The 129,186-nt window shown below is 42.1% G+C and overlaps 1 protein-coding gene, 1 long non-coding RNA gene and 1 other non-coding gene across 5 annotated transcripts; 2 read left to right on the top strand and 1 right to left on the bottom strand.

Annotated features, from left to right (window-relative positions):
* The first annotated feature begins 20,848 nt into the window (after nt 1–20,848).
* On the top strand, nt 20,849–95,320 carry LOC140636589 (uncharacterized). Its single transcript, XR_012033798.1, has 4 exons — nt 20,849–21,060; nt 30,850–30,983; nt 93,971–94,086; nt 94,946–95,320. It is a non-coding gene; the product is annotated as an uncharacterized lncRNA (long non-coding RNA).
* SIM1 (SIM bHLH transcription factor 1) lies at nt 24,498–98,015 on the bottom strand. Of its 3 annotated transcripts, XM_072831961.1 has the most exons (12): nt 97,680–98,015; nt 96,312–96,941; nt 86,924–87,006; nt 83,459–83,548; nt 82,766–82,874; nt 82,545–82,630; nt 81,662–81,861; nt 81,334–81,440; nt 80,546–80,693; nt 56,360–56,528; nt 33,029–33,431; nt 24,498–30,960 (listed from the first exon to the last, which is right to left on the bottom strand). In XM_072831961.1, the coding sequence occupies exons 2-12, from the start codon at nt 96,484–96,486 to the stop codon at nt 30,230–30,232; spliced, it is 2,301 nt and encodes a 766-aa protein (XP_072688062.1). In that variant the 5' UTR covers nt 96,487–96,941; nt 97,680–98,015; the 3' UTR covers nt 24,498–30,229. The 3 variants fall into 3 exon arrangements, with proteins under 3 accessions (XP_072688062.1, XP_072688063.1, XP_072688064.1); XM_072831962.1 differs by lacking the exon at nt 97,680–98,015 and having other exon boundaries at nt 96,312–97,457; XM_072831963.1 differs by lacking the exons at nt 96,312–96,941; nt 97,680–98,015 and having other exon boundaries at nt 83,455–83,548; nt 86,924–86,967.
* On the top strand, nt 60,482–60,554 carry TRNAR-UCU (transfer RNA arginine (anticodon UCU)). Its single transcript has one exon. It is a non-coding gene; the product is annotated as a tRNA-Arg (tRNA).
* Nucleotides 98,016–129,186: the final 31,171 nt, after the last annotated feature.

The following is a 129,186-nucleotide window of genomic DNA, read 5'->3' as shown; positions in this document are numbered from 1 at the left end:
CTTTGGTGAAAATTATATTGTTGGGGATCCCTGGGTGACTCAGCGGTTTAGTGCCTGCCTTTGACCCAGGGTATGATCCTGGAGTCCTGGGATCGAGTCCCATGTCGGGCTCCTTGTATGGAGCCTGCTTCTCCCTCTGCCTGTGTTTCTGCCTCTCTCTCTCTCTCTCTCTCTCTCTCTCTCTCCCTCTCTCTCTCATGAATAAATAAATAAAATCTTAAAAAAAAAAAAAGAAAATTATATTGTTATTTCCCCAGGATGACTTTCAATTGGAATTTTTTCAATTGGAAAAAAAAAGGCCAGGAGCCCTTGACAGCTATTATTTAAGCAGAAGCATGTCTATTATAATGTGGGAATCCCCAAAATAACCATCATAGTGTAACTATGGAAACCCATTTTTACTAAAATTTCCATTCTTACTGATGTACATCCACAATTTCTGTTACCACCAGGAGTGTATTGTACTAAATGGAATGCAAATGCATAATGAAATGAAAAAAGTAAGAATACATTTTCTGGACGCTAAGATTGTCAGAGATGGCACTATAAGTTAAGAGAGGAAATCCAAGGTTGGGAGCCAGAGCTGTGGTTCCAGTTCCAGTTTTGCCTCAAAATGACCATATGCAAGGTTTTTGATGTGATGTCTCTGGAGCAGAGCACTCTCTTCTGTTTAAAGAATAAGTAAATATATAAGACTCATATGTCATATCTACATGTCTCACAGGGTGTTGGAAGAATAAAAATTAACATACAGTCACAAACTTTGAGAAGTCAAAAATACTATCCACATGAAAAATGACTTTGTTTTAAAGATTTCATTTATTTATTTGAGAGAGAGAAAGAGAGCACATGCATGAGTGGGGTTGGGGGGAAGCAGGAGAGAGAGAGACTCTCAAGTAGACTCCCTGCTGAATGTGGAGCCCAACACGGGACTCAATCATGAGACCCGGAGATCATGACCTGAGCCGAAACCAAGAATTGAACGCTTAACCAACTGAGCCACCAAGGCGTCCCAATCTGCAAAATGACTTTTATTAGAGTCCAAAAACCATAACTCAGAGCACAGGGTATTCTAGAGGGCAGTCTTCAGCTTTCATGTTCTCTGTTGCCAAAGAACAAAGACGACATACGTGTATCTCTGTGAATTTTCATCTATTCTTGCAAGAGAGCAGAGACAGATCAACATTGTCAGACATTTGGAATCTCTTTTTTAATCTGTTCAATCAGGAAATTTAAAGTATTAATTTGACTCAAAATCTTACAATGTTTTAATTTACATCAAAAATCTACACAAAGCATGGCTTTCCTTCTTTCTGGAAATGTTTTCCGGAATGCCTCCCATATGCCAGGCTTGATGCCAAACACTGGAAAATCAAAGATAGCATAGTAGGCATTCAATAAGTATTTGTTGCCAGTTATTTGAACCAAAATAAGAACAAAATGGGGTTATGAGATATTATGAATTAGTAAAGATCTTCATTGCAGACTACATTTTTTAAAAAAGAATTTATCATTTTCAAATATGATAACTCAGATTAAGCCAACAAAATTAACCATTAACTGTTAATGAAATTAAACAGATATTACACACAATTAGAGACTCCATTTTTACATGTATATAAATGGTTTTTAAATATTCAAAAACCATTTTTTCTCAATTACTTTTCTCGTGGACCATTTTATTCACACTATTAACTTATATAATCTTATAATTGACTGAGTGAAAACAATTTTCAACTGTTTTTACCTAAGTAATCACAATTTCTATACAGGTAAAGACCAAACCAACTCCATCTATCTGTTTTGTTGGGCTTCTGTGGCTCTTCCATACTTTGGTCTTCAATCGCGCTCTCGTCACATTCAGAACTTTCTATTTAGTTATGTTTATGATTAACCGTGAAGCTCCCTGGACATAAGAAGCATACAGACATTCAGTGGTCCCATTGGAAGATTTCCTCACAGTCCCAATTATAAATACCGACATTCTCACTTAGAAAATAGAAGACGATGAGTGAGAAATGTAACTGAAAATAACTTAGAGCCTTTGGGGCTTTTTAAACATTTAATCCTTCTAATCATTGTGTTCACAGAGCTCTACAAATCGTATCTATTAACACCAAAGAATATCCTGTCCTATAACATCATCGTCTTCTTATTTAATAAAAGTTCATTTGTTGGAACTGTTTCATGTAAAAGTAATTGAGACACAGCAGGCCACTTGTGATTTGAACAGAAATTATTTTGCTGGTGGAAGCTTCTGTCAGAATGTTCCCTACACCTAAACCACAAGGGCATTTTTGGTGACCAGAGGAAGTGGAGCAGATAGAGCTGGGATTCGCCTTCTCGTAGAGCCCAAGGGAGGAGGAAAGAGTTCTCCTGCCTTAGAAGTCTGAAAGCAAGTGAAAACAAGCTTTTCACTCCCCAGAGCATTCCTCTTGTTTAGAACATGAAGCAATTCAAATTCACTTCCCAGAATATAAAATCAGATCATGGAAGAGGAGGGGGAAAACAACTCGAGCAAAAAAGGCTGAAGGAAGCCATGTGTCATTAATTCAGTTATAAATTATTAGCCAAAAGCAGCCTCTCAGCATTTGTATTTGATGAACAAAAATTGATTGCTTCAAGGGCGTTTCAGTCCTTTTGATGTTTCCATCTTTTAGCCCACCACAAATCTGAATCCTTAACAGAATGATTATAGCATTATAGTAATCCTGAGAGCCAATACGAAAGGATTTGCAAGAGCAAGGGAGATCAATAGTTTGAAAAAAGAATGTCTTTTTGAATTGACAGCGCTGTCTCGCCTGATCGTGAACCTGAACAAAATCAGTGGGGCCTGAGTACACAAGGCCCGGTGCAGGCCCAGCGAGCTGCAGCCAGGAGCCGGGCCCCGCGCGCTTGAATAGGCCTGAGCACTGAATATTTCTAAAGGATTAAACCCCAACTAATGGCAACCCAAAGATATTTTGCAAACAATCGGCCTCTCCCCAAAATAGTGAAGATAATGCATTACGGGGCTGGGTTTGGCATTCAAAAGACTGGGTTCAGCTACAGGTTCAACATTTGCTTTGGCCCCGAGTTTGAGATTATGGGAAATTGGATTAGAGGTGACGTCGTCCTGATGGCTATCTCCTCTGGGCCACTTTGAAATGAGGAATCTGCCGCTGCATGTCAGGGTGGACCGGAGACAGCCTTGTCCCCAACACCTCACATATCAGAAAACCCTATGGGCCAGAATTGCTTAAAGTCGCAGTCGCCTGCGTCTATGGGATTTCCAAGTTGTAACATCATCCGATACCTCAAAAGACAGAGAGAGGCAGCTGACCGTTAAAGGCCCCTGGAACAATTCGAGGATTAGCATAAAATTATCCATAAAGGAGGGCAAGTACGGCAGTGGCACTTGCTCACCACAGTGGGGACATTGTTAAGGGGCGCAAATGGACTCGGTCAAAGTGCGAAGGCATCGGAACATTGTCTGAGGACCTGCATGTTATTTAACGTTGATGGGTATATTTCCCAGTTCTTTGTTTCCTCAACAAGAGGCCGGCTCAGTCCACTGGAGAGAGGCGTCAGGGGACTTCAGATGGCACACATCTGGAGAACATCCCATGGAAAACTGTGAATGGCTAAGTAATCTCTTTCAGTACCAAGACAAGGAGTGGTAATTTATGGCTTAACAGACTACGAAACCTGACATCCATTCTGAATAACAAACTCTAGACCGACTGATGTGGCGGAGTGGGCCTGGACGACGGCGATCAGCAGGAGGAGAGCAAGTCTTCCAAATGACATGAGTTTCACGTTGTCTCCAAGACGGAAAACAACTCGCCTGTGACCGAGCTGATGGTTTCAGGGCCCTCCGCAGGATGGCCTTGCTGGCGTGGGGCACTGCGGCGGCGACACTGGTCCCCACTCTGCTGCCATCTAGTAAGAGTGGCTCAAATTAAAAGCATGTTACAGTCCCAGTCCCTGAGAGGTGTGCTGGAGCAGATTACGCGTTTTATTTGGAAGCCATGCATCATAACATGTGATCCTGAAAGTTAACCTTTTTTTGAAGCTGTTTAAAATGTTTTGTAGCTGTTCTTGTCCAAACGAATCAAAAGAAGGATAAGCAGGAACTGGCATAAATAATAGCCGCCTTAAAAGGGGGCAGCAAAATTGATAGCTCTACAAATGGCAGCCACCTGTACCAGGAAAACTCAAAGAATGAGAATAAGTATTTGAAGAGAAAGAATAATTGAAGATGTGACAGCAAAGAATAGAAATCACTCCCCAGAAGGTGTTTAAAAAGCTCTTCTCTCTCCTACTTAATCATTGCTCCCTTAAGCCCATAAATTAAAATGCAGTGCATATGTTATATGCATTATAAGTATGAATACTTATGTTATCTAAAGCATCTTAACTCTGCCCAGCTTGTTTTCATACTGCCAGACTCAATTCCACTAATGATATAAGAACAACAAAATCTTACAGGGAACTGTTCTGCATCATGTTCTCTTACAATTTTATTAAATTATCATATTGATGGTCGGTTACTCAAGGCCCTCTTAGCAGCGCCAAAACAAAATCTTGATGTCTCTGACTAATAAAGTTTCTGATTCTTTCCTTTGCTAAAGGCATAACGGATATTTCACCAAATTTGAAAGAAATTTGTAAAAAAGAGTAAAGCAGTTAATCTCCAAGAATTAAAATGGTGCCACTCAAGGTAGCCAGTTGAGTTATACCTTTGTTACATTAAAATAAATGTCTTAAAGGGGTTTATCATTGGAAAAAGAAATGTGGGGTGACGGGCTCTGAGGGGGGGCACTTGGCGGGATGAGCAGTGGGTGTTATGCTATATGTTGGCAAATTGAACTCCAATAAAAAAAATTAAAATTAAAAAAAAAGGAAAAAGAAATGTGGTTTCCTAATTTTTGAAAGAATGAACAATATTTAATTCTAGAGCTTCAGCAAATTAATAATTCAATTCAACTGATATAATAGGCATCAATAGGCCCTGTCATAGAGACCCAAGAATGAATGAGACATTGCAAGGATTTTGTAATATAGTAGGGGTAATCTATGTATGTATCCCCAGATGTGCTCTTAGTAGTATTGTTTCATTATTGTCAGTGTCATTAAAAGCTGGTACCGATTAAAAAAAAAATGCCTATTCTTCTAAGGAATTTTGGCAGGAAAGAGCCATGTGTAAGCAATAAGAGTGCAGGACAAGCCAAGAGACACCAGGCAATGCCAACCTTGTCCAAGTACTTCCCTTACAACAATACACCCAGAATATGTCTCATGGGACACTTGTCCTGAAAAAAGTTGTCTACAGAAAAAGGATTCCATGGTCAATTTGTTCAGGAATGACTAAGACTCTAGAGCAAATGGAGAATTACAATGTGTATCACTGTATAATGTCTTTAAAATGCTTCAATAAAGAAAAGAGTTGAACTGTGTTTAAATTCAGTATTTCACAGAATATTTGCACATGGACCTTTTTTATTCATTACATTCATTAACATCTGAAAACAGGATTTCTAAGGAATACACTTCGGGAAATTGGGCTGTAGCCACCATCTGGTCTGGGTTTCTGGGTTGCCCAAAGTGAGGATTCCTCTGCTCTGAGATTCGACTTTACTTGACACAAGAAATGTTACACAGCTTCTTTCTTAAACATGAATTAGCACTATTACAAGTATTCTTTATAGAATTTGAGGTACCTCTCAAACACTGGGTTAGAAACAACTAAGTGTAATCAATCATCATTTCGAAAACTCTCAGCTCAATTATAAAATTAGACTCCAAATTTGTATAACTAAACCAGATGAAATGTTCCAAGTGTTCCAGGTGTTAAAAAAAAAACAAATAAACAAAACAACTGTTTGAAATAGATGTGAAGATCAAGTTCCACTGCAACAAAAATAAATGAATAACTGAGTAGATTAGATAGATAGATAGATAGATAGATAGATAGATAGATAGATGATAGATAGATAGCAATAGGATGGCAGAAGTCACAGGTGAGTAGTGGAGGCCTGTGGGTTGGTGGCAGTGGACCTGTGAACTTGATTTGCAATCATCACTGATCAGAACCAAGAGTCTTTAAAGTTTTTGGTTGCTTAAGCCAACTTGACTGCCTTAAGTAAAAACAGGGAATTAATTATATAGACAGAGAAGACTTCATTAAACTGAGAGGCAGGAATATAGTCGGAACTGCCAAGCCACCAGGAATTCTGTAGGGTCAGTTCTGTTTGAATCCCTCTGAATCACATGTTGGCTTCTTTTGTCTGCTCCATTCTTTTCTCTCTCTGCAAACAGGCTTTTTCTACTTCTCTGCACCAATGGCCCAATATGGGGGCCCTATGGCTCCCAGGTTTACACGTTACAGTACTAACCACACCAGCCACATGCAGTGACTAAAAGTCTTAGTCCTGAAGCCAAATTTTGGGAAGAAAGAATGTGACTGTTCTATTTTATGTCAGGTGTCCTGACAGCATTGGCTAAAGAGATAGGTAACAGCATATCAATAGGACTGCCAAAGGCCCACCCTGTGGAGCTGAGAGATAGTTCCCAAAGAGCCATAGGTAGCACAGGGGTTAAGGAGTTAGCATTGTGTCTTGAGTAAACAGGCCATACAGTCCCACAGATGTAGGAAGACTGTCAAATGCCATTACTAATACTAATAATGGAAAGGCCTAAGGAGCAAATTAATGGAGTAGAATTGCAGTGCTTTGTAGAATATCATAATCTCACTTCAGAGAAGAGGATGCAATGAGAGACTTCTTCCCCTCTTGTCTGACAACATGAAGTAATTTTTTAATATGAAAAATGCCTTTAAGGGGATCCCTGGGTGACTCAGTGGTTTAGTGTCTGCCTTCAGCCCAGGACATGATCCTGGAGACCTGGGATCGAGTCCCACATCCGGCTCCCTGTATGGAGCCTGCTTCTCCCTCTGCCTGTGTCTCTGCCTCTCTCTCTCTCTCTCTGTGTCTCTCACAAATAAATAAATAAAATCTTAAAAAAAAAAAAAAGAAAAATGTCTTTAAGATAATCTTTCAGGTATGGTCCCCCTTAATAATAATTGCTAACGTTTTCTGAGACACTGTTCTAGGTTTTTTAGGTGTAATAACTCAATTAATAATCTTGACAACCCTACAATTAAGTACTAGTTTCATCCCCACTTTGCAAACCTCGAAGCTGAGGCTTAAAAAGGTTAAGTAAATTTTCAAAGGTCACACAGCCAGCTAGGTTTTCAACCAAAGGAGTCACCGTGGAGCCCTCAGAGTAATCAGTCTGTCCAATCCAGAGTCCGGGAGAAAACTGATGCTGCCCCGAGCTGTACATACAACCAAAGTGCCTACTCGGCTTAGTCTCGAGATCACCCACCTTTCCCTTGAAATAAAGTAAATATCCTCAAACTTTAAATTGCAGTTTAAATCAGTGGGCTAACAAAGGCTAGTAAACACACAAAATTCACTAATAACACAAGACTTGAAAAATGACTGCCTCCGAAAGCAGTCAGACACACACCCTGTATACCACATGTAGAGAGACAATTCACAGGGCCTGAGAACAAGAGTTTTTCCTTATTCATGAGTTGAGGAAGAATTAAAAGAGTTTGTGTTGGGGGTAAAAAAGCTTCCCTACCAGGTTCGTTCACTGGAGTTAAAGGACAGTTAATTTTAAAATATGTGCACTTAGGAACAGCGTTTGATCTGCCAACAAGTAAACCAAGAATTTTCAATAAAATGGAAAAAAGTTTTAAAGTCTGGAAGTGATATAAAATTGTCATGAAAAATAAAATGTTTCAGTCCTGTGATAGCAGCTTGGTGCCAGGTCTGATAGACACTGTAGGATCCAGAGATTTCCCAAACCAGGGGCATATGGCAGAGAATGTTTGTGTAGACCAGTCAGGTCCGGTGCTGGACCAGCCTCTTAGCATTCAACAGATAGTAGGTGCTTGAGGATCAGTTTCCATCCAGCTTCAGCTGGAAGAGAAAGAATTTCAGGTTGTCCCAATGTGGTACCAGAAAAGCTCTCCTCCAGGTTTTCCATCGTCCTTGCTGCAGTCCATGCGTGGACACACTGCCAGGTGACTTGGGTGCACTCTCTCACGGATGGCCTCGCATGGCTTCCAAACAGCACATATGCTGTCAATTAACACACTGGTTTTCAAAGAGGTGACTCTGCTCTTAACTACACGGTTCTGTTTATGGAACCACAGAGGCAACAAAAGGTTCAGCAGCTGGGATGCAAGAACCAAAGTTGAAGGATTGAGAGAAGCTAGGGCTGGTAACAAATTCAAGGAGTGTTCCTGGGATGACACAGAAGCATCGAGTGAGAGCAGAAGCCTGGGTATGATTAGCACAGGCTCCCTGCGAGAAGAGGCCTACCAGTGCGTGAGGGACAGGAATGCTCAGCGGCAAGCCTGAAAATGCACTTTTCCTCTCTGGTCCTCAGCACAGCAGCCTCCACATCAACCCCAGAGAACACAACTGAGTACCCTGAAAAGCTCCACTTCCAGATGAGAAGAAATACAAGTTAGAGAAACTCAAGAGTTCCTTGAGTAAGAACTGTTCGCAGCCTCATTAGAAATGACTGTCCTGGTTAAGAAAAGACCCTGGTCATCATATGCATAAGCTACCTACGGATTATCAGTTTCCAAAGTCAGGACTGCAAAACATTACACTCACTGCATTAAATGAGATAAACTTCTCTTCCCTTAACAGTGTGGGAGGCCCTTGAGAATCTCATTCTGCTTCAGGCACATCATTTAACACTATTTATCATTCAGCTGAAGATGTGTGAAATTGCTAGTTAACACAATTCCCTCGGAAGGCCTGTCAGATTAAAAAAAAAAAAAAATCCCAGCTTTCGCTGTTTGCAATATGTGTCCTATATATAAATGAATATAACTGGAGTCAGACCCACAGCTAATATTGATATTGCTGTGTTCATCTCTGTGCTTCGGGGTTGCAGGGACAACATGCACAGTCACTGGCTCCCCTGCTCCCGTCTTCTCTTGACCCTCTCTCCCTTTCTCTTCCCTTTGAACCTTTTGAGCACTTTCCCATGTTACCCCTTTTGAATCTGGCCTGCTTTCCTTATTATGCCTTCCCTAGGTCCCTGTGGATTGTGGCATATATTCTCCAAATATGAATGTAAAAATCAGTCCAGAAAGAATCATTTGATAGAATTTGATAGATCTACTACTGGAAAGATGTGGGTGGGGAGGGGATGAGGGTGGGAGGGAAGGGAATGATTTAATGCTTTGCAGAAAAATCATCCTTCTCTACAAGCAGAAAGTATAACCCATTAGCATTCCAAACAGGCTGTTCAAAGCTTTCAAATGGCAAAGCTGAGCTGGTCTTGTCCTCTCCCAAAGCACACACATCCCAAGGGTGCCTCCGACCTGGAGCCTCCACACACGCGGCTGGCACAGCATCTGGGATTTTATCACCACTGCAGAGAGTGAGTCTGGACAGACCCACTGCTGGTTACTCCAAATTTTTTTCATGACTGAATGGCTTGATATGCATTAACTCGCATGGTATTCTTTGTAGTTGTTTTTTGCAGATATTTGCTCTTTCGACACGTTTGTATTACAAAGAGGAACATATGGCTCCCAAAAAAACTATTTCTATATGTATAGCCTCCAGAGTTTTCAGATCTTTTTGTTTCTAATTTAGCTTTACAAAAAAGGAGAAAGAACCTTTTTTTTTTTTTAACACTTTAAAGGTGTTGTTTGTTTTGTTTTGTTTTTCTGAAAGGACCACATACAATCATACTTAAAATTCCTCAAGGTCAATGGAGTTTGAGCGTATACATTTTACTTAGGAGATAAATAATGATCTTCAGGAGGCTTAACAGATAAGTACAAAGATGGGATTCTCATGGAGAAAAACTGCACAGAGCTACAGAGAACCATCGTGCCCCTCATCTGGAATTTCTTCTGGCCTCCACCCACCCAAACTCAAGCAGACTACCTCCATCATCATGACTAGGACCTTGGCCATTGGGATTCAGAGGCTATACTCCCTTGACAGCTGGGGTGCAGAGAGTCACATGGGAGATGTGGAACCAATGGGAATAAAAAGTGTCCCCCCAAATCAATAGCAGAAAAGTGGGTAGATCCTATTGTATAATGTCTCTTTCAGTTGAGGTATCCTGGCCCAAGTAGGAAAAAAAAAAAACTATAAAGATGACACATATCTATTTACATCATTGTAAGTGCTGAAATAGCTTTCAATGACCTAAGGACTGAGATTTTTCAGCGATGAAAATCATAGTTACTTGTAGTTACTTATTGCAACATTTTCTATGATGAATGACTAGGGCAAAAAAATTACTTGATACTCACTCTACCCCATGATTTACCTCCATAATGCAAAAATAATTATAATAAATGAGATGTTTCTTAGATGATATCAAAATAAAATGGTTCGGTGCATGAGTGTCAAGATCATTCCACCCAGCTTTCAATCTTGATTCTATCGCTTATTAGCTTGTGGCCTCGGTCTGCTAACTTATCCTCTCTAAGCTTCAGTCCCTGCATTTAATTAATACTCAATAGGTGTTAATTCCACTTATTATTGTGAGTCATTTCTACATTGGTAAAGAAGCATTTATACTAGTTATTTTGGTCAAAATGTTAACTGGTATAACAAACAACTCCAAAACTTCAGTGAGCTTAAAACAATGAAAGTGTTTCTCATTTACGTCACAGGACAAGGTATGCGAGTAATTCTGCTCACCAGTGTGGGACTCAGACTCTTCCTATCTAGTAGCTTCTCCATGGTCTATGGCCTTGGAGTCCATCACTGGATCCTCTCCATCCAGCCTGCAGAAAGAGAGCTCAGGTAAGTGCAGGAGATTTGGGGGGCCAGGCCTAGATACAGCCTATATCATTTTCACCACTTTTTATTCACCAGCATTTAATTGTATGGCCCCACCTAGATGCAAAGAGGCTGGAACATAGACTCTAGCAGCATGCGCAGAGGAAAGGAGAACATGGTTCTGCAGCAATAAGACATCCTTATTCATATTAGCCATTTTGATACAGAGGGCATTTATAAGGGAGTTACCTGAATGTAAAGATGAAAAGAGAAAGCAATGTCTTTATGGTCTTTCAAAGTAATGGTATTTATATATGTTATATGTATATAGATGTATATACATGGCTTGGCCCATAGGAGGTGCTCAATAAGTGTTAGATATTTCATTAATTACTGTTTATGGATTTACAAATCTTGGGCACATTATATACCAAATACCCCGTGTGAGGCTGTAAAATATTCTTTCCACAGATCTTTCAAAACCTGTGTATCTATTTCACATTCTCCTTTTATTGGACTCAGAGAAAAACAGAATATCCACAGTAGGAAGATAAAATCAAAGTCCCAGAACAATATTAAGTTCTACATTTTCTAATAATCCTGCTACTTATTTCTCCTAGATCTCATCTCAGCTTCTCTTATTTTGTTGAGAGTATTGAAAATGGAAAAGAGAAATGGAGTAGAGATATTTTATGTAACCTGGTAACACTATTGTGTTATCAATTAAGAACATGATCTTCTTCACAATTTATGTATCTCATAGCTCTCATTTAAAAATGACCTAGAGGGACACCTGGGTGGCTCAGCAGTTGAGCACCTGCCTTTTGGCTCCAGGGCATGATCCTGGAGACCTGGGATCGAGTCCCACATCAGTCTCCTGCATGAAGCCTGCTTCTCCCTCTGCCTGTGTCTCTGCCTCTCTCTCTTTCTCTCTCTGTCTCTCTCTCTGTGTGTGTGTGTCTCTCATGAATAAATAAATAAAATCTTTTTAAAAAATAAAAATAAATATAAATAAATAAATAAAAATGATCCAGAATTTCACTCATTTTGCAGAAGATCCTGAGAATCAATTAAATTGAGAGTATCATTTCACTCATTTTTTAAAAGATTTATTTATTTGAGAGAGAGAGAGAGAGAGCATGCAGTGGGCAGGGGCAGAGAGAGACTGAGAGAATCTTAAGTAGGCTCTATACCAAGCACAGAGCCCAATGCAGGGCTTAATCTCATGACCGTGAGATCATAACCTGAGCTGAAACCAAGAGTTGGAGGCTCAACTGACTGAGCCACCCAGACACCCTTGGGAGCATCATTTGAAAGAGTAATAAGCTTATACCAACTAACCCCACAAAACATAAACCTATAAAGAGGAAGAAAATATTACATGATTTAAATCTAAAGGGGACTTGTGTTTGTCAGGTCTATGAAATACACTAGCAAATTATTTCTTCCCTGGTGATACCCTGTGAGAGTTAATTCAGAAATGTGACAGAAATTATGTTTATTTTATAGAAATTACAGTTATCAATGGGGGACAATCTTCAATCCAAAAAAGAGCACAAGTTAGTTTTTGTAGAAAATTTTATTTTTTGAGTCTAAGAGAATTTGTTTCAATCATTTTCCAGCAAGAAGAAGAATAGACCTATATAATGTTGACAAAATGGTATCACGAAATAAAATTAAATTAAGCTTCCATTAGGAAGCTTATCTTATGATAAGAAAATACCAGTTAACACATCCTGAGTATTTACTACATGCCAGATAGTGTTCTAGATCCTGTGAGGTCACTCTATTATTATCTTCATTGTACTGATGGGAAAATGGAAACCAAGAGACGTTTAGCAAAGTGCCTTAAGTCATGGTGCTAGCTCGGGACAAAGCTGGAATTTGAATAGGGAACCTTGTTCACGTTGTTAACTGCTATCAGTCCTGAACAACAAACTCTCTGAAATGTCAATGCAATGTGTTAAATATTTCTAATGCCACTTCTGTGTTGAAAAATTACCATTTGGTATTCCAAGCCAATAGTTGGTCTCTAGTCATGAACCAAGGACAGAGTGATGAGACTAAGCTAGTTGTTTCCCAGTTATTTCCTGCCCCCTCTCCTCACCAGAAGCACCTCCCTCAAAAAGTGACTGCATGTTCTTTGCATCCGACTGACTGAACAGCATGGAAAGCAGGTGAGAGGCAAAGAGAAACTAATAACACAAGGGTTTGTAATCTCCCAAATTGGGACTGGGTGGGAGAGGATGAACGTGCCAAAGGCTCTCAGAAGTTCATGTTCATGTGCATCTTGAAAACAGCATCTCCTCTCCCAGATGCCTGATCCTAAAGCCCATGGGGGGATTTGGCTTTGATGTGAAGTTGCACAGTGAGCACCCAGAAGCAAGAGTCTCACATGGCCAGCCTCCTAGAGAGGGCTGGGGGTGCTGATTCACAGAGGATGCTATCCCTCCTCACCACTCCTGATGCCCCCACCCCAGCCAAGTGCAAGCAAGCTCAAGCTTACAGGCGAGCCACATGGAGGATGCACATTCCCCAGCTCTTGCAGTATCAGATAAATGGATAATGGGTGGATTGCAAAAGAGGAGTCAAACGCTCTTGGTCCTTATTGCTTTTCTCAGTTGGTGCTTGCCATGAAAAGAGTAAAAGCTTGTTCCTTTTTTATTTTTTGCACATTGAAGGGTATTAACCTTTTATGGAGAGGAGATGGATTGGTCTTTTTGAAGTGCTTGCTTTGCTATTATAGCTCAAAGAGAGAAATCAGTTCCGCATTAAGCCGAGTCTCTCATAGTAGCCTGGGAGACCAGAGGGACATCAGGTTTCCACTTTCTGAACCTAAGACACACAACTAAGAGAAAGTCATGGGATATCTCAGGTCTGCTCAGAGCCACTTGCAAATTAGTAGCTATAATTGGATCAAAACTAGCTAGTTGTTGTTTGTTGCTAAATGGGTGCAGCAAGGAGAAGCCCCTCCTGCCCCCAATGGGAAAAAAATGGCTCAGACAGACACAAGAAACAAGAGTGAGACAATCTCTCAGGACTTAGGGAGTTGCAGCTTTTCCTCAAACTTTCTGAATTGTTATGTAATGAGGAAACTTGGAAAACCACTTCAGAAATGCACCCGGACACTCAGAGTGAATGAGGAGAGTGCTGTCCTCCATTGGTCTTCTCACCTCCAGGGCTGAAAGCTACCCGCCCTCCTGGCTTCAGCTGCACACAGTAAGTTCCAGGATGAGACACAGCTCTTCCTGTTCTCTTTTCCATCCCTGTTCTCTGCCTCAAAACTCTCTGGCCCTCAACATCACACCCCGAATTTGATATTCTCATGATGGCAGCTTCACAGCTAACACTTGCTCCTGGGCTCACAGCGGTTCTCAATGCACCCAAGGGGCAGGGGCTCACCACCCTGATATGCGTCCACAGCTCTACCCATAACTCAATTGTGGTGTTTCACCTTTGTTACAGAATGAAAAGTCTGGGAAGAGGCCTTGAGTAAGTCATTTAAAAATCTCCAAGCCTCAGCTTCCTCACCTGTCAAGGGAGGATAATAAGGTTGAGGAGGAAAGCAAATATTAAAATCTATGACCAATTTCCAGGCTTATTGTAGTTCCTCTTCCTTTTTGTCTATCACCATGGTGACTCACTCTGCGCTCCAAGCACAACAAAGTTCCTTTAACGAGCTGGGACAGTTACCCAACCCGAAGTATTTCGAGCCATGAAGGACATCCCACCAAATCGTTCATATTTATCTCAACTTAAATGTTCATTTGAGGTTACATTTCTGAAACCTTTGAATTTCAGCAATAGAGGAATAAATAACATGAAGGTGGAAAAGTGGATTGATAACATCATTACCCCAAACTTCATCCCCTTGAAGGGTTTTGTTTGTTGTTGACATCTCAACCAGGGAACAATACGCTCTTTAGAGCACTAGCGGGAGAAGAGGAGGAGACAATGGTAAGTGATCCACTGCTACTTCCTCACTTTTCCTTCATGATGGCTCCTGGTTCATCTTTGGTGGCAGGCTACCTCTGGGACCCCAGGCCAAATCATATCATTAGAGGTAGAAAGCAGTAAATTCCTGTTTCCACTCTAGGCATCAGAGCAGCATATTTTATAGTGGGCTGCAGATGCTAAATTATTTGAATCTTCGTTCAGATGTTCCTAATTTACATTGTCTGTGGCAAATAAAAAGATAAGTACAATCCATATTGCAAATGCATCATACTATGATAAATCTGTAGCCTTCTTTCTCTGGGCCTTCTCCACCTCGTGGAATTTATATTGCAGTCATAATAATGTCAGACCTACACTATGAATATCTTCCTGCTAATTATGCCTAGTTTTTAAAACAGTGCCCATTTATGAAGACAGTATTATGGCATTCTTGATTATACCCTAAATAATTCTGTAAACATAAAACATGCTGAATAATATTGGAATTCCACTAAAGAACTACAATAAAAATAAAACTATCACATGCATTCCAACATTTTTTTCTCTTTTTATGAAGAATGCTTTTGATGAGATGCAATGTCCTTTAAAATCTCTGAGCTGGAAATATCCATAAATATTAATTCTAACTTCAGTTTAATCCTAGAAATACAAATTATAGAATTTAGCTCAAAGAACAATATCAAAATAATAATGATGATAATAAACATAGCACTAATCATAATAAAGAATATTGATTGAGTATTGAGCTAATTAAGTCCTAAGTACCCAGTGCTTCCATGCTTGGGAGATACTACTTCTTAATCCTTTTATAAATCCTTTAAAGTAAGGACTCTTCCCCAATTTTTGGTTGAGGACCCTGAGACTTGGAGCAATCTAGTACTTTGCTCAAGGCCACGTTGCTGGTGTGATAGATTGTGATTAGAAAGGTCATAATTAAGGTCATAATTGAGGTCATAATTAAACTGCTTATTTTTATGGGTCCTCAGATTCCAAAAAAGCTAGGAGCAGAGATGGCTAAGTCTTTCTCCAGAGAGGTTTTCAGGCCATCTCAACTTTTTTTATTTTGCGCATGCATGTAAAAGACCTAGAAGGCAAACTTAACACCGTTGGATCTTGTAGACAGAGTCTCAGTGGCTGTAGTACACATGTAATGTAAATGTTGGGCTCTGATTCAACGTCAGATATTCTCATGATGGCAGCTTCAACAGCTAACACTTGCTCCTGGGCTCACAGCAGTGCTCAATGCACCCAAGGGGCAGAGGCTCACCACCCTGATACACGTCCACAGCTCTGTGTTGGCACACAGGATACAATTGGAAGATGTGTTGGCACACGGGACACAATTGGAAGACCTGTAAGACTCTGCTGGTTGTTTTCTTCCTAATGCTCCTGACAACCCAACCCTATTTTATTCACATCCTGTCACTGTGTTCATGGCTTCTTCACTGCAAGAGTTTCTCAGGACATTGGCAGCAACAACAGGGCCCTCCCACCCCTTAAACAGGATCTTGTAAAACCATGGCAATTGATGGGGATGTTCTAACATTTTAAAAATTTGATTTAATTTCCAAAGCTTAATTTGCATTCATCTTGGCCAAGTTTATGGTCCTATACAGCAAGTTCAGGCCAGTGACATGTGACAGAGTCTGGAGGCGTAGGTGAGGATTATTACTCCTGTATCTGTGATGGTCACCTATACCTATGACATGCATGAGAATCTGGAACAGTGCCATGCTTTGATGGTCAAGTGGAGAGCTAGGTTCTCAGTACTTGAAATAAAAATATTCACTTGTGTTCAAATGGACAATTTTAAATATTAATTATTAACAAAATTAATAATTAAGAGACACATGTGCTAGGGACACTAAAATGTAATTTACTCATCCTGACATTAAAAAAAGAGAGAGAACAAATTTGCCTATAATTTAAATTTTAAAATCGAATGCAGTAAAAAAACCTGAAAGGCTAATAGCTTCATTAAAAACTATATTTATCCCCCCAAACTTATCTCAAATCTTAGTGCAATTTAAGTGCATGAATATATAAGGCAATTTGAAGTTGCATGAATAGCCTCTGTGCTACCCCACACCCCAGGACATCACTACCAATAAAATCTCACACTTAACAAAAAGAAAATGATTCCATGTGCCTTGTGGAAAATTGGAAACATTAGCAGAGATCTGTGCAAATGAATTTTTTTCTGATCAATGAGAACTTATTAAATAGGGCTTGGTCTGAAATGACTATTGTAAGGTTTGGGGTACACTAATTTTTCTTAATACTTAAAAGGTTTATATTCTTTATATCCTTCACAGATTCTTTTTTCCAGGGGATAAATGAAAAAGAAAATCCAGTTCAATTCATTTCCTCCAATATAGCACACTAGGACTTCCTCATTTAAACCACAGACAATGTCCTCTCTAGTCTCCTCCTCCTCCCCTGAGCCTGAATAGAGGGATACTCTCTCAATGTATGCTCAGCCACCAGCTACCCCAAGTCACTTAAGTAAACACGGAGGCACCTTGGTGAAAGCAATTGCATGGTCTGAATACCATCAACTGACACTTCTATTCAGTGACCCTCTCAGGTCTCAGAAATGGTCTTTTCAAATTCCGGGTCTTGAGATATTGATTTCAATCAGCAGCTTTTCCTAAGAGCATCATTTCAAAAATAGCCCTGTCACAATTTCTACGATCTCATCTCAGTTTCATCTGGGCTTTGTATTCCTATTTGAAACCATTCAGCGAGATGACACCAGAGGGCTTTACTGAGGCATTGATTCAACTTCATGCATAGGCAATGGAATTTATTCTTCTGTATATGAGAAAACATTAATATTTAGGTTTGTAGAAGGAGATTTCAGGTTTACACAGGCCAGTTACTTTTTTTCTCTTCTTGTAGAAATAAAAAGCTCAAACTAGACCACTCCCATTATGAAATTCTCAAGCTTACTGCCAAACCATTGACTTACAAATCAACATCAATTCTACCCTTTTGGAACATATTAGAGATAAACTGGGTGGAGGAGGGGCAGTAAAAAAAAAAAGACATGTAGCAGGTGAGCACACAGGTAAGTAAAGCAGAAACATGAAATAATGAACTATAATTTCAACCTAAGTGTCTTCCAAATTGGCCCCTGACACTTACCCAATAGTAAGTTTTTCTCAAGTTGTAATTATAAGCTGCCTAGCAAATATTTATTTAATGACAGTAATTGAAAGAAGGTTGATGTGCATCATTTCACTTTGCAGCGAGAATGCAGAGGCTCAGGGTCACCCATAATGATGTCTGTTAAAGACCCTTAGATTGTCCTGATAACTCTCCCATGACAGATAAATTCAGGTTATTTTTCTATTTCAAAGGGAAAAGGAAAAGAATGTATCTTAATTACTTTCTATGCTTTAAACCCTGTAATAAATACTTTCTACATGTTCTTTCATTTAATCTTCCCATAGGCCCTTAGAGGAAGTAATATTACATTTAACAAATGAAGAAACAGGCTGATATTAAGTGACTCGCTTGCATCATTAGAAAGAGGCAGGATTGGGATTTGAATCCAGTTCTTCAAAGCACAGATAGAGGCATAGTTTTAGCATATACTATGTACCAGGCATTCTGTGAGACGAGGGGCATTTACAGCTGAACAGCATTCAGTTTCTGCCCTCAGAGAGCCATATTCAAATAGACAAACACAAGAAATTGATGACAACTGATAATATAGAGGAAAAATCCTGAAGTTGAACATTAGCACACTGAATACAGAATATATTAAAAGAACAATTTGAGCAGGTTTTGGCCAGCGATGCAGGGTTTTTCAACATTAGGAAAAAATGTTTCAAATTAGGAAATTAAGGAAGACACATATTATTATCTTGAATGCCAAAATGGTACATGCTAAAATTGAATATCTGTTATTGAGGTTTTCCAAACTTACTAATATAGAAATCAAATAATAAATAATTGCAAATATAGAAAAATAAAGATTCCTGTCTACCCAGAAAATCCAAAGGCATCAACTAAAAACTATTTGAAGTAACAAGAGTTGAATAAAATATCATTAGTATAAGATATACAAAAAATAAGCACTTTCCTAAACACTATCATTTCAAATTAAAAAAAAAAGTTATATAAAAAGATCCATGTGTTAGTAGATCACAAAATTATTCAGTACCTAAGAATAGAGTCAAGAAATACACAAGGCCTATACGAAACAAGATCTGAAACTTTATTAAAGGATAAGCATATAGTCTCATATACTACTGGGGGAAAAAATCCACTTTTACAATGTCTTGGGAGAGCAGTTTGGTAGTATTTATCAAAATTGAATATATTCTGAGTCAGCAGTTTTACTTCTAGGAATCTATTCTGCTGAAATTCAGTGACAGATGCAAAAGGATCTATTTGCAGAGATATTTATTATTTATGCGTATATAATGTAAAATCATGAATAAAAACAGGGAAAAAGTGGATCTCTATTAAAAAGGGAATAGGGCAGCCCGGGTGGCTCAGCGGTTTAGCACCGCCTTCAGTCCAGGGCCTGATCCTAGAGATCCAGGATCGAGTCCCACGTCAGGCTCCCTGCATGGAGCCTGCTTCTCCCTCTGCCTGTGTCTCTGCCTCTCTCTTTCTCTATCTCTCTGTGTCTCTCATGAATAAATAAATAAAAATCTTTAAAAGATTTTTAAAATTATTTATTTATAGATAAATATTTTATCTTTTACAAATAAAATAATTTAAAGTTATTTATTTATTTATTTATTTATTTATAAATAAATAAATAAATAAAAAGAGAATAAATCGTGTTGCCTGGGTGGCTCAGCGGTTGGGCACCTGCCTTTGGCTCAGGTCGTGATCTCGGGATCTGGGATCAAATCCCACATCCAGCTCCCTGCATGGGAGCTTCTCTCTCTGCCTGTGTCTCTGCCTCTCTCTCTCAGTCTGTATCTCTCATGAATAAATAAATAAATCTTTTTTAAAAATAAAAATAAAAAGGGAATAAACCATGGCACACCCATACTATAAAATATTATATATCCATTAAAGAGAATAAAAGAGATACATAGAACCAACATGAAGGATGCCCATAATACATTGTTGAATGAAAAAAAATAGCAAAATTGTATGTATTCTTCTTATGACTGTAGCATGTCCACACTGTCAATTTTGTAACTAGCCTGTTGTTTTTATAATTCAAGAAAGATCCTACAACTCCTAGTGTGCTCTATAACTATCTTAACAGAAATATGAACCAAGTGCTGTGTGAGCCCAGAGAGGAAGTGTAAAACTTTCCCAAAAGGGAGTCAGACTTTAGGCATCACAGAAGAACTCCATGCCCTAAAGGGTGAAGAAGAATTTTCCCCATAAAGAATGGCTGTAAAGCAGTCCAGAGAACAGCCGGTACCAAGGCATAGGGGAGCGAAAGGAGTGGCACATTCCAAGAAGAGGGACACCTCAGAAACCTAGGGTGTCCAGGAGGGCCCAGACAGAGAAATGACCCAGGAGGTAGTTGGTGGCTCAGCTGTGAAGCACCTCGTGTGACAACTAAGGGATTTAAATTTCGTTCAGGTGCAATAGGGACACAAGAGAGCTTTTTAAACAGATGAAGTGTATAAAATCTGTGGGAGGAAGACTCTGCCAACAGGGAGGGAGATACACTGCAGAGAACAGGAGAAGGGAAATTAGAGGGTCTCAAAATCAGAACGTTGAAAGCCAATTGCAAACCCCTTCGCCCAAAGGAAAAAGAGAAAACCTGAGGCAGCTATAATCACGTTTATAGGATCCAGAGTATTATGCTGGATAATGAGAATTATCAAGGCTGGGTAGCACAAGCCACAGGAAGTTTCCTAACAGGGACCATAGAATGAAATGCAATAACCTGAAATATATTTACCAGGTTTCTGGTGCTGCATGGGGCGCTGTTCTGGGGCCTGGGGATGGAGGTAAGGGAGGGATGGGGAGCAGTCCCGCTGCTAACGGAAGAGCCCAGAGGAGCACACTCCAGAATGTGAGGGAGTAACTGCCAAGCTGGCTAAGGACATCAACCCTGGGGACTTCAGAAACAAAGGGAGTCTGAGGGGAGAGGGGGTTGTGGCCAGGGCCTGTCGGGGAAGCCACCAGAGGCAGGCTTCAGTGGAGGGGCAGCTCTGAGGGAGGTGGAGGAGGAGTGGAGGCCTTCTGGGCTTCTCCTCCACCCCCCCCCCAACCATGAACATCTTGAGTCAGGGGCCCCCCTGTGTTTTGTCTGCGTCGCCAGGGGCTAGCTGGACGTGGAACATGGAGGCACTTGGTAAGTGTTAAGTGGAGGCTGACTGGAGGATGAATGAGGGGAAGTGGTAAGGGCAGGAGTGCAGTCTCAGAGCCAACCTCTACTGCTATACACTGGGGGGGCTCCCCAGGCCTTGCTTCTGAGGACGCTCACAACAGGTTTCGGGGATACTGGAGCCTTGACATGACATCCCCCTGTGACAGAGCAGAGGCACCTGGTTCATGAGATGGGTGGCCAGAAAAGAAGTGCAAAGACGCAGATGTATTTTGAGATGCTGGGAAGAGAAATCAAGATATTTCGGGGAAGCAAGGACCCCAGAGCCCTTGGCCTTCAACTCAGAGTAGGATTCAGATTGCTCCTGGGAATTAAAACAGCAGCTGTGAGAACTGAGCCAAGAGTAGCTGAGTAGGAAAGAGCTGGAGGCTGGGCTCATCTGGGTGTGTGTGTGTGTGTGTGTGTGTGTGTATGTGCACACACACATGGGTGTGCATGCATGTGATATATACCTCATTTCGATGTTCAAAAGAACACTAGTACGTGTAAAAATCCAGGGGAGGAGCTGAGAGGAGGCAAAAAGGAAAGGACGGAGGGAAGGGTAAGTAGATGAAGAGAGCTGTGGAGGGATGGAAGAAGGGTCCAGAGAAGCATCAGGACCATAAGGAATAAGGATAGAACTTCATGCCTGGTCTCCATCTCCTCCTTTTAAAAAGTGTCACAGGAAAATTTATCGTTAGTTTTGTACATGTGACAGTGGCATGATGGCTATAGATGCATATGTTTTAAAGTTCTTCTCATTTAGAGATGGTCATTGAAGTAAAAATAATGTGTCTCTAAGATGAGATAAGCTGGAGAAAAAGGTAAAAAGTTGGAGCAATATCATACAACAGAAAAATCTCAAAAGGAGACCTGGCCATAAACCAACCAAAGGGACTATGAAAGAGTGCTAGAATTTTTCACTCATCTTATTTCCTTTTTGGGGACATTAAATGGAACAAAGGCAGTGTCCATGAAAAAAAATTAATTTCAAAAATAAAACATTCTATGTCTTACATTAAAAGACACCTGCTACAGGGCCCCCTGGGGGGCTCAGTTGGTGCAGCATCTGCCTTTGGCTCAGGTCATGACCTCAGGGTCTTGGGATGCAGTCCTGCATGGGGCTCCTTGTTCTGCAGGGAGTCTGCTTCTCCCTCTGCCCCTCTCTCTGCTCTTGCTCTTTCTCCTCTCTCTCTCTCTCTCTGTCTCTCTGCTTCTCAAGTAAATAATTTTTTTTAAAAAAAGATACCTTCTAAATATTTTAATTTTATGCAGGAAAAAATATCAGGATTAATTCTACAGTAGATGTATATAAGCAAGGTGCACAGGTGGATGAAAGATGTTTTTAAGTAATGTAAAAGCTTGCTAGTGTTCCACTTCTTCTCCTCACCACCCTAAAAAAAATTTCTTAGCTATTGATAACCTTTAATCATATAACAGAATTGCAAATGTTTATTAAAAATGTGTCCCTGACCTTTTAAATGAAAAGGTTTATTTGGCATGACACCATAGATAAACCTGTCTAGCCTACCTAATGGGGCATGTGACTAACACAGGAGGTGAAATTAGAAATTAGAGATGTAGAAATGCACCGAATAATGAACCTCAATTACTGTCTGGATGATTCTTCTCACATTAGATCCCAATTACTCTTTCCCAAGTGAACTCTGGAGATTTTACCCATAAGAAGACTCCTTGGGTTCATGTTGGAAAAAAAAAAAATATATATATATATATAGTATATTTATCACACAAAGCTATCAGAAAATCCTCACCAGAAACTGAGAATGATTTCCTTATGGCTCAGGAGATACTGCCAAGATTTCCTTTAAGGTTTACTTAGATGGCACTCAAGTGAGATTCCCATATGGAATTATTCCCCACACAGGAGCCTGACCTGGGGGAAGCTGAACAAAGCAAAGATTACAAACTCCCAAAGCAGAGGCTGTTTTACATTTCTCCCACCCTGGATCTAATTCCATCGGTAAATACAGCACATGTTAAGTTATAAAGCATAATTATGAAAAGGCCAAGAAGTGCCACAAAGAATTGACCCTCCCGACACTATGAGGGAGAGGCCAAGGGCCAGGGATGGCTAAACAGGCTGCCCGGTTGCTGGCACCCAGGAGTTACCACAATCACCAAGGCAGCAAGATCCCAGCAGGCTTATGCTGTTGCTTAAAGACGTCTTATAGGAATCATCTACGTTCTGAGGAGCAGCCTTCCTGTCAGATAACTTTCTAGCTGTTTCCTTCAAATGAGGCAAACACATAATGTGGTAGTTTGCAACAGTCTAGTAAGCTCTACCCTCAAAGTACCCTCAAAACCGGGCCCTTGAGTACAGGGCAGTATTGGCACATGTGTTCTTGGTGGTGTGGGCTTCGATTGGTCTTCATGCAAAAAGGAAAGGTTTTCATGAAATAAAGCAGAATAATTAACGACAATTACGAAAAAGCAATACTTGTTGGGATGCATACCCTGAAAATGTTGGGTAAAAAATCTATAGTGTTTTTTATGTATGTTTTTTAATTACAATTTAAACCACTTGTATTTTGTACATTGAGAGAGCCTCAAAAATTTTTTCAAATAATAAGGATCCTCTTAAGATACTCTACTTGTAATTAATTGTGCCGTAGACTTTTCTTGGTATCCGTGTTCCCATGAATCAGAATGCTCATTTGGCAGGAAGCAAAATAATATATGTTAAGGGGATAGCGGACTTGGCCTCTTGTCTCCCGCAGGCTAGCCATCATGTGTCAGTGGAAAAATGGAGAAATAGCATCCCTAACCCTAAAAACATGCATGGGGCTGCTGGAGCCGCCCTTGGCCGAATTGAATGATATGTTTTATGCAACTGCCATGCACACAGTTTTCTTTTTTAATGACTTGAGAGCAGAATGAAGTAATGTTTTGGAGTAAACCTGCCTGGGTTCAAATTTCATCTCCACCATTGTTGGCTGTGTCACTAAGTTACTTAACGACTCAGTCTCACTTTCCTCATTAGTGAAATGGAGCATACGAATATCTCCTTCAGTGATGGTCTCCATTCAGACTTCAGTGATAATCTAAGCTTGGTTCAATGCCTGTTACATGGCAACTCAATAAATGCTTGTCATTTTTATGATTATCTAAAGAATTTCCACTTTCAAAGCACAAAAGGAAAATCAAGAACCCTCTCTACGTGCTTTCCTATAATGTCCTACAATGAGGAAGATTCTTGGTGTCTATTCCATTCAAGGCATATGCTAGGTATTCCATAAATGTAGATTAAATTGAAACTGCAGTTATTTTGAAGTATGAAGTAGTGAAAACAATTTTACTTTCAGAAACAAAAACACTAAAACAATTATTTACAGAATTATGGTAAAAAATATCTGATAAATGCTATATTAATAGTAATGATACTTGGGGCAGCTTTGTCAAAAAAGCTTTATGAAATACAAACATTTCCATTAAATTAAAAATATATTGTGTACGTTTGTCAAATTGGCTTTTGGTTGACAGTTTCTAGAATACATCAAGATATATCAAAAACCCCTGGAGGGAAAAAAAACATGTTGGGTGCTATGAACTACCTGGAAATCTATTTCTATTTGACATAAATTACTAATTCTAGATTTAAAAACTACTTTGGATTCCAAAATCTAAATTATTCAAGATGTGTTTTTGAATGACAGCAAACTAAAAACAAACAAACAAACAAACAAAAAACTCTCATAGGTTTTCTTTTCCCTTGACATTAAAGATGTAATCCGTACTTTTAAATTTCTTGTTTATTTTAGCAAAAAGGGGATGTTCTAAATTGAGAAACCACTGAACATCCTAAAATGTTTTAAGCTGAGAAACCATTTTATAGTATCTATTGAAAAATCAGGCCCATTACTAAATAGTTACTATGTATTTGTGTAAGCTTCTATTGCTAGGTCTCCTAGAGTGTGTGTGTGTGTATGTGTGTGTGTGTGTTACCTATTCCAACAGAATCTAGAGCTAAAGGTGTTCTTACTTCTTTACAGTCCTAGTCTTCGAGTGGACAATCTGTTTTGTCCTATAGACTTCTCATTCAATGAATAATTCAGACTCAAACTGCATATTGGTAACTATATTTTAAACCAAAAAAATTCCTCACATAATAAATACATTTTATGCACATTAACTTCAAATTTACTTCAGAAAGCTATTTACAATATAAATAATTATAAATGGGAACACTTTGCAAGATATCATTGACATAGCTAATATTTTCTACTTTACATTCCAAAGTAAAAGTTCAAATTACAGATTTATACTACGATGTCACTAAAAACTATACATTGCAAGATGGTATTTGAAATATTGGCAATGAGTATCTTCTTTCACAAATATAATCCTTTTTATAGCATGTCAGTCAAAAAACAAACATAAAATATTTTATCTTTTTTGAAGTGCCTACTTATAAGTTTCACTTTTCGAAATATTTCCCTTTGGAAAAAAAAAAAAACGGAAAAAAGTTACAGTACTTCTAAAAATTTTTCCACGCCAATTTCATTTCTTTTGAAATGTAAACACACCAGGGTTGTTGGTGTAAATCCAACTGTGATTAAATGTGTTCCAGATCAGCAAATTAGGACAAACTCTCCACTATATAGGTGTATGAAAGCAAAGTCCCATGCAACAAAATTGCAATAAATGAAATTGTGTTTGGTTCAAAATTATTAGGAATTCTTGTGCGAACCATCAGTTTTTAAGGAGCACAGCAGAACAGAGTCTTGTTACTTGCTTTACATCTGTGTGTGTGTACGTGCGCGCGCGCGCACACACACACACACACACACACACAGCCTTTCTGCACACAGTCCTAGAGAAGGAACTCTGAACAAACCCCTATTTGAATACGAGCACAATATCACTTTTTGAGTTAAGCACTACCCGTACAACTCTTGTGCACAAGAAATGAGCACCACATGGTAATTTCCCCCAAGAACATCATTTTCTATGTAAGATACCCTCTGCATGAGTCAATAGTCGTTCTGTCATTCAAAGTTTAGAACGATGTCTTATCCTCCACGCATGTCCCAGTAAGAACTAACCAGTAGATTTTGCTGTTTTAGAGTCAAATTCCTATTCACAAAAACTGACATTTATATGAAAGTTGAATCACTTATTTGGAGAGCCATAGGATTTACATTCTTTAAGTCATTCAGAAAATAGAATGTATATCTATATTGTATGATTTGAGTGGACTGGGGAACCAAATCTGGGCATTCAAACTTCTTTTAAACCAAAGAAAGTATATTAAAGTGTAAGTTATTCCACTGGGCAAGGTAAGTAACCCCAAAATAACCAAATCTTCAGTTTTCCAAATATCAGCATTCACTCTGTCACTTCCAAATACTACTAGTACTAATAGAATTGCACTGAATATCTTAGGAATGTCCTGCTCTTGAAAGAGAGAGAGAGAGAGCTATAAAATAATATATCTGTATTCAGAATGTCTCTTTAGCTATAGTGTCTTCTATCAAACTTATTTGGTCTAGGTCTTGGGAGGTAAAAAGCCTTTCTTTTTATTTTAAAATAACTATGCATATTTTCCAAATGACCTTTTATTGAATAGATCCTTATCCTCCATTTAAAAAAGAAAAGAAAATGGAGCATATTATCCTTTTCTGGAACATCCCATTAAAGCTTATTTTAAGTGGGATTCTCTGCCCAAAGGCAGCATGTGGCAGCAGGGTGTAGAGAGAATTAAGAATAGTACCCGATGGAAATATTCTAGCCCTATAAAATATAATCAAGAGAGAATAAGTGGGTTTTCTGTATAAACACTGAAAGCAAATTACCTATTGCATCCTGTCTCATTGTGAATGTCACATCAGCACTGTATCATATTATCCTAGATCAGGCAATTACAGCTAAGAAAAGCTAGCCCCTTATAGTCAGCATAGTATGTCAAAAGACTTGTGAAACTGAAGGACACCTAAATGTCTAACCTGTAGTAATTATGACATTAATATTATGCCTCCAAAAATAACACATCAAATCTGTATGTTCTCAATAATTTTAATAGAATTTTCTCAAGGAACATTGGGGAAATATTGTTTTATTCCTTTGGTCATCCAAATTTTTAAATTAGGTGTGACAGGTAGATAAAGAAATTCCTATTAGAAAGCATGAATTTGTATCATCTAATCAGTTGCTACATATTATACTAGTAGTTGGATATAGCACGTTTTTATGAAGCCCCAAGGTGATATAAAAATCATACTTCACTCTATTTCAATCTAGTATCATGATTCTCAACATTTGGCAAAGTGATGAAAATCAAGAATTAAAACTAAAGCAGACTTAAAGTTATTGGGAACATACATATTTTTATCTCTCATATTTTACAAAGACATAGAAAGATGACATCTTCGTTATGAGGAAATATGTTCCTGGACAGAACAAGATAATGTAGATTATAAAGACATTCTAACACATTTTTGTATATATTAAAAAGGTAGTTTGTCATAAACTGTCTCATCTTATTTTGGGATCACTTTGTAATAATCACGCCACAATGCAAAAATTGTAAGCTTATAATACTGTGGGCCTATAAGACATCACATGTCATGTAATAAATCTGCCACTATAAAATTATTGACGTGTAAATTAAATAAATGGTTTGTATTTAAAGCTGGGTTAGCCTACCAAAAACACTTTTTTTCCTACCAAAATTTTTAATTAGGATGTAGCATAGTTACTTCTGTCTTCACTTAAAAATATTGGTCATACCATTTTAAAGAATGTAATTCTTTCTCATTACCCCTATTTGTAGAGTTCATAATTTATTTATCAATTAACTATCTGCCATTTTAAAATTTCATTGAAATCTCTTTAATGACATTCTTTTCTATCATATCAGTTCCTTTTCCTTGATTCTTAAGATTCTATTTATTTTATAGCATCTGTCCCTGACATTTTTGGGAGAATGTATATCCATCAGTAAAACCCACCTGTATAGATGTCCTTTCCAAAATACACCATATTCTTCAGATATTTGTGTCTTTGAACCACTTATCCATCCACAGGATTCCCCCCAAAACTTTAGCATCCCTAAAACCTTACTTCATGTTTCAAATTGTTCAAACACCCAGGGGTTTTTCATGAATATTTTTCTCAAAATCACTGAACATTTTTGCTTCTATGTTTTAAAATGTAGTTTTTATTGTTCATTGAACTTTTTTGAAAGTATATACGATAACCACTTTCTCACTTGCACCTTTTCCATTTATGACACAAATGTCACTGTGTCATAACCAAGAAATATGTATTTAATTTCACGTAGCCTATTTTCTCATGTACAAACAACCCAGTATTCATCTCTCAGATTATCATCATTCAGATTGTCACCTATCTATAAACTGCCAAACAATTGTGTTAAACGATGGTCATAGAATACTAATCCCTGAGTGGTCAGTGTCATGTTCTGTCTTCAAAATTATCAGTCCATTTCTTCTAATACATTCCCCTTCTTGCAGATGGCAAGAGTTTCAGGCATGGGACGCCTAAGAAATACTGTCTATGAAACTTCTCTAATCACTCATGTCATTTTGCTTTGATTACTAGAGAATAGTACATTGAATAAATCTTACTTATTGTTTTACTCCCTCATTGGTTTCTACCATCTACATTTGGGCTCAACCAGAAAGTTGACTATAACTACACATGTCTACAAGAGCCCATGCACCTGCTGCAGTTACAAAGCACCTAGACCTCTGTAAGAGTGCAGAAAAGTCAGAATGATCCACCTTGCCAGCTGACAGCAGAGAGGTAACTGGTTGACCAGTGTAGTTTTGTCACACTGATGATCCACAGAATCATGGCACGTCAGAACGGCCATACAAAGAAAGAAACTAGGACCCGTGCATGCTCAGTAATACATCGAAATTCCCAAAATAAATTAGGGGTCAGAACAGGAACCCAGAGGTCCTGCACTCTAGTCTGCTGGTTTTTCTACCGTATCACATGAACTTAAGACCAAATTTGTTGTTTTCAGCGTTCACAGACCATAAGGAAAATGAGCGCTTTGCATCCTCCTTCAATGGAAGCACACTCTTGCCCTTTCAACCACTTGTCTATCAGCCCACGCTTTTATCCTAGGCTCTCTCCTGCGGCTTTCCACATGTTGTCACATTTGCACATCTGTGCTTTGAAATGTCTTCACTTATACTGCTGCCAGGTAGAGCTCCACTGGCTTACCTTAGTTCTTTTTTGCACTTACCAGCCTCTTTTCTTGGTGAAGCGGTTTGAGTGTTTTATTTGGTTGTTTTTATAAACCCCAAATACATTGATTACATATTCTGAGCCTTAAATTGTGTTGAGCTGTCATTTCATTTCTCTTTGTCTCTGGCCTTTCCGTCTTTACTAAACTATTTCCAATCGGGCACACCAGGTTTTTGATGTGTGTCCCAACATCTCGGTGATTTTACTTAGAAAACCCTTCCTGCTATGTCAGTGTGATCCTGTTCCTTGTCTAACTCAGAAGTAAGGTGAAAAATCACCACTTCCTGATTGCTTATAATGGATACCAGGTGGAAACTCATTCTTGTACCATATCCAGAACCATTTCCCTAATTTATGCCTGAACCAAATGAGCTGGCTGGTTGAAACCACAATGAAGAAACCAGTACAAGATGTATCTCCCTCTTTCTTAGTTATTTTAGGAATGGAAATTTCTTTAATAAGCTTAATGTGCTAGGGTTAAGAAAACTTACCCATTTGGGCTGTATTTAACGTATATAGTCTACATTTCTGCATATAAAGTTTACACAGCAGTTTGTGGATAGTGGTCTGTGTGTATGAGGTTTATTGGGTCATCACAATGCAATGCTGTCTTCCACCAGTCCTTTCATGTGGTATATATGCTCACTTAATCTACAAGAGTACTTTCCAATTCAAAATTTATCTATTCTGGTTCCCATATAATTAAAGGGGCAATTTATGTATTCACTTTAGCTCCATTATCTGTGTGTAACCCTGAATGCTAGTGCTCTTTGATTTCGCAGGAACACATGTCAAATATCCAGTAACTTAAATCATCCTCTCTAACCATCTGTGGCATAGTAAATGCTGGTAATGGGACATTAAACTATAAATATGTTTCAGAGATCCTTAAAGAACAAAATATTTTAGAAAAACATCAGCTTCCATTGGTTATTATAACAGATGTTCCCTTGTGTCCTTGTGCCGGGTCTGGCTGCATCCTTAGATGGGACGTTACATCAAAGTGTGAGCCATTACAGCCCAAGGAATAGTTTCTAATGGTTTCACTGTCATATAAGTGCTCCAGGGCATATCCAGTTAATGTGTACGCATGCTTATCAAAATACTGCCGGTGAGAACCAAAGCAGTTTGGAGAGACAGCAGGATGGTCTCCTGCTGTCTGATGTGGAGACATATCCGCATGTAGATAGTCTTTAGCTAGGATCAAACTGGATTTTGAAATGCGATCCGAATTGGGGCTACTTATTCGAGACAGTGCAGTGGGACTGTTGTCATAGTCATTTTCGTGGGGGCTCAGCATCTTTCCCTCTCTCTGCTGGATGTGGTCACATGGTGAAGTGTTGGCAAGAGCAGAGCCGTGACAGACTTCGCCTGCTGGTGGGGGCTGTTGGTAGTTTGCAAAACAGAGGGAGTGTTTTTTCCCAGCTCCATTAATGGAAGCCAGTTGGTCCGGGGGGGCTTTCCTTAGCTGCAGTCTGTTCTCTTCTTCTTTAATCATTTGCTGGGTGGCTCTTATCAGAGTTTCAATTTTGCTAGGTTCGTGTGGGCTACTTTGATACTGCTCAGGGCGATACCGGTCACCTGATTCGCTGGCAGACCCAGGGTCTGGAGAACTGACCACACTATCTTCATCCCAGTGACCTCGCCCTAGAAATCAGAAAAAGTAAAAAGTAAGTGGTCTCAAAATTCACCCCCCAAAATATCAGTGTATTTCTTTTTCCTCTTAAAAAAAAACTTTTATTTTTCATTTTCAATATGGGCACGAATTTTTGAAACAGACACAGACAGGCTCACATGACAAAGCGTCAATGTATTGTGCTGGCAGTCATGGTTCTCAGTGACTTTTAGGTGCAGATGAAATTTACCACAAGCTTTTTAGAAGGTTTGTGGGTTGTGGATGCCAGTTAGCAAAATTGCAGTGTGTTTATACCTCTCCATGTATGCATATCATTGGCCTTGTCTGAATGTAAAAAATAAAAGAAAAATGCATAGCATCTGGTTTATGATATTTTCTAGAGAAATGGCATGTTAAACTGATGCTTAGAAAATGCTTTCCACTGGGTTTGAGGAAGACAATAATAAAGACTGGACTACTTTCCCAATTCCAAATAAATCATCTAAAATGTTAAAATTATTAAATGTATCATAAAGAGTTACAATAAAGCTCTAATGTTAGTTTTAAAACTATCTGAGGGTTAAATATATATATACATACATTTATGTATATATATAAATATACACATATATGTATTTATCTTATTCCAATCAAAAATATAAATATTGTCTCCTCAAATCTAGAGATATAAATCTCAGTTTCACATATGCTCACATGGTAACTTTGGTATCTTAGATTATTTCTGAAGTAAGGTAAAGAATAAATAAATATTTAAAATGTTAATAACAATCTCTTCTGAACCAAGGAGAGAGATCTAATGCAGAGGAACAATGCATCTGAAATATACTCCATAAACTACATTATTCTTAAAGCAGTGTGAAGTCCATACAAAAAGGGAAAAGAAAAGCAGGAAGGGACATATGAAAGCTGTAAACTGCTTAATGCAGAAGAGAAGCCCTGGATCACACTATTCATTGCTTTCCTTTTCCTTTTTCTTCTTATTTTATTTCTATTATTTTCTTCCAGCCCTTGTAGGTTAAGCCAGGATTTTCGCTTCACTCCATTCTTTGGCAAGCAATTGCCCTTTGCCCTGGGTTTCCATTACCAGCCTACCATACTAGAGAAACTTGAAACAAAGGCAGAAAAATAAAAAGCAAAAACAGAAACAAATTAAAATCCTTCGTGGAAGGCAGTCAGTGCCTGGGTGGTATTTGACAGAAAGACTATGGGTGGGTACAGCATTGTCCAGCACATTTTCCATCCTCAAGACCCAGCAATAAGAGAAATATCAGCCCAGTAGATCAATCTTTATGTCACTGACTTTTAATGCAATAGGGAGGGGGTCAGAGAGCTGCCTGGCCCCAAGCTTAGAATGGACAGAATGGGCTCTCCTTCACCACTTGGCTTTGAAATGAACAAAGAAGGGCGTTACTGACACTAACGGCTTCCACCACAGTGCCCATTTCTATGTGGTCGTAAGACTGCATAATAATCCCAGGGTAAAGTTTCCATGAGTTCTAGACATCACCCCATCTTTTACTCACAGAAGACATTGTGGGTTGTCCTAATAACGGTGGAAGGGGCTGGTGACCAGTATTGAATGCTCAGAGGGCCAGGAGGGTTAAAACACCTGTGAAGTGAGTGACAGGCCATAAGGCAAAGCCTGGCCTCCCCAACAGGTCAGTGGGGCCCTCATTGAGAAGCATTGCTAAATGAGCCCCAAAACTACAGAGGTCCACTTTTGAAGCACCAGAATACAGAAGAAAATAATACATAAGACCTTTAAACACATACATCTTACAAGTTCAAGAGACTTACTCCACAGTTGACTTTAATTTCTATACTTTTTATGATGTTTGCAACCGGAATAATTTTTACTCACCTATAAAATATAAATGCATTTGGCAACCATTAAGCAAAATCAATACACTTAAAAAGAGTGGGTTTGGTTTATAAAATCCGACTGGTGTTGAGTTTCTGATTTGTAAATTCAAAGGAGAAAACCACTAGGTCAGTCCCTTCTGTGTCAAACCTAGAATATTAGAAACTTGCCCAGGGGCCCAATGCCACCAGCTCAGGAGTCATTTCAACTGCCCTTACCGTGGATCCTGTGGACTGAAGCGATGTGAGGCATGCTGTTTTCATAGGCTTCTCTGCTTTCTGGGGAAGACTTGGTCAGGGGCAAGGCTGCCCGAGAGCCCCACCAGGGCTCCCTCCCGGACTGTGGCGTTCCCAGGAAGTACCTGCCTGCCTCACACCGGCCTCCCTCGCAGGCCTGGGTGTGGAAATGCCTCTCTTCCACCAGCCTGGAATGGTCCAGTGCAAAGCCGTAGCAGAGGGAGCTGCGATCAGAGAACTGTCTGTAGGCGCATGATGCATCATGCTGAGAGCCCGGCCTCTCCGAGGGGTCCAGGAGCTGTGGAGAGGCTGTGTCGGTCAGGGGACTTCCACCCCACTGGCTGTCGTGATCAGATTCAGATCTTTCCGTGTGAAATCCCGAATACTGAAACCAAGAGAGTGAAAAAAGTACATTTCAAAAAAAAAATATATATATATATATATAGCCTTTTTATTCCGCTAAGAACTACGAAGGTCCTATTGGGCTTAAGGCAACAAAATAAACTCTACAATCTCTAGCACCACGCTGGGCACCCCTGACTTGGAATCACTTAATCAGTCATGGTGCCTCAAAAGAAAATCCTATTAGCTGCTGAAAGGTAAAAATAATGAAGGAACTAAATACCAGGCGCTGTGGGAAGTGTTTCACGTGAGTGACCTCACCTAGTTCTTTAGTAACGCATTACATGAATAGAGAAATAAGACCCAAGAGAGAAAATTATTTGCTCAAGGCCACAGGTTAGCCGGTGGCAGAGTCAAGATTCAAACCCAAGTCCTCCATCACCACCCACGTGGTATTGCCAAAGGGAGGGTCCAAGATGTTTTATTTCAATTTGCTGTTCAGATTTTTTTTCTTATTTAAAAAAAAGACAAAACAAAAATAAGGTTTAAGGCCCCAAGGGCTGCACCTTCACTCTTCACACTGGACTGTTAACTCTCTGAGGGCCAGGCTGGCTACCTGATAGGATAGTTAACAAAGGCTTAGCTAATTCAATCACAATATAACTTTTCAAAAGACTTGCCCGTGTTGGCTGAACCTATTCACTAGGATATGTTCCTGGCTTCCTAAAGTAAGACTTCAGGTATGCATAGGATCATAGGACAAAACAGCTGCAGGCAATCCCTGTGCCTTGCTGGAATCACGCTACTCACCTGTTGCCAGAGTTATTTGATCTGGTGTTGAAAGAAAATGTAAAAGATTTTGGCAGACCTCCCTAGGAGGTATGCTCAGTTCAAAGTTCCTCACGAGCCACTCAAATTAGTAATATAATTTCGACTGGTTTTTGGTTACCTAGGCCAAACACAAGTCTAGGTACCATACAGAGATTACCCACCTTGCTAATAATAAATGCCATTTATTGAGAACTTACAGTATGTCTGACAGTTGCTAAGAATTATACACATATTATACCATTGAATACTCATAGCCACCCAGACAGTAACATATGTCCATTTTACAGATGGGGAAAGCGCATCACTGAGAGTTTTAATAAGATGGAATGGCCACCTCACAGTCTATCTGGTCTCAAAGCCTATGCTCCAACCATGATTTTACACATGAGATAAATCATTGTCAAGGAAGAGAGGAGAGAAAAAAGGATTCAATGTTAGAGACATATCCAGAAAAGCTTCAGGTACCAAAATACAGTGTCTAGAACCAAAATATGAGTTCATTACATTTTCTTTCTTACCCCAGGAGAAAAGGGGATGGATGTGTCGTGCTGTGGGAGGCCCAGGAGTAATGCAGGCAGCTCTGCCTGGGGGCTCTTGGAACCAGAGAGATGAGATACAGAGGTTCCTCTGGGGGAACTCCAAAGTATGCTAATAACATAGCATGTTCAGGAAAGAGTTCTACACAAATTTCGAGATCTTTCTGTTACCATATCTAATTATCACTTTAATTATTTTGCGAATGTATATATGGACTATCAGTATATTCCATCAAAAAAAAAATAGTAAATGTAACTTCTTGCCCTGCAGAACTGTAAGATGAGCACAATGAGGCATCCCGAGGGCCACATCCCCTACATCACACCTCCACATGCTATCAGCCCTTTCACCCCTTGAACACCAGCCTCTCACTTTATATGATGTCACCTTCACTTTCGCCGAGTAAGCATAGGCACCCCTTCTCCTAATCGAGGGAGAATCAGAGTGCTATACATTTGCCCTTTGGTAACACCATTTGTGCACTTGCCTAGGAAAATTTTAGACCACTGGTGCTCTTCCAAGCTAGGAATTGCCCAGACTCTGCTTGTTTTGATAAAAGTATAAACCAGGCCTATTTCTGAAGCACTCTAGTCAAGACTTTTGAGCCTTGTTGAGAGGGGAAAAAGCTTTCCCTGAGTGTATATGGGAAAGTGCTATTGGCGCAGCAGAGAAGAACATTATGTCCTTCGCTCACAAAGAAAATTCAACACAAAGCAACCCTGACATACATGAGGTACACATTTCAAGAGCACCCAAAGAAGAATTTGATGGATAAGCCTCTTGTCAATAGTCAGGAAGCAATGACAGCAAGTACACTGCCTTTGAAGCAGGCGGAAGTTGGGTGGTTGAGTTAGACCAAGAAGATCTGACACGGCTTTAGAGGTACAGAGGAAAAGCCTAGGTGCAAACCTTGTTTTTCAAGGCCTGTAAACTTGCACCTGTGTGTACCATCAACCCTCTGAGCCAGACTCACCCCTTTAAAAATGAATATGAGATGTAAACTCTGTTGAGAATACTACAGACCCATGAATTGATCTGAAAAATTTCAGATGTTCATCAGCTCTTAAGGAAAGAGAGAGCAGAAAGGAAGGCGGGCAAAATGTGCCACACAATCAGTGAAAGGTGCGTAGGAAGGCTCCAGGCCTTCCTCAAACCTACCTTTGCTGCCTACTACACAGTCAATCTTGGCCAACTGACTTAATTTCTTTTGTCCCAAAAGGAGAAGGCTCATGATGACACTTAACTTACCAAAGGCCAAACCACAATGGGGACCATGTGACAGAAGAGGAAATAGGGATAGGGAGCCAAGAGATCCTGGTTCTAGGTGCACCCCTGCTTGTAACTCTTAGGGTAAACTTAGACAAATTACTTTACTTTTCTTAGCCTCACCTGTATAATGATATATTGGATTAGATTAGGTGCTCTCTAACTTGTCTTTCACCTTTAAAATAATATATGATACAATCATTATTTGATATCCTTTCTAATGTTGAAACATGAGATTCCTATGCCTGCCTTTCTATTTCACTTATTTAAAAGAGATAAATTATTTAGAACTATAATCCAAGTCCAAGAATTTTTATTGTCATGGTTATAAAAAGAAAGTTGTTATGTAAGTTTTATTTTACTATTATGTAAATTTTACCCCCAAGTGTCCCCTTATGGCACAAGTTTTATAGGGACTGCATGATGCCTTTTGGTCAATAAATTATTATATTCTAGAGGCTTCTGGCAGGATAATGGCAGCCATTTGAATCCGTACCTCTTCACATATCCTAGCCCCAGAACAAAGAGCACAAATTGAATCACCCATAACCCATGCTATCGGCATTACTTGGAAGCAGAGAGTATGCTAAACTTCAGTTTATAAAAAATAAAAATAAAAAGTCAAACAGCAACCACTATGAAACTTTGGGTCCAGGGAGTAGGGTAAGAGCAGATGTAAGAGACTCTGAGAGAGAGACAGAGACAGAGAGGAGAGAAAGAGAAATTTGAGAGAGAGAGAGAGAGAGAGAGAGAGAGAAAGGAGAGAGAGAGAAGTTTAGGACACAGGCAAAACAGACAAAATTGTCCACAGAAAGAAAAAGTACACCGCAAATAAGTGCCAAAATGAGAACAGAAGTCAGTATCTGGTAGTTCATGGCACTAGCCCCAGGAAAAGGGCTCAAAATCAAGTAAAATCTAAGGTAGCAGCCTGGGACAAGTGTTATTTTCATAAGAGACGAATGTAAATTGAGAATGGGTTGTGTCCATAAAAGAGATAGCAGTGAAAAGAAAGGAGGAAGAAGGGGAAATTAAGGATCCAGAAGACAGGAAAGAAAAACAAAAGACAGGAATTCCTTCTTTCTACTGCCTCTCTACCATCATCATCATCCATGTACACAACTGTATTTCATAAAATTGACAAGACATGGTACTCTTAAAATAATAACCCAACCCTTGAAGTGTTAAGGAGTAGGGAAAAAAAACTAAATTCAGTATAAAACTCCTGTAGGGGAAAAAAAAAAAAAAAAAAACACCATGAAATGGAAATACAATCATCTCAGCTGTTAGAAATTCTCGTCAAATAACCAACTATGTCACAAAGGAAAGTTGTAAGACAATATACCAAACTGAAATAAGTACCTTTGACGAGCAGACATGATACACTTGAGTGCACACACTCAGAATCAGAAATTTTAAAACTAAGAAATGGACCCCAAAACCCCATCCAACAACAACAAAACGGGGAAAAAATGCAGGGAAAACTGACCAAATTCAAAGAAATTGAATAAACGAAGAATTAGCTACAAGTTGTGAAAAGGGTACAGATTTGAATGAAAACTTAATGAGGGAAATTGAGGATGAGCTGGAAAACATGTAAGGAAACAAAAATTGGATACAGAAAATTAAAAGGTCAAAGTGGTTGAAAGAAGATAGAAAAGGTCAAAGATATGCAAAGTGTTTATGTAGAAGGCAAAGGAACTAGAATTGTTATAACAATTTGAAAAATGAGAATAAAGTGAGAGAGAGAATCTGTCTGCCCAACTTCAACACTTACCATATACCTAGAATAATCATAACTGTGTGGTATAAGTAGAAAAATATATTTACAGATCAATAAAACAGAATACAGAACCCATAAAGAAACCCATATAAATATGCCCTGCTGATTTTTTACAAAGGAGCAAAAGCAATTCAGTAAAGGAAAGACAGACTTCTCAACAAATGGTGGCCAGAATAATTGGACATCTACAGGCAAAAATAAAATGAACTTCAACCCACATCTCATAACTTATATAAAAATTAACTCTGGGATCCCTGGGTGGCGCAGCGGTTTGGCGCCTGCCTTTGGCCCAGGGCATGATCCTGGAGACCCGGGATCGAATCCCACGTCGGGCTCCCGGTGCATGGAGCCTGCTTCTCCCTCTGCCTGTGTCTCTGCCTCTCTCTCTCTCTGTGACTATCATAAATAAATAAAAAAAAAAATTAAAAAAAAAAAAAATTAACTCAAATGAATCACAGACTTATATATAAAATAGAAATATATAAAAGACAAAATATAAATATAAAATTGTAAAACTTGGGATCCCTGGGTGGCGCAGTGGTTTAACGCCTGCCTTTGGCCCAGGGTGCGATCCTGGAGACCTGGGATCGAATCCCACGTCGGGCTCCCGGTGCATGGAGCCTGCTTCTCCCTCTGCCTGTGTCTCTGCCTCTCTCTCTCTCTCTCTCTCTGTGTGACTATCATAAATAAATAAAAAAAAATTTAAAAAAAAAATAAAATAAAATTGTAAAACTTTTAGAAAATAACAAAAAAGAGAAAATCTTTAAAATCTGGGGCTAGGCAAAGACTTTTCAGACTTGGTACCAAAAATATAATGCATTAAAAAGTTTTGATAAATTGGACTTGATCAAAATTGAAAACTTTTGCTTTGTAAAAAAAATTCTGTTAAAAGGATGAAAAGACAAGCTGTGGACTATCATTAGCAATTAAGGGATGCAAATTAAAACCATAATTAAATATCACTACCTATTAGACTGGACTAAAATTAAAAATAGTGAAAACAACAAATGCTGACAAAGATGCAGCAAAACTGGATCACCCAAAAATTGCTGGTGGGAATGTTAAATGATACAGCTGCTCTGGAAAACAGTCTGACAGTTTAACAACAACAACAAGAACAAAAACCTTAAACATACAACTACCATATGCAATCTTGGACATTTTTCCAGACAAATGAAAATTATAGTCATATAAAAGCCTATACATATATGTCTAGAACAGTACTTTTTTTCCACTTTCTGGTCCTCCTTTTTTTAAAGATTTATTTACTTATTTGAGAAAGAGAAGAAGCACCAGCAGGAGGGGCAGAAGGATAGGGAGAGAGAGAGTATCTTAGGCAGATTTGGAGCTGAGCTCAGGGGCTTGATCTCAGGATGCTGAGATCATGACCTGAGCTGAAACCAAGAGTTGGACGCTTAATGGACTGAGCCTCCCAGGCAGCCCTGTGGTCCTCTTTGTTATTGTGCTCTTCCTTTTTTAAGTTATTTTTAACTCTGGTAAAATGCACATAAAATTTCCAATGTAACCCATTTTTAAGCCTATATTTCAGTGACAGTGAGCATGATCTCACTCCTGTGCAACCATCAGCACCATCCATCTCCAGAACTCTGTCCTGCAAACTGAAACTCTATAGCCATCAAACAATAACTCCCTATTCTCCCCCCCTTCTAGCCCCTGGAAATTACCACTCTACTTTCTGTAAGGGAAAAACAAATGAATCCCAGGAGCCCCCAAACTGGCCTATCATTGGGTATTCCCAGAACCTAGCCACCTCACAGATCTTTCTGACGCATATCTAATCACACCACTTTCTTGCTTCAAATCATCTTTTCTATGTCTATCTGCCTATGCATCAAATAACACCTCAATATCACCTACATACAGAAAAACTACAGGAGATGCAAGGAGAAATAGGAAACTAAGAAACCACTCTTTCAGTGTAAGACAAGTAAAGTAGTTCTTTTCTAAAAGACCACAGAAGAAAAAAAAAATCAGTTAAAGTTTAGGGCTATCAATCAAACTTTACACACTGATAATACAGAATAAACCTTCATGTATATGATTAATCATCAAAATTGATCAAATAGTAGGTCACAAAGGGAGCCTCAGGTAATTTCACAAAGTATAAATATTATAAATAACACTGACAATGATGAATAAAAAATAGAAATCAAAACAATTTTTGACTATAAAAAATAGAAATTCAAAACTATTTTTTATAAAGCTCTTTCACCCAAATCCCCCCACTACCAAACCATTAAACAACTCTTGGGGAAAATGGGCAAATACAAACATAAACTATAGATTTTTCTGGGGAAAAGATAGTGAAGATATTATGTCTGGACTTACAGGATACAAAGCTAACTTAATAACAATGAGAGAATAAAAGTAAGTTCAATTCTCAATTCAAAAGCTAGAAAGAGAAAAGAAACCAAAAGAAAGCAAAATGAAAAATAACCAAAAGATATAAACTGGTTATTCACAAAAAAAGCAAAAACTCCTAAACATATGAAAAAATAGTTAACCTCTTAATAAAATAAATGCAAATTAAAACAGCACTGAGATACTATTTCTTATCTATCAGACTAGCAAAACTTCAGAATCTTGACCGTACACTGACAGAGTGTGGGGAAGCAGCTGCTCCCACATATTGCTGGTGGGAATGCAAGTGGATACAACTGTTCCCCTACCGAGGAGGGCAATTTGGCAATTCTTAACAAAAATTGCAATTTCCAGGGCGCCTGGGTGGCTCAGTTATTTGAGTGACTCTTGATTCTGGCTCAGGTCATGATCTCAGGGTCCTTGTATTGAGCCCTGTGTGGGGCTCCTCACTCAGTGTGGAGTCTGCTTGAGAATTCTCTCTCCCTCCACCCCTCCCCGGACTCTCTCTCTAAAATAAATAAATCTTAAAAAAAATTTTTTTTTAAACTGCAATTTCCCACTTCTAAAGAATTATTAGACCAAGCAATACACCTTGAAGTACTAAGGCTTAGGTAAAGAGGCATCATATATGGAACCTACTATGAAATGATTCAGAAAAAAATAATGAGGAAAAGAGAGAATCAAAATGATAAAGCAAATATAGCAAAATGTTAAGTACTGGTGAACCTAGGTTTCATATGTAGGAATAATTTCCTATCCTTGCAGCGTTTCTTTATGTATAAAATCATTTTCAAAACATTTTAAAACTTAAAAATCCCATATAGTACACTGATTATCTTATTTATAGAATAATTAGAGACAAAGCTATTAAATGAAAAATTTTTTTTCTGAAGAAATGGAAACTTGCCCCAAAAAGCTGTAACTTAATTATATAGATATTTTTGTTTTTCATTACTGGTGATCAATATTTTGTGCATAAAAATGTAATTTTAAGTTATCAACTAGGGATTCCAGTAGAAACGACATTGGACTCAGATATGGGAGGACCCTAGTCTACTATCACGTGACTATGCAGTAGTAAACCTATGCACTACTGCATGACTTGTACAAAAGACCACTTTCATTGGGTCTTGGTTTTCCCATCTCCAGAATAGGAACAGACTATCTACACTGTGGGATTGGAATGAGGAGCAAATAAACAATACATAGCAAAGCACTCTTAAAAATGCAAACATGTTACAGATACATATGTATTATGTAAATGTCCTTAATTAATAACTTTCACTTGGGTAAACAAGAATGGTTATCCTACCAGCATCTTGTAAAAACTGTTTTTTTCCATAGACTATATTATCTAGAGGACATATTTTTCAGTCCCACTCAACAGGTATGCAAAAGATAAAAAAACATATATGTTAGAGGATAAAGAAATCAGGCCACTGGCCAATCACCTAAATACTAGGTGTATTCCTTCCAAATACTAGTATTCCTTCCAAATATTCTGATTTTCTTTTTTTTTTTTTTATTTATTTATGATAGTCACAGAGAGAGAGAGAGAGAGAGAGAGGCAGAGACAGGCAGAGGGAGAAGCAGGCTCCATGCACCGGCAGCCCGACGTGGGATTCGATCCCGGGTCTCCAGGATCGCGCCCTGGGCCAAAAGCAGGCGCCAAACCGCTGCGCCACCCAGGGATCCCCAAATATTCTGATTTTCAAAGCTGAAATGAACTTTGGTACCACTGGTTCTTATTGCTTAAGCTTTGATTCAAAGCTCAAAGATGTGTTTTAAGGGTGGAGAGATAATGGAAATCATGATGGACTGGAATACATGCAAGCCCTGTAGACGATTTCTCTAACAATTTTGGCATCCATACTATTTTCTAGTAAAACAAAATAATGTTTTAGGAGCTATAGAATATCTGCCAGTCTTTGAAAAGGTAAGGGCATTTTTTCCTATATATAATGCTAAGAAACTGAATGATTTAATTCCCTATTTTATTTTTTTTTAAGATCTTATTTATTTATTCATGAGAGACACAGAGAGAGAGAGGCAGAGACACAGGCAGAGGGAGAAGCAGCCTCCATGCAGGAAGCCCGACATGAGACTTGATCCCGGGTCTCCAGGATCATGCCCTGGGCTGAAGGCAGCGCTAAACCACTGAGCCACCAGAGCCGCCCATAATTCCCTATTTTATTTAATTAGGTTAATCAAAGAAAGTTCACTGAAAATTAATTTTGGGTTAATTTTGCTGAAACCTCTGTTTTTCTTTCTTAGAAAATGTTTTGTCATTCTGAATACTCCGCACCTTAACTTATCCCTATTTCTTATTTAAAATTTAATTTTCAAAACAGACATTCATATTGGCAAACTAAAAAATAAGTCATATGAAAGATGTCCTTGTTCTCATGAGATATAAAACTAAATGCCACCCACCAAAGGTAGGCTAAAGCTGGCAGGCAAAGAGCTTGGATGACTGCCAGAAATGGATGTCAAATGACATCCATACCTCCCAGCTCCCCTTCTTGGGATTCATATCACAAAAGGATCTTCCCTTCCAGAACAGACTGATATCTCATCTGGTTAAAGGTCTAAGCCATCAACTGGCACTTAATATGCATCCAATGGGAACTCTGCAATAATTCATCCTGTGATATATTCTAATATTTATTGAGTGCCTACTATTTGCAGAGTAGTATGCCTGGTGATATGAGAAATGCAGCCCCACCTTCACACTAGTGACCAGAACATAAACAGTGCACAGAACATAACTTTAATACAAGTTAGAAAATGGCGTAGGCCCTGATTAAGGAGAAAAGCAATATAGTTTAGGAGTTCAAAGAAGGGAGCCATTTCTCTCTCTTAACACTGTAGTTGCTTGGGAAGGTAAACAGGAGTTTATGATTGATCAAGAGGCAATTGACTGTATGGTTCGCATATGCTAACTAATATCCATAACAACAATAGCTACCATTACCAAATACTTGCTATGTGCTAGTCACTCTGCTGAGATCCCACGGACATTATCTTATTAAAGGCTAACATCTTAAAAGTATTATTAATCCCTTTACAGATGCAGCAAATGAAGCTCAAAAAACAAAAGATTTGCCCAAGGCCACATGACTGTGACATTTAAGAGGAGGGATTCAATTCTAGAGAGCCCTTGCTCTTTCCCATTCTCCAGACTCTTCTAGAGACATGGTGTATTTAGATACTGAGACAACAGTGTCCCACCCTCTACACAGTAATGGTGCCGGGTCCCCAGGTGTGTCTTCACATAGGAGACTTTCTCTAAACACTATGCTCTAGACCCTTGAGCGATGTCCTCTCATCACAGAAATGTTTTTCCACCACAATCCCACCCACAGATAGTCTTCCTTCAATACCAGTCATGAGGTTCCTTCCAGACAGGTGCTCTGCATTCATCCGGATGTGCCAGCAACCATCCAACTCAAGGAAAAAATGCCAGATGTTCCAACAATAGATGTTACAGTTATCTATTTTTATTCTGGCAACTCATTGAGGTTTTTATCATTTCTAGCTGTAAAATATAGAGAGAGACCCTCTTATGGTAAAGTCCTGTTTTCCATGAAAAACTTTCACTCTATCAGGCATGAGCAGCTTTCCTCTTGATTTGTGTCTGAACCATGAGAAAAAACATCACAGATGCAGACTGCATTGTACTAAGAACATATGCATGCTTTTAAATCACTTTTATCTTACTTTTTACTAATGTAACCCTGAAACATAAAATATGTTCTTTTTTTTCATTCACTGTTATGGGAAGAACAGATGGTAAAAGGGTTAGATTAAAGTAATACAGCATGTCCATTAAAATAACCCCCACTGCTGGGGATGCTTCCCTCAAACAGGAGTTGTGTTTACTATAAAGAACGGCTTTGGCTTAACACAAATTGGAGATTGCCAGGGGTTTTCTCAAGGATAAACAGAAGGGTAAGAGAAAAACTAACATCAAAATAAAATGCATTTTAAAACAACAATTATGCAGGTTATTTTGCTAATCTGAGAAGCTGAGTGAAAACACGTGCCTGTGATAATGTAACAGAACAGCAGCGAAATAATAGAGGCCGTTTCTAACTTGAAAAATTGTACTACCGAGAAGTCATAACTAACTGAAACTGCAAAAAGGATATCAAGCAGACATTATTTTCTACATTCCTGCACTCCTACTAGTGGTAGGTAGAAATTTCTTGCTCCACTTATTTCTAAGTTACTGTCTTATTAATCAACAGCAAGAATTATTCTGTATAGACTACACATTAAGAAAGGCTAAGTATAACAATAACTTGTACACAGCAAAATATTTAGCACTGGAAAAGAAAATCCTTATGAATTTTTTTATGAAATCCAGTTTAATTTAAAGTTAAGCTCTAGGGCAGCCCGGTGGCTCAGCAGTTTAAGCGATGCCTTCAGCCCAGGGCCTGATCCTGGAGACTCAGGATCGAGTCCCACATCAGGTTCCCTGCATGGAGCCTGCTTCTCCCTCTGCCTATGTCTCTGCCTCTCTCTCTCTCTCTCTCTCTCTCTCTCTCTCGGTCTCTCATAAATAATTTCTTTATTTATTCATGAGAATAAATAAATCTTTTAAGAAAACATTAAGCTCTAAAATAAACTTCCTCAAGAAAAATTAGAGAACACATTTTAAAAGAAAAAAAAATCAAGTGAGTCACATACCAGAGTCAAGGATGGTTTTACTAGAACTGAGCAATAAAGATTTCCATTTATACCATAAATAACTAGAAAGCAAATACAGACTCAAAATTCAGACTCAAATTTAGCAATTTTAAATATTTTGGCCATTTCTTCCTTCATTTGGAAAATAGTATTGTCAGTTTCTCATATTCACTGTTTAAAAATATGTTCACAGGATTTTCTCTCATTATTTTTGTGATTTGCTCCACTTATAACCATAATTTATTGTAACATTGCTTTTAAATTTAATCCACATTTTAGTTATTTTTAGCTCAAAGAATATTCTGGTGAGGAATCTTTCACACCTGTGAGTTCCCTGATATATTTCATGAAGTAGAAACATGGGAAGTTTTTCAATGTGCCTTAAGTACGGTTTGGAACGTCATAGGCCTTCTCTTAATCCACCCCCCACGGTTACAGAAATGTTCCTGGGATCTGGTTCACTCATTTTTCTCACAGAAAAGTAACCATAGTTGACATCTCATTAGCTGTCAGGGTGATGTGCAGCTGGAAGGGAACCAGCACTCCGGACCTGAGGCCAGATTTCCTACAATGTAATTCTATAAGGAATCATAGTCCTATAGGGTTCCATATGGAGAGAGCTGTTCCCAAACCACCAAATCCACAATCCACATCCTTTTGTAAATCCAAAGGTAAAGTCCTAAAGGCTTGCAGGCATTTTCATTACACTGAAGATTTTAAACAGGTAATAAACATATTTGAAGAAGTATTTAATTAAGCCTTTTATGTCATGGCATATGCAGCTGCAAATGATCAAGAATATCCCAACTTGCATAGATAATACAGAAATAGCTCTAGCCCACTGGGTAAATCCTGGGTTTCTAATGGTGATGGTTCAGGCATGAGCCAGAACCACCGCCATTCTTTCACCAATGCTCCAATTCACCCCCTGATTTTTCACATGGAAGTGGCAGATTAGATGGACATGAATTAGATGGGTATAGGTGGTGCCACCTGTTCCAACCTCTTCTTGCAGCATTGTTGAGTCTTCTACTGGTTTATTCTGGGTCTGGACAAAGGTCTGGCTGCCCAGGCTACTCTTGACAGTGTCCTAGAACTGGGCCAACAGACTGGCAGCTAGAGTACCTGCTTTCTGCCTGCTGGAAGAGATGATCTATCAGATTTGCAATTTTGTGAAAAGAAATTGAAGCTCAAAGGCCCTCTACCAAGTTAAGCAGTTTTCAGTGTGGTATCTGTAAACGGAAAAATGGTTCTGTCTTTTCTTCTGCTAAGCCAAACACATTAAAATAATGAGAAAAATTAAAATAGCACAAACTATTAAACAATATAAATCAGAACCTTGACCTTCCAGAAAATCAGAGCAATTCAATGTAGAATAATATGCTAACAGATTTCCTAACAATTGTGAAAGAAGGAAGAGTTAAACCTAGATTTCTTAGAGATACCCAAATCTAACTTTCTTAACTCTAGAAGGCTCCCATTATGGGTGGGTCAGATCCCACCATAAAGTGTCAAATAAGGCATTGCTGTCTTTAATTTCACTATTTAGTTTTAACATATTTTTATTTATAGTTTTTGTTAAAATAAATTCCCCTGGATACATTTTGATGGTAGATGCAGCCATTCCCCTCTTCTCTGTTCAGCTGAGGAGCAGAATTGCAAATTCCAGCTATCATTTCCATTAAGCCTAAAGCAGAGGCTTTCCACTTGATTTAGCAGCACTGTTTTACTTGCTGTCTTTTTTTTTTTTTTTTTAAGAATTTATTTATTTACTTGACAGAGAGAGCACAATCATGGGGAGAGGGAAAGGGAGAAGCAGACTTCCCGCTGATCAGGGAGCCTGACTCAAGGCTCCAATCCCAAGACCCTGGAATCATGACCTGAGTTTAAGGTAGACACTTAACTGACTGAGCCACCCGGGCATGCCAATTTTTTTTTTTTGACACTAACTCTTCCCTAGATTCACACCATCTTATGTTTTGACGCAGATGTGTAACATGAATTATGCCTTATAACCAGGAATCTGTGGGGATGAGAGGTAGTCTGCAGTTGTGCTTTTGTGGGTAGGTGGGGATTTGAGAAGCTCTGCAGACAAGTGGACTCTAGCTAGAGTGGAGAGCTGTTGGAGGGGCTGCTGGAGCAGATGGGGGTAAAGCAGGCAGGGGCAGACATGTAACCTGGATCACATTTGGAGATTGGATCTCATACTATAACCAACAAGGAGCCTCTGTAGAGTTTTTAAAAAGATTTTTTTATTTATTTGAGAGAGAGCTCATGTGCAAGAGAGAGTGCAAGCAGTGGGGAGGGACAGAGGAAGCCGAAGAAGCAGACTGCCTGCTGAGCCGGGAGCCTGATGTGGGGCTCCATCCAGGGACTCCAGGATCATGATCTGAGCTGAAGGCAGATGCTTAACGAACTAAGTCACCCAGGTGCCTATGTAGGTTTTTTAGGAAGGCCAGGGGCAGAGGGTAATGAGGCAAGTATATGCCGAAAATGATTTACTCTGGCAGGAATGATCAGAGACTGAAAAAATAATGACACACATGAAGTAGTCTAAATGTGATGTCCTATTCCAGAGAGGCTGGAACCAGAAAAAGACAGTAGGAATACAGTAGAAGAAGAGCCAAGGATCAAGAAATATCATGAAACATGACCCTCACAAGGCCCCTTATGTTCAGAAGACCAAAAACCAAACCAAACCAGCAAACAAACAAAAAAAAACCAGTGTTTTAAGAGAATTTACCCTTTCTTATAGAAGAAATCTATCCCACATAGAGCATAATATTACTAAAGGTATAATACAAAAAGTGCATATGAATTATTAAAAGAAGAATAAGAGAGTGATCTGGAAAGTATCTACTGATCATGGGAGGTGAGCCCTTGAACTAGGGCTGAATCTGGAAACAAAGACAGGTCTCTGAGATGGAAGACATGTCAAATGGCATTTCATGCACAGACTGTCAGATGTCAGTGCAATTATTTTGTATTCAACACACACACACACACAATTTGTCACATCTCTCCATTGTTGCATCAAAGATGAGGTGGGGACATGGAGAATAGAAAGCCCACTTGATAGGTGGATGGTTCTCCACCCCTAGAGTGAGAGCCAGAAGAATGCTTATTCAAAGTTTTACTCTTGCAACTCATCTAATTTACTCTTCCACATCTAAATCCTCCTCAGCACCTAGATATCTGATCTGTGCTGCAGGATTTTGCACCTATGAAACCATCCCCAGGCTGTTTTGCATGTGTATCTTCTGCCTTTTTACATAGGTTATAAATTCCTTAGTACCAGAATGTTTACCCTCCTTGGAGTTTTTATATCTCTATGGGCAACCAACAAAGTATTCTCACACTTTTTAATGTAATCATTCATTCATTCATTCATTCATTCATTCCATTAACATTTAGTGAGTAAATATGTGGAAGATATCATACTAGATGCTGGGGTGAGGTTGATGCAGAGATAGACATGGTTACTACTTTCAAGGAGATTATAATCCAAGAGAGGAGACACAACATATATAGAAGGTAGATGATTCTAAATAGAGAACCAAAGGAGAAATATAATCCAGTTAGATTTCATGAAAGATGTAGCATTCAATCTAGGCCTTGGAAGATAGGTAGAATTTTGAAAAACAGGGCCAATGCAGGCAGAAATAAACGGACATGCACAAGTATGGAGGCAGGGAAGGACAAGGGATTCAACAAATAGTGAGCAGAGTGATCCGGCTGCATCACGGGGCTCTGGTAATTTAGGACCCAATTATGGGTGACCTTGAGTCACAGCCAGAACCATGGCAGGTCTCCAAGCACTGACATGATTGATGGTCTCTTCAGGTCAATCTGGAGAAGCAGGGAAGACTGTAAAGGAAAATGTCCCAAAGTAGGGGGGGGAAATGAAGATACCATTGTAATCTTCTAGAGTGAGAGAACTTCTAGGACACAGGTAATGGGAGAAGGGTAAATGGGTGGGAAGCTAGAAGAGCACAGTTGGGAGATCAAGCATGGGTCCGGTCCTTGAGGGAGCAACCATGAGCTCAAGATCTTTATTGACTGGCATCCCATGGCCCCACTGCTGACCTTGCAAACAGGGATAAGTTTGTACCTGCTGATAACTCCCCATGACATATAAGGTCTCTAGGCCTCAAAGCCATTAGTTCTCTCACTGTCCATTGCTGGAAGGGCTGACCACCCCCACCCACTGCACATGCTACCACAGCTACCACCACATGCTTTTATCACATATATACTACACTGCATTTAAATTATCTTTTCACATTTTTAATAATATTTTTTAAATTTTCAATGTAAAATTCTTTACTTAAATTCAGTGTAGTTAACATAGACTGTATTATTAATTTCAGGAGTAGAATTTAGTGATTTATCAGTTGTATATAACACCCAGTGCTCATTCCATCACTTGCCCTCCTCAATGCCCATCACCCAGTTACCCCATACTCCCACCCACCTCCCTCTAGAAACTCTGTTTGTTTGCTAGAGTTCAGCATCTCTTATGGTTTATCACCCTCTCTATTTCATCTTATTTTATTTTTCCTTCCCTTCCCCTGTATTCATCTGTTTTGCTTCTTAAAAAAAAAAAATATATATATATATATATGTATATATATCTTGTTATATTTTTATCTCCCCCAGTGAGGGGCAAAGACTATATCCCCAGAACTTAATGTATCTCATCACTGCCTTATTTCTTTCTCTACCTACCCTATCACCTTCATGGGCTCAGCCACCCATTAATCTTGGACACCACTGTGCTCCTGCCTCAACCATGTGCCAAGAGAATAAAAAAGCAGAAGCTATGGCTTTGAGGTCCCACAACTGACCACACGTTACAATTCCTCTCTAAAATGTTGCCTTGTCTCCCCAACAAGACCATGCATATGGCTCCTTAAAGACCCACCTTGAGTATTTTAGTGTACCTAATAGTTATTTAACTAAATATAAGAGTTAGTAAAAACCAAAGAATAAATCCATAACAGAGGTCTCATCTTACTGAGCAGAATTTCTTTTAAAATAATACTCAGAGTTTCATTTATGAAGGTGGCTTTAAAAGATCATAAAGGACTACTCTATTAATCTCCTGGTATTTCTATAGGAGAAGGAGACTAATCTCAAGTTTTTGGTGTTTTTTTTTTTTTTTAAGATTTTAAACATTTATTTATTCATGAGAGACATACAGAGAGAGGCAGAGACACAGGCAGAGGGAGAAGCAGGCTCCCTGCAGGGAGCCCAATGTGGAACTCCATCCTGGGACTCGAGGATTACGCCCTGAGCCAAGGACAGATGCTCAACGGGTAGGCCACCCAGGCGTCCCTAATCTCAAATTTATACATGGCTAGAAAATATAAAAAAGCCCATACAGTATAAAAATTTCTGAAAAGATCACATTTATTTGAAAGATGCATTAAAAACTTTTCTTGTGGTTAATGGTCAAGGATTACACATTTTCATGCTACATATAAAGCATGAAACGAGGGATGTCTGTCCTGGAAGTCATAGAAGTACTATACTTGAGAAATCCTTGGTCCTTCTTTTCTCTGGAACTTGAAAAGTTAGGCTCTAAGCATAGCAGTCACTGGTGTATTTTTGAAGCCACAAAGAACCTTTGTAGAAACAGAGTTTTATCTTCACCAAAACAAAGCCAGATTGCTGGCAGTGAAAATTAAGAGGGTTCTGTGGGGTTATTTAAGGTAACAGATGTGGAGTAAAACCTGCGAGCCTTACAGTGTATCTGTAGCAAGTGATTAAATACTTTCAGATTTCAGAAGCACACATAATCTTATGCATGCACTGTTATTACAGAATTATATATAGTGTATTGGTTATTACTCACTAGGGAAAAAGCAAGAGGAGGGCAGGATGATGCAATAAAACAAGAGGGCATGCACTGTCTATAATAAACATAACAGCCAGAAACATGTCATAATGAGAAGTTTAAAAGGAAACTGGAATCAGGAGGTGGAATGAGGGGAGGGGTATGGAATAGGAAGGCAATTTATTCCTAATTGACAGGATTAAAACATGGTGAGATACCGTCCAATTACCATTAGAGTAGCCATGAATCATTCCATAAAAGCAGGTGAAAAATATTGTAGCAATTGCTAATAGATAAGGTCTGAAAAATAAATTCTACAAGCTCCACATTTCTAACTCAACTGAACTCTAAAAACAAGTTGCTATTTTCATGACTACAAGCCCAATTATAAAAGACATCTGGCATAATGTATCCCCAGGCCTTAATAGTCTTGCCGTTATACAGAAAAGCACAGTAGCCCTGTCCAGAGTCTTTGGAAATCAACTATAATAGTGCCTATGACAATTTTTCCAAAACCATTCAAAAACAATTCTGTTTTGACCTTTCTTGTCCTGAGTAATACATAGAGGGACAAAGGTGATCGAGTCATTCATTAAGTGACTATAATATAATCAAGTCTAAAAATCATTCCTAAGAGCATCTCATATGAAAAGGGGACCTGAAGGTTCATCTGTTACTGCAAACTGGGTGTGACAGCAAATTACAATTTGTACATGTTCAAAGAAGGGTGCCTAAATAATTCCAAAAAGCAGTGTTATTATTTGCCGTTCATCAGACACCTTTGAGAAATTTCTAGATAAACGAACATAAAATAGAGCAAAGAGCTCAATAAATAACATCGATAGAATCATTAAATCACCATTTACATAACTAATAAGAGGAGCAAGACAGTAGTGAGCTTGCTTTGCTCTGGAAACTGCCTCTTGAAAATTCAAATGAGAATTTGCATCCTAAACACTTGGAAACATGAAAATAACAGAAAAGATTTTCTTTTTGCTTTTGAGAAAAGGGGCAGAGGTATTTAAAATTAAATGCAGGGCAGCCCTGGTGGCGCAGCGGTTTAGCGCTGCCTGCAGCCCGGGGCGTGATCCTGGGGACCCGGGATCGAGTCCCGCGTCGGGCTCCCTGCATGGTGCCTGCTTCTCCTTCTGCCTGTGTCTCTGCCTCTTTCTCTCTAGCTGTGTCTCTATGAATAAATAAATAAAGTATTTTAAAATTAAATGCAGAAGGTTGCTCATTTAGGAACTAAAATGCGATTATAGATCTATTAACCTACAAAGGAAAATTCAGTACAAGTTTGTCATTAACTACAAAAAAATAAGCTTTAAATGTAATTTCAAAATAAATCCTTACTGATCAAAATATTTCTATAAGGAAATAGAGGTGCAAGCAGCCAAGGATTTGAAGAATTTCATCCATTCTTCCTGGATAAGGCCTCTTCCTTCCCTAGATAACTTTAGTTCAGACCTTCACAGATGCACTACTATTCAAATGAGGACTCTCTCTTGCTTCAACCACCTTACTGCTCTCATTTTCTGTTCAGAAACCTTTACTGGTTCTCCACAAAACAAACTCTGAATTCCTTGGCCTGGCAGATATTTGACACCAATTGATTATTTGCAACGTATCACCCCTAGTCCCCATCCACAGGGATAAAATCTCCCCCACTTCACTCCACATCACAACACAATCACAACACATCTCTGCCTTTCTTCATAATCTTGGTCTTCCTGAAGTGTCCTCTCCTTTGCCTTATTCCTCTCTGGTTGAATCCTACTCTCAAAGCCAGCTCAGGCATAAAGCATTCGCCAGCCATCCAGGCTACAGTCCCCGCAGCTGACACCAAAGCCTGTTGTATACACCACCTCTTTCCTATATACTAATGATTCTAATGTGTAAATTATCATTTCAGCTGTACTTTAAAATTTTAGGACATTTCTTATACGACTTCTTTCTATTCTAGTACCTTTCCCAATTCCTACCTCATTCACCATGATGGCCAGCAAAGCATCTTTCCAATGCAGGTGCTCAGCTAGCCTCTACTGAGTCAAAGACACATAATAGCAATGACGCATGAAAGTTAAAGATATTAGTATCCCTTCATAATATAAGGACAATTTGAAACAAATAGACTTTTGAGTAGCTAATTTTTTTTTCTTTAACATTCCTGAGTATTTGGAATCCAAGATGATGCTACCAAGTTGCTTTCTTCCAGAAGATACAGTGATGAGCTTGCCCTGGATTTCATGCTTTACCAACTTGCCCCCAGAGGACCTTTATCTCATTCCATGGCAATTCACTACAAATGGCTATTTCCTCATCTGTCTGTGGTAGTGGCTCCTTGAATGCAAAGGCAGTGTATTCCATTTCTGATATCTACATATTTGTAGCCCATATAGTAGGAACTCAGTCAATGATCAACCTAGCACCGTGACTGTCTAAAGTAAACACAATTAAAGAATAACCTTTACTAGGCACATAAATGTTAAGTAAACTTAATTCATGACTCTGTGAATTCAAATGAGACATATGGCCAAAATTCTAAGGATTACATAGATGTGGGTATTAACCACAAAAATGAACACACAAACATCAAGAGAAATCCTATATGGACATGTGTGTGTCCATGTACATGATTTTTATACATCCTAGAATATTTCTAGAAGAAAGCATAACTTTAGAGAAGGAAAAGAAGGGAATTAAGGTGTTTTTTTTTTTTTTCTACTTTCTGCTCTTCTGTATTATTATTTTTTTCTGGTGCAAAAGGCGTTTTTATTATAGCACCGGGATCCACGGGCAAAAGGGCTGCACTGGATTTGTGGGGAGCAATTAATTATATACTTTAGTGTTGAAGGAGATAAAGAAAGAGAGAAGTTTCCCAAAGGACTTTCATATGCTAAAGAAGATGCACGGGATCCTGGAGGCCTTACTATTGTCAAGCTAACGTTGTTTTTCCCTCTAGCAAACAATTGGGAGTTAACATTAAATTAACATTAAGACAGTTGGCAGTTTCCTAACATTAAGACAGGCAGACTCTGCCTGCCTCAAGTCTTTGTCAATAGGGAGCAATTTTGAGGAAATTTAATTTTATCTACATTTCTCTCTGGCCTTAGTTTTCCACTTCATTCCCCTCCCCATTACTCTTTAAGGTTTAGATTCAAGTCTTCAAGGTTTTTGAGGGTGTAAGGTCTTAACTTCTTTTTAAGATTTTATTTATTTATTCATGAGAGACACAGAGAAAGAGGCCCCCTGCCCTCACTCACACTCTCTCTTTCTCTCTCACACACACACTCACTTTCTCTCAAATAAATAAATAAAATATTTAAGAAAAATAAAATAAACTAGGGGACATGTTTAACTTTCTAATTAACTCCTCGTCCTTGGTATATGACCACATGCACAAAACACAGTCTAATGGCACTTACAACATTTATTTAAAAATGTCTAGGGGTACTGGGTGGCTCAGTCAGTTAAATGTCCAACTTCTGATTTCAGTTCGGGTCATGATCTCAGGATCATGAGCTCGAGCCCCACATTGGGCTCTGTGCGGGGTGTGCTGCCTGCTTAGGATTATCTTTCTCTCTACCCTCCCCCTACTCATGGCTGCTTGTGCTGAAATACTCTCTCAAATATATAAATAGATACATCTTTTAAAAAATGAGTAGTTTACCATTAGAGTAATGGAAATTTTAGATGTTAGAGCTGTGCACGAAAGAAAACAGAATTAGTGAGTTTTTAAGTCCACTGGGGAGATATTTTGTGGTTTAATTTCTGTATAATAACGGATAAATTCCTTCTTAACATAGTATTTTCTAATTTAAGTTCTTCTTTCATCTATGTGTTCAACACTCCTGTATATTTAAGGATAAAATTACCCAAAGGCGTAATCGATCCAAGTAACAAAAAAAGGCAGTAAAACTTTTTTTCCCAAGGTACAAGACTGTAATAAGAAAAGCTTCTCAGATGTTCAACAAAAAGAAGCAACTCCTCCACAGTGGACTTTAAAATATACTTTTCAGGGGCAGCCAGGGTGGCTCAGTGGTTTAGCGCCGCCTTCAGCCCAGGGCCTGATCCTGGAGACTGGGGATCCGGGCTCCCTGCATGGACCCTGCTTCTCCCTCTGCCTGTGTCTGTGTGTGTGTGTGTGTCTCTCATTAATAAATAAAATCTAAAAAACAACTTTTAATGCAAAGTGCTCAGTCCTCACCACAGAGGGTGGTACTGAACACTGTCTAGGCATCCCATACCAACTCCCTCCCTTTTGTCAAAGTAAAGAGATCTGGCATTCTGTGGGAGATTTTAAACTGTCTGACATAAGTCTCATGATCTTTTGATCTTTATATACCAAGCTGCTAAAATAGTCTAGCAAATAGCTTCTTAGTAAACATTAGTTCAATGAATGACATTTTCTCAAACAGTATATACATTTGTAGAAATCAACAGAATAATATAGCTCTGACAAATAAGGAAATAACAGTTTCTGTAACCACTAGATGGCCATTTTTACTTTAAAAAATATATTTAAAACCTAAATGATAAGGGGGCACTTGGGTGGCTCAGCAGTTGAGCATCTGCCTTCAGCTCAGGGCATGATCCCAGGGTGCGGGGATGGAGTCCCGCATTGGGCTCCCTGCATGGAACCTGCTTCTCCCTCTGCCTGTGTCTCTGCCTCTCTCTGTGTATCTCTCATGAATAAATAAATAAAATATCTAAAAATAAATAAATAAATAATAAAACATAAAACCTAAATAATAAAGACATTTTGACAAAATAGCTCCAAATCCAGTTTGACTTTACATAAACCAAAGAATCATCTCTTGAGTTACTCTAGTGATGTGGCACCATAAGGAAAAGGATAGAGGAGAGATGGTCAGTTTCCTAGGAGTAGAGAATCCCCAGTTGTGTCCTATTTTTTTCAGGCCAGGAGAAAGTTGTGCTACACCTTGGCACAGTCTAGCTACTGTATCTCAGTAACTGATCAGAAAAATAATTTTTCCTTCCAAGAATACAGACTCATCTTTGTGCCCTGCAGCACTTCTGGAATACCTCCTCTGGGTCTCATCAGCTCACCACCTTGTAAAGATGAGAAGAGAGTTGCTTTTCCTACCATTCCTCCCATCTGGTAGATTCTATTTCCCACCTTCCCCAGATAGTTCTGCAGTGCACCAATCTCATGGTGAAATTCATCCTTGATTCTTTGCTTCCACCTCTTCCATTCCTTCTACTTCAGATCTTGTCCTAAGAATCAATTTTACTGTATTAAGCTCTCATTTTCCATATTTTGCTATGCTGGCTACGTCTTTTTGGTTAATCGTTGTAGTGAAAAAATTTAAGACCTATCTCTTTGAAAAAAATAACATTATGGCTCCAACTACAACTGAGACTCTCACGATCTTCATATAAAAGCCATAAACCACAAGATCATTTCAAATTTTTACTAGCATGGTTTTAAAGGAAGGATAGCAGGAAAAAGATGGTTCTAGGAAGCCTTCCAGATTCATAGAGGTTTTAAATTTATTACAACCAGATAATTAATTCCAAACTGTTTTACTACTTCCTAAACTTTGAGACCAAACCAAGTTGCAAAAAAAAAAAAAAAAAAGAAAGAAAGAAAAAGAAAGTTGTAAAATGGCAGTGCACCTACCTGAGGATATGGAGAAGTCCTGGATTTTGACTTTGAGCTGGAGAGCCTGGACTTGGCCCCCTTCCTATTGTCAGTCATGGTAGGAGTGGAGCTACTGGTGTAGGAGAAGGCTGGTTTAGAGGCTGAGATCTGATCCAGAGAGAGCTGCAACCCTTTGTATTCCGTGTCCCTGTAGGGTGAGAGGACACAGCCCTGAATCTGCCACCACAGAAGATAGATCCATGTGTTCTCTCACCAGGAATGGCAGTAATCCATATTTGAAAAGGAAGCAAGCAAAAGTTAGCCATATAACTCGTTGTCACAAACACCTTGATTATTTAACTAACATATGCAGATGTAGCTGCCCCATATACCACAGCCAGACTGTTTGATATGCTCATGAAAATGTCTTGATTTTCAAATACATTTTTGTTCTTTCTATAAGCAGAAAATAAATCCATAATTCAACTTCTCTGAGCTTCTGTGTCCTCATTGGTGAGGTATAGATTATCAAATCTACCCTAAAGGATTTTCTGTGTAGGGTGAACTGAACAGACAACTGACCATCTGATGCTATCTGATTATTGGCAAGAAGAATGTTAGCTGTGCCATGATCAATCATTCTGGTAAACATTCCTAATATTTTTTTATAGCTAGCAAACCAGTGAAACCAGGCGTATAAGTAGTTAAAAATCCCTCTTATCAGGCTAACTCAGTTCCATTAGGGTACGTTTTACCACTGGTTCTTTCCACTCCATTTTCAAGAGGTATCTGTTAAACTCCTAATATATAGGAGCTTTAATGCTACGTGGAGATGAAAGAATAAGAAGCCTAGGGTCTGTTTCAAAGAAGAAACAGTGAACAAATATTAAACATAGTAACTGCAGACTGTGATGTGAAGGGGATAAACAGTGTATCCTGGAGAGCTGATTACTAATGTATTGCTTGAGGTATTTAAGGACCAAAGATGACAACCTGGCCCTGCCCACAGCTACCAATTCAGCCCGCTTCAGGCAGCAGAGAACCCTATCTAACTCCTCAGTTTTCATAAGAAGATATCAGCCCTTCCCACTGGCAGCCAAAATAAAATGTTTCATAGTCTTCTTTATGAGGACTCATGGAAGAATTTCCTCTCAGGTTCCAAAACTAGTTGGGCTGCTTCTGGGTAATTGATTTCCTTTTATTTCACAGACACCATGAGTCATACAACTCATCATGTTTCCCCCGTTTCACTGGAAGTCAAAGAACCCTGAGCCCCAAATCTGATTTGTAACCACCTGTAGCAAGTGTACAAGTCCTCAGGGTAGGCATTTTGTGCAACGAATTCCACTGCCTTCCTTTATTTTTATTTTATTCTTCCTTTTCTCTAATGGGTTCACCTTCTTTTTCTCTAATGGGATCACCTTTGGATTAACATAGACATATGAAATGTAATAAACTAAGAAAGTTAAATATGTTAAAGTGATTGGTAGATTTCCAGGGATCAGCAAATATTCATTTACCTTCTCTTTCTTTTCCCTATCTGTTCTTCTACAGAGAGATCAGGCAAAGGCAAAAGGATAACTCAGTCAAGGAGCCCCTCAAGTGAGGAGGGGTAGAAATCACTAAAATGGGGTCAATAATATCGCTGCCACAAACTGCAGTGTAGTGGTATATGTCAGCAAACGACAGTGACTGTATATCAAATAGCCCATCTACTCAGTGCAAGTAGGAAAAAAAAATATCCAAGTAAGCAACAAAAATTTGGAAGGTGGGAATGCTATTTGTCTTCCAGGCTTGGCAAGTTGAATCATATGACTGCTTTACTACTCTAATCATCTCATAAGGAAAACACACAACACAGACTCTGTGTACTCCTTGGTCAGAAATTCAATGCCCTCTAAAATGTGGCTCCCACCTGTTTTTCTGACTGTATCTGAAAGTTTTCCTTCATCTGGCCCTCACTTCACCCAAAATTGTTCTCCCCAAACTGACCCTATACTCTCCTCTCTTCCTCCTCCTAGCCACTAGACCACCAGGGAGGTTCTCCTCCAACACATACCTAGAGAATTCCTCTTACAAAGAACTATCTTAAATCCTACTTGCCTCTGAAGCCCTTCCCAACTGCTAACCCCATTCATTCCTTCAATACATGTTTGCTGAGTGTCTCTGTGAACAATGCCTGGGGAGACATCAATGAACAGAAGGACTAAGTTGCTGTGCTCACAAAAAAACCCCACCAGGGCCAGTTCCTGAGGGAAGTAGGGAGGGGTCCAGGAACTATCTTTTTCCTCCTCCAACTTATTTTTCGAGTGATAATGTCTAATCTTTCCTAGGGATTCTAAGTTCCTGGAGAGCAAGAGTCAACAGATATTCTGTTATATTCCAATAGTAACTGGATCATATTTCACACATTTGGAAGAAGAAGATGATAAATATGGAACTCAGAAAGGATTGTTTTCCTCAGTGACTTCTGACAACCAACAACCCAAGAGTACTTCTCTGTTAGAAAAGACCCCATGGGCTGTGAGTCCCCTGATCCACCTGCCCTGAGATTACGTGCATGTGATAGTGAGCAAGGTGGTCTCCGACTGGAGTAGAGCCCCCATCCTTGGGCATCCCCAGTGTCAAATGGGCACTGGTATATCCATTCAGTCCCTGATCAGCAGGACCTAGACTGATAGCAAAAACTCTGCACCCCTGAAAATATGGTCAAATAATTTTTTTAAAGATTTTATTTATTTATTCATGACAGACGCACAGAGAGAGAGAGGCAGAGACACAGGCAGAGCGAGAAGCAGGCCCCATGCAGGGAGCCCAACTTGGGACCCGATCCCGGGACTCCAGGATCACGCCCTGGGCTGAAGGCAGGCGCCAAACTGCTGAGCTACCCAGGGATCCCCATGGCCAAATAATTTTTAAAACACATTCTTAATGCAACATTTCAGCACAGGGACTTATGATGATAATATGAGAGTAAACAAGGATTTTTCTCTTATACACCATCAGACCCCCAAAGTACACATCTCAACTACTGAAGAAGTCTTCCCAAAGTTTTTGCATAGTTTCTAATGATAAAAATACTCCAAATAGGCTTAAGTGAAAATTCAAAACTAATAAATGATTTGAAATTCTACACAGTCCCATGAAAATGTTAATAAATATAAGAAGAGTTATACAAATACTTTCAATAAATGAAAATGTTAATATTTTGGTGTACATCCAAAAAGACCATAAAGAATCCACCAAAAATAGCAAAAGATCATGAAGTCAGGTAGATCACAGTTTGAGCCACTTACCATGTAACAACCCATCTAGCCCTCAATTTCCTCTTTATAACTCATTGGGATATGCTAAGACTTAGAAAAATATATGAAAAGCTCATAGCACAGTGCCTAGAACATAGTAAATGTTCAATAAATCCTAAGTGTTATTTCTTTACTTCCACATTTCATGGTGCTTTTTGGCACCTGATTTCTCCAAAACAATAGCTTCATTTTGGTAGCATTTTATTACAAACATCTCCTTGTGCTATATTTATTTCCTCTCTACCCCTAACTCATTTTAATTTGCTCTGTTGCTTCTTAGTGTCTAAACTGTACTGCAGGATGGCCAAAATACTTACTAAGGTAAGCTCTTCATTGCTAAGTAAGCAAATGGGGACTTTAGAGCAGCACAGACCTGACACTGAGAGAAGCTCAGCCTTCCTATTCTTCTAACAACTCAAAGATGTGTTAAGATGAAAAGCACAATAAAAAAAATACCCACTTAAAGACATTTCAAGTACGGTTGATATGCTGCCAAGAGCAGCTCTGAATGGCAGACTCACTAAGAACAAAGCATTTGTTTTACTTTTAAAATTCTATTAAATTGGAGCATTTCATTTGTATAGATTAAAGGTCTAGATGCTGATGGGAATCACATGATGAGTTCCATTTCCCTCTTCCAAACTCAGACACTCCCTCTCTTCCCCCACAGTGAGGCACATTCTGGTATCACACACACACACACACACACACACACACACACTCATGTTTAGGTATATGCCTACTAAAGCTGTTCAATGTTCCTCTGTGAAGTGGAACAAAATAAAATACTTGGGTGCCACAGCACTTGAACTCTGAAATGAGTCTCATGAGGAATTTGACTTAGCTAACTTTAGTAGCCTGGATAGCTCAGTCAGTAGAGCATCAGACTTCTAATCTGAGGGTCCAGGGTTCAAGTCCCTGTTTGGGCATTTGCCCTTTGGATGCCTGGGTGGCTCAGTGGTTGAGCATCTGTCTTCCACTCAGGTCATGGTCCCAGAGTCCTGGGATTGGGTCCCAAATTGGGCTCCCTAGAGGGAGTCTGCTTCTCCCTCTGCCTGTGTCTCTCATGAATAAATAAAATCTTCTTTAAAAAAAAAAAAAAAAAAGGAGGGACAGGACACAGCCCTATTCTACTTTGAAAGCTTTTCTGAAAAGTGCCACATAGACCACGTTCAGGACTCCATAAGTTCCCCTCACTAGGTCAGCTCAAGTCGTTCTCCCAGATATGATCAACATATCAAAAGAGGAACCATGGCAGATGCCCTTTGGCATATTTTTCAAAAACAGCTATTGATATCAATTTACATTTTTTTTTCTCCCTTGAGTGACTTGTACTAGACATCCTCAGGTACCTCAGCTCTGAAAGCAATGTGAAATGGGTAATTTGCAATCTCTAGGACTTGCAGCTTGTCAATCTCACTTGTATTTGCACAGACCAAAGTAATCCTCTTATTCCATTATGGACAGTCAGAAATCATTCAATTTGCAGAATTAACCATCTGAGTCTACTCTAAACTTTATAATAGTCATGTACATATTTGGAATTACTCAAATTCCAATGGAATAAAAGGGACCACTTTTGCAATATTGGCCTTCTCAGCCTGGCCTTCAGCGATATGCCATGACCACTCACAAGGTATAAGTACCAACTTGCCACATGGGAACCTCAGCGTGATGCCCTTGCAAAGCAAATAAGAGGTATTGTCATCACCTTAGCTTCAGAGAAATGCATTAATATAATTTCTATCATTTTGACTGGGAGACTGGTGTCCATGATGCCAAGGGCAACATATTTTACAACCTTCAAGTGAGTTGGAATGATTGTACAGATAAGCAATCAGCAGTATTTTGTCAGTTCACATAGAGTTCTTCACAAGAACCCTTCCTCTTCAACTGTGTCATATTCTATTGCCCTTCCATTTTAGACAACTTTTTGCTCCTGTCGTGTCAGTTTTGAAGCTGGCCATTCTGAAGTGTCTTTGTTGGCTTTATGTTATGTGGCAATTCTTAAAAGATGTTGCTAGATTTCCCAATTGAGCTATTAAAAAAAAAAAAAACAGCTGAAGGTGATCAAATTACTGAGGAAAACGTGGAAACAGAGACATACAATTGATTTGGCTCCAAAGGCGCTGACTGCAATAAGCAGAGGATTGCATTAAACTGTGATCGGATTAAGTAGGAACGACTGCGTTTTATACTAAACTTTTTAATTGGATTCTAGAATCACTGTCACACGAAGTGCATGACCTTCTTTATATTCTGGCAGAGTTACTGCCTGGCCACTGGGTAAACCTCTGCAGCAGAGAGACCTAGTTTATGTTTCATTTTCAGGCTCCCATGGAGCCCAGCAGAGATAGCTGATAAGGAGGATTCCATACTGTGAGAGACTCACAAGCGAAGACATCTGCTGGGAAATTAGGCTAAGGCACCCTTGGAAATATAATAGTCTCATACTAATAAGTGGATTTGTGTTTGCTCCTTGTGGTTTTCTCCATTTGCTTTGGTGATTTCAGTTGTTCCCCCAAAAGTCTTTGGTTTTACATAAACACTGCCTCTGCCCAGAAACATCTTTCTCCTCTATTTTGTAGGTTTCATCCAACATGCTATGGAGTGGAGGCATGACAAGGGAAAGGGATGGCCTAGGCACAAAGTCTACCATCACACTGTAATTTCAAGAAAAAAAAAATACGGAGGTGTAAACAATAGGCAAACAATAACTAAAAAGAAGTCAAAAACTGTAATATTTTGGTAAGATGTAGCAAAGTCAACCATCCTCACAACAAATAACTTTGTACAAACCCATGGCACAAATTGAAATATAGCTAAGTCCAGACCTGCAATGACATGCATCTGATTTTGCTTATTAACCTCCACCAGCCATAGTGATTTCCTGCTCCCTCCTCTCAGCTCCTTTGCCGGCCACTGCTTCTAACACCCATTTAGCACATCTAGTTCCTGTGTGGTGAATGGTGCATCTGAAAACCATCTCCTAAATTCCTTCTCTCATGATAGTTTCTATTTACTGTCTCGCACCATATCTTACAGAGAACAGATGCTCACTTGCAAGTGATTAACAAAATATCTCTCAATGCAATAAACTTATATTCATCTCAAATTCAAATGACCAAAAATTTAAAAAAACTGGCAAACCTTTCTATGTAAGTAAGAAAAAAATGCCTGCTAAGTAAGCAAGTTTATGTGACAGATTTTTAAATTCCAAGATTATAATTAATAATGATCATTCTGATGTTCTGTGAGATCCTAAATTAAAGAAACAAATCATGTTATAATTTTAGCATTATGTATATTAAGAAAATACACTTATTTTTTGTCAAGTTACAATTCATGCATGGCATATATGATACTTAAACTAGAATACTAAATTAATTTTATCCTCAACCATTTATTTGGAACTACTACAACTGTATTGAAGGAGCAAGGAGAAATGGTACTCTAAACCCCCAGAGAAATAACTCCTACAACTCCTAACTCTGGGAAACGAACTAGGGGTGGTGGAAGGGGAGGTGGGCTGGGGGGGGGGGGTGGGTGACTGGGTCACAGGCACTGAGGGGGGCACTTGATGGGATGAGCACTGGGTGCTATTCTATATGTTGGCAAATTGAACACCAATAAAAAATAAATTTATTTTAAAAAAAAGAAAGAAAGAAAGAACTCCTACAAATCAATAATACAATATCTCTGAAATTAAAAAATACATAGAAAGGATTTAAACAATGTACAAATTGCTGAGGAATATTTTTTAAGTTTAGCTCACTAGTAATAACCTATATGAATTAAGGCAGCTATCCAATTTTTGTCATTTTTGTCTTTCTTTTTTTTTAATTTTTTTTTTAATTTATTTATGATAGTCACAGAGAGAGAGAGAGGCAGAGACACAGGCAGAGGGAGAAGCAGGCTCCATGCACCGGGAGCCTGACGTGGAATTCGATCCTGGGTCTCCAGGATCGCGCCCTCGGCCAAAGGCAGGCGCTAAACCGCTGCACCACCCAGGGATCCCTCATTTTTGTCTTTCAAATCAACAAAGATTTTATTTTAATGACAACAAATCTCAATGAAGACAAGATAAAATAAATGGGCATCTTATATAGTAATGCTAAGTAAGAGACTAAACTAGCAGTGTTTATCAAGAGTCTTAAGAGTGCTCATTCCTTAAATCCAATAATTCCACTTCTAGGAATATATTTTATGAAATAGAGATAAGTATCAAAAGTCTATACAATAGTATTTAGCACAATTTCTTATATTTAATTATAAATAAGCAAATATAAACGAACAATAGAACCATTACCTAATTATGATATACCCATGTGATAAAATATTATGCAGTCATTAATTTTTACTCTAATGATGTGAAAAATACTATTGGCAAAGTGAAAAATTATCTATTTTTAAATTAACAAGCACTATATATGCACGTATATTTACATACATGCAGTAGAAGGCAAAAAATTAAAATATTAGTGAATTTCTGGAAAACAGATTGAAGATGTTCTTTATCTTCTCTTTATACCTCTCTATATTAATTTGTTCTATATTAAATATGTATGACTTTCATAATTAGAAAAAATATTTCGTGAAAAAGAAACTCAAATGGAAGCAAATTTCAGGTACCCCCACCTGATACTGAAATGGTTCCCCATTTTCTCTTCCTTGTATTTCTAGGATTTCTTCTTTGTGAGTAATATTAAATTATAGAAAGGATAACACCACTAAACTTCTTTTCCCATAGGCTCAACTTCTCATGAACACCATTTATAATTTTAAAATGTCCAAATGTCCATATGCTCTCTCAGTGCCTATACTTCCATTTACTTTCTGATCTATTTTCCACCCTTCCTACCTCATAGAATTATCTGTCTCTGAAGACTTTCATGTGAACTATATGACTTTATGTTTCCTTCTTTGGAGAATATAACTTAAATTATTACTTGTAATTGAAAAAAAAGAAGCCTAGCCATGTAGTTTCTTACAACAGTTTAGTTTCCCATGAGTTATAGATGGCATATTTGTCATTGTTTACATGGAGTAAACCTTGCTTTGGGGGCCACATTTTTTGTTCTGAAAAACTTAATTTTTTATGCTCAGAAATTCATTCTATATCTCTAGTTAGTAAAGTTCAGGTGTATTTGCAAATCCTACAGATCTAAGTTCCCAATTCTATTGGTCTTACAGCTTTTTTGTTTCTTATTTTCTCAAAGTTGGGCCAGGGATGGGGGGGGGGGGCGGTGGCAGTTAGGGAGGTATTGGTCTTTAAAAGTTAGATCCTAAGAAATTAAATGCAAAACGTGCTGCCTCTTTCACCAAAGACATACATTTAAAAATGGCAGCCTCTTTTTCTATAATGAAGACCACTAATTTTAGCCCCCTTCTAGGGAGTAAATAAAGGCCAAATATAAACAAAGAGAAAATGATCTTATTTTTTTTTAATTTTTTTTGAGAAAATGATCTTAATATCAACTGAGTTTTTCTTACTTTTCAAAATGTTCACAAACAGAAAATAAAGTGCATATATTTTATTCTGGCCCCCTTTTTTCCATGTCTTTCCATCTTTCTCACCCCCCACCCTCTGAACCCAACCCCCTCACCTTCACTATCACTTTATTAAGCTGATGTTTTTTAAATATATGTTCCCTATAGAACTTTGCCAATATCTAAGATGGATAAGTAACAGGGGAACCCATCACCTAACACTTTATATTTGGTTGAGGTTCTATTCTCCACAGGAAGAGCTTCCTCACCCAGTTCTAACCTTTACAAAGCTTATTCCTAAACCTTAAAATTAATCCCCTGGCAGAGAGTGTGGAAAGAGGACACCACCTATTTTCAACTTCACACAAACTCCTGGGAACAGAAAAAAATACTTGAAATCACAAAGAAATAATCTTCCACAACACTGGGAAATTTGCATTCTGTACTCGAGACCAGAGGGTCCCCAACTCCCCACAGTATGTGGAGAGACCTCATGAGACTAAACCATGGCACCTTTGAAAGCTCTGCCCCTTTTCTGCACAACACAAAGGCACTGGCACTTCTGCAGATAATAGAAAAGTAGCTCAGGCTTTGAACTCCCTAGAAAAAGACACAGCAAAAATGATGGCAGGATGTGATGCTTTCAAATGCACAAATCTTCATTTGTTTAACTTAAATATTTTAAAATATGTCCTATAGCATTTATTCTTGATTAAATCTCTTCTAGATAGTTAATCATTAACGGTTTCTTTACAGTTGCTATGCAAACAGTTCATTCATACCTATGACATATCAAATCTCACAGATGTGTCCTTTAATTGGATTCATTTATTTCTAATCTCCCTAAGCCCTTACTACTGTAATGCTTAACTAAATATACATTAAAATCTATTATTTAAACAGCTAAAATAAATTTGAGATGTATTTTATTAATAAAAATTCACAAGTCAACAAATATTCTATTATTTTTGTTGTTGTTATTATTATTATTATTATTATTATATGCCTTGCAATTGAGGCATTAAAATTGCCTGGTAGATAGTTGTGTTTAAATAACTTTAAACCAGAACACCTGGGTGGCTCAGTCGGTTGAGCAGCCGACTTCTGACTTTAGCTCAGGTCATGATCTCAGGGTCCCAAATCCAGTCCCTTGACAAGCCCCACAAGGGGCTCCACAGTCAGCAGGGAATCTGCTTGAGGATTTTGTCTCCCTCTCCCTCTCCCTCTCCCTTTGTCCTTTCCCCTTCTTGTGTGTGCACTCTCTCTTTCTCTCTCTAAAATAAATAAATAAATCTTTAAAAAAATAAGCAACTTTAAATGAGTGTTCAAACAAAATAAGTTCTGAATTACCACTAGAGATTTTGGATTGTCCAACCAAATGCCCAAATTTTCATTGCCTTCATATTCGGAGTCAGAGAGCTTGTATAATACTACACGGTCTATACAGTTATCAATACAGTTCATTACCAGAGATACAACAGGCCTGCATTTATGACTTGAGAAGTTTCCCTGGCCCCCACAAAGATGTTTCACTGGTTTATGCTTACAATTTAATATTTCATATTTTAATTTACTGGTTTATGCTTACAATTTAATATTAGAAATTTATGTCTTTGGGTTTAGACAGATGGCTCAGAAAAGGTGAACAGATTAAGTCTCATCTGTTATTTTTCATTGGTTTAGTTTATCAGTTACTTCCTTTAGAGCCGTGGTTCTCGAATTTCAGCACGCATCAGAAGCCTCTGAAGAGTTTATTAAAGCACAGCTTGCTGAGCCCCACCCCTTCGAGTTTCTTACTTGTAGGTCTAGGGTAGAGCCCACAGTCTACATTTTTAACAAGCTCCGGGGGGGGGGGGGTGCTGATGCTGCCAGTCAGGGAACCATACTTTGAAAACTGGAGCTCTTGTTATCTGGGATAAGAGAAACCAAAGAAATCAGATGAAAGGGTACCACAAAGAAGATGGAAAACCACTGTAAAGGGAGGGGACATTCCAAAAACAAACTTCACGCTTTTCCCAGGGCCCAGCCTTACTGCATATCTCACCAGATGACTCCCATCCCTATCCCTGTTGGCTTCCTTTCAGCCTCCTTTGGGGACACTGCCTTCTGGAGATCCCATAACACTGGAGAGCTACAGGGCTTCATCTCCAGGCTTCACCTCAGTTACCACTCACTCTCCAGGGATCTCATGCACTCTGCTGGCTTTAAATTCCATACATTGAGCACCCCCATCTCCAGCCCAGATCTCCCCACTCCATGGCACCCAGATCCAACTGCCTGCCTGACATTTCCATTCAAATGAATGACAGGTATCTCAAACTAAGTATGCCCACACACAACCCTCGACTGTTGCTCCTGCCTACGAATCTGTCCCTTCTCACCACTCACCCAAGCTGCTCAGGCTACAAACTTACATGCTTTCCTTAACTCCTCCTTTTTTCACAACTTGTGTCTAGTCCAACTGCAAACCCCATCTGTCTACCTGCAACACACCCTCAATCTGACCATCATTACCTCCCTCTTTCAAGCCATCATCTTCCCTCACCTAAGTGATTGCAATCATTTCCTAACTGGTTTCCCAGCCCCCACCCTCCACCCTTCCCAAAGCCTTCCCAAAGTAGGGTATTTTCCATACCAGCCAGATGAGTTTTCATAGCTTAAATTATCTCATGCCATGCCTCTGCTTAAAACTCCAGTGACTTCCCAAAGCCTTCAAAACCCAGCATGGTCTTGACCCTGCCTATTCTACATCTACTCCTTGTACCTCTCCCTTCCCTTTCTCTGTTCCAACTACAATGATCTTCTCATTCATCAACTTACTTACCAAGTTAGTTTCTACCTCAGGGCTTTTGCATTTGCTTCCCACTGCTGGGAATGCTCTTTGTGCAGGCCTTAGCATGGCTTCCTCCCTCCCTTCATTCAGGAGTCTTCAGAGAGGCCTTCCCTTACCACTCCCATCTCTTTGTCCTGCTTAATTTTTTCCCTCTCATTTCCTGACACTGCGTAACATATTTATTTGTGTATAAGTACTATATGTTTCTTCCCACTAAAATCTACCTTCCATGAGGGTAGGGACATGGTCCATCTCAGTCACACCATAACCCTCCTGCAGACTCTGAACCCATTAGACACTGGGGAAATACATGCTGAGTGAATGCAAGAACCATCCCATTTGCTGAAGAAAGGACGGACTACACGCTACAACATTTCTTACCATCCTCTTAATTATAGCAACAGAAATTAAGCAAATTCTAATGACAGAGATTTATTTATAATGAAGGTCCTATTGAGTCAACTGGGAAGAGACACAAATAGAAAAGAGATTATAATGTAGCGTATCTAAATATTTTCCCCTGATTTTCAATTAGCCCTCACAATAAAATGCTACCCTGCATTTTGTTATTTCTTTAACTGCTCTAATTGGAGGAATGAGATTGACACTCTCTCTGCCCTCCGCTTTGTGGGCTACATCCTTCCAGCATTCCTGAGCCGGAACCCTGCAGGGTTCCATTACCCAAATTCAGCACAACAAATACTTCACTTTGCCAGGACTATAGTAAGATTTCAACAGCTAATAGAAATGCTACGAGTTTCAAAAGTTTTAGTCTCATAATGGCTTAGAAAAATTAAAATGAGGGACATCTGGGCTGCCTGTGACTCAGGTCGTGATCCTGGAGTTAGGGGATGGAGTCCCACATCAGGCTCCCCACAGGGAATCTGCTTCTCCCACTGCCTGTGTCTCTGCCTCTCTCTCTCTCAGTCTGTGTCTCTCATGAACAAATAAGTAAAATCCTTAAAAAATATATTGAAAAAAAGAAAAGTTAAAGTGAAAAATCCTGTATTGCATTTGGTTAGTTTAAAAAAAGTAGGGAGCTGCTCTTTTTCTGTTGTATATTTGGACACCAACATCAATTAACGGGAGTGTTGAAAGAAGTAAATCTCATGGGTTCTTACCTTCAGCCACCAGAACATATTGTCGTCATCACAAGTGCAGAGAGTAACATGAATGACTGAGGAGCAGCAGCAAGCTACAAACCCCTAAAAATGTTCAGAACCAAGGATTCTATTTTTGTAATGCTGTTCAGGAGGAGGCAAGAGACAGCACATTCTCAGATTGCATTACTAGGGAATGTTGCTATTCTCAGAGAGATGTAAAAAGTGGCAAGGGACTTGGGTTTAAAAGTACAAACAGAGAGAGAATCCTACCTTAATGGGTACCATTATGACATCCAGTTCAATATAATGAGACTATTTCCACGATCTGGCCAGCAGCCCATATTAGCACGGCTTTACTGATGTGGATACAACAAATTCTGTTTGAACAAAGAAATCCCCAGGAAAAAGAGAGAGAGGAAGAGAGAGAGATCCTTCCACAAGCTCTATCCATTTAGCAATCAATCAAAGGGAAATATATCCTTCCAGTAAAGACAGCAATGCCTATTTGAATCCTGGTAAAATACTAGATGTTCCAAATAAAATAGTGTTCTATGGGTATGGATTGCTGTTTTGTAAAAATGTCATAACTGTTGATGCCTAAATTGGCAAAGAGGAGATGGGGATGGGCTCAGGGGTTAAGTATGTTGCATGGCAGCTGACCAGGTTCTGAGTACACTAAAACTGTGAAGCTATTAGGTCACTTTGTGAAGACCCCATAATGAACTCTTAGTAAACTATCCAGAGACTTTTGCAAAATCTCCTCAAAATGTCATATTACTTCCCAAATCTTAGGTGGAATCACACAAAATTACCAATATCAGACTGTTGGAACGAACAGAAATGGCAAATACATATGGTTCACCCTAGTGCAATGTTACCAACTTAAAGAGCATGCCAAAGAGGAAATCAGCTGCGCCCTGGAGTCCTGTCCCTGGGTTGGCACACCCACTCATTAGCTGTGATGTGTCGGCTACGTTGCTAGGCTTCTCTGAGCATTTGGCACAAAGTAGGAGCCTCTCGAATGTGAGTCCTCTTACTCCCTGACCTTTCTAAGTACAGCAACAAAGAGAGTATTTTCTCACCCTTCCTTCACTTGCAGCTGACAATCACACAGACTTTCCAGGTCAGGGCAGCAACGCCTGGGGATTACCCTTTATGAAAGAAAAGTTAAAAATATTACAAAACCCTAAAATAATTAGAAACTTTTTTAATGTAATAAATCTGCAAAGACTCTTTTTGCCTCTGTGATTCAATTTAAAACTCACGAAGATTCCTAATCCTATTAGAAGTCAACCCCACAAAATATTGAAAAGCCTCTTTCAAAACAGAACAAGAAAGCAGCTCAATATTGTTCCGACAAGACAAAAATCAACTTGCCACACACAACTGCTCTCCCTGGCTGACATAATGAGATACATGGAGGACCCACCATGGGCAACAGTGTTTTTGTCAGATGGACTCCTTAGCCTGCAGCCAGTTACTCTGGTGCCAATCATGATCTCCCTCAACACACACACACACACACACACACACACACATGCATGTACAGCCTCCTCAGGGGCTCATCCCTTCTCACTGCCTCCACTTCCTCCCCACCATCTAACCAAGAGGAGTCTGACCACACGTGCAAGCTTATTCCCCAGCAGTGACCTTAATAGAGCCAAGGCACTTTGGGCTGTCTTTTTTTTTTTTAATGTTATTTATTTATTCATGAGAGACAGAGAGAGAGATTGAGAGGCAGAGACACAGGCAGAGGGAGAAGCAGGCTCCATGCAGGGAGCCCGACATGGGACTCGATCCCGGGTCTCCAGGATCACGCCCTGGGCTGAAGGCGGCACTAAACCGCTGAACCACCCCGGCTGCCCTGGGCTGTCTTCTAATTGTGGATGGAAGCCTTCCTTCCAGGAAGGAATCTGTCATCCACAAGCCTATAGGGAAATCAAGCTGGGATAGAGCTCATGCTTGTTTCTTTGTCTGGCAGATACTGCCTCACTCATTTCAATATCCCCAGAACTTGGCACAGTGCCTGACATATAATAGGTGCTTAAGAAAACATTTATGAGTACTTAAAGGCCTACTAGTCCTAATCATCTGAGGTAGGATCTAACAATCCATTCCAGATGTATCAGCAGGATTGGTGGTTTCTCATTCTTGGGCAACACTAGACCTTCTTAAGGTTTGTGCTTTCCCTCCTTTAGCGCAAAGACTCACGGACATCTGTTTTGTCTTTATTGGCAAGTCAAAAAATATTTTATTTAATTTCATTGAAATAACAACCCTAATAATTCACATTTTCTCAATGTTACTTTGTGTCAGGCACAAGGCCAAGAACCTCACACATGACCTCATTTAATGTTCACAATGACTCTATGAAATAGATATTATTATTACCCACATTTTATAGATGAAAAAAATAGCAAGACAACAAAGTTAAGCAATGTGCTCACAGTCCCAGAGATAGCCAGTAGCAGCACTGGAATTTGAATAGGCAATAGACCAGAACCCAAGATCTTAATTAATATACTATGTTGCATAATAAAGTAGTGATATCTCATTTCATTATGCATTTTTGCAAGTACTATAATGCATCCCTATGGTTATCAGGGTTTGAAACGTCAACTAAAAAGCATAAGGGTGGGATCCCTGGGTGGGTCAGCGGTTTGGCGCCTGCCTTCGGCTCAGGGTATGATCCTGGAATCCTTGGATCAAGTCCCACATCAGGCTCCCTGCATGGAGCCTGCTTCTCCCTCTGCCTGTCTCTGCCCCCCCCCCTTTCTGTCTTTCATGAGTAAATAAATAAAATCTTTAAAAAAATAAAAATTAAAAAAATAAAAAGCATAAGGGTTAGACTGAATCATATTCTAATAGCAGTGGGATTATGATGTCAAACACAGCACTGGGAAGGCCTTCTGGCCTTACAAATCTGGAACTGAAGAACCAGATTCTTTTTTTCTTCCTCTCCTCCAATCTGCTGATGTTCATTGTCCTAATGTATATCTCACATTAACGTTCTACAAATAATTTTTTTAAATACAGCCATTATACATACGGCAATATTGTGTATTCGTTTCAATAAGATTTTACATTCCATCCAGACTGACATCTCTTAAAACTTTAAAAACAGTTCTATGCCTAGATGCTAATATATATATATATATATATATATATATGTATATGTGTGTGTGTGTGTGTGTGTGTATATATACACACACACACACACACATATATATATTACTAAGGCTGGGTGAACATGTTCAAGGCATATACCAGTACTAATCTGAGAAAGGTAAGATAAGAGGCTTAGAGAAAACAGTTTGTAATCCTGATGAAATATGTTCAGTTCCAAGAAAAAAGTTCAGGGTAAAAAGGTAAGAGAAGGAAAGAAAATCTAGCTCAGATCAGAACAGTGAGACAAACACTGTTGAATCTAATTTAAAGAGTAATACTAATTGTGCTATAATATTCATGGAAAAAGAACAATGAGACAAATGTGTGTATATGTCACCATTTCATCTCAAAAGACCCTACCTTTGCTTCCACCCCTACATTCTAGTCCTTCCCTATTAGCTCTACCATTCAAGCTTCCTTGAATTCTGTGCTCTCAACAAATAGCCCAAGTGTACCCTATCATTTCAAACTGTGCTAATCTGAGTTCTTAAATATTTAAATGGAACTCTTCTATTTTTCCAACTAAATTGTAAACTGTTCAAGAGATACAAGACCTCTGCTTCATGTATCATGCAATAAATCACTGCACTCTGCCCATACTCTCTGAAACACACTTGATTTAGACATACCTAGTCCATACAGAGCAAAGAGAAATATACAAAATGTTCCACTGGACACCATAAAAAATGCCAGTAGTTCATGTTCTATTCATTTTCAATAATAATCATCGATGTTGGTAAAGTTGACAAAACACTGTTCCAACTAAATTAACTTTAGAAATTTGATAAAAAACTTAGTTTTCTAGAACCTTCTTTTTCCCTGTAAAGCACCTTCCACCTTGGCGGGACAAATAAGGGACTCAATAAATATTGGCTTCCTCCCATCAAAGCACAAAGCTCAGCTCCCTATAGAGTACACAGTGACAGCAATGAGAACCAGGGTAAGCTTAACCAAACTGTAGAAACCACCACCCACAAAGGGAGCAATACTTGGAGTTGTGTGTGTTGAGGAATTTGGGAGGGGAAGATAAACACTTAAATCTGTGGATTTGAAGAGTTAGTAGTTCAAGTTAAAGAGGGAACTACTCATCTCATTTCAAAGTATTTTAGCTGACATCACATAACTGGCAAGACCTGATAATAACAGTTATTTTGAGCATCTGCTTTCTGCCAGGTTCTGTGTTATACATACATTACTTCATTTAATCCTCCTCCAAACTTAAAAGGTGAGTAAAAATGTCCCAATTGCATGGATGGGGAAACAGAGGTTCAAAAAATGAGAGCTGTGTTCAAAGCTTCATAGCTACAATGCAGTAAAGTGTCTTCATACCCAGATCTAACACCAAAGCCCATGCCTTTCCCCTGAAGGTTGCTTCAAATGATACTGTGAGTTTTTATAAAAACAAAATCACAATCTTACTGCAATATAACCTCCCACAGTAAAAGTCACAGATGGTAAACAGATGGCCCAGACTCAGCCAGACCCTAAATGTTGTCAATGCCCTATAAAAGTAAGTTCTCTTCTCATCCCCCTTAGCCCTGCCATCACCATAGACCACGCTTCTCACCCATTCTAGCAACCTAGACCTCAGAATGCCTGGGATAGGGGAAAGAAGTAGGGAAGTTACTCCTACAGACAAGACAGGATGAAATTCCTCTACTGATACACAATAAGGCATTTCCAGGTTTTATCTAAAGCTTCAATCAATCTTTTTTTGCATGACAACTTAGGCATAGACACCAGCCACTTCAACCCAGATGAATTTTCTATCACACCTGCTCACCTGAAAGGATGTCACAAGCCAATGAGAACAGACAATGGAGAGGATAAGCACTGGATAAGTGAAAATAAGAAGCAGCTTTTTACGAAATTATCAAGATACGCATAATCTACTCCCCCCCCCCACACACATACACACACCTTGAGCCAAACATAACAGTGTTTACAAAATAAATGGATGAAGTCAGATGAAAACATACTTTGCTGGGGTTTGTCAAGTAAAGCTTCATTTGAATTTGTCCATTCACGATAAAATGTATATCCTTGCCCTCAAGAAGGTAATGATCATGTTTTTCTATGGTAAGATTCAAAGATCAGAAGTCTTTCTGTCCCAACAGCCAGAGAAGAGTGGTCAGGCTGGTCATTAGCACAAAACAAGTGGGCTCCATATAGAAATCTTTTTTTTTTTTTAAGATTTATTTATTTATTCAGAGAGAGAGAGAGAGAGAGGCAGAGACACAGGCAGAGGGAGAAGCAGGCTCCATGCAGGGAGCACGACGTGGGACTCGACCCCGGGTCTCCAGGATCACACCCCAGGCTGCAGGGGGCGCTAAACCGCTGCGCCACAGGGGCTGCCCCATATAGAAATCTTTTAAAGAAGAGGTCCTGTGACTCAGTGCTCTCTAGGTCAGGGCAATAACAGAAAGGAGTGGAGGCCAAAGTGGCCTGTAGAGAGAGAAGCAGCCAGGTACCAGCACTATCAAAGGGCCAAGGATGACTCACCTGCCCAAATGCTGGGAAGCTCTCCAACCTTGGCCTCCCCCACCAACAGAACCCCCAGGGGACAAGCTTTCCTGCCATTTTCCCTCAAAAGCAGAACACCATATTGGAAATAATCCCACTGTCATGGGAGGGAATTTGTGCCTCGTCTGATAAAGAGGATGATTTAGCTTGCCAATCCACTGACACTAGTTGTAACATATTTGTTTAACAAAAACATAAGATATGAAATCTGGTTGTAGAAATGAAATAATTAGTAATAGCAATAATGTATCTATGTAAACTAAAAGCAAGCAACTCAGTGAAAAACTAAAATATTTGCAGGCCATGTTGTTTCTAACAAAATGAAAAGTTCCTTAGTGAGACTTACGGGGAAAAAAAGATATGTTCTTAATTGAATGTTACTGACAAGATAGCATTGTTAAATTTAAACCACTAAATTATCAATATCTGGACATACTTGTGAAACAACAACAGAAACAGCTTCCATCATGAAATCAGATGAAAGCCTACTCAGAAGTTGAGTGAACTGAACACTACAGGCCTTACCCAACTAAGTCCATCCCACTCTCCCAGACATTTTCTCCCCTGCAACCATCCCTGACTACCACCTCTGTACAGAGAAACTTGGGATACTGTAGAACTCAACCCTGGAGGCTCTAATCATGGCTTCCCCACTTACTCTGCATATCTGATGTCCTTTCCTCACCTAGAAAATCCCTGCCCTAACCCTTGAACAGAGCTGTCAAAGGAACAAATCATGTAATGAATGCGACAGCACTTTGAAAGAAATATTCAGCATTTGCAATGATGCTGTATTCAGGATTTGTAATAATAATACAAAATTTGAACAGAAATGATGAATTCAAAACTAAATAGAAATCATTTTGATAAAAAAATTACAAGAAGTAAAAAGTACATAAAGGATAACATTATTTAAGTGAGTACCAGTCGTATGTACTATAAAACAGACTAAATCCCCAGCATTTTCTTTTAATAAAGTGTTTTAGTAGTTATAAAATCACTATTAATATTAATAGTTTTAGTTGTTATAAATTACCATTCATACAATTGTGTCTTCATTCGTTTCTATAATCATTCAGTTACTTAAAAGATCATTTGAAAAGGACAACCAGGGCTTTGATGTTCAATATTATTATAATAAACATTAAACACAATTAAGGATCGAATCTAATTTATGGGTATACATTAGTGCATGATTATTATTTTTAATTATCAAAAAATTAAATCTATGTAACAAGTGCTCCACAGATCCAAGGCATGAGAGTAAATGATTTTATATTTTGCTATGGCTTGCTAAGTCAAAAGGTACTTCATTTTACATTATTTATAATATAAAAGAATGGTTTTGCTAGCTAGAAAAATAAAATCTGTTTCTATAACTATATATATTATTGATGAAGTTTTTAAAAAGCATTTTCTAAAATTTCCTAGTAGTAATAACAATAATATCACTAGGGCTTTAAATTAATAAAAAAATAATTTTTAATTTAAATGCCCAAATTAGCTCAGCAATATTAATATATTTGGAAGAGGAAACTAAAATTAGTATATTTTAACATTTGCTGCTTTGTGATAGGATACATAAGGCTTTATATTCATATATTCTGTGGGAACTTTTAGGGCTTTATATTGACATATTCTGTGGGGACCCTTTTTAATTGTGGGAACTACTATGGTTTGATATAAAAGAAGAGCAAAAATTATTGGACCTGTAATAATCACAAGAGACCCTTTTACCCCTTTTTTCCCTTTTACATGAAGGAAATATGTCTACTTTGGCATTTTGTCCAAACTTTTCTACAAATTCAAAGGGTTATTTAGTAGATAGTGTTAACACTAATGTAAATTGCCCATTTGTTTTGCTTTTTTGTAACACTGAAATAGAAATTTTAACATAGAAAATTCCATTTATGTGTTCAGTGAATCACTCTAAAACAGTCTATGAGATTTTCCACTGAAACAATGTTCTATCCTAAATTTAGGATATAAGAAGCCTTTTTGTGTCTTTACCAACAAAAAATGGTTGAAGATACTAAATTTATTTGATTCCAAATTTATCAAAATCAGTCTCAAAATTTCTCTCTTTTACTTTCCAGAAAAAAAAAATATCAGAATTTTATTAGCTTACAATTCTCATTAGAAGTCTATATTTTAAAATACACTAGATTTTATAACTATATCCCACAGAAGTCCCCTCCCAAAATATCATCTATCAGCCAACCTACTGAGGTCATAGAACAGTGAGTACTTGATGAATGTCAGTGACAGATTATTTTTAATGGCAGCAGTAAACTAGATCTCGTGTATATTTTTGCAACCCTCTACACACAGTGATTTTGAACCCTTTAAACGTGCCATCAGGAATGGTACAGTGGCTATGCAGGAGAATGTTATTTAGGATGAAGAATCATGATGTCTGTAGCTTGCTCTGAAATAATTCAGTAGAGAAAAAACTGCACATACAAATAAGTAAACATATAGGTAGAAAACAACAGCTTGTTGACAAATACAGCTTGTATTATATAAATGATGTGTGTGTGGAGGGGTATTCATTGTACTAGTCTTTCAACTTTTCTATATGTTTAAAAAATCTATGTTTTTAGATATTATAAATGGGATTTTTATACTTCATTAGTTTATCCTTAAAAGTATATTTTTAAAGTTTTATTCTTATAACATATGAAGTTTAAAAACATAAAAAGAATCAAGACTCTTCATTTTTCTAGAAATTACTTTTCGTAGTTTATTGGGTGTTCCACATTTTCAATTTTCTTAACATTGAGTACTAATATTTTCCATCTGAACTGGCTATGAATAATTAATGCTACTAATTAAGTAACTCAAGGAAATATGAACTCAAGAAAATTACTGCTTTTACACAGAATTCCTTGTACTCTCCCTATTTGTCTGGGCCTTCCCCAATATTCGCTGTTACTAGACATTATCCCCATTCAACTATCCTCCTGAAAATAGTCAGGGAGCGTGGCATGCCATACTTCAAAGCCTGTGGGCACTCAAGATCTGTAAGAATGATTTTCTTTTTATTTTATTTTATTTTTTTTTATTTTTTATTTTTTTCTTTCGATTTTCCTTTTTTTTTTTTTAATGTGGAACATAAAGCTAACATGGTATGTGTGTCTTAGAGAAAATCATGAACTGGTCAGTCTTTTGGTTTCCTATATTCCCAGTTGTAGCTGCTTATTAGAACAAGGTTACTGAATATTTCTATTCATCATCGCTTTTGTCAAATAATAGTGATGGGTATTTCTAGGCATATTTTAACTTCAATAATAAACTGACCATCAGGAAATCTGAAAAATGAATTTCTTATGAATGTAGCTTCCATCAATATGTCACACCTTCATTTAGCCAATGCCTATTTAAAATTCTCTACTTTCACGATATGAAAATCCCTTCAAAATGTATGCTATTAAAATGTCTAAATTGGGAAAACATCTGGCCTGTCAAATTATGTGGGGGCGCTTGTGGTTTTAAGTATATTGTTTGAGGTAGCATATTTGGAAAGAATTCACTTATCATTCTCAGGCTTCATAGGCAACTAGCCTTGAAAACAAATGTATGTGGTGGTTCACTGCTACCATAGAGAATCAATAGCCATCTATTTAATTTGCTAAGACAATGTAAATTAGTAACTTCCAGCCAGATGTGTGATATACACATCAAACAAACTGCAACCTGTTCATTATGAAAATCCTGTCAACACACACAGAGCCACTCGATGACATTTCATCTAAGGCAGCTTCCACATTTGCAGCTATAAAATTCGTCCTGAGGATTTTTATACAAAGAATTGGAGTTGAGACTCATAAAAGAGTAATCAATTTCAGCTTTTCATCTTGTGTGCTTCTGTGTGTTTATTTCTATTTTCATCCAGAGGTATAAAACATTTAGAGAAATATGAGCCATGTTATTTTTCCTTCTGTAAAGCATTTATCCTCATTACATCTTTTTAATCTGATGTAAAGTTGGTAGCCTAATCCTATAGCTCTGAAGAAGTGTGTAAAGTGAAGAACAACAGAGTCAAGGGAAGAAAGAAAGTACACTTATCCACTGGAAAACAAAACAGAATATTTTAAAATGACTCCAAACATAAATTAAGCTTACCCATTGGGAGGTCTAACTTGCATTCTGATCATTTATATGGGTCTGTGTGACTATATACCCTGCTGTTTGATAAAAAATGATTACTAACCACAGGCACCTACCAGAGAACAGAGTGTATGTATAATGCTTGTGATGTCTCAGACATACAAAGCACCTTCTTAAAGAATGTCCGTTTCCTTTCCACAGTAAGCAGACATAATTTTTCACTCCTTAATACTTCTGCTTCAGAGAGTGGCTTCTTTTATGAATTATGTTTTGCCATTTGCTCTTATGTTTATTTTAATAATATAAAAATTGCATTAATAAAATAGATGGTTTTGTTTTATGATACCCAAAATATTGGTATGTTTTCTGCTCTGTATTAAAATCCACAGCTTTCTTGCTATTACAAAAACCTAATAGCATTTATTTTAATGCCACTTATTAAATGAATGGAATAAAAAGATTCTTCTTAATAACCAGCTATTATTCTTGAATACTGAATCCTCATTTAAACCAAATTCATTTCCCAAGTCTATTGAATTAAATTTTCTTATTAAACAGGGCACAGAGTAAATAGTCTTATTGCCAAGCACAATGTTTTCAAGTACTACATTTTTAATTTGGCAATTTAAAACAAGGTGGAGTGAATGTGGTCCTCATGGCCTGGAGTATAGTCTGATTCCAAATACTACACCTTAACCAACTTCCTAATGTGAAAATAGCATTTCTACTAAAGTAAGTGCCGGGTGTGTCAATGCTTCCAAAGTAAATAACTCTCGAGGTCCCCTAAAATCACAAGAATTTCAGTGACTACCAAAAAAAAAAAAAAAAAGAAAAAGAAAGAAAAAGAAAACCAAAAAAAGGGGGGGGGCAACTGTGCACACAAAAGGGTTCTTCATAAAGGCTTCAAACCTGAGCAATTCAACTTCACAAACATTATACAGAAGGTGCTTTCTTCACCAGCCGCACACCATGCCACGTGATCAGCCTGCAGGGCCACACCGGAGGACCAGAAACAATTATCATTTCTAGAAAGAATAAGGCTGAGACATGGCCACAGTGGCCATCCGGTGGCACGGAGAGGCTGGCTCCTCACCTTGTGATACCATCGCATAAGGGGCAGGGCCTGGGCACCGGCCAAGATTTGCAGCGTTAGCTTGGGTCCCTTTGCTTTCTGGAGGTTAAAGTCAGACCCTCCTGGTCACTTCAACCGCCTTTGTGGTTCAGCCTAAGAATCACTCTCTTAGAACTCTTAACTTTGATTGGAGACTCTGGTTAAAATTAAGAACTTCAAACCCAGATTTGAAAAAGTGAAACAGATGTCCTGTTTGTTAAACCATAAATGGCTCCGTACGTTGGACCCTTTTCCTCTCTCATTCTCTTTTTTTCTTTCTGCCGCATTAAATTTTATTTAATGCAGAGTTCGCTTAAAAGGTTAAAAGAGAGAGAGGAGCAGAAACAGAATATAGATTGTGGGCGGAAAAACTCCTAAATCTTTCCCGGGAGTACAACGAAGGAAGCTTCTTCCTAAAGATGAAAGTGCTCAAGCTGCCGCCTAGGCACAGCCTGCATTTGGGTTCAGAACCTGCGTCCCAGGGGGACCCCAGCCTCGCCTAACAGACAGCACCCAGCATCCGCACCCTCTTGGAGATCGGGGTTGTCTGAGGTGGGCCAAAGGTTCCAGACTTGCACTCACGTGAGGACATAGTTGACGCTGACGATACAGTGTGGCCTGGAGGAGCGGCTGTTGTGGACGATGGTCGCATAGCTCTGCACCCAGACCCAGCCTCCGTGCTTCGCCAGGAACCTGTAGTACTTGGTGGTCACCTGCCCCTTCACGAGCACTGATGGACAGACAGAAGGTAGCTGGGGGTGGAGGAGCCCACGCCAGATCTGGCCCCAATGCAGCCCCTGGCGGTGGGAGTGCGGGTCCCTATGGGCCCTAATGATTGCACCGAGGCAGGAGGGAGGGACACACCTCCAGTACATTCCCAAAAGAATGGGATTGTCCTGTTATTTTGCATAGAGTCCTCCAGTCCCTCGATACTTAAAACTGGGGGTCTCCCCCCATTCAGTTTTCTAACTGGGGAGGGGAGGGTCTGGGCGGCTGAACTCCCAGGCTCGTGGTCTCTTTTCCTGCAGACTCAGTTCAAAGCAAAGTTCTATCGAAAGCCAAGCAGGTTAGTGCACGTGAGCCAAGTGACCTAGCCTCAGTTTTTAATCTTTTCTTCAGTGAGGTTTGCAGGGGGCGGGAGAGGGAAGCATAAAACCCCACCTGGGGGAATTCAGAAACCCAGAAACTCTCCGCGGCGGGTGTTAGAGGAACAAGGTGGGGCTCAGGTGGGAGCAGCGGCTCACAAGGGCCTCGCACCACCACCCGGGGACCAGAGCTCCACCCATCCGCTTCCTGTGGACTTAAATCACGCCCTCCCCCCTCCCCGGGACGCGCGGGGTAGTCCGGTGCCGGGAAGAGCGGCGCCTTACGCAGGTGATGGGCGCAGCGCAGGTGGAAGGTGTCGCAGCCGTGCACGTGGTGGTACAGGGTCTTCTCAATTAGGTCCTGAGGTTCGTACCCCGTCAGCTCCGCCACTCTGCGGGGGGCAATCCTCACGCTGTGAGCTCAGGGTAGGGGGATGCCTGCCCCCCACCCCAGACACCCATCGCACCCCTGGGCGCCCTCCCCGCGCTTCGCAGGGTCCCGTGAGTCGCCTCATCTGCAAAATGGGCTCAGGCGGTAGAGGAAGAGCCCCGGGTCACTGAGCAGGGCTGTCCTCCCGCTAGGGTGATCCCTTTTCCGCCCGGGGCCACCCACCTGGAGTCCAGGAAGATGAGCTTCATGTCCAGGCTGGCGCGGAACATGAACATGTTGCTGTGCAGCTTGATCTCCGTGACGGCGCTGGGAGGCAGCGAGTGGCCCACCGCCACCAGGCCCACGTTCTGGTAGCAGCCATCGAAGGGGGACATGTCCAGGCTATACTGGCGGATCTTCAGGTAGCCGCTGCAGTGAATAACCTGCAGTGGAGAGTGAAGGGGGGAGACTCAGCCACAGCCAGGAAACATCCCCGGGGAGGTGGGTAAGGGACTGAAACATTTTTGAGACTCTCCCGAGCCACCAAAGGCTGGGTGCGCCGCACCCCGCACTGAGCTGTCCAAAGTGATCGGCGCTCCCGCGTCTCAGGGGATTGGCTGTACCGAACTCACCTGGGAACTTGTAAAAAGACCGAGGCCCGGCAACACCTGGCCAACCCTAACTCCTCAAAATCGGGCAGTGGGGCCCTGGAACCTGCATTCTAATCCTGTTTCATCTCCTGAAACAAGAGAACCGTGGATTCCAACTAAAGCTCCGGTTGGTTCACCCCTTGGGGGGGGGGGGGTCGGAATCTGACGCTGTGGGTCAACTCTAGCATCCACCAAAATGACCGAACTTTTCGGACGCTTTACACGCCCCTAAGGTGCATTATGAGCCCCAGCGGCCCGGCAGTAACCGGCCCCAGGGAGACTGAGTCTTACAACTCGGTGGTCCCCAAGTGTTCTCGAGGCTCAGCAACTCTGGAGGTGCTCCGGGCAGACGCGCTTGGACGCGTGCGGAGGGGGGCGCTCGGGGACGCGGACTGGCCCCTCCCGCGCCGCGCGCTCCGCCTGTGCTGCCTCTACCCCTACGCGGCTGGCTCGGGTGGTCCCTCTCAGCCACGCACCTTGTAGCCACCGCAGGTGAGGCCCGCGTTCCTCTTGGCCAAGACGCACTTCATCCTCAGGAAGAAGGAGCGCTCGATCTCATACTCTGGGAGAGAGGAGCGGAGGGAGGCGCAGGGCGTGAGACGGGCGGTGCGGCGACCCGGTCCCTGCCTTGGCTAATGGGGAAGAGCCACAAGCGAGCGGAGGTGGGCCCAAGTGTCGCAGGCCCGCATCTGCTTACCCTGGACGAAGTGAGAGTGGTAGGGCTGGTGGGCCGTGAGCACCGCCGTCATCTCGTCGTGGTCGGCCGGGTGGATGTATTCATAAATGCTGTTCCCAGTCAGCTCTACCTGTAAAGAGGGGGGTATCACCTTCTCCGAGGTGGTGGGGTGCCCCCGCGGGGCTGCAAGGCTGGACCAGGGTGTCTACGGGACTGCGAGGACAGGAGCCAGAACTGTAGGGTCAGTCCTGCGTTTTTAATTCCAGTTCTGCTGCTGGCTACCTCTTGCAATCTATCTAAGCCTCAGCTTCTTCAGCTATGAAAGGATATAATAATAATAATAATAATAATAATAATAATAATAATAATAATAAATTGTTTATTTTTATATTATACATTTATTATTATTATTTATTATTATTGTAATTACAGTAGTAGTCGCAGTAGAAGTTCCCTGGCAATGTTTGGGTAAAAATATCAGACATTAGTAAGGAACCCCTGCCCATGGTGTTTGACTAGTGGTAGGGACTCTAAAAGGTAGCAGGATAAGGGGTGAGGATAAAGGAAGCAGAGGAAAAGGAAGACGCAGCTGAGATGTTTCCAGTCCCAGAAGTGCACATAAAAGAGCACTGGGAAAGCACCCCCACCCTTATCGCGGGCCTCCAGCTCTGGGTGTAAACACTGAAAGGCTGGAGGTGTGGACCACTCACCTACCTGAGAAAGACCCAGGTGGACTGAGGCTGTCTCCGAGATGTACATGATCTTCCCATCTGGGGCCACCACAAAGATGAAGCCGTCCAGGGTCTAGGGAGATAGAAACAGGGTTGAATGGAGAGCCCTCTGGGCTATGGGGAGAAACTGGGGTGGGGGAGCAGAAGTTAGAGGTGTTTAGCCAGAAAAGCAGACAGATGAGGTAGAGAGAGGCTGACAGGAAATAGGACATAGGAAACCTGCCACCAGAGTCCTTTTTTTGTTCATTCCACTATGTTAGCATCTGGGACATGCAGCACACTGGGAGAGGCCCAGAGGAAGTAGCTTTTCCCTCCAAGACTCAGATCCACTAAAATGGACAATACAGACATATCTATAGCATACACACACATATATGGGGCGCAGGGGATCACAGCCTGTGATGAGGTGGTAGGTGACAGTCACCGAAAGAAGGAAAGCTTTCCTGTATCAGTCTTAGGAGGACTCCATGGTGGCAGCATCCTATAATGGAACGAGTACCAGCAGGGCTTGGGAAATGGACACAGAGCCATTAGGAAGGCCTGGCAGTCTGAAATGTTTGTAGACAGAAGGCAGCTGGCCAGTATAGCTCCAGAAAGAATCTAGGAGAGGGGGTTTAGGAAATGAGAGGTTTTCGAGGCAGCAAGTCCATAGAGCAGTTGTATAGTGTGTACATAAGTATGTTTACATCGATGCATCAAATTGACAGGCTCTCCATGAAAGAAAGTCTTAGACTTTCACTATCCCTTTATCTCTGTGAATGAGGCTTCAGTCCAGGCAGTGGAGACATAAGGATGAGTCAGATCCTGCTCTCAAGTTGCTGCAAGTCCAGCAGCAGTGACTGGCTAAAGACAGATATAATGTGCACAGATAAATAGACAGTGCTGTGGGGGCCCAGAGGCTGAATGGCCAGAGGTGGGGGGGGGGTACTCAGAGAGGCCTCATGGGAACTGTTTGAGCAGAGCCTTGGAGAGGAAGCTTGAACGAGAGATGGGAGGAAGGGTATCCTAGGCAGAAGGAATGACGATGACAAAGGCAGGGACTGGGGGAAGGTAGTTCTGGTGCATTCAGTCATAGTGGACTTGGTGTGCCAGAGATGGGCCAAGAAAGTACAGCAGTGCTGGGTTTTTGGAGAGTTTGAAGTGTCAGTCTGAGGAATTCAGAGATGCTCCTGTAGGCATCAGGTTTGCAACAGTTTCTAAGCAGGGAAATAACAGGCTTAGGTGTATGTGTGCCTGCATGTGTGTTTCATTTTGTTTTTTAATAGCAGAATGTGGACAATGACTTACAGGAAGAAAAAGTGGGGATGAAGAGATCAGAGATGGTTGAGCCTAAACTTGGGTAGTGAGGAAGAGGGAGAGTTTAAGTCAAAGACGATCCTAACTGTGGAGTTTACAGCGGCAGAAAGAGAGAAGCTGAGAGTGACTTCAAGTTCATTGAGGGAAACACCATGAGCCAAGACTGAATATTTAGGGAAGCGTGGTGAGTTCTGGTATGAGTGGAAGTCCGGAGGAGGGAAGTAATAAATTCTTGTCTTGGAGATGCTAAACTTTAGGTTTATGCAGATTTCCAGTTGGTAAAAAAAAAAAAAAAAAAAAGGTCTGGAGCCCCAGAAGGGTGTCTAGACTAAAGAAACCAGCTGGAGTCATGCAAATGTGGGAAAGAAGTTGAGGTGATGGTGTTGGCTGAGATCACTGTGAGGCCCTGAAGCTCTGAGAGAAGAGAGAGAGAGAGGTGGAACTGTGGAGAAATGCCAGCATTTCTAGCCAGGCAGCAGTGAGGGGGACAGAAGAGCAAGTAGAGAGGGAGAAGAATCCAGGAAATTGTGCTACTTTAGAAACTGGGGGGAGAGGGTGAGTGCCACGTCTGTCAGGTAATTGCCCAACTGTCACCTTCTCAGGGAGGTCCTCTGCAATGTCCTCATTTTAAGTGGCACTACTCAAACACAGCCCCCCCTCCACCCTCCCCTTCTTATTTTTCTCCATAGCACCTACACCTCCTATTATACTATGTAATGCACCTGTGTGGGTTTGCAAGGCTGCTCTCCTTAGAATGTAAACTCCATGTGGGCAGGACTTTCTGTCTGGCACACAGCTGGTCCTCCTATATTTGTGGAATGGACAAAGTCAGGTAGGACAAGAGATGAGCATCTTGATGCTGTATATCAAAATGTGGTGGAGCCTGTACAGAGCACAACAGTTAGGAGAGATGCCAGACCGCAGGGAGGGCTGAGGAAGTTAGGGCAGCAGGGTGAGTGATGGAAATTGCGAGGGTAATTAAGTTCTTCCAGAAGTTTGGGATGAAGAAGAGGGAAAAGATTGGACAGGAACTAGGAGTGAAGGATTGTTTGGCTTTTGATCTCTTTTCTATATTGATGAGGAAAATTAGTGGGGAGCATGGAAAGACTGGGGGTGGGGTGGGGAGGGCATTGTTGAGAGACAACTGATGAAAGGGGTCCCTGAGAAAGGAGAGGGACCAGGCCTTTCTATTTAAATTCAGAGGTGTGGAGGCCAGCCCTGCGAGGGAATGCTTGCACAGGCCTTTCTTTGCTCTGTGACACTAGAATCTCTTTGGCCTCCTGGAGGAAGGGAGGGACAGGGGAGCAGTGGGACAGGTAAAGCCACAGCACTCCTGCCATGAGATGCTGGTCCTAACCAGCTCAGATTCCCACCACGCTAGGGAGGTTAGAGGCTTCCACAAGAGGGACTGGCGGTGGACATGGGTAATAATAATAATAAGGGGTGGAGGGTGGGAGACAAGTGTCAAGCCTAAAAATGCCACCGGGAGTTTTGCTATTTTAAATATTTGCTATGCGACTTAAGCGGGCAACGGGCAATTTAAAACGGTGTACACTGCAAACAAGGCGGTAATGGGCGCCTCCACATTGGGTAAACTCATTACCTGGGGAGCTGCATGTGTGTAGGGAGGGTCTGCACGCGGGGTGGGCTGGCCTGGGGTGAGGGCTCCCGGAGAAAGAGGGGGGAACCCCGCGAACTGCAGGGAGGAGACCAAGGGAGCTGCGGACGCAGCTGGATCGGGAACGTGCGGGCTTAGAGCCCTGATGGGCATTTCTACCGGGGTCTGTCTCCGAGGCCACGTTGCCATCACCAGATTCCCGGTATCCCTGCCTAAATCCTTCCTTCCTGGCGGTTTGCAGGCCGGGCCGGCGCGCTCTCCGCTGAAAAGTGCCCACGGCCCCCTCCCTGGGTTCAGCCAGCCTGATGTGGGGCCTTGCGGGACCCCCTTCTAAACCCGACGTGCCCAGGGTCACCCTGCCTCCCTCTCCGCCTCGAGGGGCGCCGTCGGCACCCAACGAGGTGAAGAGCTCAGCGTTTGAATCTTCGAGGAGCCGCAGGGGCTGCGGGAAGGGCCACGTCCGGGCCCGAGCCCATTGCCCTACCAGGCTCCGGGCCCCGAGCCCTCGAAGCACACGTGCTGCCGCGCCGGTACCTGGAGCAGGTGCGAGCCCAGTTCTCTGCCCACGTTGTCCAAGGGGCTGGTGCGACTCGAGTGGCCCCACGCCTCGCCGAGCCCTGGGGAGACACAGAGACACCCGTCAGCGCGGGGTGGCGCTCCGACCTGGCTCGGGGTTCGGCCCCATCACCGCGCAGGCCCGCGCACGCGGGGGGTGCCGTCGGGGTTCGCAGGCACCGGGCCCCTTCCCCGCCCTCTCCACTGGCCGGGGACCGCGTGCGGGGAGCGGCCCGACTGCGCTCCCCGACCCGCTCCGCGGGGAGGGCCGGGCCCCCGCTGCGCGCCCCTCCTGGCGCTGCCCCGAGGGGCCCAGTTCGAGGACCGCCTTGGCCCCGGAGGGACCCACGCCGAACCCCAGCGGTAACTTGCGCGTAGGTTCACCAGCGTGCTCAGCGGGGTGAGGGACGCTGTTTCTCTCCCAAAGTTTCATCACCGGCCTTATCCGGAGGCCGAGGACGTCCATCCCTCCAGTGACTGCCCCGAGAGTCCCGGAGGCTGCGAGCCGGTCCGGCTGGTCCTGGATGGGCTTTCTCATTGGCTGCCGGGCTCTCCAGCCGTTCCCCCCCCTTAGGCCTCAGACTTCAATCCGTTTGCTTTGCAGCTGCTTCCAGCACCACCGTCCCTGAGCAATCCTTCTTCCTCTGTTTCCCTGCCCCCCCCCCACCCCCGCGCCAGATCTGGACTTACACATCCTAACCTTGCCTCTCAAAAAAAAAAAAAAAAAAAGAGAAGAAAAGTGTACGCTTGTTTTGAAGTTTCTTTCCAGTGCTAATACCATCGTAACAATATTTCCGTTCCCTATTGGATATACACAATCATTCAATTTTTCCACTTCCTAGGTATCATCTATTAACAAAGACAGCCCCCCCCCCCTTCCTCTCCTAGATGCTACCAGGTTAGGATCTTTCCAGGCTTTACCAGAAATCATTTCCCCGGTGATGCCTAAAAAAATATATAATTCTCTGGATGCCCGTGGCTGATTGGGAAAAAAAAATTTAACATGGAGCCTGCTATAGTACCTGTTTGCAGAGAGAAAACACGAAAACAATAAGGCAGAGGAAACTTGAGGACACAGAGGTTAAACTACCTACCACTCTTTACAGGTGATAGTTTTAAACAATGTTGCTGCTGAAATTAATGTGACTGGGGAGTTAAACTCTTTTATTCTTACCCCAATAAACAAGGTTTAACATGACAAAAACGGGGGGGGGGGTGACTTACTGATTTACTGCATTAAAGTACAAATCACTGTGAAGTACACAATGACAAACACACTCGCATTGTAATATGGGGGTGAGGGCGGGTCTTTCTGAAGAAAACACGGAGTTGGACTCTTAAAAATGTGTTGGCCAGGAGCTGCTTCCTAAGCAAGCGATCAAAACCCTGGTAACGAGTAACCATGAGCGCCCCTTAAGCTCAAATCGGGTCTTTCTGGGTGTTTGCACATCTAAATAAATCTAACGATTTCCCCACCGCTCTGCAAACACTGATGCTCCCCGCCCGCGGCCGGACTCCTCTCCCTCCCTCGCTTCTAGTCAATCCCTCCTGCCTCTTGAGCCCGCCCCGGTTTCCCTCCCCGGAGTGACTCGGCGGCCCGGCCGCCTGGGTCCTCCTGCACTGCGGAGGGGGGCCTCCGCCCCAGCCACCTGCGCACCCCCCTCCGCCGTGTCACCTTCGCCTCGCTCCACGGGGCTCCGCCAAATATCCTCCCTGCCTTCCCGCGCCACGCGGTCGTTTTCTCATCGCTGCTCACACGCACCCACCCGGAGGTGCCGGGGGAGGGGGGATCGGTGGGGCGGGGGGTGGGGTGGGTGCCAAACTGGGGAAAGGGGAAGGGCTCCTGCTGGGAGAGCGCGGGCGGGGCCGCGGGGTGGCGGGGGCCGGCGGACGCCGGGGCCCAGCCGGGGCCCGAAAGCGCGGAGCTGCGCTGGGGAGAAGGGTCGGGGCCCCGGGGCGCGCGGGGAGCTGGCCGCGGCCTCCCCGCGTCCGGAACCTTGTCCCGAAGGGTGCGAAGCCCGCGCCTGGGGCCAACGAACGTCTTTATTCTAAACTTAGGAAGTTCTCCCCAATCGGCTGGAAACAGCCCGGGGACGGCCTCCCGACCCGAATCATTTGAAAATCCCCGAGCTGGGCTCGGGGTTAAGTACCGGTTCCGAACCCCAGCGCCAGCCTCGGCTGTCTGTGGTCTCGGGTTGCGGCCTCATTAGTTATGCGCCTACGAGGGCAAAACAAGACTTCCCCGCAGGTTAATAAGCAGCCAGCCTGGCGCAGGTTAACGAGGGCCTCCCTGGCCCTCTCCTGCCCCTACCCCCACACCTTTTAAGGACCCTTTGCTTTCACGGAGCATTGCCTCCTCTCTGGTCGAGGTTGAAATCCCCGTCACACGGTTTTGGCTGGGTTAATGTTTTATAGGGGACTGGCTGCCCTAGTCTATCCACCTGCCAGGCTTTCCTGACCTAATCCTAGGGCTGAGCTCGCCCTGCAGCCTTCCCAGGACACCTTCTGAAGCCCCGGGTCAAGGGTCCTGCCTCCCGAAAACTCCTGGAGCGGGCCAGGGACCCCCTCTCCCCGGACCCCCTCACCTCCTGCCGGCCGCGAGGCGCTCCGGCACCCAATTTCAGTTGGCGAGGGGGGTAAGCTGAGATTTCGTTTCTGCACTTGACCTACCGCAGAAAATTCACAAATCCTTTGATTGTCTGTTTAAAATGAGGAGGAAACCAGCTCCCTTTGCGGCAGGATTACAGTGGGAACAAGATCTAAAGATTCTCTTGTAATTCGGTGAGGCCGAGGGAACGGGGTTTTGCAAAGGAGAAAAGGAGCTCTGCGAGGGAGGCGATAACTAAACCGGGTTTTAGACAAAAGGATTTTCCCCAGCTAAAGTGGCCGAAGACAAAGGAAAACATAATCTATTTTGGAAGATTTCCAAGATATGCCACATTAACCTTAGCAGATAAATTTTGCTTCTCCCCGCCCCCCTCTTCCCTTAAAGTCTGGTTTATCATATTTACATAAGTAGTATTAGAAGGGATGTATCTATTATGGATCTAAAGGGCTAGCTCACATTTCATGTGAAAACCCCGGGCGAAGTTTCACTCTTACCCTCAGAGCGCGGTTGAGCCATTTCCATTTAAATACCCCCTGACCCAAGGATTACCTCAATGGACTGACTGCACGGGTTTTGTAATTTCCTGAAAATGAGATTTCGATTTATAAAACAAGAAACCAATTAGTAACCAAATGAGGCGAAGTAGATCCACTAAAATTGACCTAATCCCACAGGCACAATTTAGGCCCGTTCTTGGCGAATGAATGATGAGCCCCAGTCTAGCGTGAGCTCAAAGCATCATCCAGCTGTGTTATTACAAGCAGCAAAAATAAATTGATCGAGCTTTTCCTTCGGAATGAATTTCATACCCTTGACAAAATATAGATTACAGCCCTGGCATCATGCGCCTCCTTCACTCAGACAGGAAGAGGAGGAAGAGAAGAGCTTGTTCTACTGTTCCTTCTCCCTTCTCTTTAATAAATAAACTGTATCTCAATAGAAATGTGTCCTCCTTGCAGCAGGTCTCAGAAAGCTCCATCTGACTGACAGATCGCGACATATACCTTTTAAGGCAGTTTGGGAGTGGGAAGGGGACTGGAAGAGCCGTCCCAGGATTTGATCATGACTTGGTGACTGAGATGGGAAGAGCCCTCCACCACCGTGCTCCTAACTTCGGGCCCGGGTCCCCCCGGAGGGACTTGTCTCAGCCACCTGGGTTTTCATCCAAGGCCTGCGGGTCCTCGCAGAGGACAGGCTGTCCAAACCTCCCTCCACCACCTGAGACCAGCAACCTAGGGCTGGGAGTGGGGGGGCTTAGAAGCCGTGCTTCCTGGGGGAAAGGAGGGAAGGAGATTGGGCACCCTTGGACAAGGCAGGGCGCGGAGGGTCACTGGGTGGAAGGCTGCTTCCCGAGCCCAGGTGTACCCACCCCAGCCTTCAGGACCGTGGCCGCCCCAGCTCCAGGTCCTCTCCGACCACCTGGCTGGTGTGGCCGACCTCCTGAGGGCGACGAGGGCCCCGCGCGGCCGGGCTTTGTCCCCAGTGTGTGTCCTGCAGTCCCCCCGAGTGTTGGCACTCCGCAGTGGCCGTCCGTGCCTGCTGTCCCCGGCGCGCCCCCTGGGCCCCCTGGCCGCGCCCGGGGGGAGCCACTACCGTTAGTTGTGAATCTGGGGTGGAGACTGAGGGTCACAGCATTGATCGTCTCTGAACCCTCGCGCTGCTCTGGCCCCGAGGCCGGAGCCCCCAGGTCTGGATGCAGCAGGCCCGCCCAGCCGGCTGTCGGGTCAGTCCCTCGCGAGCGGCAGAGACGAAGGACAGGCGGGTTTCGGCCCGGTCCCAACTAAATTATGGGACGGAAATGCACGCGGGGTTGACACCAGTGCCTGCGTGACGCTGGAAAAGGTCAAGTGGTGTCGCCCCAGGGCTCCGGGTCTTCAAAAGGGGGCGGGGAGGGGCAAGGCCCTCGCCCCGCAGGCGGGCGCGGGTCGTCGGACGGGGCTGCCGGGCGGGTCCCCCGTATCCCGCCTGGGTTCGGTTTGGCTGCGGGGACCCGACCGGGGCACCGCGGGCCGCCCGCGCGCGGGATCCCGGCTGCAGGTTACGCAACCGCCAGTCCTTGGGACAGCGGCCCGGGCAGCGCAAACGGCGGACCTCTGCGTGGGGCAGGCGCTCTGGGACGTCCTCGAACCCTGGAGGTCGGAGACCGGGTCTGGCCGGCGAGGAGACTGGAGCCGGGCACCCTCGGCTGGCCTAGGCAGCGGCGTACGTGCTGGTCCCAGCTGCGTGCTCCGCTGCTGCCAGGGGCGCGTAGAAGCTTCCGCAGGGTCGCTGTCTCGGGTCTGGTCCGAGCCACCGAGGTGGCGCGACTCTGCGCGGGACCCGCCCCGCGGATGGGACAACCTGCAGAAAGTTTGCTCGGCGCTTCTCCGACGCTGTTCTACTACTTTCCAAGCAGCAGGCCCCTTGCTAAATGCGTAAGGGTTCTCCTCCCCCGCTCAAAATGTAAAATTCCATGAATCAGAGACCGGCGGTGGTTGGACAGTTAACATCATTAGGTGATGGGTCTAAACCTCATTCTCTTGAGAAATACCTGGGCCGACGTAGAGAAATACAGCCAGAATGTACCGGTTCGAATTGTGTTCACATTTGTGGCTGCAAAAGCTCCCAACTGCAAGGATTTCCCCAGGATTGAAAAATAACTCCCCTAGAAATCACATTTGTCCTCTGGAAATGGAGCCTGATTTTAGCTTCAGGTGTATGATTGCACCCTGCTTAAAAGCATCTCGCTGTAGCTTATAACACTCTGCTTTGCTGTTATTGTTTTGATTAGTGACCGCTCCCTTTAAAGAAAAAAAAAAAGTATTTTCTTCACTGGTATGATCTACAATTTCTAGCACATAAATCTGCCTTGCAAACGTTCTCTTCGGAGTTTAGTTCTGCACTCTACGTTTTAAGTCAACATCAAAACTGGAATTAAACAGAGAAAACCAGCGTGGAGTATAAACTGGGCTTAAAGGCTTTTAAATGAGAAAAACTTCTGTAAGAAAATAAACACGGAAACTTAACGCTCCATCATTTCCCCCAGCAGCAAGAAAAACAGCTTTAAATCACCCATCCACGTGGGAAATGGGGCCTCTTTTTCTCTTTCAGTTCTCAGCCTCTAAAAAATATAAGGCGATTAAGGATTTCAATCTTGAGGTGAATATTATAGAAAGGGTCTGTGGAGGTTTGTTTAATCATCCTTGTCCTTCCAGCCTTTTGTAGAGACTCCCTTTCCTGCACGGTTACTAATTTCAATTCTGTGATTATTTTTATTTTCCCAAGACATCTTGACAATGAAATGGTGGTGTGATGTTACCAAGATTCTGAATGGCTATAGATTTGAAATGTCTGGTCTTTTCAAAGGCAGCAAGCCACTACGCCCCCAGCCAAAACTGTATTATATCTGGATAACAAATATATATATATATATCTTTTTAGTTGAATTTGTCCTATTTTGCACACAAAGTCACACCATGTCTCTTTTTTTGTCCCACCTTTCTTGCTTTGATAACACCAAAGACTTACACATTTCTCAAGTTTTTTTTTTTTTTTTTTTTTTGCAAGGCTCTTTTAGAATGGAATATGCTGCCAATGGGAAATATGCAGTTTTAGTGATTTCACAGTAATCTTCCCTGCATTTTTTAGAAAATATGAAGTCTCCAATCTAATGCTTTATTCTTGATTATTCTAAGCACTCATATCCCGTTCCTGTGTTCTCTCTCTCTCATTTTTCTTTCAACAGTTCAATTTTACGCACTCAAATAAGTAAAAACTGAAGTTTGGCCCCAGACAAGGAGTCTATCAAGAAGCTGGGATGGTGGTGGTGGCCGGGGGGACCTATATTTAGTGATGGGGAATTAGCTATATTTTAAGAATTTTTTTTAAAATTTTTTCAAATGTAAGTATGGGAGATTTCTGTTTGTTGATTTAAGCCTTTTGCTATTATCTGGGTATTGTAGATGAAATGTAATCTGAGGCAAAACAGTGATTATAGTCATTGTTGTGCCTATAACTAAAATGTTACCAGCTTTATAATTGTTTTAGATTATATACCTTGCAAAATCCATATGTTATGTGGGACAGAATGCTTACCATGATGAAATAGCTAACTTTACTCCATCCTTAGAACAAAATCTAAGGCCTACTATGTGCTGGAATGGCATCAAGATAGGTGTAAAGATGAACCACGCTTTCGTATTCTTTCCACTTCTCATCACTAGAAAACATTATACCTCCACGTAAAGTGCCCAGTTTCCCCCTCAGCCACGGACCCGGTCTTGTCTCCCGCAGGCCTTCAGTCCACAGCTGAACCCAAATTTGGCACCCTCTGCAGGCTACGCCTGGTTTTGCCGTTTGTGATTCACCCCTTTGAAAGATGTTGGGTTGCGTGTGTCTTGTTGTTGCTGTTGTTGTTGTTATTGTTTAATATTTTACAGGGCGGTGTCTGGCTTTTGGAATTTTTGGAAGCTAATGTATCCTCAAAATTAAAACCTCATCCCTAGGAGCCAGCTGTTGGGATGACCCCGTCTAACTCACCGGGTGGAGACTGCGGGTGAGTTATGAGCTCAACAGTAGCTGGAGAAATAAATGATGTGCCCAGAGTTCACACATCGCCCATCCCCTCCTCCCCATAAACTCACACCAGTCCACAGGAGACGGGGGAAGAGGGAGGGGCCCGGGGCTCTGGAGGAAGGTGAAGGGGGCCGCGGAAAGCACAGTCGCGGGGACAGTAGCCACGGGGGGACCCCAGGGCCAGTCTTCGCCAGCGCTCTCTTTGAAGGTGAGAAGTTGGCTTGGAGTTTACTTTCTGTCCCCATTTATCACGCGATTTCTAATTTGTGGAGTTAGCAACTTACTCAAACAAGCAAGCTTGCTCTCTTAGAACCCCAAACCCAAACAGCCAAACCCAGCCCGCCGCCCCCCCCCCCCGGGCCGGCGACTCCCCGGGCGCCCCCACCCCGCTTTTCTGGCCCGCCCGGGGACGCCGATCCCCTATTCTTTTCCTCCCGCGATTACTCGCAGCCCCACAAGCAGCACCATATGCTTCTTCTGATCAAACAGCGAGCGACATCGGCACCGATAATTGACGAGACCCGCTAGAAATCACGCAGAAAGGGAGCCCACTGAGACCGCAGGGGCTGACAAATCACTGCTAATAATCCTGTTAGGAACAGCGCGGCCAGCCGAGCTCGCAATAGCTTTATTTTTATAAAGTAGGCGCTGACAGTATAAAAGACAACGAGATCTCTCTCTCTCTCTCTCTCTCTCTCTCTTTTTAAAACAGAAGGCAGAGTAGCATAATAGTACTTTTCCCACTAGCAATTCTCAGCACAGTTTGAATGGGAAATATGGTTTTTAATATATAATCCCCACTCTCCCCCCCTCACTTTTCTTTTTCTTTAACTTTTCAGGAACTTTAGGTTTTGATTCCTCTCCTCCTGCGGCTTCCAGGGGCAGTCGAGATTGTTCAAGGAACTGCTTTAAGACAAAACAACTATAGCACTACCTGTAGTTCTGGGGTAAAATTGAACTATAATTTGCAAGTTTTCCTTTAGTACCCCTGACTAATTTGGCGGCAAGTTTTGCAAGATTTTGATTTAGATAATGACTTCTAGTCAAGATCAAACAAAGTGAAACTCCAAGCCCAATAATGGCTATTTCCTTCCCCCTATTACCTTAAAAGAAAACAACAGACCCCAAACACCCAAAATCAACAATAACATAAACCCCTGCAGGTCAAATAAGACATTCTGGTTTGTAAATAAACAGAGTTCTTTCTCTTGGAATTTTGTGTTTGTTTAGTATCCTCTCCTTTATATTTCCCAATCTCCTCTAGCAAACACATATCTAAAATATTTTTAAAAATCTGTTCATATTATTTGAATGTGGGTAAAGGAAACGGTGGGGAGACGGAAGAGAGAAGTATCCTTTTCCTACAGAGTATAAATGATTTTATACAGGACTGTTCTTTGAAGGCTGCTCTGTCCTCACACAGTGAATCTTGATGAACTAAATACATGTTTTAAATCATGACCAGCTCAGCTCTTCTCCCTTCTAGGCCTTATAAAATGATTTTCCCAGGATACATTTGCCAACCTGCCACCTACACGGGCTAGTCTTCTTGATTCAACCTTATGTATTTGGGTCCTAGCCTGTTATCTCAGAGATAATATCAAGCTCAGAGTTGCAAATTACCAAGCCCCAGAGTTAGTTTCAGAATCTGTGAATGTCTCAAAAACTCAGAATACATTTGCTATAAGTAATCAAGAGACTGGGTAAATCCAGAACAAATTTGTTCATAAATATGCCTGCTTCTCTTCTGCGGAATTATAAACTTAGAGAGAAATCATTATCTGGCTTAGCTAGCTCCATGTACATAGGTCTATCTATATGTAGCAAAAAAATACAAGGATTTGGCAATGTTCCTGCTCGCAGCTAGATGCAATTCTAACAAGAGGAATAAAAAAAAAAAAAGTCATGTTTGGATTACTTGTACTTTCAATCGGGCTCAGTATCTGAAGTGTTGACAAAAGCACTGTTGGGCTGCTTCCCAACCAAACATATCCGATGGGCTGGAGAGAAAGTATTAACGGGGAAGTAGAAAGGGCCACAAAAAGGCAAGAGGAATTCTAAGTTCAGAGAGGGCCCTGGTCAAGCAGCCATGCTAAACATCCCTTTGCAGAGAGTATGTATGCATGTAAGTGTGAATGTACTTCTCTGTGCAGCAAACCTCTACCCCTTCTGCCTTTGAAATTCCATCTGGGCAAAGTCACTTACCTTCTGGAAACACTACTCTCATTTTGAGATAGCTGGTCGTGAGTCTGATTATGGATGCTTTGTCCAGCTGCGAGGTGATAGCGGAGGGCAAAGGCAGTAATTTAGCCAGTTCATAAAATTCACTGTTTTCCTTCTCCCTCCTAGTCCGGGCAGCATTTTTGGACTTCTCTTTCATGGTGTCTCTTTCTCCCTTTCTTCTTACAACATAAGCTCCACAGATTCATCCAAAAGCAAAAATAAACTTTCAATTAGAGATCATATTTGGCAAAAAACAGAAAGCATACTTTGAATGAAGAGATGGAAGTCTTTTTTGCTTCACTGTATTGATGTCAGTGAAAGACCAAGGCAGCGAACAGAAAATGATTTTCTTTAAAAACACGGGACGGGAGTGTACGAAAGTTGCTGATCCACGGCAATCTGGGCAATCCTAGGAGTCTCTGGGTATCAAATGCCGGCGGGACCCCTCGGGAACCAGCCTTTTCTTCTGTTCGGCGCCGCAAACCCCGGTCCCCAGAAAATCGACATAATAATAATCCCCGACGTTTGCTCTTCGGTCCCGCGGCGCAGGAGGCGACTCGGAGCCCCTTCGGGAAGAACGGGAACGCCGGACCACGGACCACTCTCAGGCCTCTGTGAAGACAACAGCATCAGAGCGTCAGAGATCTGCAGGTCCTCGAGCACTCACGCACTCGCCCGAATTCCGAAAAACAGCCGGAATCCAGGGCCTCCGCTCGCCCCAACGCGCCTCTCGGGGCTCCGTGTTTTGGTTTGCTTGCTTGCTTGCTTTTTAAGATTTGGAGGAATCAGCGGCGAGAGACTGAGCGCCCTGCAAATAATGCAAGCGTTCCCTCATCCGTGCCAGCTGCATTCTCCAGCCCCCTGGGAAGTTGCCCCAAATCACAAAATGCATATTTTCGGAGACCCTTAGAAGACCCTCAGTCGCCGGTCCCCGGTGCCCGCGCCCTGGCCCAGGCGCACGTCCCAGCAAAGCAGGTTTCCGCAAATCAGAATTCCTCCGCACCGCCGAGGCCTCCTTTCGGTCCCCTCGCCCCCCAACTTGGGCCGATCTGGAATTTGGCTACCTCTCTGACTTGGGTCTCAGGGGTTCCTCGGAAAGTGGCACTTACACATCAAGTCCCTCGGGACTGCCGAGGCGACCCAGGGCCCTCCCTGCCGACCGGGGGGGGGGGGGGGGGGGTTGGCGGCAGCGCGCGGGGCACGGCTGCGCCAGGTTAACAGGTGGCACCTCCGCGACAGCCCCTCGCAGGCCCGGGCAGGGGGGCGGTGGGAGGCGTCCCGGCCTCCCCCCTCCGCGGCAGAGCTGCGGGCGCCTCTGGGCGGGCGCAAGGTGTCTCCCGCCGCACCTACCTTCGGTCTGCGCTGGCGGCACCGGCTGCGGAGGCGCCCGCCTCCTAATTGCCCGCATGCCTACCCTCCAACTCCGCCGGCCTCTCGGCTGCCCCCCGGCAGAGAGGAGCAGAGCGCGCCCCGGCTCCCTTTTCTCTCCTCGGTCATGAATTGGGGGAGGGGTGCGTGCAAGAAGGAGGGGGGGTGCAGGCTCTGGGACGGGTGAGGTGGTTTTAGAATCCTCCTCCTCCGTAGTTGCTACGAAGCCAGTATTATTCCTAATTGGAAGCCGAAAACGCCCCCCTGTAACTTCTTTATAGCTCTCGGGGTTTAGCTTCAACTTCACTCCCGGGCTCCCTCTCTCCCGCCCTCCCTTAATGCCACTCACACGCTTCCTCGCCTCCGATTGGCTCGGCGCGCCCCGGGGAGAGGCGCTCATTGGCCGGCCGGGCTGAGTGACGCGAGCACGCCCCGCCCCGCCCCCTGCGCTCCCTGCTCGCCGCTGGGCTACCCGCGTGGCTGCAGCGCTCGGGACGAGCCCCGGGCCCCCGGGTCGCCGCCGCTGCGGGCCTCGCGGGGCCTCGCGGGTGATGTGCGGGCCTCGCTCCCCGCTCTCCCTGCGGTCGGGGGGCCGTGCACTCCGCCCCGGGCGCTGGCCCCGCCGCGCCCCTCGCGTCCCAAAGCATCGGCCGCGGCCGGAGGCCTCAGAGGTCGGGCCGGGGGCCGGGGCTGCAGTCGCCCGGGCTGCGGGCGCGAGTGGCCCCGAGGCCGACCTGGCGGCCGCGCCCTTCCCCTGGGCAGGTCGCGGGGCCCACTGCTTGCGCGGGGCCGCTGTTGCGCTTTCTCTTTCACGTTTCTCTGAAACCGCAGCGACCCTGGATTGATGGCCTGAGAAGATATGTGTGTGTATATTACATATGTCTATGTCTATGTGTATATCATATGTATATGCATATACATGTATATGTGCATATAATATATATATACATATACATCTATCTTTAAATTAATCCCAAAGAGGAGAATCTTTTTCGAAATGGCTCCAGTTTGAGGGCTGATTTGTCCACCGTGGAAAGCGCAGCCGTGGAGCTGTCCTATGGGGAGCAGATAGGGGACTCTAGGCGCAAAGAGGTTACATTTCTGCCCAAAACAGAGTCAGAGGGGTTGGTTGATGCATCGATAGCTATCTCCCAACAATCCGTTATCTTAAACGTGAGTGAAGTCTGTTGTTGTTGTTGTTGTTGTTGTTGGCTTTTGTTTCAGGAAACAAAAACCCAACGTGATATTCCTTACAAAAGGATACATTCACAACATTCACGGTTTCCCCCAACAGGACCCACTTAAACAAACGCTTGTAAGTACTATTGCTGACAAATTAGATTTAAGAGACCCTCTAATCTGGATCGCTTTTTTTTTTTTTTTTTTTTTTTTTTTTTACTTTCTGTCATCTGAGGAAAGACAACAGCCACGGGAAAAAGCTGACTTGCACCCCCCCCCCCGAAATAATCACTACTACTTGGAATCACCCCCTACAAGTGTGATTCCCCGCTTGTGTTTTGGTGCTGCTGGTGACCACGATCCTTCTGATCCTTCTCCGGGAGGTGCGCCTGGGGGCGGTTGTTTCCTAGACAGTAAGCGCACCAGCGAAGTTGCCCCCCTCCTCTCGTTCGTGGCGATAACTGCCGCCGAGAAAACGTAGACTATGAAGAGGGGTTGTGCCATTTCCCTGATATTCGGGACGACTTTAAGAGTGTTTGTTCAAAAATACAGACATCTGGCACCTCCTTGCCGCCCGATGGCAGTAAGCTCGCAGAACGACAACGGGAGCTTTCTGGGGGGATATTTGCACATCTGGGAAACACCTGGCAAGAAGAGGTGAACAGTCTGGATGGGAAAGAATAAGAAAAAACCTAAACATATAGATTTCATAGGTGTTGCAAAACTGCGATCTAGCTTAATGGGCTCTAATCTAGGAGGAGTCCTTTCCCCAGAGGCTGTCGCCACTTAGAGACCTGGCTCTGCGAGGGATCCGACCACCAAGTGATACAGGATTAATACTGGGGGAGATGCTGTGTGACTCTCTTATACGCGACTTTCCAGAAAGACCAGATAAAGATCACGTTAACTACTGCATGTAAAGAGAGAGGGAGTGTTTGGGGAAGGTGAAAATAAAAAAAAAAAAGAAAAAAAAATCTTCTGTGCTCCCCTCCAGGCGCCCCCCCCCCCCGCCCCCAATCGGGACTGATCTTACGCGTAAATGGAGCAACCAAGCGCAGCAATGGCACTTTGGGGATAAGAAGCAGTTTTCTATTCCGACTGTGTTTTGGAAAGAATCTCGGTTAAGTCATGGTCGCTGTAAACCCTACGTCTCCTTCAAACAACGTGCAGGTGTGTTAGTGCTTCCTTGGGGTCTGCAACCCTCGCCCGCGGTAGAGACACCCTGGGGCGTCAGGAGGTGCCCGGGGCCCCCCCACCTCCCGCCCCCAAGAGCGCGTTTTGTCGGAAGAAAGGAGGCATTTTGCTTTCAGAAGCAAACGGGCAAAATGAGCACGTAAGTCGTCTTCACACCAAAGATGAGGTCCTGGGGGTGGGGGTGGGAGGGGGGCTGTTCCTGCGTCCCAGGGAAGCTCCGCAGTCTCTGAACCCAGTAGATGTTTAATAAACACAGTGAAGGCTCGGCCCTGTGGTCACGGCCCCCTCGCAAGTCCTCCGCACACAGCGGTCAGAGCCGCGTTTACCAAGTGACCGAGTTAGCACCGCGACGGACCGACACCTGTTTTTCTAATCTTTGAACCGAGGCCGAAGCGGGAACGCGGCTCCTGCCGGCCCCTCCCCCGCCCGGGTGCAGGGCCCCGGCCTCGCCCCCCCCCCCGCCCCCCGCGCCCCCCGCGCCCCCGCCCGAGCCTCGGGCCAGCGAGGGGCGTGATCCGGCCCTTCAGGTGCCTCCCACGTGTTCCGAGACCTCGCCTTCGCCTCTGGCGTGAGAGATTTTAAATTAATTGCTTGAGTGGAGGAAGCGGGTCCTGCCCACCGCTTTGCCAAAAAAAAAAAAAAAAAAAAAAAAAGTCAGCGGAAAGCAAGGAATGGGCGCAGGCGGCCCTGCAACCCCGAACCTAAGGGCGTCTAGGCCGCTGGCTCCTGGAGCGAGCACCCATGGCCCCGGGGCACCGTCTATGCAGCCCCAGAGCGCGACCCTAATGCGGGGCAGGGAGGGGGGAGGGGGAGGTCGTCCTTTCCTCGACCGAGGAGGGCACACGGCAGGCCCGTACCCCTGGGAGCCTCTTGCACCGCGGAGGGGGCGCCCCGGTGCTGCCTGCAGGGAGCCCCCCGTCAGCGGCTCCGATGGGCGCCCGCGGCCGAGACCCGGGGGCGAGGTCTGGGAACCGACGCGCCTGTGCGCGCTGCGCGCCCGGGCTCCAGGAGGAGGGGGCGTCCGAGGGCCGCGGGACCCCCCGACCGTCGGGCGCGGTGGGTCTAGAGGAGCTAGCCCTCTGCGCCCGGAGAGAGCCAGAAGGCGCAGCGGAATTGGGGTGCGAGCTGCGGGGCGGGGGAGCGCGGGCCCCGACCTGGGCGCCCTGAGACCCCGACCGCGCTCGGCACCGACTCCGGGGCTGCCTCCGGGCGACCCCGCTCTGCGCCCAGCGGCCCGAGCACCGCCGCAAAACCCGAGGGGCTTCTGTCGCTCCTTCCCCGCTCCCGTAACACTTTTTTTTTTTTGGTTTGTTTTCTTTTTACGAATTGCTAGGAACGCATGCATGCACTTTTCCTCGCTTCCACATCGCGCACATACACGTTTATACAAAGCACACGGGCACGGATTTTGCTCAGTGGCCAAGGTCAGGATGAGTGATACGCTTATTTATAATCAAGATGCAAAATCTGAAGATGGTCACCTGGATGTCTCAGTGTGTTCTATCCAGATGTTCCATCTCTACCACTGAGAATTTATCTAGGGAAATATTAATGTCTAGACAAATACTAACATTTTTCTTCTTTCAGGTGTGTGTGTGAGTGAATCCTGCTCTAGCCTCATTTTATTGTCACATTTAGATATTCTGATGTTGAGGCTCAAACAAGGACCCCTTACAATTTGGACCTGATGGGACAAGTAGGCTAGAAAACAAAGAATAGAAGGAAACTAAAAAAAAAAAAAAAAAAAAAGATAGCCATATTTAACCTATTTTAAAATTTATGGTATGTATCACTTGTTTGATCAGGACGTTTTGGAAAGTGTGAGATTTTATGCAAAACCAAAGAGCCCTTTTCTGAGATACTGCTTCTGGGGTCGCCTAACTGAACTGACCACTGAAATGACCAAGAAAATTAGCTTCAATGGATACCCATTTTAAAAGAAAAAAGGAAAGAAAGGAGAAAGAAAAGAAAGAGAAGAGGAGAAAAGAGAGAAGGGAGGGAAGGTAAGGGGAAAAGAGAGAAAAAGAAGGAAGGGAAGAAGGAAGGAGGAGGGGGGGAGAGAGAGAGAGAGAGAGACCAACCTGAAAAATGAGAGTGGTGAATTTTATGTAGTTTCTCTAAGTATTCTGGATAATATTTTCCATCCAGATTTTGAAACCATAGTCTAATAGAATCTTGAGTTGCTTGCTGAGAAACAAGAGTATTTCTTAAACTGCACACTTCCAAAGAAGAATTATTCAACATGAACAGTAGCTGGAAAACTCTGATGCTGCACATTCTGTGGACAGGAGCAGGGGGCTGCCTGCCTCTGAGGGTGCCAGCACTTTTTACCTTCTTTTTTGTTTGTTTGTTTGTTTGTTTTTTGAGCTGGGGATCATGAGTGTGTATTCAGCCTAGCTGAGCCCAGGAGCATGACCAAAACCTTCAAAAGCTGAAGATGAACGTTGGTTTGTGGCTTTGGGTTGAAAGACACTTTGATTCCTAAATTGGTTTTGGATTTTCAGGCCAAAACATGCTCTCTTGCACTTGAGGAGCGCATGCCAGGGGCTGGAGAGCAGGTGGCCAAGATGGGGCGGGGGCGGGGGGGCTGTGTGGAGGAGAGGCAGGTGGCCAAATGGGGACATGGAATGGGATCAGTGGGGAATCAGAATTGGGTAGATCCAGAGGGCATGTGATTCACTCTCCTCTGGCTTTGAGAGCCTTTGGATTAGGCTTCTGTAGAGTTTCCTCTTCTCTGAGCCCCAAATTTGCGTCTGTTCCCTGGCACCTATGAACCCCAGGACTATGCTGCGAGTGCCTCAAGAGGAAGCCGTGGTGTTGCACTGTCCAGGGGGCATGGGGTAAGGCATTCTCCTGAGGCTGATCCCCATAATCCGTAACAAATGACGGGCTTCCAACCTGGCTGAGCCCCAGGGTCACCTGGGGTGGGAGGTGGTGGCAGAAGGTGGTTTTTAAAAATAAGGACTTTGAGACCCCACTCCGATTTAGGAACTGGACTCTGGAGTTGGCATTCCAAAGATTGTGGAAGGGAAAAGGGTGACCCAAAGACAAAGCAGCTCTAAGACCTGCAGGAGCAGGGACCTGAGATGGAGGGGCATGGGTGCCATGTCCCACCGTGCAGTGAGGGTGGCGGCTGGGCTCAGAGACGCCTGGGCTTAACTTGGCTGATGGGGTGCCACCCCACAGAAGTCTCAGCGTCTCCAGGCCCAGAGCCTCAATTAAGTGCTGCCTCCTCCTGGCCTTACCCTGTGGTCCCGGGGGAAGTACCTCTATGGTTTCCTGGGCCTGGGCCCGGGACCGAGTGCCTCAGGCATTTGGGGCACCTTCCTAAGTCCTGCAGTCCAGGGCTCATCATCTCTGGGCCCTCAGGACATGGGAATCTGCCCTGGAAAATCTGGGCACCCTTGCTCCTGGTTGATTTTGGAACTTCAGCATGCATGGGAATTGCCTGCAGGGCCTGATAAAACAGATTGCTGGGCCCCACTCTCAGAGTTTCTGATTCAGCAGAGCTGGGCTTGGACCCAATAATTTGCTTTTCTAGCAAGTTCCCAGGTGAGAACCATTGCCTCGGTCTGCTTTTTCTCAGCTTGTCCCTGGAGGAGAAGATTGTCTAGAAGGGAAAGATTTGAAGTGCTAGTTTTGTGCCAAGTAGGAACACGATGGGCATACGATATAAAATGATATGACTGTCTAGCTGAGGTTCAGGGCTCGGCTTATACCTGTGATAGCATGTGGTCCCTGAAGATAGGTCATTAGGTTGCCTCCTTAGGAAAGAGGATGAAGGAAAGGAGGTCCAAGAACCCAGGCAGGCCACGCTTCAGTGGGGAGTTTAGCCTCAAAAGGGCAGGGAAGTGTTCAGGGCATCCCCAGAAGGTTCCAGGGTTCCAGGGTTCTAGTTGGGCTACAGGTAAGAAGTCCAAAGAGTTTGGGTCAATCAACCAGGAGTAGAGCATATTGGAAAAATACCTTGGGTTCTCTTTTGGTGCAGAAACTGGTCCCTAATTGTGCCAGAGTACTTAAACACAAAGGGCCCAAGATGTGTGTTGTGTTGGTACAAAGGAGTTGTCCTTGGAGGAAGAGGCCCTGCCTGGACCCAGTAGGTCTGTGAGGCCTGGGCCTCTCCCCAAGTGGCAAGTGCTCCTGTGCAGAGCCCCATTAGGAGATTATGACTTTATCAGTCCTTGGGCACTTTTGTTATGTTTTTGTGGGTCCTTTCCTCCATAAAAAAAAATAAAGATTATATTTTACAACTGTGTCATTCAGGCTGAATTCATGATCATATGTTCATTATTCTCGTAGTCATCTTCTTCTTCTGATTGTAAAAGAAATTAAAATGAAGACATTCCATGAGCCTCTCAAATGATCTGCGGGCCCTATGAACTGTGCCAGCTGTGACAAATGGATAAGTCAGTGCTGCTCTTGGGCACATCTGGGAGGATGAGGATGCTGCCCATACCTTTTCCCAGCTGTGGCTCCTAAGTCTCTTTAGGAAACCCAGAGAGAGGTTTGGTACAAGGATTTCTCTCTGTGAGCCTCAGCTCTATTTCTGGTATAGAACTGGTTTGCTCATCAATGCTTCCATTGAAGAGCCCTTCCACCCTGCCTTAGTTATGTCCGAGGTGGTACCCTAAAACTGGGTGGAAAAACAAACAGGTTATCAGCACCATTTCTTAACAACTGGCCGGCTCCACTTTTATCTTTACTTGGATATCATCTTATTAAGTGAAATCCAATTTTAAAATGCTGTGCAAATCAAGCAAGTGCGCCTTTGGGCTACAAGTCCATGTCCACAGCTATACAATTCTTTAGTTTCTTATTCTCTTCTAGAGTTGTTTATGCATATTCAAGCAAACCTTAAAAATGATATTTTATATATTGTTCTGCACCTTGATGCTTTCATTTTCCATGACAGCTTCCTCATCCTGTCTTTCTTAAACATCTGTATCTTATTCCATTTTAAGAATATATCAATATGGGACACCCGAGTGGGTCAGTGGTTGAGCGTCTGCCTTGGGCTCGGGGCATGAGCCCAGGGTCCCGGATTGAGTCCCACACTGGGCTCCCCGGGGAGCCTGCTTCTCCCTCTGCCTATGTCTCTGCCTCTCTCTGTGGCTCTCATGAATAAATAAATAAAATCTTTTAAAAAAAGGAATATATAAGTATAATTTATTTAACCTGTCACTCATTGAGGGCATTTAGGTTGTTTCTCACCATTGCTCTTGCAAACAATGCAGCAGTGAATAATACTGCACAGGGGTCATTTATCTGTGTACAAATGCAACCACAGGACAGATTTCCCAAAGTGGAGTTGCTAGGTCATCGGCACATGGATTGGTATTCCTCATAGATATGGACAAATTGCCCTCCACAAGAATTGTGCCAATTGACACTCCCACCAGCAATGTGTGAGGGTGATTGTTTCCCATCTTTGCAGTGAAGCACATTTTAACTTTTTTTTGAGGGGGTGGGGCACCTGATAGGTAAAAAAAAATCACTCTACTTTTGTTTTTCTCTAATTATGGAGGTTGAACACCATTTCATACCCTAAGGGTCTTTTGAATTTCTCTCCTGTGAATTGTCCCTTTAGAAACATTTGAAGGTGGGACGCTTATTGGTTCTGAAGTGAGTTAAGGTCCTTGGGCAGGAGGAAAAGCTGGGACTTGGCTCTTAATGGAGATAAGGGCTTTTTGAACCCCTGGCGGGAAAATATAGGGTCAAGATTCTAGCATCATCTACCAACATTTTTTTCCTCGTATGAAACATTTAATATCTTTAATGCAAAACACAGAAGATAAGTATGCAAATACAATTCTAATGTGTCTTCATCTCGCAGATCTCCTGACTAATTATAATCAATTATATTGTACATATGTTAAAATAGTGGTTAATTTATGGATTCTGTGTTTTGAAATTTAGTTGTCCCAAGCTGATATTTGATCAACCTGTTTTTGTGTTTTACCTACAAACACATGGGGACTTTACCGCAAAAACAACTCAAGCATTAACATATGCCAGCCAATCATTTCTCATGATTTAAACAAATAACTTGGAGGAAACAAGGGATAGATTCATCCTGGCAGCAGTTTCACAGGAGGAAAAGCTGTAATGGTCTGGTTAAGAATCTAAATAAAATGATACATAGGAGAAAACAGAGGAAAACAAGTGTACTGCAAATGTGCAGCCTGTGGCGGTTTAGATCTGCTTTGATATTTATTTTCACTCCTGGAGATCTGATAACTTGTTTGTGAAGATAAATGTCATATGACAAGCCATTGTGTATTCTCCTTGAATAATCAAAAGTCACAGAAACGAAACCATGATGGCAATGTGATTTTTTCACTCCAAGCCAGACAGCAATGTAAGTGTGCATGTTAAACCTGATAGTAAGTCTCCTTACAAATTTTAATTTCTTACTCATTTTAGGGCTTGAGTGTGTTAGAATTATAACACATAGTTTTATATCAGATGGCTCCCTCTCGCTTTCTCTCTCTCCCTGTACCCCTCTCCCCACCATAAGACACGATAATCAGAAACTATTCCAGCAGGAGGAGCTGGTTTAGAAACAAATGGATTCCATGGCAACTCCTGACACCACATGACTTCTAATAACTGGCATTTCGGTCGGAAATTGTCTATGTGATATTCTGTTCAACACTGGTGCTTTATGTGGGGTTTTCCCTAGTTTACATCTCAGAGACAGAGTCTTAACCTCCGGTTTCATGAATAAGCAGCAGCAATATGTCACCACCTGTAACCACGATGTGGCCAGTGATTTGTCAAATGTTCCTGGTTCCAATTTTCAGACTAGCTGATAGAGATGAACACGGAGTGAGAAATGTCCAGAGCTGATGTCACATAGTGTAGAAAATCTGGGAAGTGTGTCCCACTGCAAATTGACACAGGGAGTCAAATGTTCTCATTCAACTCAAGGGAAGGCATGCATCAGGCCCCCGGCGGCCGGTCAGGAGCGTTGGGCTGTGAGTCACAGACCACTGCACTGGAGGGGGAGGCTAATCGGAGACACAGGTAGCCAGGAGGCCCTCTTCCTCATTAAAGCAAACTAAAGTAGTCGGAGCTTGACCTAGAGCTGAGTGATCTGCTGACCTCCCAAAGAGTATTGGCACCACTGTCCTGGTGACAGAAAAGGAAACTTGGAACAGGATGGGTTTGTAAAACCTCATGTTGAAGTGTTTTGTAATTTTTACTGTGACCCAGGGGAAAATGTGTCACCAAAGTATCAAGAGATTGCTCTTGGAAACACAGAAAGTCAGCGATGGAGTCAATGCCCCAGTGCAGAGCAGCTGAGCCTGTGCTCCTGAACTCCCTCCAGAGCTTCTGGGTCCAGCTGGGGAGGTTGTGTCATGCCTGGGCAGGCTGAGCTGAGATTTAGCCAGCACTCAGTCCTGTCCTACTCAGAGAGGGTACCTTTTTACAATTTGCACAAAAGCTCTGTGATGTAGTGCTCAGCCTACCGACGCTCCCCTCCCTGTGGGTTCTAGGCTCATGACACATGTCAGGGAAGGTTTTTCATAATGCATTGGAAATCATCACGCAGGGGCTTCCGTGGTTAATGAGTGACTGGCAGGTAATACTTTATCCCAGGGGACTGAAAGACTGGAAGTGACACAGCAAATTTGTTTAGTGAGGGCATGTTCCAGAGAAAGTGGGAGAGTGAAAAAAGAACGTAGCTGTGATGAAGGAAGAGGGCTGTGTGCAGGTGGGATGCATTGAAGGGAAAATTTCACAAAAAAAGTTGACATCGACCTGCACAAAATGGTTTGAAAATCTTTTGACCAAATTCTGGGGAAATGCTTTAAAATAGCTGAATATATTTATTTTAAAACTGTATTTACTAACCAATTAGGTAATGAATTTTTTAAAGTGATTTTTGAAAAATCACACTTGCTTTGACTAACTGGAAAAAAATTTTTTTTAAGATTTTATTTATTGGGGTGCCTGGGTGGCTCAGTTGGTGAAGGGCTTTGAACTCAGGTTGTGATCTCTGGGTCCTGGGATAGAGCCCCAGAGCCTCTCTCACTCTCTCAAATAAATCAATAAAACCAAATATTTGAGAGAGAGAGAGGGAGGGAGGGAGGGAGAGAGAGAGAGAGAGAGAGAGAGAGAGAGAGAACATGACTGGGGGTGAGGAAAGGGGTAGAGAGAGGGGGAGAAGCTGGCTCCCAGCTGAGCAGGGAGCCCAACATGGGGCTTAGTCCCAGGATCCTGGGATCATGACCTGAGCCAAAGTCAGATGCTTCATGGACTGAGCCACCCAGGTGTCCCTGACTAATTGGAATTTTGCGGGAGAGTATAAACCCACTAGATCCATAATATCTAACAGTATTTTTTAGCTGCCAGTGATCCAGTGATCAGTAATGCTGCAGCTTATAGAGGACCTTCACATCTTTCTAAAATAAGCTGAAATCTGACCAAGAATATGGGGTGTTGGAATGAGTAGAATGTAGAAGGCACTCAGTGGAAGGGAGGCTCACCCAATTCTCGTTTACTCTATGATTTCAGCGTGGAAGGAGTTCATTGGAACTTCTGTGAGTTTGTCAGCCTCAGCATTCTTGTGAGGAAGGAAACAGATGACATTTCTCCAAAGTTTCCAGAAGGAAGGCTAAAGAACAGAGAGCTGAGTAGCTGCCTTAGAATCACATAGGAATAATGTTCACCCAATTAAGTGCTTCCAGACTTTCCCTTGAAAAGCGATTCAAACTTTTAGAAAAAGACCAAATAAAAATGTGTACTGAAAATAAAAAGAGTAACCCAAGGGGCAAACATCCCCATGAAATCAAAGAAGCAGAAACATCTCTGGGCTGAAAGAAGAGGTGCTTACTGGTGGGCCTGGATTTCTTCTTGAAACTTTTCTTAACTGTTCATTTTGAAATAATTAAAGACTCATAGGAAGTTGCAAAGAGATGTACAGGGAAGTCTGGTGCACTTGTCATGCAGCCTGCTGCAGTGTTAACATCTTGTAAACTAGAGCACGTACCAATGCCAGGAAATTAACATTGGTACAATCCGTAGAACTGACGCAGGCTTCTCCGGTTATACCTACCCTCGCACATGCGTGTGTGCAGTTATATGCAGTTTTGTCACATGTGTAGCTCAGTGTAACTGTCACCATAATTAAGATACAGAGCTTGAACATCACAGCAAGGCTTCCTCATGCTGCCCTTTGCGGCCACACCTGTCCCTTATTCCCTGCCCTATCCCTAAACCCGGGCAGCTACTAGCCTTTCTGACTCTACTATTTTATTTCTAGAATGTAGTATACAGAGAATCATAATATGTAACTTTTGAGACTGGCAATTTTACTCACCAGAACACCCTTGAGGCCTTGAGGTTCATCAAAGGGGTTACATACATTACTACTTCGTTCCTTTTTATCGTTGAATAATAGTCCATGTGTGGAAGTACCATAGTTTATTCAACCATTCATCTGCTGAAGCACATTTTGGTGGCTTCCAATTTTTTGATATATATATATGAAGCCATTATGAACATTTGCATATAAATTTTTGTGTAACTGTTTTTAAAAGTAGTATTTATTAATTAATTTATTTAAATTAAATTTAGTTAACATATAGCATATTATTAGTTTCAGGGGTAGAATTTAGTGATTCATCAGTTGCATACAACACTCAGTGCTCATTACATCACGTGTTCTCTTTAAAGACTGTCACCCATGCCCCTGCCACCTCCCCTCCAGCCACCCTCAGCTTGTTTCCTATGTTTTTATTTCTCAAGGACAGATGCTCAAGGGTACAACTGCTGAGTTGTGTGGGAAGTCTACTTTTAAGTTTTAAAAGAAACTGCCACACTGTTTTCTAGAGTGAGTGCAATGCACAACTTTACATTCCCACAGTGTGTGAGTGATACAGTTTCTCCATATCCTTGTCAGCATTGTGTGTTATCATTGTGTTCTACTTTAGCCATTATGATAGATCTGTCATCTTTTATTAATTTGCATCTCCCCAATGGCTAATGGTGGTGAGGATCTTATCACATGCTTATGTGCCATCTCTATATCCACTTTGATGAAATGTCTGTTCATGTCCTTTGTGCATTTTCCAATTGGATTCTTGGTTTGTTTTTTTGTTTTGTTTTGTTTTTTACTGTGGTGCTTTGAGAGTTTTTTTATGTACTCTATATGAGCAAGTCCTTTTTGGATATATAATTTACAAATATCCTTTCTTCCAAAATTGTCTTTTCATCCCCTTTCCAGGGTCTTTCACATAGCAAAAGTTTTAAAATTTGACGACGTCCAATTTTTCCATCTTTCCTTTTTGAAACTTATTTTCAAAAAGCCGTAAGGACATCATCCTCAAGGGAATGTCACCTTGTCAAAACCACAGCTCTGTGCAGCTGTTTCATAGTTATAACAGGAGGAAGAATGGCAATTTTCATCCCACTGATACTTGGTAAGCATCTAGTGTGCACTAGGTACTGTTCTGTGTACTCTGGATTTTTCACATGCCATCCATGTGGCACGTGCAGATGAGGAGAGATAGACAATGAACATAATAAAAAAGTTATGTAGTAGGTAAGAGGGTTCTAAGTGCTGTGGGAAGATAAAAAGGAACAAAGGGTATAGAGCACTGGAGGGGTGTGTGTGTGCAGTGTTAAATAAGACTGCAGGTGGCTTTGCTGCAAAGGTACAACTTAAGCCCACTTGAAGAAGGAGTTATTCAAGCGGTTGTGTGAGTGGAGGGGACTGCCCCAGCAAAGACCTCAAGGTGGGGGCACCTGGAGTGTTCGTGGAATAGCAAGAGGGTGAGTGTTTGGAGCAGATGGAGTGAGGAGAGAATAGAGGAGAAGAGGCAAGAGGAGCAGATCATGTAGGGCTCCGAGGCCATCATAAGGACTTCACTCTGAGTGAAGTGAGAAGCTGTGGTGTGCAGACGAGCAGCAGGGGTGCAAAGAACTGACTTGGTTGTAAAAGATTGTGCTGCTTGCTGGGCTGAGAACGGTTTGAAGGAGGCAAGAGCAGAAGCAGGGAGATGTGTGGGGGGCTACTGCAGGATCCAGGACGGAGCTGACGGTGGCTTCCACCAGGGGACAACAGTGCAGACGGTGGGAAGTGGTTGAATTGTGGACATATTTGAAGGTAAATCCAATGGGGGCTTTCTGATGGATTACATATGAGAGAAAGAGGGAGAAGGAAGACTTCAGGGTGGAGGTTAGAACAACCGATAAAGGTGACCCAGAGTGTAGGAGGAGAACTGAATGTTAATGAGAGAGAAAGAGAGAAGAAGATGGAAAGAGTCAACAAAAAAGTCAGTTCAGCCTTGGTGGGGGTGGGGGTGGGGTAGGGAGGGGAACAATTTAAACTTCATAAAAATTTTAAATGTATAAATGCTTTGCTCCAACACTTTTTCATTTTTAGCAATTTATCCTTCAAAGATATTTGTTCATGTGCATGGTTGTGCGTAAAAGGATTCTGCCCCAGAACTGTAATAGTGAAAGGTTGAAACAACTCAAATGCCTGCTTGTAGGGGAACGGGCTATAGACTATGGTTCCTCCAAACTCTAAATCCCCGAGCCACATGAAACCAAGCGATATATCTACATAAAGCTCCCCAAGGTCCACTGGTAAGTGAAAAAAGCAAGAGGCAGAATGATATATGACGCGGGTAAAGACACTCTCTATGCACACTTACCCATCCACGTATGTGTAAATACATGGAAATAGGTCTGGAATGGTATGTAGGCAACTTTTGAAAGGAGCAAGGAATGAGCTTATTCTGTTTATATGTTTAAATAAATGCTTGATATTGTTCTAACTAAACACATTTTAAAAGATTGGGTTTTATCCAAAGTTTTTTTTTTTTTTTTTAAGTAAGGTAGAAGGATTTTTTTTTTTATTGTTAATAAATTAGATTTTTTTACTATCTTCCTTAGAGGTCTCAGGAAATCCAGACCCACAGTCTGGGAAATAGCCCTACCCTCCATGGTTAGGGGTGAGTCTGGGTTAGCCAGAGCAAGGGGCAGGGTCTGGGGCAGCTAAGATCACTCTAGTATAAAAGACTCTGGAAGGGACCAACTATCACTCATTTTGAGAGATTAACCTGGATCCCCAAATCCTAGATCATTTTGTCACTTTCTGCCTTATGATAAAGTAGCAGAAAGAGACAGGACTTGGAATCCAAGGAGCTGGGCTCCAGTCTCAACTGCTGCTTGCTCAGTGTCTCTGAGCTTGTCTCCTCATCCATGAAATCAGGGATGGCAGCTCTGGGTAAATGAGAGCTGTCACTGGAAGCTCTCCAGGAAGGCCACCAGGCACTCAGAACTCTCAAGGCAGGGATCTGCATCTCCTCCACTCCAGGCCAGGGTGTGCTATGCTGTTAGGACCTCCAGAAATATATTTTGAATAAATGTATTTTGTGCAATTCTGTGAGATGTTTTCGCAGACGAATCACACTGTTTTGTGAAATCATGTGGGTTTTTTTTTAAAGTGTAAGTTTGTGTGAGAATGTTTTTGCTGAATCCATTTAGGTTTCTTGTTTTCTTTCTTTAAATTTCACTTTCATCTCCATCCCCAGTGACATTTGCGTGCAAGGACGCTCAAGGACAAAATGCTAGCAGTGTAAGTTTGCCACCTATAGGTGGACATTTTCATTACAATCATTTTCCTGTGACCTAGATAATGGTCTCAAAACAAAAACAAAAACAAAACAGTCAGGCCCAAAACACCTCCATGACTTCTACTCCAAGTGTACTCGCCACGTATTTGCTTTCATTATTCTCATAAGCACAGGCATTAATTATGATCACCAGCAATGATTTTTGTGACTACAGACCAGTCTAACTTCTGCTTTATGAAAATTTGTCTTAAATATTTCACTGGGGACGCTTGAGTGGCTCAGCGGTTGAGCGCCTGCCTTTGGCCCAGGGCGTGATCCCAGATACCCGGGTTCCAGTCCCGCATTGGGCTCCCTGCATGGAGCCTGCTTCTCCCTCTGCCTGTGTCTCTGCTTCTCTCTCTCTCTCTGTCTCTCATGAATAAATAAATAAAATCTTTAAAAAATATATTTCATTTTTCCCATCTGATCATGGTAGTTTGGATTTGATAGTATAAATGTTGTATTTCTTTAGGAAATTAAAAAAAAATTTAGATCACTCCGCCCCACTGCTTGTAATACAAGTAAAAGCCTGAGTCTGTACAGTTATAAACCAACATACGTACACTGGCCAGTGGAAGAAAGAACACAGCCTTGTTTTGTGGTCATGGCCTGATCTCTGAGCATCAATTTCTACATCTATGAACAAAGTGATTGGACCAGATTTTCTGTGCAGTTTCTTCTAGTTCTAATAAGCTAGACTTTATGGGCTAAAAGTAATTATAACAGCGATATCTAACATTTATCAAGGCCTGTACTACCTGTCAGGTCCTGGGCTAAAGCACTATCTCATTTGATCTGTGTGACAGGCCTGTGAAATAGGTACCACTATTACAAGCAAGAAAAGTGAGACTTAGAAAAATTAAATGTCTTGCCCCCCAAATTATAATGAAATAAGTGCCAGGGCCAAAATCTGAACATGGACAATCTGACACCCAAGCCCACCGTGCTTTTAGCTATTGTGGGAAGGAATGTTGAAGTGTGTGGGGTCTAATGGAGGAGAGCATTTTGTGCCTCACTAGGCAATATAAAATTCCCTCCCAGTAAGGAGGAACTGCTCAGTGCAGGGATCTTGGGAGGCCCCGCCTGGGTCCTTGTCTCATTTCTGACAGCAGCTTCCCTAGGTGATATCTTTTGCACTCAAAGCATCAGCCACTACACCATTCCCATGGCCACCAACCTTTTTTTTTTTTTTTTTTGGCCTTACGGCCTCTGGATACCCCAGATCTGTGTATCCACATTACATGCTGCCACATGTACCTAGTGGTACCTAGTGGTTGTTTACTTTAGGGGCCTCAGACATGGCATGTGCCCATATAACTTATCTGTCCCTCCTGGGTTTCCCGTTTCAGTTTATGGCCTCAAAATGCTTGAAGCTGATAGGGTCGACCTCTAAAGGACCTAATCAGATCTCCCCTCTGCCCCTTTTGCTGATCCCACCAGTCACCTGTCACAGGTGCATCTTCCAAAGTAGAGTACACAGACTTTGAGGGTCAGAAAGACTTGAGTTCAAATCCTGATTCCATCATTATTAGCTGTAAGGCCTTGACCAAGGCACATAATCCAACTGAACCTCATTCTTACCATATGTAAGATGGGTAAATGAGATAGTGTATGCAGCAGAACCGTGCTCGGGGTCTGGTGCAACTCACAAGAGTTATTACAGCAACGTGCATCTTCGATAGTCAATAAATATCCATTGGATTGAAGGTTTCTGAACAATCTCATGGTAGCTGCGTGCTGGTTATTTTCTATTTGTACTTTCCCTCCTACAGATCCGTTCTCTGCCCTTTCAAACCTGCTCTGTGCCCGGGTGCTGAATCTCTGCAGAGTGCCCTAGAAGGAAGCTGGGCTCCCTTCAGATTCTGGTTGAGTTCAGCCAGTAGCCAGTCACTAGGGAACGGAGAGAGTTTGGACTGTTTATTGCCTTGTCCTTGTCCTGGCATGGCTTCAATTTGGTGAGATTCCTCTAGGCCCCAGCTCTGGGTGGGTGGGGGGAGCTATAGCTATAGCTCTTACCAGCTTAGAGACCATCTCTCTTTCTCTCCCCTTGCCCTTGCAAGTCAGGAGGTGGTAAGCACTTTTCACTCTTGCTAGTCCTGAGATGTTTTGTCATCCTTTGGTGGTGCCTGTAACCCTGTTCTACTTCTGCACATTCCCTTCATTAAATTCTCCTCAGCAAACCCTGTTGAGCGTGCCCATCTGTTTCTATGAGTCTGCTTGTGTCAAGGTGCACATGGCCTTTTGGAAAGAACAATCTGGTATTGGCCCTCAGGGTAGATAGAGAGATGGAATCCATCTGGAGAGAAAGTGTAGATGAGAAACTAGGATAGAAGAGGCAGTAAAGTGAGGATGGTGGTTGGAAATACACTCTCCTCTGCTGTGCGGAGGGCCTACCTCTGCTACTGGCTGTATCACTGAGATGACCTGTATGTTCATTGTCTGCTTTGAAAGCCAAATGCTGCTTTTAGAATTGGGGAATTAAAGATAAATCTGAGGAACTGAGCATCTAATGGGCAACCATAGAGCCATTGAAGCCCTAATCCTGTATTATCTGCTTGGCTCTGCGTCATGTCTAGTTGCAGTTGATGCCGTATTTAGTTGGGACTATATCAGTCTTTGTTTCTTTCCCAACAGAATCAAATACATACCTTTCCCACAGCGATTCACAGACACCTCAATTCAGCACTGACTGTGTTGACTTTGAGGGCAAGGACAAACCAACTGGGTTTGGCTTTCATTCCCTACTCCCCAGTCCAGAGTCTGCTTACCCTGCCCTGGCTCTGAGGAAGCCCATTTGGGTGCCTGGGAGGGGGAACTGACTGGGATGGGTGTGGATGAAAGTAAAGGGCATTGAATTCTAAGCTGTGACTGAGTTCATGGTCCATGGCCAGGGGGAGAGGGCAGCAATTTCTTTGAAGCCAGTGGCTTGTGGGAGGGGGAAGAGGAGCTATAGAAGTGGTGGAGCTTGGTGAGAAGTCACAGTGCACCTGGGAGGAGGGCAGGACTGGATTTCATACCCAACTCCCTTCATGTCTCTTAGTCTTTCACATAATTCTGGCTCTGTAGAGGTATACAATAAATGTCATGTTGGTCAATAAAGGACATGCTCATGCTGTTGAGTTGGCAAAGACATTATTTCCAAAGAGAGACATTGGAATATTTAACAAAACCGACATATAATATTGAGTTTTGTCTTCTTGTCTCTTTCAGAGATTGGTAAGGATACTTAACAGTGTACATTTTCACGTGGGCAGGATCTATGATGGGTTTATCACTGGATTTCCACAGGGCTGAGAGCATAGTAGATACACGTTACTTGTGAAGTGGCTTCATCTAGGCAGGCTGGAAAATTGGACAAGTCTGTCAAGTGCCTAGAACTATCCACATCTCACCAGAGATTCTATCACAGAATGGCCAACTTTCCCATCACAAATCATCCGAGATTTGATTTAAATTTTTTCTCAAAAAGTTTTTTAAAAGATTTTTTTTTTTTTTAATTTGAGTGAGAGAGAGTGGGGGAAGGACAGAGAGAGAGAGGGAGAGAGAATCTTCAGGCAGACTTCTCGTTGAGCATGAAGCCTGTTGCGGGGCTCCATCCCAGGACCCCGAGATCATGACCTGAGCTGAAATCAAGAGCCCACTGTCCAACCAATCGAGGCACCTGAGTGCCCAAAATTTGATTTAAATGAGATTTTCCTAAATGAAGCATACTTTGTGCTTTGTTTCCTTTCCTTTGGCTTTACTGGGCCTCTACCCTCCCCTTTGTGTCTGTGGCAGAAGTGGAACTCACTCTGGAACATGTGTAGACCTAGCAGGAGCCGTGGAGCCAGCCCTGCCGTTGTGCCCCACATGGCCAGTGTGGATTTTCTCTCTTGTCTCTTGTGTTTTCTCTGGCTCTCCACCCTGCATTTCAGGACTAGGAAATGCATTGTAAAGACTGCCCTAATCGATTCCTGGATTAAAAAGGATGGCCTGCGAATGCTGTGATAATCACAAGAGGAGAGAAAGCCCCTGCCCCAAGTAGACTCTTTCCTTTTTGTTTTTCATGTTTTGATCTTATGAGCTTTGACTAGGCTCCATTGAAAACAATGGCAACCTCTTCAAAGGGGAATATCAAGCCCTTTGAATGGGCTAATTCTGCTCCAGGTTCCCGCCATCTATCCGCCCTTGACTAGCTCCAGTAGAAGTCAACAGGTGGTTGTCCAAATATAAATGAAAAGGCTTAACTCTAAAACGTCGCTGTCTGAGGGGATTTTTAAAAGACTTTGTGGTTTTGGCAGTGACCATGTGTTTCTTTGCCAGCGTACAGAGAAATTTGACCTGTGTCACTCAGGAGGTAGAGATTTTCATCACTACTGTCTCCACCTAAGACCTACTCACCCTTACTCTTCTCCAACAAACCAGCAGACCCAAAAATAAAAAGTGAGGAGGATAGATGGAGACAGAGACAGAGAGATAGAGTCAGAGAGGCTGAGGAAAGTAAGGAAAAGGGAGGTGCAGCAATGTTTTCTGGGTCTATATTTTATTACCAGATTAAAGTCACATTTATATTAAACTCAGAAACTGGGTATTTTGATGTGTGGGTGGAGTGGGAGGGGAGGTGTCTTACAAGTAGATTTCTCTCAATAAAATTTGCTCCGTGCTGACAATACTGAGACAAATTATCAGAGTTACCCATACAGACAATGTCTATCTCAGTTAGTGCCAGCTTCTCAAGCGTGGATTGAGAAATAAAGCAATAAAGAAATAAAGCAAAAGGGGGGCAGAGGAGGGAAGGACCACAGGGTATAACCTTCTAGTTTATCCTTAATTTTCTTTGGTACTTTCTCGTTCTTTACCTCTTAGGCAGCCAACCACCAGAGAGAGGTCACATGATCCTGCAGGAAAATACTGACTTTAAGCAAAACCCATTTCCAAAGCAGATCCTGCGGGTTTCAGAGTGGCAGCAAATTTGTCAGTAGAATGCACCATACAGAATCATCATTTCGAACTGAGCGTTTCAGATGAGAATCTGACTTTACATTCTTCATCTTCCTGAGCAAATAATTCACTTGATGCTAGTTAGAAGAATAACCTGTCTTCACTTTCCATATTGGTAAGCTATCCTGGGTGTTTAGTAATTCCAAACGACTACTTAAAAGGGATAAATGTGATACCTTGTTCTAATCCAGAGGTGCAAAATTTTGATTATATAAAGAAAAGAATATATACCTCAGAGCTCAGCTGACACATATGACATTAATAACTAAGTTATATGAATCAAATAAAAATCCCCAGGTAAACATCAGTGACAAAGGTTAGCACTCACATTAATAGTAGGCCAGCGTGAAGTCCTTCATCCTCCTTCTTGTCCAGGGGAGGGAAAACCTGGACCCCCCCAGTCCCAAAATATCAGGTTGGGTCAATAAGTAGAACACCCACCCTTAGGAGCTGCCATCTAAGAGGCTCTTTGTAGGCAGGTCCCTGTGCCTCCTAGAGTTTTCTAAGATGCCTGAGGCTCCTCCTCCAAGCGCTCTCCTCCGACATGGCCCAAGGGAACACACACCCTGTTATAGCCTGATGCCAACTTTAGATGGGCTTGTGACAGCTGACCTCTGTGGAACAGGCCCCCCTGGTAGCCTGGGTGACTCCACTGTGTTCCCAAACACCAGGATCCCGTCTCAGCCTGCTGTGTCTGGAGCCTCCACATTCCATGAAACAGGAAAGATGCCCACCTGCTTTTTTTTTTTTTTTTTTTTTTTTTTTTTTTTTGGTTGGATGAAAGGGGCAGCGTGGGCCACAGGAGGTGTACAGATGCCACAAATGAGTCTCCAGAGAGCATCATTTCTCTTCCCATATGCACCAACCTTGATCTCTTTTTTACAGAACATGGAGAAGTGCCACAGGAACCAGGTAGAAAGCACTTACCAACATTGTGGGTAGAGAGAGATTTTGTTCCTCAGCCCTTGTAACGGGATGGCAGAGAATTGCACTTGATAACCTTGATGGTCATGCACTTTTGAAGTAGGTAAATGTCTCCTAATGAGCTTTTAAATTAGAGAGGAGAGGAGACCTGGCTAACCGCACCCCCCCCCCAGGCTATTGGCATCAGAAACATGGTAAAGCTTCAATTTAGCACTAATCTTAACAGTTTGTGAATGCCAGAGAATGTTGTAAACAAAAGAATATGTCCATCAAGAAAATCCACAGTGGTCCTTCCACTAGCTAATTAATTATATGGGTTCTAAAAGAACCAATTTTCTACGTCAGAAATACAAAAAATGACTGATCCCAGGTGGAAGGGAAAATAGTATCACCAAGTTGTCAATATCTAATTAAAACTTCGTGGGGATGCCTGGCTGGCTCAGTTGGTGGAGCGAGTGACTCTTGATCTTAGGGTTGTGAGTGTGAGCTCCACATACGGTGTAGAGATTACTTAAAACATAAAATCTTACAAAAAAACAAAAACAAAACAAACTTCGTGAAAACCAGCTAGCAATAATGGAATACTGCGATTTAGGCTCAAAAAGAAAAGAGGAGGACTTCTCATACAGCTGAGTGAACATCTATCTCGGGAAGGCAAACTCCTATTCCAACAGGCTATCATTGTGTAAAACACCTTTCAAATGCCTCTCTGGGAACTGGTTTCAAAGTCGTAGAATCATAATCTCATCTTTTTCTTGAAAAAAGCTGTTTTTACCTAGGCTGATTGGGTTAATTTTTGGCCATTTCCAGAAATCAAATTCTCTCTCAGAGAACAAATGTTTGTCACCACGGGGAAGAAAGGTATCTCAGGTTCTGAAGGGAATTCTGAAAGGGAGTTTCAAAAACTTGTGGGCAATGATATTGCATTGTTGAAATAAGCACAGTCTACCAAGATGATTACTTTGAAGGAAATAATATTCATTCAAGTGCTATTTTGGGTATTAGCTAAAAGTTAGATTGCTTTATATTCATTCCTTATAAATTTGAGTATTTATAAAACCAGATTGATGGAAATCATTTTTAACCAGAGAAAGATTGTTGAAATTTGTACAACTCCTTGTAAAATATGAGAAGAAAATCTTTCTCTTCCCCTTTAAAACACATTGGTACATTAAAAACTCTGCTTTTTTAGGTTCTTAGTGTTTTTTTTTTTAAAGATTGTATTTATTTATTCATGGGAGAAACATAGAGAGAGGCAGAGACATAGGCAGAGGGAAAAGCAGGCTCCCAGCAGGGAACTGGATCCCAGGACCCCGGGATCAAGACCTGAGCCAAAAGCAGACCCTCAACCTCAGAGCCAACCAGGTGTCCCAGGTTCTAAGTGTTTTTGAAAAGACCTTACATCACCTGCCATGTCTGTAAGTACTGGCTAAGAAAACCCATCTGTATTTTTCATTCTCCTTCTGTATCTTCCGCAAGCTACTGCAATCTTTGATCTCTAAATTCTAGAGATTCTGAGTTTGATTTTCTTGAAATTCCTTTCTCGACGATAGTTCTCAGGCAGCCAGGACAGTAAGGCCTATTTAGAGCAAAAAGAGATAACAAACCCTAAAAGGAATTAAGGCATGTCCGAAGTCCTATGAGGTTCTATTTATTCTATTTTCAAGATATTTTTCTGATAAAATTTCCCAGATATCTATTAACTGTAGTAATATAGAGTATAAGTGGCCTGAGCTCGAAATCATTCTTTCTTCATTCTCTCCCTCCACTTCCACCATTATTCTGTCTCTGAAAGTCACATTGACATCTCTGGAACCGCTGGAAAATTTTCAAAGCCCCAAAGTTTTCCAAAGTGCTGACTTAGGGAGGTGGATTTCTTGGTGTGCATTTATAGAACTTTTCCACAGGTTTCCTATTCATGTGGTGGAGCAATCAATATGGATGAAGTTATTGTATAAACTCCGCTCCTTGCCTCATTATGAAATCACCACCTCAGCTACACCCAGATCAAGCATAGCTGGGACCTCACCGGTTATTTTGGGGGGAGGGCGGGGAGGTGGGATGGAGTGAGAGGGTGGGTGGTGGTGGCTTCATTGAAACAAAGAGCTTTCGTTTCTCAAGACTTTTACATAATCTCTTCAGAAGCCATTTGGGTAACAAGGGTATCCTCCATGACAGCACGGTGATGGGGATAGGATTCGAGACAGAGAGATTTATGCCCAGGGTTGCCTTGGCTGCCTCATCCTCCACACCACACTCCGTTTTTGAGCCCCAAAGGATAGAAGACATGGACAGCCTCTGTGTTTAGTGCCAACATTTTTCCAGGTCTGCATTCCATGTATGAGCTTGAAGCAGCCAATCCTCAAGGTCATCGTGCTTGGATGGACAGCATGGCTGAGTTGAATGCTTTAGGGTCAGAGGTTCAAATCTTGCCTTCATCATTATTGGTTGCCTGTCCTTGAGAGACTTACTTAGCTCCTCCGGGTATAGTAACTGCTGAATGAGGAGGAATGCCAGCCTCACAGAATTGCTGACAGTAGGGAAATAGCATGTGTGAGCACTTGCTTTATACCAACACACTTCCTGACACTGAATCTCCACAACTCTGGGAACTGAGATTCAGTTCAGTCACAAAGGTAAACAAGTAGTGAAGACATGGTCCACTACCAGAGAGAGGCCTGCCTGAGTTCAAGTTCTGTGCCTTTTCTGCTACCCCTACAGTACTCAGGAAATGCTAATTTCTCTTCTAGGAGATTCTTTAAAGCTAGAGGGAATGGCAGGGCAATGGGGGAGCGGGAGGCTGGGGGATGGAGACAGACTCAGTAATGGTCTGTGGAAGGCACTGGAGCTTTATAGGGACGTGCTGGCAAAGGAAAGATGTGTTTTCAAATCCATGTCCTTAATACCAGCCAAGGTCAACCTGAGAACAATTTGCAGTGGAAAATTAGACCCAGCAAATTCTGCAGCCTGATCCTAATTAGGAGCTAACCTCTCTTATTAGGTGAACTTGTTCTTTATTCCTGCACTGTGGAGAATGGACTGTAATTTGTTAATGAAATAGCATGCTAATGTATGTCATCTTATAATTTGTGGAGGATCAAGAGAAAATGTTCTTTAGTTAGAAAAACAGGGCTTTTATTTCTCACTTTTCTTTTTTATTCCTTCAAAATCATTAGTCCTTTCGACATGTTCTTTTGGACATAAAGAAGTGGGGGAATGGGACCACCTACTTCTTCCAGAAACTTCTTTCACATTTACCCATTTGTTCAGTCTCATGGTTTTATGGTTACAATTCAGCCATTGTTTATTCAGATCCCAGAGGACATTGAATGACACTGTCTGAAGTGGAGGTGACAGCCCAAAGGAACTTGTGAGCAAATGCAATCTAGGTAGATGTGCAATTAGACAAATGAGAGATAATGGAGGTAAAAATACCCCAGACAGTGCAGATTTATAACCCAGGCCTGATGTCATTCCTGGGGTCCGATTTGTTGCTCTGGGCTCTTTTATCTTATGAGGCCTCTGGACGGGGCTGAATAACAGAGAAGTGCTAGAAGCAGACCAGATGCCCTCATTTCTCCTTGTCATGATGTCTCTCCTTTCTAGTCCGCCACAAGGCTGCTTAGATTGTGGGCGTTGGCTCTTACTCTGGAGGTGGCTGGAAATGGCCTGCTTCTCTTGACAGTGTTCTACCCATGGTGCTAAGAGGCTAGTCCAGCCCAGGAGAACTCACGGAGCTATGCCAGGCACTGCGGCATACTTGGGAGTAAAAGATGAAGATGACATGCTGTCTGCCCTGGAGCGAGTGACTCTCCACTGGGCAGGACGGACGCACAGATACTTTCAGCGTCATGGGCAGGCTCAGCAGTGGACGGGGAGGGGGATGCAGATGTGGAAGCGAAGAGGGGAAAAGGAGGGTTTTGCTCTCTCAAGGGGGGATGCTTCTTGGCTGAGACTTGAGGAGGAGGGGGAGGCCTCCAGGTGTGGAGACCACTGAGCCAAGGCATGGAGGCGAGGGCAACATGAGGCAAAAAGCAAGGCATCCGATTTGAGGCCAGAGGCCAGAGGCCTGTGAAACCTGGCAGAGGTTGCTGAGGGTAAGTATTCGCTTCCTCGGACTGTCATAACAAGTACCAAGAACTGGGTGACTTAGAACAGAAATCCCGTGCCTCACAGTTCTGTTGGCTAGAAGTCTGAAATCCAGGTGTTGGCAGGACCGTGCTCCCTCTGAATCCTGTGGGGGGAAGGATCCTTTCTTGCTTCTCCCAGCTTCTGGAAGCCTCACATGTTCCTTGATTCCAGTCTCTGCCTCCGTCTATACATGACATCCCTCCTGTGTCTCTTCACATGGTCTTCCCTCCATATATGTCTCTGTGTTCAAATTTCCATTTTAATAAGAACAGCAGTCATAATGGATTAGGGCCCACCAAAAGGCCCTAATTTGAACATGATTGCCTCTGTAAAGACCCTATTTGCAAACCCAGTTACATTCTGAGGTACCAGGGGTTAGGAATTCAACATATCTTTTGGGAGAATGCAATTCACAATAGGAATGAAAGGAGAGAAATCACCTTGAGATTTTTTTGAGGTACAAAAAATGAAAATAAAACCCCTTCTCCAGAAAAACCCCTAAGTAAATCCCTATTTTCTAACCTAACTGAAACATTCACTCTGCCTTTGTTTTAATCATCTGTCAATAAAGAATCATCCTTGTGGCCATCCACTCAGGTTCATGGTGTTTCATAGAAGACTCGAGGGCTGTGGCCACCGGCTGTCCCACTTCTGCATCCTGCAAATACTGCAGAGAATCTGCTGCCCTGAGGACGGTTTCTTCACCGGCATAAATGGGAAATCACCCTGTTTCTCCCAGAGTTGTCCTTGATAGAGAGGTTCTTCCTTCACCTCCATGGAGCCCCCCTGTCCTCAGACACACAGCTACTGAATCAGGTTGTAAAGGGGATACCAAGTGCATTCTTTTGGGTTTGTTCATTTGAGGCCACCTACCTAATTTTGGATTTTCCTCCTTTATCAAACATTTTAAAACAACTATTTTCTTTTTTTTTTTAATATTTTATTTATTTGACAGAGAGAGGGAGAGAGAGAGCGTGAGAGTCACAAGCAGGGGAAGCAGTAGAGGGAGAGAGAGAAACAGACTACCTGCTGAGCAGGGAGTCTGGCACAGGACTCGATCCCAGGACCCTAGGATCACGACCTGAGCCGAAGGCGGACACTTAACCGACTGAAACACCCAGGTGCCCCCAAACAACTATTTTCAATGGAAAACAAAAAACTGTGTAAGCACCAGGTAAAAGAAAAAAAATCAAATCGTACCAAATACTAAATATTAATTAAGTTACTCCTTCAGTTCCCTCCTCAGAAGTCACTGCTCATAAATTCCTCGTATAGCCTTCCAGAATTATTCTACAGAGAGCCTTGAGGTTTCTAGACAATACACATTTAGTCAGGAACATGTTAAATAAATAGCAGTCTAGGGTGGAGGCTGTAACATATTCTCCAACAGGGTCTGCTAGATGTCAGGGACTTTTACCACTGAATCCAGTGCCTGAAAAATATCTTTTATTTCCTAGATTTTGTTCTTGCTTTGTTCTCTTTCAGATCATCTTGCCCACCACAGGAAGGCATTTGTCTGCCTAATGACCTGCAAGCAGGAAGGATATCCTGCAACCTCACTTTGTTCTGCTGACCTTCACTGGAGACGCCTCAACCAATCCCTTTAAGAGAAGATGGGACTACTGGAACTCCAAGATAAAAAGCTTCTGTGCAGCAAAGCAAACAGTCAACAGAATTGAAAGGCAACGTATGGAGTGGGAGAAGATATTTGCAAATGACACATCAGATAAAGGGCTAGTATCTAAGATCTATAAGGAATTTATCAAACTCAACATCCAAAAACCAAATAATCCAGGCAAGAAATGGGCAGAAGACATGAACAGACATTTCTCCAAAGAAGACCATACAGATGGCCAACAGACACATGAACAATGCTCAACATCATTTGTCATCAGGGAAATACAAATCAAAACCCTAATGAGATACCACTTCACACCAGTCAGATGGCTAAAATTAACAAGACAGGAGACAATTTTGGCAAGGATGCAAAATAAGGGGAGCCCTCTTACACTCTTGGTGGGAATGCAAACTGATGCAGCCACTCTGGAAAACAATATGGAGTTTCCTCAAAAACGTAAAAATAGAGCTACCCTACAATCCAGCAATTGCACTACTAGGTGTTTACCCAAAGAATACAAAAAAAAAAAAAAAAACCTGATTTGAAGGGCCACATGTACCCTGATGTTTTTGGTACCATTATCAACAATAGCCAAACTATGAAAAGAGTCCAAATGCCCATGGGCTGACGTTTGGATAAAGAAGATGTGGTATAGGGATCCCTGGGTGGCGCAGCGGTTTGGCGCCTGTCTTTGGCCCAGGGCGCGATCCTGGAGACCAGGGATCGAATCCCACGTCGGGCTCCCGATGCATGGAGCCTGCTTCTCCCTCTGCTTGTGTCTCTGCCTCTGTCTCTCTCTGTGTGTGACTATCATAAATAAATTAAAAAAATTAAAAAAAAAGATGTGGTGTATACACTATATATATTTTTATATATGGAATATTACCATTAAAAGAATGAAATCTTGCCATTTGCAGTGTGATACAGTTGACCAAATATGCTGTAGGGGAGTAGAAATTTTTTAGGGGGAGAAACAGTTTTTCATGTCAGTTTTAAAAGTCTGTAAATCAAAAATAGAAGGCAACCTTTTAAGACTTTTGTCACACCGTGAAGCATGCAGGCATGCTTGTTAATTCGTGATGACATTTTCACCAGTCCTATTTTGGCAGGGGAGATAATGACAGGACATATTCCCACTTCTTCGGAGGTTTATAACTTCAGCTTAACTCCTGAGGTGCGGGAAGAGTAAATGCCCGCCCAGCAGCTCCATCTAGTCACCTCAGCTAGGAGCCTGCTGTATCGGGGGCTCAGCAGAGTAGTGGAAACCGGGGTTCTGCTTCGTGACTTTTTTCTCCAGGTGACTCCTAGAGAGTGCACCTGTGAAGACATCTCCTACTGAGGTACAAAGAAAAATCCACTGGGAAATACTGCTGGGAAATCTTAAGTTTCAAGAAGAGCAGAAAAGGGAAAAGCATGCTAACTTAGCTACTTTTACACATAATCAGGAAACCATGAGACTCCCCTGCCTGCATTCCTCAGCCTTGGCCTAGCGGGTGGTTTCGTGGCTGTCTGTATTCTCTTCTACGATTTCAACTTTACCTACTTAGATGTGTTTCTCTGGAGAAATCCATTGTTTCACCTTGGTAGATCAAATTCTGGCCTAAAAATACATAAATACGTCATGTTAGTCTAGGCAAATCATAAATTCTTTGGGTCTGCTCTCTTTCGATTCTTTTTTTAAAAATTATTTATTTATTTATTTATGATAGTCACACACACACACAGAGAGAGAGAGAGAGAGAGAGAGAGAGAGAGGCAGAGACACAGGCAGAGGGAGAAGCAGGCTCCATGCACCAGGAGCCCGACGTGGGACTCGATCCCGGGTCTCCAGGATCGCGCCCTGGGCCAAAGGCAGGCGCCAAACCGCTGCGCCACCCAGGGATCCCTCTCTTTCAATTCTTGAACTAAAATCTCAATTTGCATGTTATTGAGCTTTGTGCATTTTTATGAAATTAAAGATAATTCTTTTTTTTAAATATTTTATTTATTTATTCATGAGAGACACACAAAGAGAGAGAGGCAGAGACACAGGCAGAGGGAGAAGCAGGCTCCATGCAGGGAGCCCAACATGGGACTTGATCCTGGGACTCCAGGATCACGCCCTGGGCCAAAGGCGGGCGCCAAACCGCTGCGCCACCCAGGGATCCCAAATTAAAGATAATTCAATGAGAAGTAAGAAAAATATTTGTTGCAGTTATTATTTGTAGTAGCACATATTAGGAACAAATATAAAAAAGCCCATCAACTTAAAAATGAACAAACTGTGACATATTCATTCAGTGTAATAAAGTATTTCACCCTGGATAAACCTCCAACACAACATAGAGTCTTTTTATCACTAAATCTTGGAAGTGATAGCCCATCACCTCTGGCATATTCTGTTCATTGAACAGCAATGAAACGTTTAGTCTGGTCGACACTCAAGGGGAGGCAGTTGCCAGGGAATGAAGACCAGGAGGCAGGGATTATTGGGAGCTACCTTGGAGGCTCCCCACAACAACGGCTATATAATGTTTTTAGGTATATGTGAAAATCATGTAAAAGCAAAATTATATAGTTATACCAGTGATAGTATAAAAACATGTACATGAGAGATCATAGTTCAAGGTAAGTTCTAGTTCCGGGACACAAGAGAAAAACAGGATCAGGAAAAGGTGTACCGGGATATTGACTATACCTTTAATTTTTATTTCTCATTAGAAATGTAGGTAAGGAAAATGTTATAATTCAATAAATTTGGGGGACAGGACAAGGATCTCCATTATATTGGTTTCTTCATTTTTGATATGTCTGAAATATTTCATAATAAAAAAGAGTGAGCAAAATATAAATGATAAAAATCCTTTTGTGCTATTTCCTGGGGCTCAAAGAGTGAGGTTCAAGTACTTCACAAACATAGATGTGGGAGATTGGGGAAAGAGAAGGCCTGACTTCTTGCTTACAAGAAGGTGTGGGTGTCACAAAGGGACCATTAATCAACCAACCAATAACTTTTGTGTGTTGTAGGTACAAAGTCTGGGCTGAGTTTTGGGGATGTTAACTTATACCTTCTCATTCTGAGAAGGCCTGACTCTGACCTATTCAAGAGTATGGATTCTGGTAAGAAAAGGAGTAGTGAAGGATGAGTGAATGGAAATTAGTTGTTCCACTCCATTAAAAAAAAAAAAATGTCTAGAAACAAAGATTTCCAGATCCAGCATTTAATAGTTTTTCAAATATATTTTCCATAGAATAAATTGGTAAAATGATCTGATAAGTTTTCTATTTAGGATGTTTATTTTGGGCTATACAGTATTCTGACTGCATAGTGCGTTGTCCTGAATTTTTAATAAACATTTTTTTTAAAGATTTTACCTATTTATTCATGAGGAACACACAGAGAGAGAGAGAGAGAGAGAGAGAGAGGCAGAGACACAGGCAGAGGGAGAAGCAGGCTCCATGCAGGGAGCCAGATGCAGGACTCGATCCTGGGACTCCAGGATCATGCCCTGGGCCGAAGGCAGGCGCTAAACTGCTGAGCCACCCAGGGATTCCCTTAATAAACATTTTGAGTGTCATTTGGTTTTCTTGTAATTTTTCATCTTTGATCCAAGGTATTTGACCTTGTAAAAATAACACCTTTTAAAATTGTGGTAAGAAACACATAACATTTACTCTCTTAACCATTTTTAAATATACAGTTCAGGATTATTAAGTACATTCATATAGTTATGCAACCATCACCACCATCCATCTCTTAACTTTATTTTGCAAAACCGAAACTCTATACCTATTAACTCTGCATTCCCCTATTGTCTCAGCTCTTGACAAATACCATTTTGCTTTCTGTCTCTATAAATTTGACTCCTCTAGGTACCTCATATAAGTGGAATCATATAATATTTGTTTTTTCATGACTGTCTTATTTAACTTTGTATTATGTCCTCAAGGTTGACCCATGTTGTAGTGCAGGTATGTCAGAATTTCCTTCCTTTTAAAAGGCTGAATAATATTTCATTATATGTACATACACATTTTGCTTATCAATTCATCTGATCACAGATACTTGGGTTGCTTCCATGTTTTAGCTACTGTGAATAATGCTGCTATGAAAACGGGTATACAAATATTTGAGACCCTGCTTTCAATTCTTTTGGGTATATTCCCCAAAATGGAATTACTTGACCAAATGGTAATTTCATCTTTATTATTTTAAGAAACTTCCATGTTATTTTACACCATTTTACATGCCCGCCAACAGTGCATAAAGATTCAAATTTCTCCACATTCTCACCAACACTTGTTAGTTTCTATTACTTTAATTAAATTAAATTAAATTGGTACAAGATGGTATCTCATTGTGGTTTTGATTTGCATTTGTCTTTCCGTGTGTTTATTGGCTACTTGTGTATCTCATGGGGGAAATGTCTGTCCTTTTGTCCACTTTTTGAATCAGTTTGTTTTTTTTTTTAGTTTTAGGAGTTGTCTATTTTTGTGGATGTTTTAAAAGTTTTATATATTTGAGAGAGTGAGAGAGCAAGCAAGAGAGAGAGAGAGCAGGAGCGGCGGGAGGCGGGCAGGGGTGCACAGAGGGAGATGACCTGAGCCAAAGGCAGACACTTAACTGACTGAGCCACCCAGGTGCCCCTATATTTTGTGGATATCGATCCCTTATCAGATATATGATTTGTAAATATTTCCTACCATTCTGTGGGTTGCCTTTTTATTCTGTTAATAGTGTATTTTGAAGTGTAAGTTTTTAATTTTCATGAAGTCCAATTTGTCTATTTTTTCTTTTGTTTCCTGTGCCTTTAGTGTTGTATCCAAGAAATCATTGCCAAATTCAATGCAAGAC

The sequence above is a fragment of the Canis lupus genome, chromosome 7 (assembly GCF_048164855.1).
Source record: "Canis lupus baileyi chromosome 7, mCanLup2.hap1, whole genome shotgun sequence".
Lineage (NCBI taxonomy): Eukaryota > Metazoa > Chordata > Mammalia > Carnivora > Canidae > Canis > Canis lupus.
This window is presented reverse-complemented; position numbering and strand designations above follow the sequence as displayed.

What these genes read in the sequence shown, in the direction of transcription:
- SIM1 (XM_072831961.1), bottom strand. Translation starts at nt 96,486, where the DNA reads ATGAAAGAGAAGTCCAAAAATGCTGCCCGGACTAGGAGGGAGAAGGAA. An exon ending in GAGAGTAGTGTTTCCAGAAG is followed by an intron (nt 87,007 to 96,311) that starts GTAAGTGACTTT and finishes GTGTCTCCCCAG; the next exon opens with GGCTCGGCGAGGCGTGGGGC. An exon ending in TCCACCTGGGTCTTTCTCAG is followed by an intron (nt 82,875 to 83,458) that starts GTAGGTGAGTGG and finishes CCCTCTTTACAG; the next exon opens with GTAGAGCTGACTGGGAACAG.